At 49.2% G+C, this 144,179-nt stretch overlaps 2 protein-coding genes across 5 annotated transcripts in view; one reads left to right on the top strand and one right to left on the bottom strand.

Moving 5' to 3' along the window:
- Window positions 1-27,103, bottom strand: part of osbpl1a (oxysterol binding protein-like 1A) — a 298,479-nt gene extending 271,376 nt beyond the window's left edge. For all 3 annotated transcript variants that reach the window (XM_072468513.1, XM_072468514.1, XM_072468515.1), the window contains exon 1: window positions 27,000-27,103. The gene's annotated coding sequence lies outside the window, so the exon portion shown is untranslated. The remainder of the gene's footprint in view (window positions 1-26,999) is intronic.
- A 13,554-nt stretch (window positions 27,104-40,657) lies between these two features.
- On the top strand, window positions 40,658-143,754 carry impact (impact RWD domain protein). 2 transcript variants are annotated; one of them, XM_072468512.1, is made up of 11 exons: window positions 40,658-40,751; window positions 66,108-66,236; window positions 69,487-69,539; window positions 72,917-72,979; window positions 82,407-82,492; window positions 85,194-85,316; window positions 91,081-91,175; window positions 116,800-116,873; window positions 126,650-126,740; window positions 138,793-138,927; window positions 143,561-143,754. In XM_072468512.1, the coding sequence occupies exons 1-11, from the start codon at window positions 40,725-40,727 to the stop codon at window positions 143,618-143,620; spliced, it is 936 nt and encodes a 311-aa protein (XP_072324613.1). In that variant the 5' UTR covers window positions 40,658-40,724; the 3' UTR covers window positions 143,621-143,754. The 2 variants fall into 2 exon arrangements, with proteins under 2 accessions (XP_072324613.1, XP_072324612.1); XM_072468511.1 differs by lacking the exon at window positions 40,658-40,751 and adding an exon at window positions 53,799-53,963.
- The last annotated feature ends 425 nt before the right edge of the window (window positions 143,755-144,179 follow it).

The raw sequence follows: 144,179 nt of genomic DNA, 5'->3' as shown, positions 1-144,179 counted from the left end.
AATATAACACACTCACACACTCTCTTGCATCTCTGCATAAACTTACCAGCTTGGTCATCAAAATGAAGGCAGACTTACAGCACTGGGAGAGTTTGTTTCAGTACTTGTAAGGCAGAGTTCAATCTGTAAAGATTGACACACTACCCAAGTCCTTCAATGACCTCCGATCTTAACATCCCGATGCAGGCAGTTGTCCTCGAGCCTGCAAAGCGAGACATCAGAGAGGGAGACGGGATGGATGGCTTACATTAACTAACCGACTGGGGTTACCATTGACCACAAACTGAACTGGGCTAGCCATATTGATACTGTGGCTACCAGGGCAGGTCAAAGGCTAGGAAGCCTGCGGCGAATAACTCATCTCCTGGACCCGCACCCCCCACACCAAAGCCTGTCCACCATCTGCAAGACACAAGTCAGGAGTGTGATGGAATACTCTCCACTTGCCTGGATGAGCGCAGCTCCAGCAACACTCAAGAAGCTCAACACCACCCAGGACAAAGCAGCCCCGCTTAATTGCTCCCCTTCCACAAACATTCAAACCCTCCACCACCGACGAACAGTGGCAGCTGTGTGTACCATCTACAAGATGCACTGCAGTAACTCATCAAGGTTCCTTAGACAGCACCTTCCAAACCCACGATCATTGCCATCCAGAAGGACAAGAGCAGCAGATACCTGGGAACCCCACCACCTGGAGGTTCCCCTCCAAGTCACTCACCATCCTGCCTTTTTTTTTCCTAATAATCTTTATTGTCACAAGTAGGCTTACATTAACACTGCAATGAAGTTACTGTGAAAATCCCCTAGTCGCCACATTCCGGCGCCTGTGTGGGTACACAGAGGGAGAATTCAGAATGTCCAATTCACCTAACAGCACATCTTTCGGGACTTGTGGGAGGAAACCGGAGCACCCGGAGTAAACCCACGCAGACACGGGGAGAATGTACAGAGACTGTGACCCAAGCCGGGAATCGAACCTGGGACCCTGGAGCTGTGAAGCAACAGTGCTACCCACTGTGCTACCATGCTGACCCGGAAATATCTTGACCGTTTCTTCACTGTCGCTGGGGTAAAATCCTGGAACTCCCTCCCTAACAGCACAGTGGGTGTACCTACACCTCAAGGACTGTCGCGGTTCAAGAAGGCAGCTCACCACCACCTTCTGAAGGGCAATAAATGCTGGCCTGACCAGCGACGCCCACATCCCGTAAATGAATTTAAAAATATTATTGGCTGCCAATATTCATAAGATTTTAATACAGTGTCATGATCTCGGGGGAAAATCAGATGTTTTATGGAAGCACATTCCTCCTAAATTTGTGCCCCGCTGTCCCTATCTCCTTCAAAATACACAAGCCCCGGTGTAATTCCTATTTTAAATATATGGAAACAATTTTCAACATTTTAAAGTCACCGCTGCTTCGCTTGTGAGCCCTATTTGTTATAACAACTTATTCTTGTCTTCCCAATTGCCGTTTGCCTTTTGGAGGGAGAGGGGACTTGAGCATTTTACTGATACGTTTGCAGATGGGTCCTGCGCTGGCTTTAATAAGCTTGCAGCCAAATTTAACCCGCCACAATCTAGACTTTACGGCAATTTTCAGGCAAGTAGGTATGTTCATTCACTTTCCTTGTCATCCTTTCCTCAACCACCTCCAAATACATTCGTGGAAGGGGTTTTATCTCGGCCTGAAACTCGCGCAGGTTTTATTTCAAGATGGTATTAGAACATAGAACATACAGTGCAGAAGGAGGCCATTCGGCCCATCAAGTCTGCACTGACCCACTTAAGCCCTCACTTCCACCCTATCCCCGTAACCCAATAACCCCTCCGAACCTTTTTTGGACACCAACTAACCTGCACGACTTTGGACTGTGGGAGGAAACCGGAGGAAACCCACGCCGACACGGGGAGAACGTGCAGACTCCGCACAGACAGTGACCCAGCGGGGAATCGAACCTGGGACCCTGGCGCTGTGAATCCACAGTGCTATCCACTTGTGCTACCATGCCGCCCAGTGCCGGAAGTATTATCTCCTACTTCCGTCTAATCTCTCCCCTCTTCGCAAGATGAGAAGGGACTGGGAAGCGAATCTTGGGCTTGACCTTGCCTGGGATTGGTGGGAGAGGACCCTTCTTTAGGGTCAACTCCACATCCTCCTGTGCGCTGTTAAGCTTAACTCAATGTAATGTTTTGCACAGAATTCACTTCACGAAAGCCAGAATTAGCCTTGCATTCCCTTGTGTTCACTTGCCCCCGCGGACATACCCACAGATCCTGGTCATTCCCAAAGCTGGCTGGATTTTTGGTCATCCTTCTTTGACACTCTTTCCAAAGTTTCAGGTATTGATACACAGCCGTGTCCTTTGACAGCCATATTTTGCAGTCAAAGGTCAAAGAACAATACAGCACAAGAACAGGCCCTTCGGCCCTCCAAGCCTGTACCGGTGATTATACTAACCTTGGCCAAATTCCTCAGCACTTCCTTGTGCATTATCCCTCGATACCCATCCTATCCATAGAATCATAGAATTTACAGTGCAGAAGCAGGCCATTCAGCCCATTGAGGCTGCACAGGCCCTTGGAAAGAGCACGCTATTTAATCCCACACCTCTGCCCCAAACCCGTAACCCAGCAAACCCACCCAACCCCTTTGGACACTTAGGGCAATTTATCAAGGCCAATCCACCTAACCTGCACATCCTTGGACTGTGGGAAAAAAACAGAGCACCCGGAGGAAACCCACGCACACACGGGGAGAACGTGCAGACTCTGCACAAAGAGTGACCCAAGCTCGAAATCGAACCTGCGACCTTGGAGCTGTGAAGCAGCAGTGCTAACCACTGTGCGACCGTGCATTTGTCGAGATGCCGTTTGAATGCCGTTAATGTATCTGCTTCCACAACCTCCCCTGGCCACGCGTTCCAGGCACTCACCACCCTCTGTGTAAAAAACCTGCCTCGCACATCTCCTCTAAACCTTTCCACGGACCTTTAACCTATGTCCCCTGGTGAGTGACCCCACGACCTTAGGTAAAAGTGCCTGCCCATCCACTCTATCCATGCCCCTCATTATTTTGTAGACCTCAATCAGTTCACCCCTCAACCTCAGTCCGAGTCTATTCTGCCTCTCCGCATAGCTAACAGCCCAGACCAGGCAACATCCTGGTAAACCTCCTCTGCACCCTTTCCAAAACCTCCACATCTTTCTGCTCGTGTGGCGACCTGAATTGTGCGCAATATTCCAAGTGCGATCTTACCAAGGTTCTATACAACTGTAGCAGGACTTGCCAGTTTTTATACTCGATGCCCCGTCCAATGAAGGCAGGCATTCCGTATGCTTTCTTGACTACCTTGTCCACTTGTGTTGCCACTTGCAAAGATCTGTGGACCTGCACGCCCAGATCTCTCTCACTTTCTATGTTCCAGAGGTTCAATATTCAGGTTGGTTTAGCACAGTGGGCTAAACAGCTGGCTTATAATGCAGAACAAGGCCAGCAGTGCGGGTTCAATTCCCGTACCGGCCTCCCCGAACAGGTGCCGGAATGTGGCGACTAGGGGCTTTTCACAGTAAATTCATTGAAGCCTACTTGTGACAAGAAGCAATTATTATCATTCCCAAGTGTTTTGCCATTTACTGTATATTCCCCCTCTATGATAGACCTACTAAAATGCATTACCTCACATTTGTCTGGATTAAACTCCATTTGCCATTTCTCTGCCCAAGTCTCCACCTATGCCTATGTCCTGCTGTATCCTCTGACAATCCTCAACACTATCTGCCACTTCACCAACCTTGGGTGTCATCTGCAAATTTACTAATTAGACCAGCTATATTTGCCTCCAAATCATTTATGTAACTACAAACAACAGAGGCCCCAGCACAGATCCCTGTGGAACACTAGTCACAACCTTCGATTCAGAAAAACACCCTTCTACTGCTAACCTTTGCCTTCTGTGACCGAGCCAGTTCTGTATCCATCTTACCACCTCATCTCTGATCTCGTGTGACTTCACCATTTGTACCAGTCTGCCTTGAGGCACTTTGTCAAAGGCTTTACTGAAGTCCATGTAAACAACATGTACCACCCTCCCCTCATCAATCATCTTTGTCACCTCCTTAAAAAACTCAATCAAGTTAGTGAGGCACGACCTCCACTTCACAAAACCATGCTGTCTATCGATAATGAGTCCATTTGTTTCCAAATGGGTATAAATCCTGTCCCTGAGAATCCTCTCCAATAATTTACCTACTACCGACATGAGGCTCACCGGCCTATAGTTTCCAGGATTATCCCTGTTAACTTTCTTAAACAGCGGTACCACATTCGCTATTCTCCAGTCCTCTGGGATCTCACCTGTAGCCAATGACGATACAAAGATGTCAGTCAAGGCCCCAGCAATTTCCCCCTTTGCTTCCTTCAGTATTCTGGAATAAATTCCATCTAGCCCAGGAGACTTATCTACCTTAATATCTTTTAAAAGACCCAATACCTCCTCCTTTTGTTATGGGCCAGGGTTTAGAGAACCCCAAAGTGTATCATGGAGTTCACCTGATCCACAACTTTTACTAGATTGTGGTATGGGGAGCACACGGCCCACTCTACAGGTGTGGTACAGCAGAAATGGAAAAGTATTTTTTTTAAAAGCAAAACAATGTTTATTCTATGAACCCAAGCTAACCTTTTTAACATACAGTGAACATCTTAGCAACCATCAATTCAAATACAACCCCCAGAGAATACAACACTAAGTAATCCTTAATAACTTCCCAAACAACATCCAGAAGGCAAAAGAAACACCTTTTAACAGAAGCACATCAGGTTTACATTCACTACTGAGAACATTTATAATTCTGAGTTCACCAAATGATCAAGACATAGTCTTTTCATGGCAGAGAGAACAACAGTACACCTACTTTGTCTGGCTTCAGTTCCAACACTGAAATCGCAACTAAAACACACCCTGCAGCAAACAGCCTAAAACGAAAGTAAAAGGCTGACAGACAGCCCAACTCCACCCACACTCTGACATCACTGATAAACACCCATTTCTTAAAGGTACATTTCTTAAACACCCATTTCTTAAAGGTACTCTCACATGACACCTCCCCCCACCAAGAAAATAAAATAAACCAGCAACTTCAAGATGGTTTCATTCTTCACCTTTTCACTATTCTTTAAGAAATGCACACAGTAAATATACTTTTTCCTTTCAAAAAAAAATACACGCAAACAGGTATAATAATATAGTCCATTTTTTTTTGTTCTTCTCCCAACTGAAATCCTTCTCGATTGACAGTCTCTTTGAACAAAAAGGTCTCTGCACGATCCGTCCATTTCTCGACACTTCAGCATGTCTCTTTAGATTCAGATACTTTAGTTCTATCTGATCACAGAGTCGCTTGTAAATCTCCAACACAGGAGCATTGGTTATCACAGCTTTCAGGTAGTCAAATGCAAGTTGAAACTCCACTTTCCACTGATATTTTCAACATTTCTTCAGCAAGTCCATCAGTGGAGCAATCACGCTACAAAACCTTTGCACAAATGTTCGATCAAATCCACTCATGCCAAGAAATCGCATTATTTCCCTTTGTCTCGAGGGTATTGAAAACTCCTCAAGGAAAGTGACTTGGGCTTTTGCAAATTCACTTTTGGCTAGGTTTATCACCAAACCCGCCTCCTGAAGTCGATCGAATAACTCCATCAGATGTTTTAAATGTTCTTTCCACGTCTGGCTGAAAATCACTAGATCGTCGATGTATACTGCACAATTGGGTAATCCTGAAACAACTTTGTTAGTTAACCGTTGAAATGTGGCTGGGGTGTTTTTCATGCCAAATGGCATAACTTGTGATAATAAGCGATTTTCATTTTCATTTCATTTCAACTTTGAATTGGTATATACCATCTGGAGTCACAAAAGCTGAAATCTTCTTCACCCTTTCGGATAAAGGTACCTGCCAGTAATCTTTAAGTAAATACAGTTTGGAAATAAAAGCTGATTGTCCCACTTTCTCAATGCAATCCTCCAAACGTGGGATAGGACAAGAGTCCGTTCTTGTAACTGCATTAACCTTTCTATAGTCTACACACAACCATTGGGTACCACACGGTTTTGGTACCATCACTATGGGTGAGCTCCATTTGCTGCAACCCACTTCAATTATGCCATTTGTAAGCATACTCTCAATCTCTTTGTTAACCTGTGCCAATTTTAAAGGGTTAAGTCGATATGGATGTTGCTTGATTGGAACAGCATTTCCCACATCTACATCATGTGTAGCCATTTTAGTACTTCCCAATTTATCTCCACAAACTTGCCCATGTGATATCAATAACTCTTTCAGGTCAGTTCGTTTTTCCTTTGGAAGGTAACTCAACAATTTATCCCAATTTTTAAGAGCATCCTCATTTTCCAATTTAATTTGAGGTATGTCAAATTCACGGTCATCTGGATTTGGTTCGTCACTTTGAGTTAGAATCATTAAAACTGCCTCCTTTTTCTCTCCTTCCCTTTCAAAGTATCTTTTAAGCATATTCACATGCCACACTCGGTGAGTCTTCCTTCTATCTGGTGTTTGTACCACATAATTCACCTCACTTAATTTCCTTGCAATCTGATAAGGTCCACAAAACCTAGCTTTTAAAGGCTCACCTACCACTGGTAACAATACTAAAACTTTATCTCCACTGGCAAAACTACGAACTTTGGATTTCTTGTCCGCTACCAGTTTCATCACATTTTGTGCAACTTTTGTATGTTGCCTAGCCAATTCACCAGCTCTATTTAATCGTTCCCTAAAATTTGACATGTAATCCAACAATGTAATTTCCGATTTCTCGCTCACCAATTTTTCCTTAATCAATTTAAGTGGTTCTCTTAATCTCATGCCCACAAATGAGTTCAAAAGGACTGAATTTGGTTGACTCATTAGATGCATCCCTAATTGCAAACAGTACGAATGGAATTCCCTTATCCCAATCCTCAATCGTGACAATAAGCCCTCAACGTTGTCTTTAATGTCTGATGCCATCTTTCTCATGCTCCCTGCGATTCTGGATGGTACGCAGATGATTTAAATTGTTTTATTCCTAAGCTATCCATAACTTCTGTGAATAACCTGGAGGTAAAATTCTTTCCTTGATCCGATTGTATTTCTGTGGGTAGTCCATATCGAGTAAAACATTTAAATCACCCTCCCCAATCTTTTTAGCTGCAATATTACGTGCTGGAATGGCATCTGGAAACCGAGTAGACACATCCATTATAGTCAAAAGATATTGATTCCCATTTTTCGGTTTAAGAAGCGGTCCTACGCAATCAATTAGGACCCTTGTAAAAGGTTCTTCAAATTCTGGAATGGGTATTAGGGGTGCTGGTTTTATCACTGCTTGAGGTTTCCCTATCACTTGACATGTGTGACATGATTGACAAAATTTAACTACACCTTTATGTAGTCCAGGTCAATAAAAATGTTTCTGGATTTTAGCTTGAGTTTTCCTTATTCCCAAATGACCTCCCACTGGTACCTCATGTGCAACTCGCAACACCTCCTTTCTATACCCTACCGGCAATACTACTTGATGAACTTCTGCCCACTTTTCATCCGCCTGCATATGTACAGGTCTCCATTTCCTCATCAAGACATCACTTTTCCGGTAATAACGCTCTGGTATACACTGAGATTCCTCTTCCGTATATGCTTTCTGATACATCGGATTTATTTCTATATCCTTTTGTTGCAACTCCGCCAATTTTCCTGAACTAAAAATATCCACCTCATCCTCCACCTGTTCTTGGTCTTTTTCAACCATCTGATCAAAAATCGTTTCTGATCAAAAATTGCACTTCAACTTCATCTTCACTCTTTGATTTCTCCTCTTGTCTGAACCTGTGATTTTGTGACCATGTTACTACACAATCCAGAAAAATCCCAGGATATTGGTCCTCCAACACTTTAGTTGTCTGATTTTCCACTGGCTTATCAACCACAGTAGGCATCATTCCCACCTGAGATCCAGCTATATCATTACCCAAGATAAACTGTATTCCTGGACAAGATAGTTTATCTATTACTCCTACTACCACTTCACCACTCTTCACTGGACTTTCCAACCTTACCTTATATAATGGAACGCTACTCCTCTCACCCTGAATTCCACATATCACCACCTTTTCTGGCAACATTCTTCCCAAACTACATAATTCCTCATCTCTTACCATTAAAGATTGACTAGCCCCTGTATCTCTTAAAATTTTGACTTCTTTACCTGCTCCTCCTGATACACATGAGTAAACTTTACCCACACAAGTAAATTCTTGAAAGACATCTGGCACCTTCTTAGCAATCACTTCTTGAACAGGCTGTACAATCGTTTGCACCTCCTTCACTTCCCTTGGGCTTTCCTTCACCACTCTAACAAACCCCACTGTCTTATCCTGTTTTACCACTTCAGCCTTCCCAGTGCTTTTCTTCAACCACCAACACTGTGACTTTACATGGCCTAGTTTATTTCAGTGAAAACATTTGAAACTTTTCATTTCTTTTCCACCCTCCTGGATTTCCTTTTTAATCTGAGGTACACTCTCCTTATTATCTCCCATCAGATCACCTTTACCTCTACCACTTGAGTATTTCTCATGTCCCCAGTTTCTATCCATCACAGGCTGAAACTGATGTCGGAAACCAAACTTTGATTTATGAACTAATTCATAATCATCTGCCATTTCTGCTGCTACCCTCGCAGTTTTAACCCTCTGCGCTTCCACGTGAGTTCTCACTACATCAGGAATTGAATTTTTATACTCCTCCAAAAGTATAATTTCTCCGAGAGCTTCATACGTTTGGTCTGTTTTCAAAGCCCTTATCCACCTATCAAAATTACTCCGTTTGAGCCTTTCAAACTCCATGTGACCAAATTCCTTCCTTAAATTTCTAAACCTTTGACTGTAGGCTTCAGGCACTAGTTCATATGCCCCTAAGATGGACTTTTTCATCTCCTCATACATCCCAGATACCTCCTGAGGTAGTGATGCAAACACTTCACTAGCCCTACCTGCCAGCTTTGTTTGAATCAGTAATACCCACATGTCCTGTGGCCATTTCATTTGTTTAGCTACCTTCTCAAATGAAATGAAAAAGGCTTCCACCTCCTTCTCATCAAATCTTGGCAATGCTTGGACATATTTAAATAAATCCCACCAAGCCTTTGACTATGACTCTCTTTCTCACTGTCCTCATCACTATCATCCAACTGGATGTTTCCCTTTACGTCTGCCAATTTTAACTGATTGTCATGTTTCATGGCCATTTTCTGAAGTTCAAACTCTCTCTCTTTACCCTTTTCCCTGATCTGTATCTCCCTTTCTCTGTCTTTTTGTTCTGCTGGAGATATTCTTTTCTCCTTTCTTCTCCCTCTCTTTCTTTTTCCGCTCTATCTCTTTCGTATTCAAGCTGCTTTAATTCTTTCTCATGTTCCATTGTTGTAACTGAATTTTTGCCATTTCCAATGAGTCAAACTGTATCTCAGGCAACTTGAAATGCTTAACCACCACCATAATGACCTCATCTTTTCGCATTTTGTCAGGTAATGTTAACTGCAATGTTCTTGCCAAATCTAACAGTCTCTGTCCGTAAGGTACTGGGTGTGACCGTCTCCACCCCCAAAAACCTCTGAGCCTCTGAAAGAGCCATTGTCCACAGCACACTCCCCACTTAAACTAGAATACCACACCTGAAATACAACGACAATATGCTCACCCCTCACTGTCTTTAAGTTCACTAAGCCAATCCAATAGATAGACATTTATCCCCCTCGAGCCCCCAATTTTTTATGGGCCAGGGTTTAGAGAACCCCAAAGTACATCATGGAGTTCACCTGACCCACAACTTTTAATAGATTGTGGTATGGGGAGCACACGGCCCACTCTACAGGTGTGGGACAGCAGAAATGGAAAAGTTTTTTTTTTTTTTAAAGCAAAACAATGTTTATTCTATGAACTCAAGTTAACCTTTTTAAAACATACAGTGAACATCTTAGCAACAATTAATTCAAATACAACCCCCAAAGAATACAACACTAAGTAATCCTTAATAACTTCCCAATCAACATCCAGAAGACAAAAGAAACACCTTTTAACAGAAGCACATCAGGTTTACATTCACTACTGAGAACATTTATAATTCTGACTTCACCAAATGATCAAGAGATAGTCTTTTGATGGCAGAGAGAACAGTACGCCTGCTTTGTCTGGTTTCAGCTCCAACACTAAAAGCGAAACTAAAACACGCCCTGCAACAAACAGCCTAAAATGAAAGTAAATAGCTGACAGACAGCCCAGCTCCACCCACACTCTGACATCACTGATAAACACCCTTTTTTTAAAGATACATTTCTTAAACACCCATTTTTTAAAGGTACTCTCACGACACTTGTCGATGTTAACATGATCCAGACTGTCCACACACCCTACCCAAGAATCATCTTCCATAAAGTCCCTTTCTTTGATGAGCACTGATGCAAAGTACTCATTTAGTACCTCACCCATTTCCTCTGGCTCAAATTATAAGATTCCCCCCACTGTCCTTAAGTGGTCCAATCGTTTCCCTGGCCACCCTCTTGCTTTTTACATACAAATAAAAAGCTTTGGGATTCACCTTAATCCTACTTGCCAAGGACTTTTCATGACCCCTCCTAGCCCTCCTAATTTCCGCTTCAGTACCTTCCTACTTTCTTTGTACTCCTCAAGGGTTTCGACTGTCCCCACCCTTCTAGACTGTGCAAAAGCCTCCTTTTTCTTTTTGACGAGGTTCATTAATATCACTCTTCCAACTTCTTTCATCAGGCAAGAGATTCAAATGTCTGAGAACACGCAAGTGGCATTACGGGGCACGGGCGGAGTTTGGGGCGGGGGGGGGGGGGAATAAAAGAGTAGGATATCTGGAGTTGCGAATCGGGTTGGGTCCGGCCAGATCAGGTTAGGCAAAGGGGGGGGAAGGGGGGAGTGGAATCCTGTGCAAGTGGGGCGAGGAACACCATGGACGGATGTGGTCCTGAGTTGGGGGTGGGGAGTGTGGGGGTGTTGGGGGTTTGTCCCATGTGTGGTGCGGTCTGGGTCATTAAGACGTTGCTCTGAAGTTAAGACGGTTTTTTATCCCTCTAACTCTTTCAGTGTAACTGGCAGTACCGACCATAGTTAGCGATTTAAAATCACTTCGTTGGATGGCTCCCAGCGCAATTGTCCCGAGGAAGTTGGCACTTCAGGGCAATTGCCGGGAACGTCCGAGAGCGATTCCCCAGCACATCATTGAGATATCCCAAAATCCGACACTGGGGAACCAGGAAGTTACGGCCCATTGGGTTCTGATAAAGTTACTTTGGACGCGAATGATTAGGTCCGTCACTGGGATTTCAAATCCAGGTGTTGTTCACTTTCCATAATGCAGATTGAGCCTAGCTCATTTTTATCCATATGCTATTGTTCATTACATCCTGGCAGTGCAGGTGACCAAAAAGAGTGATTTGTAAGCACCCCAAATACCTTCCAACTCCCCCCCCCCCCCCCCCTCCCTCCCCCCGTACCTTCTCAGACAGAAGGTCGTTGGTTCAAAACCCACTCGTGAGACTGAAGCACAGAATTATGGCCGATACTCCCGCTGCCGTTACGTCCATTGGTTCCCACAAGTTAGGACCAAACACAGCGAAGACTGCAAATGCAGGAGCTTCAGGGGGTGTTTCTTCTTGCTGCTCTTGTGTGGTTGGTGGACTGTTATTCAGCTCGTGCCTGGTGCCAGAGTGAATGTGGCACCCCAGGATATATATTCAGAATCACAGAATTCGGATGACAATTAGATCCTCGTTCTTCGCAAATAACGTAACAATAGAGTAGTCTTTCAACTGAAGATTAAACTGAGGCCCCTCTGCCATCTTGGGCAAAGCTGAAAGATCCTTGGGCCACTATTTCGAAGCAGTGTGACTTTCCCCGGGGTCCTGGCCAACATTTATCCCTCAACCAACATCAGGAAAATGGAAAATTATCCAGTCATTATCACATCAGTGTTGGTCGGAGTTTGTCGTTTACCAATTGGTTACACAGTGTCAGCCAGATTAAAATAATGGTTGTTCAACAATTTGGGTCATCAGAAAAAGGTAATAATTGCAATTTATTTATTTTCATAGAATTTACAGTGCAGAAGGAGGCCATTCGGCCCATCGAGTCTGCACCGGCTCTTGGAAAGAGCGCCCTTCCCAAGGTCAACACCTCCACCCTATCCCCATAACCCAGTAAACCCCACCCAACACTAAGGGCAATTTTGGACACTAAGGGCAATTTACCATGGCCAATCCACCTAACCTGCACATCTTTGGACTGTGGGAGGAAACCAGAGCACCCGGAGGAAACCCACGCACACACGGGGAGGATGTGCAGACTCCGCACAGACAGTGACCCAAGCCGGAATCGAACCTGGGACCCTGGCGCTGTGAAGCAATTGTGCTATCCTTGTACAAGTGTGGGTCAGGATTCCCACTAACCTGGTGACAGCCATTCATCCCTAAAAACATCCAGTAGTACTTCCAGTCTACAGAAGGGGCAAATCCAACACTGCCCCGGTTCACTCTCAGTCATCAGCAAAGTGATGGATGATGTCAACAACAGTTCGATGAAGCAGCCCTTACTCAGCAATAGCATACTGTCTGACATCCAGTTTGGGTTCCGCCCAGACCACTCAGCTCCTGAACTCATTACAGCCTTGGTCCAAACATAAATCAAACACCCTAAGCTGCCTGTATTCTTACACTCAGGAGGCACCCAAACGAACAAATGCAGACGTACACAAGGTAATATCCATTGCCCAAAAGGGAACATTGAGTAATATCCCCTGAAGCTCATAAATTAACACATGTCACCAACTACAAAGAGACACTTCCACTTCCCTTGCACTTTGCACACCCTCAATCCAATGCTCGTTACAGCCCATTAAGTAGCCAATGAGGTGTAGTAACTGTTGTAATATGGGAACGTGGAGGTCCAGCTAATGATGCAATTGAATTCCTGGTTAAAGGGAACCTCCAAAACCCTGGTGGGAGGGGGACTTGGTGATGGCGGAATCATTGACTGCCATGGAGATTGAGGAGGAGGCTTCCCAAAGCCTGTCCACAAGGCACAAGTCAGGACTGCGATGGAATTCGCCCCACTTGCTCAGATGACTGCAGCTCCGACAACACTCAACAACAATCGGGACATGGATCGTCCATTTGGGTTCCCGTGCCAACATTGGGACCCTTGGTTATTTTTCCATTCACTAATGGGATGTGGACGTCGCTCGCTGGACCAATATTTGTTGCCCTTCCCTAAATGCCCTTGAATTGAGTGGCTTGCTTGGTCATTTCAGAGGGTAGTTAAGAGTCATTGCTGTGGGTCTGGAGTCACATGTAGGCCAGACCGGGTAAGGAAGGCAGATTTCCTTCCCTAAAGAGCATTGCTGAACCAGCTCTTTACAACAATGGTTCCATGGTCACCATTAGCAAGACTAGCTTTTTGCTGTTGCAGATTTATTTGATTGACTGAATTTAACATTATTGAGGACTTCACGGGGTTAATTCTGTTGGTTGGGTCTTTGTCGATTGTGATCGAATGATTAAATTGCAGCCAAGTGATCGAGAGATATTATTCCCATTTCTGCTCGATGCAGCAGACTGACTTGGTAACCACCACCTGGCTTGGCTGAATTGTCAACCACGTTGATGTAGGACTGGAGTTACTTACAGACCAAAGCCCATTCATGAAGGCCCGCCTTCTCAACTTAGCTCCCTGCCCGAGGTGTGGTGATCCGAGCTCCCTGCCAGAGGTGTGGTGATCCGTACCTTACAGGCCAAAGCTCCAAAAGAAGAGCAGGTTTCCCTTTCTAAAAGCACATTAACAAAATGCCAATCTTAACGATGGATCTGAACTTGTATCCATCGGATCGGCCACTTGCATGTCGGTAGCCGTGGTCATGCGCTCATTCGACATTCCTGGCCTATTCACTGCTAAACCAAGACATGGACATATGCGTTGCAGCGCTGGGTAAAGGTAATGTCGCCATAACCCAGATGACCATAGGCTGCTTTCCCCTCTTGAGGGGGAGAGCTGACTGGCGGTGATTTAACCAGAGTGTCACAACGCCACAGGCGAGGGACAAGGTTGAGAAGGCGGGGCCTTCAAGAATAATCCAGATAGGTGCTGTCGCCATGGGATCTGGGCCCCTCTAGGCCCAGTTCTCGCAAACATCTTTCTTGGCTTCCATGGGAAACATGTGTTTGATGGAATGGCCTCTAACCTCCCATCCCTTACACATTTCTGATACGTAGACGATACCCTTGCGGTATTTGAAGCTGCAGTTGCTGTGAAGATCTCCTTAAACAGCTTAAAGGGCATGATCCTGTGCTAAAATTCACCGTTGAAATGGAGCAGCCAAATTAGCTTCCTTTCCTCAACGTAGCTGCTTGAGAAATCTGTTAGAGTGTTCCAGAATCAGACTTCACTGGACAATATATACATTGGGATTCACACAGCTCCACACGTTATAAAAATTGCTTTAGCCGCAATGTTATAAATAGGACCCAACCTGCTGAGATAGGACATGAAAGCTATCCTGCGGGATAATGGCTGCCCTGATCAGATCATTGCTCAGCTAAGGCCGTCACTTTCTGCTTCAGATTACCGTGAAGGGTAAGGAGTCTCCAAAGTTTGAGCAACAGGTGAAGTTAGCCGTTTTACGCTGCTAACGATGCAGCAGCAACACGAGTGGTATTCACCACCAACAGGATACAACCGTTAAGCCAAAAAGACATTCTGCCCACCACACAAATCAGTGATGTGGTCTATGAATTTCAATGCCGGTGTGATGCCAGGTGTGTCGGCCTGACATACCTAAGACTGGCTGCCGGATCGCATCGAATGACTTGTCCCAGCCACTTTTCACAATGGGCAAGGTCCAGACCGCACCCAAACAGCCCTTACTTGTAAAACTCAAAACACTGTCCAACTTTAGCCACGTTTCCACAATTGGGCAACATATTATGAAAAATCCTGATTGTGCTGAGAATTACACTGACAACCAATTTAAGATTATCAGTCAGGCTCGCAGTGTAGCTCACTTACGCACACAAAAGCTACATATATTAATGCACCGGGTCCCCTCCTTTATAGACAGAAGGAACATCTACACACATTGCACCTGAATAAAACAGTTGACTGTCATTTTCTGGTTCATTTTCCAGGGCAATATCTTGATCAGAGTCAACATGCCTGGTTTGTTTTTAAACATGGCTTGCAGTCAACTGTCAGTCATCAGTTAACTGGTGCATTCTCCATGGCAATGCTTCTACCAGAGTCCACTTGTCAAAGAAGAACTCTCTGCTCTTGAAGCATAAATTGTTGTTCCCTTTGCATTTGGTATTCTTATGAGTTCCTGGAGTGGAAGACGGAAAGCCGTGATGTCTTTGTTCAGTGACACTATGTACATGAGAACCAGCTACATTCTTTTTTTTTGATAAAAAATTTTAATGAGGTATTTTTTGGCATTGTAAACAGTAGAATTACAGAACGTGAAAACAAAAGGACTGTACAATAAACAAAGTACACAGTGCAATTGCCGTAACCTGTCTCACCCAGATCTGCCTAATTGACCCCCTATACTACATTCCCCTAACCCTCCCCCCCCCCCCCTCCCTCCCCCGCTGACGATTAATTCTCCGCAAAGGAGTCAATGAATGGTTGCCACCTCCGGGCGAACCCTAACAACGGCCCTCTCAAGGCGAACTTGATTTTCTCTAAGCCCAGGAAACTCGCCATGTCTGACAGCCAGGCTTCCGACTTCGGTGGGTTTGAGTCCCTCTAAGCTGGAAGTATCCGTCTCCAGGCGACCAGGGAAGCAAAGGCCAAGACATCGACCTCTTTCTCCCCCTGGACTTCCGGGGCCTCTGAAACCCCAAAAATCGCCACCTCCGGGCCCATTGCCACCCTTATGTTCAATACTCCAGACATGACGTCCTCGAACCCCTGCCAGTATCTCCTACATTTTGGACACGCCCAAAACATGTGGACATGGTCTGCCGGTCCTCTCAGACACTTTACACACCTGTCCTCCACGCCGAAGAATCTGCTCATCCGGGACACTGTCACGTGGGCCCGGTGGACGACCTGAAACTGAATCAGGCCAAGCCTGACACATGTTGCAGTCCCATTGACCCTGCTCAGCGCGTCCACCCACAGGCCTTCCCCAATCTCCCCTCCCAACTCCTCCTCCCATCTGTGCCTCAGCTCCTCGGTCTGCGTCTCCTCCGCCCCCATGAGCTCCTTGTAAATATCCGAGACACTTCCCTCCCCACCCATCCTCGAGACACGACCCTATCTTGGATCCCCCTTAGTGGCAAGAGTGGAAAAGATGGCACCTGCCTGCGCAAAAAGTCCCGCACCTGAATATACCGGAATTCATTCCCCCTCGTCAACCCAAACTTGGCCTCCAGCGCCCCCAAGCAGAGAACCAGCTACATTCTTGCAACAAGCCAGAAGCTTTGCCCACTTCATCCGTATTTCTTTTTTATTTTGCTCTTTTCGCAACCTTGTTGTCATACTGCGCCCAGAGATGAGCTTCTGACCACATATTCTCACCATCACTAAGTCTGCCTATTTCCACCTCTGTAATATCGCCCTGTCTCAGCACTCATTGGATAGACAGATAGACGATAAGGGAATAGTGCAGATGGGCTTTAGAGTGGTTTCACAGGTCGGCGCAACATCGAGGGCCGAAGAGCCTGTACTGCTCTGTAATGCTCTATATACCAAAGGCCTTTTTTCGGATATTGGACACAATCATCTGTTGCTGATATCGTCATGAATGCCTTTGTTACCTCGAGACTTGACTATTCCAAAGTACCCTTGGCTGGTCTTCCACATTCCACCTTCCATGAAAGAAAGTCTGCTGCCTGTGTCATAACTTGCAGGAAGTCCTGTTTCCCCCATCGCCCCTGAACTTTGGCTCCTGTCAAGCTTTAGAACATAGAATATAGAACAGTACAGCACAATACAGGCCCTTCAGCCCACGATGCTGTGCCGACCATTTATCCTAATCTAAGATTTATCAACTTCTGTCTTAAAGACACTCATAAGACCATAAGACATAGGAGCGGAAGTAAGGCCATTCGGCCCATCGAGTCCACTCCACCATTCAATCATGGCTTTCAACCTAACCTACACCCCTTCAATTTACTGCTGTCCATGTGCCTGCCCAAGAGTCGCTTAAATGTCCCTAATGACTCTGACTCCACCACCTCTGCTGCCAGTGCGTTCCACACACCCACCACTCTCTGTGTAAAGAACCTACCTCTGACATCTCCCCTATACCTTCCTCTAATCACCTTCAAATTATGTCCCCTCGTGACAGCCATTTCCACCCTGGGGAAAAGTCTCTGGCTATCCACTCTATCCATGCCTCTCATCACCTTGTACACCTCTATCAAGTCACCTCTCTGCCTTCTTTGCTCCAGTGAGAAAAGCCCTAGCTCCCTCAACCTTTCTTCATAAGATATGCCCTCCAGTCCAGGCAGCATCCTGGTAAATCTCCTCTGTACCCTCTCCAAAGCATCCACATCCTTCCTATAATGAGGCGACCAGAACTGGGCACAATATTGCAAGTGTGGTCTAACCAGAGTTTTATAAAGCTGCAGCAAAACCTCGTGGCTCTTCAACTCAATCCCCCTGTTAATGAAAGCCAACACAACATACGCCTTCTTAACAACCTGGGTGGCAACTTTGAGGGATCTATGTACATGGACCCCAAGATCCCTCTGTTCCTCCACACTTCCAAGAATCCTGCCTTTAACCCTGTATTCAGCATTCAAATTCGACTTTCCAAAATGGATCACTTCACATTTATCAAGGTTGAACTCCATCTGCCACTTCTCAGCCCAGCTCTGCATCCTGTCAATGTCCTGTTGTAACCTGCAACAACCCTCAACACTATCCACAACTCCCCCAACCTTCGTGTCTTCGGCAAACTTACTAACCCACCTTTCCACTTCCTCATCCAAGTCATTTATAAAAAACACAAAGAGCAGAGGTCCCAGAATAGATCCTTGCGGGACACCACTGGTCACTGACCTCCAGGCGGAATACTTTCCATCCACTACCACTCGCTGTCTTCTTTCGGCCAGCCAATTCTGTCTCCAGACAGCCAAATTTCCCTGTATCCCATGCCCCCTAACTTTCTGAATGAGCCTACCATGGGGTACCTTATCAAATGCCTTACTGAAATCCATATACACCACATCCACTGCCCGACCTTCATCAATGTGTCTCGTCACATTCTCAAAGAATTCAATGAGGCTTGTGAGGCATGACCTGCCCCTCACAAAGCCATGCTGACTATCTTTAATCAAACTATGTTTTTCTAAATAATCATAAATCCTATCTCTCAGAATCCTTTCCAATATTTTGCTCAGCACAGACGTAAGACTGACTGGTCTGTAATTCCCAGGGATTTCCCTATTCCCTTCCTTGAATAGGGGAACAACATTCACCTCCCTCCAATCATCCGGTACTACTCCAGTGGAGAGTGAGGACGCAAAGATCATCGCCAACGGCTCAGCAATCTCCTCCCTCGCTTCCCGTAGTAATCTTGGATATATCCGGTCAGGCCTAGGGGACTTATCTAGCCCGATGCTTTTCAAAATTACAGCACACCCTCCTTCTTAATATCAACCTGTTTGAGTCTATTAACCTGGTTCACACTGTTCTCTCTCTCTAGTGATTACTGTAGCAAAATATTCATTTGGGGCCTCCCCCATCTCCTCAGACTCTAGGCACAAGTTCCCTCCAATATCCCTGATCGGCTCGACTCTCACTCTGATCATCCTCTTATTTCTCACAAAAGTGTAGAATTCCTTGGGGTTTTCCCTAATCCTTCCTGCCAGGGCTTTTTCATGCCCCCTTCTAGCTCTCCTCAGTCCATTTTTGAGTTCCTTTCTGGCTACCTTGTAACCCTCTAGAGCCGAGTCAGATCCTTGCTTCCTCAACCTTACGTAAGCTTCCTCCTTCCTCTTGACTAGAAGCTCCACTTCTCTTGTTATCCAAGGGTCCTTCACCTTACCATTCCTTCCTCGTCTCAGTGGGACAAAACAATTCAGCACTCGCACCAAGTTCTCCTTAAACAGCCCCCACATTACTGTTAATCACTTCCCCAAGAACAATTGTTCCCACTTTATGCTCCTCAGCTCCTGTCTGATAGCAGTATAATTTCCCCTCCCCCAATTAAATACACTCCCATACTGTGTGTTCCTATCCCTCTCCATGACAATGGTAAAGGTCACGGAGTTGTGGTCACTGTCACCGAAATGCTCTCCCACCGCGGTAGACATCTGACACCTGGCCTGGTTCGTTTCAAAGCAGCAAGTCCAATATGGCCTCCCCCCTAGTCGGCCTATCTACATATCGAGTCATGAATCTTTCCTGTACACACTTGACAAAATCTGCTCCATCCAAACCATTTGCACTAAGGAGGTTCCAGTCAATATTAGGGAAGTTGAAGTCACCATGACAACAACTCTGTTACTTCTGCACTTTTCCAAGATCTGCCGCTCAATCTGTTCCTCTATCTCTCTGCTGCTATTGGGGGGTCTATAGAAAACTCCCAATAAAGTGACTGCTCCTTTCTTGTTTCTGACTTCCACCCATACTGACTCAGTAGACATACCCTCCTCAACTACCACCTTTTCTGCAGCGGTGGTGCACTCCCTAATTAACAGTGCCACTCCCCCTCCTCTTTTACCTACCTCCCTATTCTTCTGAAAACATCTAAACCCCGGAACATCTAACAACCATTCCTGCCCCTGTGAAATCCATGTCTCCGTAATGGCCACAACACCGTAGTTCCAAGTACTGTTACATGCTCTAAGTTCATCTCCCTTATTCTTGACACTCCTTGCATTGAAACAGACACACTTTAACCCATTCTATTGAGTGCAACTTTGCCCTATCAACTGTCTATCCTTCCTCACAGACTTGCTGCACAATATTTCTGCCTGTTCAACAGCTACCCTATCCTCTGATCCATAGCTTTGATTTTGAAATTCCCATCCTTGTTTTCAGTTGCCTCCCTGGCCTCACCCCTCCCTATCTCAGTAATTCCCTCCAACCCCACAATTCTCTCCTCATGCTGGCCTTAACCCAAGCACAATTTTAGTCGCTCCATCATTGGTGGCCGGGCGTTTAGTTGCTGGGCCCCCAAGAAATTTCCTGCCCAAATCTCTCCGCCTCTTGAAATTACTTTCCTCTTCAAAACTCCTTAAAACCTACCTCTTTAATAATAATAATAATAATAATAATCTTTATTAAGTAAGCTTACATTAACACTGCAATGAAGTTACTGTGAAAATTCCCTAATCGCCATACTCGGGTACACGGATGGAGAATTCAGAATGTCCAAATTACCTAACAGCACGTCTCTCGGGACTTGTGGGTGGAAACCGGAGCACCCGGAGGAAACCCGCGCAGACACGGGGAGAACGTGCAGACTCCGCACAGTGATCCAAGGCGGGAATCGAACCTGGGACCCTGGAGCTGTGAAGCAACAGCGCTAACCACTGATCACTTTGTCACCTGACCAAATAACTCATGAGGTTTGGTGTCATTTTCTTTCATCCGAGGCTCCTTAGGGTGTTTTACTGTATTAAAGGGGGACACTATAAATATATAGTCAGCTTCAAACAAAAAGCAAAGGCAAATTCACAAACTACCATGGTTGGATCTGAACTCCCAAACTCTGGGTTACCTGGGTATCCGAGCAGGGAGTTAGAGGGGATGGAAACTGGGTTCAAAACAAAAGGCAGAAAAAAAGTGGCAGCAAGATAGGAAGACGTGGGAATAAAAGGCAAAACACAAACAACGGCTCCACTGTCCCTGGAGATGGGCTTAGCGGAAAAACGGAAGAAAAACAAAATTCAGAGTTCTGTATCTTAATGCACATAGCATTAAAAAAGCAAGATAAATGCACTGACGGAACAAATAGATTAAATTGATATGATCTGATCACCATGACTTTTGTTTTGTAAATTTACAGTGCCCAATTAATTTTTGTCCAATTAAGGGGCAATTTAGCGCGGCCAATCCACCTACCCTGCACATCTTTGGGTTGTGGGGGTGAGACCCACGCAGACACGGGGAGAATGTGCAAACCCCACACGGACAGTGACCCAGAGCCGGGATCGAACCTGGGACCTCGGCGCCGTGAGGCAGCAGTGCTAACCACTGTGCCCACCGTGCTGCCCACCGGATCACCATGATTGAGACATGGATGCAACGGGATCAAAGTTGGGAAATCAATATTCAGGTTATTTGACTTTTAGGAAGGAAGGGCAGGAAGGAAAAGTCGGTGGGGTAGCTCCGCTAATCAGAGAGGAAGTAAATACAGTTCTGAGGGACGATCTAGCCTCAGGGGATGTGGGATTGATTTGTGTGGAAGTGACAAATACCAAAGGGTGGAAGAGAGTGGTAGGTGGTCCCTGAAAACTAGCTACACTGTAGGAAAGAGTTTAAAATCAAGAAATGACGAATGTATATAAAAAGAGCACTGCTTTAATCATGGGTGACTTTAATTTTCATATGGATTGGGCTCATGAAATTGGAAATGGCAGCCAGGAGAATGAATTCAAGGAGAGTGCTTGCGGGATGGTTTCCGGGAGCAACATGTTATGGAGCCACCTCGGGTTCTGGGTATTTTGGATCTGGTAATGTGAAATGAAGCAGGTTTAATAAATGATCTCAAAGGTAAGGATTCCCTAGGAAGTAGTGATCACAGAATTTAGAATTCAGCTGGAGTACGAGAACATTGGGACTGAAATATCAGTGTTAAACTTAAAAGGGGAATTATGAAGATATGAGGATGGAATTGGCCAAAGTGGACTGGTCATGTGGGTTAGTGGGCAAGACAATGGATGAGCAATAGCAGACATTTAGAGAGATAATTCATGACTCCCAACAAAAATACACCCCAACGACGAGGAAAGATTCTAGGGGGAGGAAAAATCTACCATGGATAACTAAGGAAGTTAAGGAGAGTATTAAGTTGGAAAGCGGAAACATACAAAGGACAATGGCAAGCCAGAACTGCTTCGAAAGGTTAATCATGGCACGAATCAACTCCAGCCTCCCGGATTGCCTTGATCCACTACAGTTCGCCTACCGCTGCAACAGGTCCACAGCAGACACCATCTCCATGGCCCTGCACTCTACCCTGGAACACCTAGATAACAAAGACACCGATGTCAGACTCCTATTTATCGACTACAGCTCAGCCTTCAACACCATCATTCCTACGAAACTCATCTCCAAACTCCGTGGCCTTGGCCTCGGCTCCTCCCTCTGCGACTGGATCCTGAACTTTCTAACCTACAGACCACAATCAGTAAAGATAGGCAACAACACCTCCTCCACGATCATCCTCAACACTGGTGCCCCACAGGCTGTGTCCTCATCCCCCTACTATACTCCTTATACACCTATGACTGTGTGGCCAAATTCCCCTCCAACTCGATTCACAAATTTGCTGATGACACCACCGTAGTGCGTCGGATTTCAAACAATGACGAGACAGAGTATAGGACTGAGATAGAGAATCTGGTGAACTGGTGCGACGACAATAATCTCTCCCTCAATGTCGTCAAAACGAAGGAGATTGTCATCGACTTCAGGAAGCGTAGTGGAGAACATGCCCCTGTCTACATCAACGGGAACGAAGTAGAAAGGGTCGAGAGCTTCAAGCTTTTAGGTGTACAAATCACCAACAGCCTGTCCTGGTCCCCCCATGCCGACACTATAGTTAAGAAAGCCCACCAACGACACTACTTTCTCAGAAGACTAAGGAAATTTGGCATGTCAGCTACGACCCTCACCAACATCTACAGATGCACCATAGAAAGCAATCTTTCTGGTTGTATCACAGCTTGGTATGGAGCCTGCTCTGCCCAAGACCGCAGGAAACTACAAAAGGACGTGAATGTAGCCCAGTCCATCACGCAAACCAGCCTCCCATCCATTGACTCCGTCTATAATTCCCGCTGCCTCGGAAAGGCAGCCAGCATAATTAAGGACTCCCGCACCCCGGACATACTCTCTTCCACCTTCTTCCATCAGGAAAAAGATTCCAAAGTTTGAGGTCACGTACCAACCGACTCAAGAACAGCTTCTTCCCTACTGCCATCAGACTTTTGAATGGAGCTACCTCGCATTAAATTGATCTTTTCTCTACACCTTGCTACAACTGTAACATTATATTCTGCAGTCTCTCCTTCCTTCCCTATGTACGGTATGCATTGTTTGTACAGCATGCAAGAAACAATACTTTTCACTGTATACTAATACATGTGACAATAATAAATCAAATCAAAAAAGAGTGGGATAGAGTTAGAATGCAGCAAAGATGGACTAAAAATAATTTTTTTTAAAGGAGAAACTTAAAAGCAGGCAATAAGAATTTTTAAAGTACATTTAAAGGAAGAGAGGAGTAAAAGAAAGCATTAGCCCCTCAGAGAATGAAAGTGGAGAACTAATTATGGGGCAACAAGGAAATGGTAGAGAATAATTTTTGCAGCGTCTTTACTGGAGAGAATATTACAAGCATCCCAGAAATAGGGATGGGGGAGGAATTAAATACAGTCACTATCACCAGAGAATTAAAAAATAAATAAGTTTAGAGTGCCCAATTCATTTTTTCCAATTAATCGGCAATTAAGCGCGGCCAATCCACCGAGCCTGCACATATTTGGGTTGTGGAGGCGAAACCCACGTAGACAATGGAGAATGTGCAAACTCCACACGGACAGTGACCCAGAGCCGGGCTCGAACCTGGGACCTCGGCGCCGTGAGGCTGCAGTGCTAACCACTGCGCCACCGTGCTGCCCCATCACCAGAGAATTAGTTTTAGACAAACGAATGGAGTTAAAGGATGAAAAGTCGTCCTGATGGTTTGTACCCCAGGATCTTAAAAGGAGATAATTACTGAGATCATGGATGCATTGGTAGTCATTTTCCAAAATTCCTTAGATTTTGGAACTGTGTCAAAGGATTGGAAAACTCCCAGTGTGGTACCTTTGATCAAAAATGGAAGGAGGGAAAATGCAGGAAACTACAGACCAGTTAGTTCAACTTCTGTTATTGGAAAAATATCAGAATCGGTTATTAAGGAGAGAATAGCAGCGCATTTGGAAAAGTCATAATCCGATCGAGCAGAGTCCGAGTGATTTCATGAAGGGGAAATCATATCTGACAAATTGCCGAGAGTTCTTTTGAGGAGATTTCAACCACAATAGATAGGGGAGGACCAGTCGCTGGCATCATGAAACAACAGTGCTAACCACTGTGCTACCGTGCCGCCAAGGTTTATCCCTTATCTTCAAACTGTGACCCCTAGTTCTGGATTCCCCACCATTGGGAACATTCTTTCTGAATCTACCCTGTCTAATCCTGTTAGAATTTTGTAAGTTTCTATGAGATCCCCTCTCACTCTTCTAAACTCCAATGAATATAAGACCATAAGACATAGGAGCGGAAGAAGGGCCATTCGGCCCATCGAGTCCACTCCACCATTCAATCATGGCTGATTTCAACTCCATTTACCCGCTCTCTCTCCATAGCCCTTAATTCCTCGAGAAATAAAGAATTTATCAACCTCTGTCTTAAAGACACTCAACGTCCCGGCCTCCACCGCCCTCTGTGGCAATGAATTCCACAGACCCACCACTCTCTGGCTGAAGCAATTTCTCCTCATCTCTGTTCTAAAGTGACTCCCTTTTATTCTGAGGCTGTGCCCCCGGGTCCTAGTCTCCCCTGCTAATGGAAACAACTTCCCTATGTCCACCCTATCTAAGCCATTCATTATCTTGTAAGTTTCTATTAGATCTCCCCTCAACCTCCTAAACTCCAATGAATATAATCCCAGGATCCTCAGACGTTCATCGTATGATAGGCCTACCATTCCTGGGATCATCCGTGTGAATCTCCGCTGGACCCGCTCCAGTGCCAGTATGTCCTTCCTGAGGTGTAGGGCCCAAAATTGCTCACAGTATTCTAAATGGGGCCTAACTAATGCTTTATAAAGCTTCAGAAGTATATCCCTGCTTTTATATTCCAAGCCTCTTGAGATAAATGATTCAAACCGATTTAGTCTCTCCCCATATGACAGTCCCGCCATCCCAGGAATCAGCCTGGTAAATCTTCGCTGCTCTCCCTCCACAGCAAGAACATCCTTCCTCAGATAAGGAGACCAAAACTGCCCACAATACTCCAGGTGTGGCCTCACCAATGCCCTATACAATTGCAGTAAAACATACCTATCCCTGTACTCCAATCCTCTCACTGTGAAATCCAACATACCATTTGCCTTCTTTACTGCCTGCTGTACCTACGTGCATACTTTCAGCGACTGACGCACGAGGACTCGCTGAGTATCCACCTCTATCAATTTACACCCATTCAAATAAAAATCTGCCTTCCTATTTTTACTACCAAAGCAGATAACCTCACATTTAGATACATTATACTGCACCTGTCTTGCATGTAATCACTCACTCAGCCAGTCCAAATCCCACTGAAACATCTCTGCATCCTCCTCACAGCTCACCCTCCCACCCAACTTTGTATCATCTGCTCAGTGGGCTAGACAGCTCATTCATGATCCAAAACAAGACCAGCAGCGCGAGTTCAATTCCCGTACCAACTGAGAATTCTGAATTCTCCCTCCGTGTACCCGAACAGGCGCCGGAATGTGGCGACTAGGGGGTTTTCACAGTAACTTCATTGCCTTGTTAATGTCAGCTGACTTGTGACAATAAAGATTATTTACTTATTTTTATTAAATTTGGAGATAATGCATTTAGTCCCCGATCCACATCGTTAATATATAATGTGAACAGTTGGGGTCCTAGCACAGATCCCTGCTGTACCCCATTATTCACTGCCTGCCAATCAGAAAAAGACCCAGGGCTGGATCCTCCGTCGACGGGATTCTCCGTTTCGTCGGCAGCGCACTCACGCCCGCGGATTTCCAGACGCGTGGGGGTTCCCACAATGGGAAACCCCAATGGCGGTTGCCGGGACGGAGGATCCCACTGCCAGCGGGGGGGCGCCGCATCAGAAAACAGGTACGGCAGGACGAACAATCCCACCCCTATTTATTCCAACTTTTTGCTTCCTGTTTGCTAACCAGTTTTCTATCCATCTCAAGACACTATCGGTGCAGCGTTGCAATTCTGTGGAAAAACATCCAAGGTTTTGTCAATTTGCTACAGGAAGGAAAACATTGTTCCGAGTTCGAAATACCATCCTTTGGTTAATACAGAAATTGCACATTCTGAAACCAATTACGAAAATAACATTTGGGAGTTTGTGTTTTTGTGAATGTGACCCAGCAACAGCACGGTGACAGATCTTCTGAAAATCTAGAATGGCTACAGCACAGGGGGTGATTTGGTCCCCCTCAAATTCCTGCCGGCTCTCTGCCACAGCAACTGGGCTAATCTCACCCCACGCCCCTTCCCCTTGAACCCTGCAAATCAGCCTCTCGGGCAATAATTCTCTTTCGACAGTCACAATCGACTCTCGTCTCCACCACACCCTCGGGCAGGGCATTGCAGCCCCAAGTGAAAGTGCCTGTTTTCTTCCTTAGGGTTTTTTTTTTTGCTGCCTTAGCCAATTAAATCTGTGCCTCCCCCCCTCAAGGACAGAACTTTCTCGGCTGCAAGTCGAGCGGAGAATAACTGGGAATTGAGTAAAGTTTGTACCCCAAACCCCTGCAACCAACCAACAAAGCACCCCCCCCCCCTCGTGCCCTGCTGTGGTCCAATACGAGCAGTCATGTTCTTCCATCAGATCGGCACAGACAACAGCAAAGTGATTCACTGCAATTGTGATCACTACCTTGCACCCCCACCCCATGTCCTGTTTGTTTCTTTTACCTGTTGCAATGACAGCACAAGTGAGCAGTGCAGGAGCCTCCAGCCGGGTTGCAGTGGGGCGCGTGACTACAATGTAACCATTCTGAGCATGTAGCTAACACAGGGATTCCCCAGGGGAGGGAGTTCCTGTTTACAACGCAGACCGAAAGCCGCACAGGACAAACCTCGAAACAGCAGGAGAACTCCCGGACTCACGTTGAAAACCCTGCTGCCGACAGCCTCGATCCCTATCCGATCTTAACTGCACAGTGAGGGGAGAGGGAGTCCCTTCTAGCAATACAGAGAGGGAGCGAATCCCCTCCAGCAAGATGCAAATTAAAAATCCTGCCCCTGTGCACCAGCTCCATTGTAATTGGGGATGTAGCGCCCGCTTTGAACTGTTAACTTCAGAAGATGGTGCAGTGTTAATCTAAGCCTATTTGTGACAATCAAGATTATTATCAAATAGAAAATCTGCCTCTCCTTCTGCTGAAAGAGGCTGCCAACCTTTCAGGTTGTCCCGGAGACAATAGGGATGAAATGTTAATTCAGGAATTGTATTGGAATAAGCAAGGCCCAGAGCAGGGATGTTCGACTGATCCCGATTAAACTGCCCCAGTTACTCAGGCTCAAAGACCTTGGTGTTTTTGACAAAGAGCTTTCCGGATTTGTTACGTTCTCGCTCGAGCGAAACGAGACCGGTGAATAGCGGGAGAGGCCCAAAATGAGAACCGCGCCCAAACAGTTTGTGATGCGACCGACCCGCTACCCTAGGCGAAATCGGGATCTCGCCATAGCGTGGTGAGAAACTAATTGTCACCGCTTAAGCCCTATTTCCATCCAATTAGCAAATGGATTTTATTGCAGGTAACTGAGAGCATCCACTTTGGACTTGAGAGTGATGGAGCACAAAGAACATAAGAAATAGGAGCAGGAGTAGGCCACTCGGCCCATCGAGCCAGTTACACTATTCAATACCATCATGGCCGATACTGGTCTTCAGCTCCGTTCTCCCGACAGCTCCCGATAATCCCTTCATTCCCTGAGAGACCAACACTCTGTCCGTCCCACAGCCTTCAACATATTCAACGATGGAGCATCCGCAATCCTCTGGGGTGGAGAAATTTCTCCTCACCTCAGCCCTAAACGATCGGCTCCTTATCCCGACGCTGCCCCGTGGTCCAGATTCCCCGAACAGCAGGAACAGGCAGTCAGCGTCTACCCTGTGAAGCCCCCAGCATGACACTTTCGAAACAGCAAAAATCCAGATGCAGTGGAGGTCAAAACGACTTGAGGGTCCAGAATAAGGAGCATTAAAATTCTGTGAAATAATATAAAAATTATCCAAAAGGCAAATTGAATGATGTAGAGGAATATAATGCACAAGGTAAAAGTTGTGCTTCAGCAGTGCAAAGCTCTGATTAGACCACAACTCACTGAATCACTTAGATATAGGGGATGTTCACAGTAACTTCATTGCAGTGTTAATTTAAGCCTCCTTGTGACACTAATAAAGATTATTTTTAAAAATAAATTTAGAGTACCCAATTCATTTTTTCCAATTAAGGGGCAATTTAGCGTGGCCAATCCACCTACCCTGCCCACCTTTAGGGTTGTGGGGGCGAAACCCACGCAAACACGGGGAGAATGTGCAAACACCACACGGACAGTGACCCAGAGCCGGGATCGAACCTGGGACCTTGGCACCATGAGGCAGCAGTGCTAACCACTGCACCACCGTGCTGCACTACTAATAAAGGTTATTATTATATCGCAATTTTGTGATCAGAACAGTGTTAGTATTTCTCCTTCAATTTTATTTAACCAAGCAGAGAAAATGATTGCTGCCCTCTACTGGATTAAATTGGTTCTGCTTTTAATCAAAAAAATATTTCGTTCCAAATGGATGGCAATTTTGATGTACACTGCTCGGCTGTCAAGAAGCGGTTAGAATTTGCAGTGCACATCTGATGTTCATGAAACACAGTTTGTTCATTTGTAGGGGCTGGTTTAACACAGGGCTAAATAGCTGGCTTTTAAAGCAGTCCAAGGCAGGTCAGCAGCACGCTTCAATTCCCGTACCAGCCTCCCCGAACAGGCGCCGGAACGTGGCGACTAGGGGCTTTTCACAGTAACTTCATTTGAAGCCTACTTGTGACAATAAGCAATTTTCATTTCATTTCATTTATTATACGATGGACCGGTTCTTGAACCGCTGCGGTCCATGTGGTGTAGGTGCACCCATTGTGCTGTTAGGGAGGGAGTTCCTGGATTTTGACCCAGCGACAGTGAAGGAACAGCCGATATATTTCCAAGTCAGGATAGTGAGTGTCTTGGAGGGGAACCTCCAGGTGGTGGGGTTCCCAGGTATCTGCTGCTCTTGTCCTTCTAGGTGGTAGTGGTCGTGGGTTTGGAAGGTGCTGTCTAAGGAACCTTGGTGATTTACTGCAGTGCATCTTGTAGATGGTACACACGGCTGCCACTGTTCTTCAGTGAGAGATTGGATGGCAACCTTTCTCAAAACATATTTGAATCATAAATTGATGTTTAAAATTAAGTTTATGGAATTTAATCTCAGATCTCAGTGTAGACATAATGAAGTAGTGAAATGATTTGATTTCCAAATTCAATAAAAATTTCCCTGTGGCATTTTTTGCGTCACCTTATCTTACTTTTTGGCCCATTTTTCCAAGGCAACAATGGATTGTATTGGATTGGATTTGTTTATTGTCACGTGTACTGAGGTACAGTGAAAAGTATTTTTCTGCGAGCAGCTCAACAGATCATTAAGTACATGGGAAGAAAAGGAAATAAAAGAAAATACATAATAGGGCAACACAAGGTATACAATGTAATTGCCTAAGCACCGGCATCGGATGAAGCATACAGGGTGTAGTGTTAATGAGGTCAGTCCGTGAGAGGGTCATTTAGGAGTCTGGTAACAGCGGGGAAGAAGCTGTTTTTGAGTCTGTTCGTGAGTGTTCTGACTTCTGTATCTCCTGCCCGATGGAAGAAGTTGGAAGAGTGAGTAAGCCGAAGGGAGGGGTCTTTGATTATGCTTCCCACTTTCCCCAGGCAGCGGGAGGTGTAGATGGAGTCAATGGATGGGAGGCAGGTTTGTGTGATGGACGTTGTTCACGACTCTCTGAAGTTTCTTGCAACCCTGGGCCGAGCAGTTGCCATACCAGGCTATGATGCAGCCAGATAGGATGCTTTCTATGGTGCATCTGTAAAAGTTGGTAAAGGTTAATGTGGACATTCCAAATTTCCTTAGTTTCCTGAGGAAGTATAGGTGCTGTTGCGCTTTCTTGCTGGTAGTGTCGACATCGGTGGACCAGGGCAGATTTTTGGAGATGTGCTCCCTAGGAATTTGAAACTGCTAACCATCTCCATCTCGGCCCCTTTGATGTTGACAGGGGTGTATACAGTACTTTGCTTCCTGAAGTCAATTACCAGCTCTTTAGTTTTGCTGGCATTGAGGGAGAGATTGTTATTGCTACACCACTCCACTAGGTTCTCTATCTCCCTCCTGTATTCTGACTCGTCGTTATTCGAGATCCGGCACACTATGGTCGTATCGTCAGCAAACTTGTAGATGGAGTTGGAACCAAATTTTGCCACGCAGTCATGTGTGTACAGGGAGTCGAGTAGGGGGCTAAGTACGCAGCCTTGCGAGGCCCCGGTATTGAGGACTATTGTGGAGGAGGTGTTGTTGTTCATTCTTACTGATTGTGGTCTGTTGGTCAGAAAATCGAGGATCCAGTTGCAGAGTGGGGAGCCAAGTCCTAGGTTTTGGAGCTTTGATATGAGCTTGGCTGGGATTATGGTGTTGAAGGCGGAGCTGTAGTCAATAAATAGGAGTCTGATGGAGGAGTCCTTGTTGTCGAGATGCTCTAGGGATGAGTGTAGGGCCAGGGAAATGGCGTCTGCTGTGGACCGGTTGCAGCGGTATGCGAATTGCAGTGGATCAAGGCATTCTGGGAGTATGGAGGTGATGCGCTTCAATGGATGTTGTAATCTTTACTAGTTGGTCTTGTGAGTGTGATTTGGGACATGGACGACAAGAGGAAGAATTGTCTTTTCTCTTCCTGCGATTTAACAAGAGGATTTCGCAGTTCAGCTAAAGACATTCAATCTTCATAACTGTACATGTGAAAGTTAAGGCGGAAACAGGCCTTTCGGCCCAAGCAGTTCATGCTAGTGCTTATACCCTAGCTGAGCAACACAGACACAGTGAACAGATCAGGTGGGGTACTTGAGAGGGAGAGCTGGGTGTCGTTGGTGTACACGTGGGAGCTGACCCAATAACTGCGAATGATGTCGGCAGGCAACAGCATCTACCTGAGGGGAAGGCCAAGCGCAGATTCTTGTGAGACTCAAGGGACAACAGTACAGGATTGGGGAGGGACACAATGACTAGAAATGCCCCCTCCATGGTTAGCTTGGTGTGGAGTAAGTAAGGGCCGAGCGGGAGAAGGGAGCGGAGCTCTCAGAGGAGGGCGGCGTGGTCGGTAGTTCAAAGAATTCAGCTATCAACTCAAAGGGACTCATTTTGCAAGAAGAATCTGAGAACGTTACAAGAATTCACAAGTATAGGGCATTGGCTGCCAATATTGTCACAGTATTGTCACAGTACAACAGGGCATTAGTAATCTCATTGAACCACATTGAAGGAGGCCATTTGGCTCATTGTGCTGGCCCTTTGAAAGGGCTAACCAATCAGCCTCTCACTCCCTGACCTTGCCCCCAAAGCTCGATAAAATGTTCCTTTTGAAGTGTATACCCAATCCATTTTAAATTAAAAAGTGATCAATCTTATTCTTTTTCAAAGGTAAAAAGCTGAGACCTGTGAAGGTCCAAAGAGATTTAGAGGTTCATGGTCCCAGATTACAAAATTACAACGGTCAAATACCATAAATGATCAAGCAAACTAACGGAATGTTAGCTTTTATTGCTAGTGTTCTAGAACATAAAAGGCAAGACATTTGCTGCAACTGTTCAAAGCATTGGTTAAATAGGAAAAAAAAACTTACATTGTCATGTGAGAGTACCTTTAAGAAATGGGTGTTTATAAAATAGCTGTAGTGGATGTACCTTTAAGAAATGGGTGTTTATCAGTGATGTCAGAGTGTGGGGTGGAGCTGGGCTGTCTGTCTGCTTTTACTATCACTTTGGGCTGTCTGCTACTGGGTGTGTTTAGTTTCGTTTTAGATTTGGAGACGCTGCAGTCACAGCAAGATGTGTATGAATCTCTGCAATGTTCGTTTGGTGATTTCAAAGTGGTAACTGCTCTCAATAGGGAAGTTAAACCTGATGTCTTTCTGTAAAATGGGTTCTTTTTTGGCTTATGGTGTTGCAAGGAAAAATTAAGAGTTACTTGTAGAGTACTGTATTCTTTGGGGGGATTTATTGGTGTTGATAGTTGTTAAGATGTTTACTGTGGGTTTATAAAGTGTTAACTGGTTTCATAAATAAACATTGTTTTAATTTAAAAGTACTTTAACTCTCTGTTGCATCACACCTGAAAGGTAGGTCCGTGTGCTCCCCATAACCGCAATCTATTAAAGGTTGTGGGTCAGGTGAACTCCATGATACACTTTGGGGTTCTCTAAACCCTGGCCCATAACAACATTTACACAGTGCTCTTGACAACCTCAAAACATGCTGAAGTGCTTTTCGGCCAGGGAACAGTACTCACTATTGTAGTGTAGCTTACACCACACCTAGAGCACTGTTTACAGTTCTGGATACTGCATCTGAGAGATGTACCTTGGAAGGAGTGCAGTGCAGATTCACCGGAATGTTACCAGGGCTCTAAGAGTTAGATTGTGAGGAGAGATTACAGAGACACATTGTATTTCCTGGAATATAGCAGAGAATAGAATCACAAAATGTTTACAAAGAACAATACAGCACAGGAACAGGCCCTTCGGCCCTCCTAGCCTGTACCGGTCATGATACTAACCTTGGCCAAAACTCTCAGCACTTCCTGAAAATGAAAAAATGAAAATCGCTTATTGTCACGAGTAGGCTTCAATGAAGTTACTGTGAAAAGCCCCTAGTCGCCACATTCCGGCGCCTTTTCGGGGAGGCTGGTCCTTGTGCCGTATCTCTCTATACCCAGCCTATCCATGTATTTGTCAAGATGCCTTTTAAATGCCGTTAATGTATCTGCTTCCACAACCTTCCCTGGCAAAGCGTTCCAGGCACTCACCACCCTCTGCATAAAAAACCTGCCTCGCACATCTCCTCTCAACTTTGCCCCACGGACCTTAAACCTATGCCCCCTGGTGACTGACCCATCCACCCTGGGAAAGAGTGCCTGCCCATCCACTCTATCCATGCCCCTTATAATCTTGTAAACCTCTATCAGGTCACCCCTCAACCTTTGTCTTGCTAATGAAAACAGTCCGGGTCTATTCAGCCTCTCCACATGGCTAACACCCTCCACACCAGGCAGCATCCTGGTAAACCTCCTCTGCACCCTCTCCAAAGCCTCCACATCCTACTGACAATGAGGCGACCGGAAATGTGCACAGTATTCCAAGTGCGGCCTTACCAAGGTTCTATACAACTGCAGCATGACTTGCCAGTTTTTATACTTGACGCCCCGTCCAATGAAGACAAGCATTCCGTATGCTTTCTTGGCTATCTTGTCCACTTGTGTTGCCACTTTCAAAGATCTGCGGATCTGCACGCCCAGATCTCTCTGACAGTGCAGAAGACAGACATTCAGCCCATCGTGTCCATGCTAGCTCTCTGAAAGAGCAACTCACCAAGTTCCACTACCCTACCTTCTCCCATAAGCCCTACAATTTTATTCTCTTGGTATAATTATCCAATTCCCTTTTGAAAGCCACCATCAAATTTGCCTCCACCACACTATCTGGCAGGGCATTCCAGACCCGAACCTCTCGCTGTGCGAAAAGATGTCTCCTCGTGTCTCCACTGCTTCTTTGCGAATCACCTTACCCTCTTCTTCTCCATATGTCCACCATTGGGAACAATGCCTCCCTATCTACTCTGTCCAGACCCCGCATCCTTTTGATCACCGTTATCAAATCTCCGCTTCCTTCTCAAAAGAGAACAGCTCCATGGTGTTCAATTCATAATTTTAAAACTGAGATGGATGGTTTTTTTTACCAGACAAGGGCAAAGATGGATATGAAGCCAAGGCGATTGGATGGAGTTTGACAACAGACGGACCATGGAAACCACAACTTTATATTGGATGAGAAGAGGGTGCTGATTGGGTGGCAAGTGGACTGAGATCGGAAGAACCGTTGCCATGGAGAGCGCACCAGTTGTTGGTGACTGACAGTTAACTGCCCAGCATTGTTTGAAATTTAAACTGGACAACCTGACTCTGATTGGTCAAGGCATTGTCCTGTGCAATAATTCTCAGTGTGCGACAAATTATGCTGACAAGAAATTTAATATTGTCTGTCAGACTCGCAGTGTGGTGGGTGTGCTGGCAGTTACATATATTAATACACAGGGCCCCGTTCTTTGCAGACAGAAGAAACACATACACACACCCAATCTGTTTCAGTTAAATAGAATAAGAAATAGCCATTCGCTGGTTCATTCCACAGGCAATGCCATGACAAATCAGAGTCAAGCTGTCTGATTTAAATTTCAAACAATGCTTGGCAGTTAACCATCAGTCACCAACAACTGGTGCGCTCTCCATGACAATGCCCCTACCAATCTGAATCCCCTTGTCAACCAGTCAGCACCTTCTTCACATACAGTATAAATTGGTTGTTTGCCGTGACATTGGGATTCTAGCGATTGTCCTGATGAGTGCAACTTGAAAAGCTTCGACAAAAAGTATTTTTTCAGCATTAAATGACAGAACGGTTACAGCACATAAGGAGGCTATTTGGCTCACGGTGTCTGTGCTGACTGTCCATGAGCCAACTCATGTGACCCCACTTCCCTACATTTTTCATATCCCTGCAATTATTTTCCCCTTGAGGTAATGAGACAACACACAACATTTTCCTGCCGATTCAAGCAAGATTTTTGACTACAATCTTTAACTTCAACTATTTTCTTTTCCTAACAGCTGAGTAATTTATGGTAAATGGATTGATTTATATCGATGAGGATACTATTATATGAATCAGTGAAAAAAGCAAAATACTGCAGATGCCGGAAATCTGAAATAAAACCAGGAAATGCTGCAAAAATCTAGCTGATCTGCCAGAATCCGTGGGAGAGAGAACCAGGAGTTACCGCTTAGCTCCAACATGACTCTTCAGAGTTTTTTCAGAGTCCGAAAGAACGGACAACTGTTTCCCTCCACATGCCTGCTGAGCATTTCCAGCAGCCTTGTTTTTATTTAGCAGGAAGCTTTGATCTAATTCAAAGAGCAGGTAAAAATAAATCAGTCCATTCGCAAGCGGAGAGATTGTCCGTGGTCGACATGGCGGCACAGTGGTTAGCACTGCTGCATCACAGCACCAGGGAGCCGGGTTCAATTCCGGCCTTGGGTGACTGCGTGGAGCTTGCACGTTCTCCCCGTGTATGTGTGTGGGTTTCCTCCGGGTGCTCCGGTTTCCTCCCACAGTCCAACGATGTGCAGGTTAGGTGGATTGGCCATGATAAAATGTCCCTTAAGGTTAGGTGAGGTTACTGGGCTACGCATGGGTGCGGTTGCTATATGTGGCACCAAGGGCGAGTGTGAGGATGAATAATTTGAGCTCGTGTAGCTTTGATTTACACAGGGGTAAGTGTTATGGGCCAGGGTTTAGAGAACCCCAAAGTGTATCATGGAGTTCACCTGACCCACAACTTTTAATAGATTGTGGTATGGGGAGCACACGGCCCACTCTACAGGTGTGGGACAGCAGAAATGGAAAAGTATTTTTTAAAGCAAAACAATGTTTATTCTATGAACTCCAGTTAACCTTTTTAAAACAGACAGTGAACATCTTAGCAACCATCAATTCAAATACACCCCCCAAAGAATACAACACTAAGCAATCCTTAAGCTGTCCTTTTAACATCCATAAGACTTAAAAAAGAAATTTTAACAGAAGCACATCAGGTTAAAGTCACTATTGAGAGCAGTTATTAGTTTTAAATCACCAAAGGATCGATTTACAGTTTTTAGATTACAGAGAGAGAGACTAATACCCCTTCTGGCTGTGACTGCAGCTATCCAGCTCTGAAAACGAAACTAAAACAAACATTGCAGCAAATAGCCTAAAACGAAAGTAAAAAGCTGACAGACAGCCCCGCTCCACCCAATCTCTGACATCACTGCAGTAATAAACACCCTTTTTTAAAAGGTACTCTCACTACAGATATTTATATACACCCCCATTTCTTAAAGGTGCTCTCACATGACATACGAGACAGGGGTGCCCGCAGTCGCCGTTGTTGTATGCGCTGGCACATAGAGCCATTGACGATGGCTCTTAGAGGGTCGGCGGAGTGGCAGGGGACTATGAGGGGACAGAGGGAGCACTGGGTTTTGATCTATGCCGATGACCTCTTGCTGTATGTTTCGGATCCACTGGAGAGTATGGGAAGGATTATGGGCCTGCTGGGGAGGTTTGGAGGGTTCTCGGGGTATAAATTGAATGTAGGAAAAAGCAAGGTTTTCCCAATGAATGAACTGGGACAGCGGGCTAATTTAGGGGGGGGGGTATTTAAGGTGCCGAGGGATAGGTTCAGGTATTTACGGATTCAGGTAGCGAGGGAATGGATGGGGCTCCATAAGTGGAATGTTATAACCTGCCTGCTTACCACTGGCTGGGGACTAATGGTAATCCCACAATCCTTTGGGAGTACGAGCTTCCCCAATGAGGAGGGCGGAGAAATCATTAGCAGATTCCCTGCATAAATAAAGCTGGCCAGTTTGGAACCAGCTAGAAAGGGGTGAGCAGCAAGGGAGTTGCTGCTGCTGTTGTATATATATGTTATTGTAAATAAATATTATTTCTTTCTATCCTTCAACTCGTGCTGGATTCTTTGTGGCCCTCACAAAACTGGCGACGAGGGTTAAAGTGGATAGTTGTCTACGCTGCTGAAGCCACCTCCCTGGATTTTTGTTGAATACAGGTTGGAAGTTGTTTTCTGTTACACCATGCCTCTGTAAGGACGTTTGGATGTCTTTGATGCTGCGCTGGAAAGTTGGAACCAGTACCCACAACGGATGCGTTATTATTTCTGGGCAAACAACATCACTAGTTTCGGGAGCCGTTCAGAGGAGGAGGAGCAGTCTCTGTCAGGGAGAGAAGCTGATAACATCTAAGACACTCAGAAGGTAAGAAGGTAAGTAAGTGATTTTTACTCATTTTTACTTTTATACCTTTTTCAAATTGTGTGTGTCGGGGGGGAAACTGAAGTGACATCACAGAAAAGCTGTGGCCTGAGTGGCTGGTTGGGAATCTACACTAAATTAAAAAAATTAAGCATTGGTAACTAATTAAACATAATTACTTAATTATAATTTAGAGGGGTATCTAAGCCAGAGATCGGAGAGTACTATATTTAGCTTTCGCATTTATATTCGAAATCTAGTGCTAGGAAACAGATAGTTAACAGTAACTTTAAAAAAAAATGTTTTTAATATATAAATTTTTTTTTAAAAACTTTTAATTTTAATTAATTGACGCAATGTCAGTTAGAGGGGTGCAGTGCTCTGACTGTGAGATGTGGCAGGTCCGGGAGGCTTACAGTGTCCCGGATGGCTTCATCTGCAGAAAGTGCACCCAACTGGAGCTCCTCACAGACCGCATGGTTCGGTTGGAGCAGCAATTGGATGCACTTAGGAGCATGCAGGTGGTGGAAAGCGTCATAGATCGCAATTATATAAATGTGGTCACACCCAAGGTGCAGGCAGAGAAATGGGTGACCACCAGAAAGGGCAGGCAGTCAGTGCAGGAATCCCCTGTGGTTGTCCCCCTCTCGAACAGGTATACCCCTATGGATACTGTCGGGGGAATAGCCTATCAGAGGAAAACAGCAGCTGCCAGATAAGTGGCACCACGGCTGGCTCTGATGTTCAGAAGGGAGGGTCAAAGCGCAGAAGAGCAATAGTAATAGGGGACTCTATAGTCAGGGGCACACATAGGCGCTTCTGTGGACGTGAAAGAGACTCCAGGATGGTATGTTGCCTCCCTGGTGCCAGGGTCCAGGATGTCTCCGAACGGGTAGAGGGCATCCTGAAGGGGGAGGACAAACAGACAGAGGTTGTTGTACATATTGGTACTAACGACATAGGCAGGAAGGGGCATGAGGTACTGCAGCAGGAGTTCAGGGAGCTAGGCAGAAAGTTAAAAGACAGGACCTCTAGGGTTGTAATCTCGGGATTACTCCCTGTGCCACGTGCCAGTGAGGCTAGAAATAGGAAGATAGAGCAGCTAAACACGTGGCTAAACAGCTGGTGTAGGAGGGAGGGTTTCTGTTATCTGGACCACTGGGAGCTCTTCCGGGGAAGGTGTGACCTATATAAGAAGGACGGGTTGCATCTAAACTGGAGAGGCATAAATATCCTGGCTGCGAGGTTTGCTAGTGTCACACGGGAGGGTTTAAACTAGTATGGCAGGGGGGTGGGCACGGGGGCAATAGGTCAGAAGGTGAGAGCATTGAGGGAGAACTAGGGAATAGGGACAGTGGGGCTCTGAGGCAGAGCAGACAGGGAGAAGTTGCTGAACACAGCGGGTCTGGTGGCCTGAAGTGCATATGTTTTAATGCAAGAAGTATTACGGGTAAGGCAGATGAACTTAGAGCTTGGATTAGTACTTGGAACTATGATGTTGTTGCCATTACAGAGACCTGGTTGAGGGAAGGACAGGATTGGCAGCTAAACATTCTAGGATTTAGATGTTTCAGGCGGGATAGAGGGGGATGTAAAAGGGGTGGCGGAGTTGCGCTACTGGTTAGGGAGAATGTCACAGCTGTACTGCGGGAGGACACCTCAGAGGGCAGTGAGGCTATATGGGTAGAGATCAGGAATAAGAAGGGTGCAGTCACAATGTTGGGGGTTTACTACAGGCCTCCCAACAGCCAGCGGGAGATAGAGGAGCAAATAGGTAGACACATTTTGGAAAAGAGTAAAAACAACAGGGTTGTGGTGATGGGAGACTTCAACTTCCCCAATATTGACTGGGACTCACTTAGTGCCAGGGGCTGAGACGGGGCGGAGTTTGTAAGGAGAATCCAGGAGGGCTTCTTAAAACAATATGTGGACAGTCCAACTAGGGAAGGGGCGGTACTGGACCTGGTATTGGGGAATGAGCCCGGCCAGGTGGTAGATGTTTCAGTAGGGGAGCATTTCGGGAACAGTGACCACAATTCAGTAAGTTTTAAAGTGCTGGTGGACAAGGATAAGAGTGGTCCTAGGATGAATGTGATAAATTGGGGGAAGGCTAATTATAACAATATTAGGCAGGAACTGAAGAACATAGATTGGGGGCGGATGTTTGAGGGCAAATCAACATCTGACATGTGGGAGGCTTTCAAGTGTCAGTTGAAAGGAATTCAGGACCGGCATGTTCCTGTGAGGAAGAAGGATAAATACGGCAATTTTTGGGAACCTTGGATAACGAGAGATATTGTAGGCCTCGTCAAAAAGAAAAAGGAGGCATTTGTCAAGGCTAAAAGGCTGGGAACAGACGAAGCCTGCGTGGAATATAAGGAAAGTAGGAAGGAACTTAAGCAAGGAGTCAGGAGGGCTAGAAGGGGTCACGAAAAGCCATTGGCAAATAGGGTGAAGGAAAATCCCAAGGCTTTTTACACGTACATAAAAAGCAAGTGGGTAGCCAGGGAAAGGGTTGGCCCACTGAAGGATAGGCAAGGGAATCTATGTGTGGAGCCAGAGGAAATGGGCGAGGTACTAAATGAATACTTTGCATCAGTATTCACCAAAGAGAAGAAATTGGTAGATGTTGAGTCTGGAGAAGGGTGTGTAGATAGCCTGGGTCACATTGAGATCCAAAAAGACGAGGTGTTGGGTGTCTTAAAAATATTAAGGTAGATAAGTCCCCAGGGCCTGATGGGATCTACCCCAGAATACTGAAGGAGGCTGGAGAGGAAATTGCTGCGGCCTTTACAGAAATCTTTGGATCCTCACTGTCTTCAGGTGATGTCCCGGAGGACTGGAGAATAGCCAATGTTGTTCCTCTGTTTAAGAAGGGTGGCAAGGATAATCCAGGGAATTAAAGGCCGGTGAGCCTTACTTCAGTGGTAGGAAAATTACTGGAGAGAATTCTTCGAGACAGGATTTACTCCCATTTGGAAGCAAATGGACGTATTAGTGAGAGGCAGCATGGTTTTGTGAAGGGGAGGTCGTGTCTCACTAACTTGATAGAGTTTTTCGAGGAGGTCACAAAGATGATTGATGCAGGTAGGGCAGTGGATGTTGTCTATATGGACTTCAGTAAGGCCTTTGACAAGGTCCCTCATGGTAGACTAGTACAAAAGGTGAAGTGACACGGGATCAGGGGTGAGCTGGCAAGGTGGATACAGAACTGGCTAGGTCATAGAAGGCAGAGAGTAGCAATGGAAGGATGCTTTTCTAATTGGAGGGCTGTGACCAGTGGTGTTCCACAGGGATCAGTGCTGGGACCTTTGCTCTTTGTAGTAAATGATTTGGAGGAAAATGTAACTGGTCGGATTAGTAAGTTTGCAGACGACACAAAGGTTGGTGGAATTGCGGATAGCGATGAGGACTGTCAGAGAATACAGCAGGATTTAGATTGTTTGGAGACTTGGGCAGAGAGATGGCAGATGGAGTTTAATCCGGACAAATGTGAGGTAATGCATTTTGGAAGGTCTAATGCAGGTAGGGAATATACATTGAATGGTAGAACCCTCAAGAGTATTGAAAGTCAAAGAGATCTAGGAATACAGGTCCACAGGTCACTGAAAGGGGCAACACAGGTGGAGAAGGTAGTCAAGAAGGCATATGGCATGCTTGCCTTCATTGGCCGGGGCATTGAGTATAAGAATTGGCAAGTCATATTGCAGCTGTATAGAACCTTAGTTAGGCCACACTTGGAGTATAGTGTTCAATTCTGGTCGCCACACTACTAAAAGGATGTGGAGGCTTTATAGAGGGTGCAGAAGAGATTTACCAGAATGTTGCCTGGTATGGAGGGCATTAGCTATGAGGAGCAGTTGAATAAACTCGGTTTGTTCTCACTGGAACGAAGGAGGTTGAGGGGCGACCTCATAGAGGTCTACAAAATTATGAGGGGCATAGACAGAGTGGATAGTCAGAGGCTTTTCCCCGGGATAGAGGGGTCAATTACTAGGGGGCATAGGTTTGAGGTGAGAGCGGCAAGGTTCAGAGTAGATGTACGAGGCAAGTTTTTTACACAGAGGGTAGTGGGTGCCTGGAACTCGCTACCGGAGGAGGTGGTGGAAGCAGGGATGATAGTGACATTTAAGGGGCATCTTGACAAATACATGAATAGGATGGGAATAGAGGGATACGGACCCAGGAAGTGTAGAAGATTGTAGTTTAGTCAGGCAGCATGGTCGGCACGGGCTTGGAGGGCCGAAGGGCCTGTTCCTGTGCTGTACATTTCTTTGTTCTTTGTTCTATCACCGCAAACGAGCGCCAGGTGGTCATTTTGCTCACTGCCTGCGGCCCGCATATGTTTAGGGTGATTAGGAGCCTTACGAACCCAGCTGCGCCGGCACCAAGGCATTTGATGAACTTGAGAACTTAGTGGGGCAACATTTTAACCCAACCCCGTCCACGATATTCCAGCATTACCGGTTTAATACCGCTGAGAGGACCCCAGGAGAATCCCTTGCAGAGTTTCTATCCAGGCTACGCAGGATTGCGGAGTACTGTGACTATGGTGAGACCTTGTCAGAAATGTTACACGACCGTTTGGTTTGCGGTATTAACAATGCGGCCACCCAGAGAAAGTTGTTAGCTGAGCCAACATTGACTTTTCAACAGGCCATTCAAATGGTATTGTCCCAAGAGAGCGCAGAGCGAGGAGTACAGGAGGTACAGGGAATGGAGGTGCACGCCTTGGGGTGCAACCCCTTCCGTCCAAAAGCATCTCCCACACCCCTGCGGTACCTTGGCGAGGCGACGTCCGGATCGACGCCAGGGGCCGTCGGACGTTCCTCCCCGAAGGGTGCCTTCTCCAGAACCAATGGATGAGGAGCCATGTCCATGTCGGACTTGTGGGCGCCCATCCTGTCACGGACGCCGGTCCTGGGGGCTCCAGATGAGCCGTCGTTCCGACCGAAACTGGGACCAGCCCAGGGGCCGTACCTTCCATGTGGATGAACCTGTGGTGACTACTCCTGAGGACGTGGAGACGGAGGACGACTGCCTGCAGCTGCATTGTGTGGCAGCTCCCCGTGTGGCCCCCATTAAGATGACAGTACGGGTCAATGGTCACCCGCTTGAGATGGAGTTGGATACTGGTGCAGCGGTCTCCGTGATCGCCCAGAGGACATTCGACCTCATCAAGCAGGGTATACAGACCCTTACATTAACCGACACACAGGCCAGGTTGGCCACCTACACGGGGGAACCACTGGACATTGCAGGAACTACAATGACCCCTGTTGTTTATGGACACCAGGAGGGGCGTTTCCCACTTATCGTGGTGCGCGGCCACGGGCCCAGCCTGTTGGGTCGGGACTGGTTGCGCCATTTGCGGTTGCAATGGCAGCACATCCTCTAAACAGGTTCTGGAGGGTTGACTGAGGTGCTAGGACGGTACCCAAATGTATTCCAGCCCGGTTTGTGGAAAATAAAAGGGACCGTAGCCCGTATCCAAATTGAACCAGGAGCCACGTTGCGCTATTTCCGGGCACGCCCGGTGCCTCACCCCTTGCTCGAGAAGGTAGAAGAGGAGCTCACTCATTTGGAGACCTTGGGTATTATCAGGCTCATCCGTTTCGCTGACTGAGCAGCACCAATTGTACCTGTAATGAAGCCAGAGGCCACAGTTCGCTTGTGCAGCGACCATAAGCTTACAGTGAATACAGCTTCCCGGCTTGACCGATATCCAATGCCTCGCATAGAGGATCTCTACGCGAAGCTTGCAGGCAGACCTCGTTCACAAAATTAGATATGAGTCACGCCTACCTACAGTTGGAGCTGGACCCTGCCGCCCGGCCATATGTAACTATTAATACACACCGGGGCCTGTATGAATATACACGGTTGCCTTTTGGGGTATCCTGAGAGGGCATCTTGAGAGGTTTACCGCGTGTTGCTGTCTATTTGGACAACGTTTTGATGACAGGGACATTGGAGCAGGAACATTTGGAAAATTTGGAGGCTGTCCTTAGACGCTTTTCAGAGGCTGGAGTCTGTTTACGTCGCACAAAGTGCGTCTTTCAGGCGAAGGAAGTAGTTTACCTGGGTTATTGGGTGGACCGCGAAGGTTTGCACCCCTTCGCAGAGAAGGTGCGCGCAATTCAACAGGCCCCCGCCCCGACTGACACTTCTCATCTTCGATCTTTTCTCAGCCTCGTAAACTATTACGGGAAGTTCCTCCCCAATCTGGCAACTACGCTGGCCCCTTTGCACCTTCTGCTAAAGAAAAATCACACCTGGGCTTTGGGTCAGCCGCAAGAAACCGCTTTCCGGCGGGTAAAACAACAATTGTTGTCGTCTGGGTTACTAACCCACTATGATCCTGGAAAGCCTTTGCTCATCACGTGTGATGCATCCCCGTATGGTATTGGGGCCGTGCTGTCCCACAAGATGGAGAACGGGGCCGAGTGGCCGATAGCTTTCGCCTCCCGCACATTAACTGCAGCGGAGAAAAAGTACGCGCAGATCGAGAAGGAGGGCCTGGCAGTGATCTTTGCGGTGAAACGCTTCCACCAGTACGTATATGGCCGCCACTTCACTACTGTGACTGATCATAAGCCTCTGCTGGGACTTTTCCAAGAGGATAAGCCAATACCGCCCATTGCTTCCACACAGATCCAGTGCTGGGCTTTGTTGCTCGCTGCATACAAGTATTCTCTGGAGCACAAACAAGGAACCCAGATAGCAAATGCCGACGCACTGAGCCGATTGCCTTTATCGACAGGCCCCATGTCGACCCCCACGACCGGGGAGGTGGTTGCAACCCTAAATTTTATGGGCTCCTTGCCTGTCACAGCATCACATATCCGTGAGTGGACCCAGACGGAGTCAGTCCTGTCAAAGGTTCGGCACATAGTCCTGTATGGTGGGCAACATAGACAGCTCCCAGGTGAGTTGTGGGCTTTTTCCTCCAAGCTGTCAGAATTTAGCGTGGAAGATGGTATCCTCTTGTGGGGGACGCGTGTGATTGCCCCGGAAAAAGGACAGGAGCTGATACTAAGGGACTTGCACAATGGGTGTGACCAAAATGAAAATGTTGGCCCGGAGTTCTGTCTGGTGGCCAGGCCTCGACGCCGACATTGAGAAGGTGGCCCAAAACTGCTCCAATTGCCAGGAGCATCAGAGGTTTCCGCCGGCTGCGCCCCTACGTCACTGGGAATGTCCAGCGCGGCCTTGGGCACGCTTGCATGCAGATTTCGCCGGCCCTTTTCAAGCACCCACGTTCCTTCCATTAATCGATGCCCAGTCTAAATGGTTAGAGGTGCATAAGATGTGAGAGTACCTTTAAGAAATGGATGTTTAAGCAATGTACCTTTAAGAAAATAGTGATGTCAGAGTGTGGTGGAGCTGGGCTTTAGCTCGGCCATTTTGAAGTTTTAGTTTCAGTTTTGAGAGAGACCAGCTAAAAAATGTCTGGCTGTTTTGCTGTGAGCTGCTTGAAAGGAGAAAGCCAGTTTGAAGAAAGCTTGGGTGTGGCTGTGAGCTGCATTGCTGGTGATCTCTGCCATGAAGGACTATCTCTTAATCCTTTGGTGAAATCGGAATTGTAAAAAGGACTCAGTATTGAATATAAATCTAATTTGCGTCTGTTTGAAGGATTTGGTAATTCTTTTGGATTTGTAAAGGAACAGTTTGCAGGATTGGATAGTGTTGTATTATTTTCGGGGTTATCTTTGAAGTAAGGGGTGTTAAGAGATCCAATGTTTATTCAAAAGATTAATTTGAGTTCATGGAATAAACATTGTTTTGTTTTATAAACCACGTGTCCATAATTGTAATACTACACCTGGGGAACAAGCCGTGTGCGTCAAAAGCAACAATCCATTAAAGGTGGGTGTTGGGTGAACTCCATGATACATTTTGGGGTTCTGAAAACACCTCTCCCATAACAATTGGGGGCTCGAGGGGGATAAAAGTCTATCTATTGGATTGGCTTTTGTGAACTTAAAGACAGTGAAGGATTGTTGCTTTTCCGGTGTGGTATTTTAGTTTAAGTGTGTTATGGACAATGGCTCTTTCAGAGGCTCAGAGGTTTTTGGGGGTGGAGACGGCCACACGCAGTACCTTACGGACAGAGACTAAAAGCAGACTGTTAGATTTGGCTAAAGCATTGCAGTTAACATTACCTGACAAAATGCGAAACGATGAGGTAATTATGGCAGCGGTTAAGCATTTAAATTTGCCTGAGATACCGTTTGACTCATTGGAAATGGCAAAAATTCAGTTGCAAATTCAAGAAATGGAACATGAGAAAGAGTTAAAGCGGCTTGAATATGAAAGAGAGAGAGAGGAAAAAGAAAAGGAGAGAGAAGAAAGGAGAAAAGAAAGAATAGCCCTAGCAGAACAAAAAGAAAAAGAAAGGGAGACACAGATCAGGGAAAAAGATAAAGAGAGGGAGTTTGAACTTCAGAAAATGGCCATGAAACATGACAATCAGTTAAAATTGGCAGACGTAAACGGACACGTACAGTTGGATGATAGCGATGAGGATAGTGAGAAAGAGCGTCATAGTCGAAGGCTTGGTGGGAATTTATTTAAATATATCCAAGCATTGCCAAGGTTTGACGAGAAGGAAGTGGAAGCCTTTTTCATTTCATTTGAGAAGGTAGCTAAACAAATGAAATGGCCACAGGACATGTGGGTGTTACTGATTCAAACAAAGCTGGGAGGTGTTTGCATCACTACCGAAGGAGGTATCTGGGACGTATGAGGAGGTGAAGAAATCCATCTCAAGTGCATATGAGCTAGTGCCTGAAGCTTGCAGACAAAGGTTTAGAAATTTAAGGAAAGAATTTGGTCAAACATACATGGAGTTTGAAAGGCTCAAACAGAGTACTTTTGATAGGCGGATAAGGGCTTTGAAAATAGACCAAACGTATGAAGCTCTCCGAGAAATTATACTTTTGGAGGAGTTTAAAAATTCAATTCCTTAGAAGATGGTCAGCAGCAGCAGCAACCCGGGGGGGGGGGCTCGGGGGTGGGGAGTTCGGGGGGGGGGGTTCGTTTTTCTTGAGTGGGCGTGTATATTTGCTTTTGTGTTGATGAAGGCTGTTAATTTATCATTTATGTATATGGGGGGTGGGGGGGGGGGGGGTTCTTTCCTTTCTGTATTTTGTTGTTGATATTTTGTGAAAATTTGAATAAATTTTTTTTTTAAAAATTAAATTCCTGATGTAGTGAGAACTCATGTGGAAGCGCAGAGGGTTAAAACTGCGAGATTAGCAGCAGAAATGGCAGATGATTATGAATTAGTTCATAAATCAAAGATTAGTTTCCGACATCAGTTTCAGCCTGTGAGGGATAGAAACTGGGGACATGAGAAATACTCAAGTGGTAAAGGTAAAGGTGATCTGATGGGAGACAATAAAGAGAGTATACCTCAGATTAAAAAAGAAATCCAGGAGGGTGGAAAAGAAATTAAAAGTTTCAAATGTTTTCACTGTAATAAACTAGGCCATGTAAAGTCACAGTGCTGGTGGTTGAAGAAAAGCACTGGGAAGGCTGATGTGGTAAATCAGGATAAGACAGTGGGGTTTGTTAGAGTGGCAAAGGAAAGCCCAAGGGAAGCGAAGGAGGTGCAAACGATTGTACAGCCTGTTCAAGAAGTGATTGTTAAGAAGGTGCCAGATGTCTTAAAAGAATTTACTTGTGTGGGTAAAGTTTACTCATGTGTATCAGGAGGAGCAGGTAAAGAAGTCACAATTTCCAAAAATCTGTCCTGGTCCACCCACGTTGATGCTACCACCAGGAAAGCACAACAACGCCTATACTTCCTCAGGAAACTAAGGAAATTCGGCATGTCCACATTAACCCTTACCAACTTTTACAGATGCACCATAGAAAGCATCCTATCAGGCTGCATCACAGCCTGGTATGGCAACTGCTTGGCCCAGGACCGCAAGAAACTTCAGAGAGTCGTGAACACCTCCCAGTCCATCACACGAACCTGCCTCCCATTCATTTACTCCAACTACACCTCCCGCTACCTGGGGAAAGCAGGCAGCATAATCAAAGATCCCTCCCACCCGGCTTACTCACTCTTCCAACTTCTTCCATCGGGCAGGAGATACAAAAGTCTGAGAACACGCACGAACAGACTCAAAAACAGCTTCTACCCCACTGTCACCAGACTCCTAAATGACCCTCTTATGGACTGACCTCATTAACACTACACCCTGTATGCTTCATCCGATGCCAGTGCGTATGTATATGTTGTGTTGCCCTATTATGTATTTCTTTTTATTCCCTTTTCTTCTCATGTACTTCATGATCTGTTGAGCTGCTCGCAGAAAAATACTTTTCACTGTACCTCGGTATACGTGACAATAAACAAATCCAATCCAATTTTAAGAGATACATGGCTAGTCAATCTTTAATGGGAAGAGATGAGGAATTATGTAGTTTGGGAAGAATGTTGCCAGAAAAGGTGGTGATATGTGGAATTCAGGGTGTGAGGAGTAGCGTTCCAATATATAAGGTAAGGTTGGAAAGTCCAGTGAAGAGTGGTGAAGTGGTAATAGGAGTAATAGATAAACTATCTTGTCCAGGAATACAGTTTATCTTGGGTAATGATGCAGCTGGATCGCAGGTGGGAGTGATTCCTACTGTGGTTGATAAGCCAGTGGAAAATCAGACAACTGAAGTGTTGAACGGCGAGTATCTTGGGATTTTTCCGGACTGTGCAGTAACAAAGTCGCAAAGTCACAGGTTAAGACAAGAGGAGAAATCAAAGAGTGAAGATGAAGTTGAAGTGCAATTATCAGAAACGATTTTTGATCAGATGGTTGAAAAAGACCAAGAACAGGTGGAGGATGAGGCGGATATTTTTAGTTCAGGAAAATTGGCGGAGTTACAATAGAAAGATGTAGAAATAAAACGGATGTATCAGAAAGCATACACGGAAGAGGAATCTGAGAGTATACCAGAGTGTTATCACCGTAAAAGTGATGTCTTGATGAGAAAATGGAGACCTGTACATATGCAGGCGGATGAAAAGTGGGCAGAAGTTCATCAAGTAGTATTGCCGGTAGGGTATAGAAAGGAGGTGTTGCGAGTTGCACATGAGGTACCAGTGGGAGGTCATTTGGGAATAAGGAAAACTCAAGCTAAAATCCAGAAACATTTTTATTGGCCAGGACTACATAAAGATGTAGTTAAATTTTGTCAATCATGTCACACATGTCAAGTGATAGGGAAACCTCAAGCAGTGATAAAACCAGCACCCTTAATACCCATTCCAGTATTTGAGGAACCTTTTACGAGGGTCCTAATTGATTGTGTAGGACCGCTTCGTAAAACCAAAAGTGGGAATCAATGGGCGGAATTCTCCCCCCCCCACCCCATGCCGGGTGGAAGAATCGCCCGGGTACCGCGCAAGTCCCGCCAGGCCATCCCGACGCCCGCACACGATTCTCCCAACCCACCCCCCCCAAACCGGTGCGGCGCGAATCACGGTTGGCCGCTGGGAGAATCAGCGCTTGCCGTTGGTAATGGGCGAGTGGCGATTCTTCGGCCCGGATGGGCCAAGCGGCCTGCCCAAAACGACAGGTTCCCGCCGGCGCCATCCACACCTGGTCGCTGCCAGCGGGAACAGCGCGCGAACGCTGGGGGGGGGGGGGCGGCCTGTGGGGGGGCGAGGGGGCTTCCTGCACCGGGGGAGGGCTCAAAAGCGGTCTGGCCCGCGATCGATGCCCACCGATCGGCGGGCCGGCCTCTCTGAAGGAGGACCTCCTTTCCTCCGCTGACCCGCAAGATCGATCTGCCATCTGAATCAACTGCGTACCATGCAGAATCGCAGGGAGCGTTAAAAAGGTGGCATCAGATATTAAAGACAATATTGAGGGCGTACTGTCAAGATTATCCAGAGGATTGGGATAAAGGAATTCCATTCTTATTGTTTGCAATTAGCGATGCACCTAATAAGTCAATCAAATTAAGTCCTTTTGAACTAATTTTTGGTCATGAGGTAAGAGGACCACTTAAATTGATTAAGGAAGAATTGGTGGGTGAGAAATCGGAAATTACACTATTGGATTACGTGTCAAATTTTAGGGAACGATTAAATAGAGCAGGTGAATTGGCTAGACAACATTTGAAAGTTGCACAAAATGTGATGTAATGGGTAGCAGACAAGAAATCCAAAGTTTTGCCAGTGGGGATAAAATTTTAGTGTTGTTACGAGTGGTAGGTAAGCCATTAAAAGTTAGGTTTTGTGGACCGTATCAGATTGAAAGGAAATTAAGTGAGGTGAATTATGTGGTAAAAACACCAGATAGAAGGAAGACTCACCGAGTGTGTCATGTGAATATGCTTAAAAGGTACTTTGAAAGGGAAGGAGAGAAAAAGGAGGTTTTAATGATTCTAACTCAAAGTGACGAACTAAATCCAGATGACTGTGAATTTGACATACCTCAAATTAAATTGGAAAAATAGGGTGTTCTTAAAAATTGGGATGAATTGTTAAGTTACCTTCTCGAGGAAAAATGAACTGACCTGAAAGAGTTATTGATATCACATGGGCAAGTTTGTAGAGGTAAATTGGGAAGTACTAAAATGACTAAACATGATGTAGATGTGGGAAATGATGTTCCTATCAAACAACATCCATATAGACTTAATCCTTTAAAATTGGCACAGGTTAACAGAGAGATTGAGAGTATGCTGAAAAATGGCATCATTGAAGTGGGTTGCAGCCAATGGAGCTCACCCATAGTGATGGTACCTAAACCAGAGGGTACCCAACGGTTGTGTGTGGACTATAGAAAGGTGAATGCAGTTACAAGAACGGACTCTTACCCTATCCCACGTTTGAAGGATTGCATTGAGAAAGTGGGACAATCTGCTTTTATTTCCAACTTCCAGACATGGAAAGAACATTTAAAACATCGTATGGAGTTCTTCCAAGCCTTGTGCATCAAAAGCAACAATCCATTAAAGGTTGGAGTTGGGTGAACTCCATGATACATTTTTGGGTTCTGAAAACACCTCTCCCATAACAGTAGGCACAACGTCCTGCGCAACAATCGAGAAGATGTGTTTGTCTTTCAGTACGAATGGCCTCCCCGAGGTGCTGGTCACGGACAACGGCAGTCCGTTCACAAGTGAGGAGTTTGCGAGGTTCATGAAGATGAACGGCATACGCCATATCCGCACCGCTCCATACCACCCGGCTTCCAATGGGTTGGCGGAGCACACAGTGCAGACATTCAAACGGGGCCTAAAGAAGCAGTCTTCCAGGTCTATGGACACGAGACTGGTTCGTTTTTTGTTTTCATACAGGACCACTCCACATGCGGTGACTGGGGTAGCTCCCGCTAAACTCCTAATGGGCCGGAGACTTCGCACCCGCCTTAGCATGGTTTTCTTGGACATTGGCGCAAAAGTACCCCACACTCAAGAACGGCAGGGTCATTGTTTTTCTCGGCATCGGTCGATTCGGCAGTTTGCGCCCGGTGACCCAGTGTTCATTTGAAATTTTGCTGGTGGTGCCCAGTGGGTCCCTGGCATTATCTTTCGCCGAACGGGCCCTATCTCTTACCAGGTGCAAGCCCAGGGTCATCTCCAGCGCAAGCATGTAGACCACGTTCGGTCCGGAAGACCTTATCTTCCAAAGATTCCGCGCCCCCGGAGCTAATTTCTACAGCCACAGAGACCAGACACAGAGTATTCCTCATAATCTTCCTCTGGTGCCGCACTGAAAGCCTGCGCAGGTCATTACAGAACTGCGTGGAGATCGAGACGCCGAGATGACGGAGGCAGCGGACTCCGACTCCGAGATGGAGACACAGGATGCCTCAGAGGGGGAGTCCTCAGGCCCATGGGCCGTGGATGGACAACTGTTATGCTGTCGTCACGGAAGTGCCGTTCTCCGTCTCGTTACACGCCGCCCGATCCAGCGCCGCGTGCAAATGGTGTCCGGCCTGCGGCAAAACAAGTCCAACGCCCTCCTTCGCCAGGGTCTTCGGTGGATTCCTTGGACTTTGTGGGGGGGGAGGTGGGGGGGAGGGATTTTATAACCTACCTGCTTACCACTGGATGGGGGCTAATGGCAATCCCACAATCCTTTGGGAGTATGAGCTTCCCCAATGAGGGGGTCGGTGAAATCATTAGCAGATTCCCTGCATAAATAAAGCTGGCCAGTGTGGAACCAGCTAGAGAGGAGTGAGCAGCAAGGGAGTTACTGCTGCTGTTGTATATATATGTTATTGTAAATAATCGCTTTGTATCCTTCAACTTGTGCTGGATTCTTCGTGGCCCTCACAAAACGGAACTAAACAAAGCTGGTGGAGGACGCCAGGGAGGATCTTAAGAGGTGGAATACACTGCACTTAACGCTGGCGGGGAGGGTCCAAGTGGTGAAAATGAATATTCTGCCGAGGTTCTTGTTTATTTTTCAAGCTCTCCCGATCTTTATACCAAAGACCTTTTTTCGGAAATTGGACATGATTATTTCGGACTTTGTGTGGGCGGGGAAGGTGCCGAGGGTGGGGAAGACCCTGCTACAGAGGCAGAGTTAGCAGGGGGGGATTGGTGATGCTGAACCTGCTTCATTATTACTGGGTGGCGAATATGGAAAAAGTGCGGCGATGGTGGGAATGAAAAGGGATGAGATGGAGGAGGAATCTTTAGGGGGTCCAGCTTAAGTGCAATGGTGACGGCAGTGTTGCCAATGGCGCCGAATGGGTATTCAGGGAGTTCGGTGGTGCAATCCAAGGTGAAGATTTGGAATCAGTTGAGGAAGCATTTTAGGGTGTAGGGGGTGCCGATGTTAACACCGTTGTGCATGAATCATGGGTTTGGGCCGGGGGAGATGGATAGTGTAGACAAGAGGTGGAGGGAATTGGGGTTGGTCAACATGAGGGATCTGTATTTGGAGGAAGGGTTCGCCAGTTTGAAGGTGCTGAGGGAGCTGAGGGACAGGGTAGAGCTGTCGAGGGGGAGTGAGTTTGGGTATCTGCAGGTGAGGGACTTTTGGGCGAAGGTCTGGAGGGGGGTCCCTAGGTTGCCGGGATACATCCTGCTGGAGCGACTGCTGCTTCTGGATGTGTAAGGGGTGGGAAGAATTGGGGATATATACAAGTGGCTGGGGGAGTAGGGAGGCGAGCGGGTGGTGAATCATAGAATTTACAGTGCAGAAGGAGGCCATTCGGCCCATCGTGTCTGCACCAGCTCTTGGAAAGAGCACCCTACTTAAGCCCACACCTCCACCCTATCCCCGTAACCCAGTAACCCCATCTAACCTTTTTTTTGGATACTAAGGGCAATTTATCATGGCCAATCCATCTAAGCAGCATATCTTTGGACTTTGAGAAGAAATCGAGCACCCGGAGGAAACCCACGCAGACACTGAGAGAACGTGCAGACTCCGCACAGACAGTGACCCAAGCCGGGAATTGAACCTGGGACCCTGGAGCTGTGAAGCAACTGTGCTAACCACTGTGCTGCCGTGCTGCCTGTGAAGTTCAAGGAGAAATGGGAAGGGGAGTTGGGAGGGGAGATCAATTGGGGAATATGGAGTGAAGCACTGCGATGGGTAAACGTGACCTCCTCCTGTGCAAGGATGAACCTGATACAGTTTAAGGTATCACTTAGGTGAGAATGTGTGGATTCTGCCAGGGGCTGGCAGATGCATGTGAGAGGTGTGGGCGGGGCCAGCGAATCACGCGCGCATGTTCTGGGGTTGTGAAAAATTGGGAAGATTCTGGGTGGGACTGTTCGCGGTCTTAGCCAGGATAGTGGGGGAACAGGTGGACCCGGATCCTTTGGTGGTGATAGTTTGGGTTTCAGAGAAGCCGGAGTTCATGGAGAGGAGGAAGGCCGATGTTATGGCTTTCGCCTCTCTGATTGCACGGCAGCAAATCCTACTGGAGAAGCGGTCGACATCGCCACTGGGGGTGGCGGCATGGTTGGGTGACTTGTACGACTTGCTGCGGTTGGAAAAGATAATGTATGAGTTAAGGGGCTCAACACAGGAGTTTGAGAAAAGGTGAGGGATGTTTGTGACTGTGTTTGATGAGCTGTTCTCCAAGGCAGGGGGGGGGGGGGGGCGGTGAAAAAGTGGAAAAAGTTGTACAAACTTTATAGTTTATTGTTTGGAAGCATGTTTCCTGGGGTGTGTATTTGCTGTAACCTATCTTACAACATAGAACATAGAAAGATACAGCACAGAACAGGCCCTTCGGCCCACGATGTTGTGCCGAACCTTTGTCCTAGATTAACAGACCCTCTTGATGCATGTTTGCAATAAAATATATTCTAAAAAGAGGTTACTGGGCCACGGGGATGGGGTGGGGGATCTGTCGGAGGGACAGTAGAGACTCGATGGGCAGAATGGCCTCCTTCTGCAGTGCAGTGAGGCTATGCAGTGATTCATTCTCAGTGACAGCAAGAAGAATGGAGTGAGGTTTGCTGGGGTCAGCCTGGCGGATTGGCTGCATTCAGGAGCTGGGGTCGTGACCTATGACGCGCCGTGAATAGGCTGTACCCGCTGAGCGGGAGGGGCGGGGCCTGGCCCGCACATGCGCAGTGCCATCCGGAACAGGCCCAGCTGCTGGGACAATTGTAACAAAAGTTGAAGCAAAATCCCTCCCCCTAACCCCGTCACAGGCAGCAGCCGCACTCACATCAATGAATGAATGGCAGAGAGCGAGGAGGAAAACCTGCAGAAACAAGTGAGTGAACTGCGGGGAAAGGATCTGACAGGCAACACCTGCATTTCTGTAGCGCCGCTCACAACCTCTGGCTCCTCGCAACCACTGAAAGCCGCTAGGATGGCGTTCTCTGTGGCGGCTCATTTGTACCAATGCTGGATGGACATCTTTCAGATTCACTTGACGGGGAACAAGGCCTCACCTGAAAGCTAGCACCCCCTCAGTACTGACCCTCTGACAGTGCGGCACTCCCTCAGTACTGACCCTCTGACAGTGCAGCACCCCCTCAGTACTGACCCTCTGACAGTGCAGCACTGCCTCAGTACTGACCCTCTGACAGCGCGGCACTCCCTCAGGACTGACCCTCTGACAGTGCAGCACTCCCTCAGTACTGACCCTCCGACTGTGCAGCACTCCCTCAGTACTGACCCTCTGACAGTGCAGCACTCCCTCAGTACTGACCCTCTGACAGTGCGGCACTCCCTCAGCACTGACCCTCTGACAGTGCAGCACTCCCTCAGTACTGACCCTCCGACTGTGCAGCGCTCCCTCAGCACTGACCCTCTGACAGTGCGGCACTCCCTCAGTACTGACCCTCTGACAGTGCGGCACTCCCTCAGTACTGACCCTCTGACAGTGCGGCACTCCCTCAGTACTGACCCTCTGACAGTGCGGCACTCCCTCAGTACTGACCCTCTGACAGTGCGGCACTCCCTCAGTACTGACTCTCTGACAGTGCGGCACTCCCTCAGTACTGACCCTCTGACAGTGCAGCACTCCCTCAGTACTGACCCTCTGACAGTGCAGCAATCCCTCAGTACTGACCCTCTGACAGTGCAGCACTCCCTCAGTACTGACCCTCTGACAGTGCAGCACTCCCTCAGTACTGACCCTCTGACAGTGCGGCACTCCCTCAGTACTGACCCTCTGACAGTGCAGCACTCCCTCAGTACTGACCCTCTGACAGTGCGGCACTCCCTCAGTACTGACCCTCTGACAGTGCGAGACTCCCTCAGTACTGACCCTCTGACAGTGCAGCACTCCCTCAGTACTGACCCTCTGACAGTGCGGCACTCCCTCAGTACTGACCCTCTGACAGTGCGGCACTCCCTCAGTACTGACCCTCTGACAGTGCAGCACTCCCTCAGTACTGACCCTCTGACAGTGCGGCACTCCCTCAGTACTGACCCTCTGACAGTGCGAGACTCCCTCAGTACTGACCCTCTGACAGTGCAGCACTCCCTCAGTACTGACCCTCTGACAGTGCTGCGCTCCCTCAGTACTGACCCTCTGACAGTGTTGCGCTCCCTCAGTACTGACCCTCTGACAGTGCGGCACTCCCTCAGTACTGACCCTCTGACAGTGCAGCACTCCCTCAGTACTGACCCTCTGACAGTGCGGCACTCCCTCAGTACTGACCCTCTGACAGTGCGGCACCCCCTCAGTACTGACCCTCTGACAGTGCGGCGCTCCCTCAGTACTGACCCTCCGACAGTGCGGCACTTCCTCAGCACTGACCCTCTGACAGTGCAGCACTCCCTCAGTACTGACCATCTGACAGTGCTGCACTCCCTCAGTACTGACCCTCTGACAGTGCAGCACTCCCTCAGTACTGCCCCTCTGACAGTGCAGCACTCCCTCACTACTGACCCTCTGACAGTGCAGCACTCCCTCAGTACTGACCCTCTGACAGTGCAGCACTCCCTCAGTACTGACCCTCTGACAGTGCAGCACTCCCTCAGTACTGACCCTCTGACAGTGCAGCACTCCCTCAGTACTGACCCTCTGACAGTGCGGCATTCCCTCAGTACTGACCCTCTGACAGTGCGGCACTCAAAGGACAAAAAACAAAGAAGAAAGAAATGTACAGCACAGGAACAGGCCCTCCAAGCCCGTGCCGACCATGCTGCCCGACTAAACTACAATCTTCTACACTTCCTGGGTCCGTATCCTTCTATTCCCATCCTATTCATATATTTGTCAAGATGCCCCTTAAATGTCCCTATCGTCCCTGCTTCCACTACCTCCTCCGGTAGCGAGTTCCAGGCACCCACTACCCTCTGCGTAAAAAACTTGCCTCGTACATCTACTCTAAACCTTGCCCCTCTCACCTTAAACCTATGCCCCCTAGTAATTGACCCCTCTACCCTGGGGAAAAGCCTCTGACTATCCACTCTGTCTATGCCCCTCATAATTTTGTATACCTCTATCAGGTCTCCCCTCAACCTCCTTCGTTCCAATGAGAACAAACCAAGTTTATTCAACCGCTCCTCATAGCTAATGCCCTCCATACCAGGCAACATTCTGGTAAATCTCTTCTGCACCCTCTCTAAAGCCTCCACATCCTTCTGGTAGTGTGGCGACCAGAATTGAACACTATACTCCAAGTGTGGCCTAACTAAGGTTCTATACAGCTGCAACGTGACTTGCCAATTCTTATACTCAATGCCCCGGCCAATGAAGGCAAGCATGCCGTATGCCTTCTTGACTACCTTCTCCACCTGTGTTGCCCCTTTCAATGACCTGTGGACCTGTACTCCTAGATCTCTTTGACTTTCAATACTCTTGAGGGTTCTACCATTCACTGTATATTCCCTACCTGCATTAGACCTTCCAAAATGCATTACCTCACATTTGTCCGGATTAAACTCCATCTGCCATCTCTCCGCCCAAGTCTCCAGACAATCTAAATCCTGCTGTATCCTCCGACAGTCCTCATCGCTATCCGCAATTCCACCAACCTTTGTGTCGTCTGCAAACTTACTAATCAGACCAGTTACATTTTCCTCCAAATCATTTATATATACTACAAAGAGCAAAGGTCCCAGTGATCCCTGTGGAACACCACTGGTCACAGCCCTCCAATTAGAAAAGCATCCCTCCATTGCTACTCTCTGCCTTCTATGGCCTAGCCAGTTCTGTATCCACCTTGCCAGCTCACCCCTGATCCCGTGTGACTTCACCTTTTGTACTAGTCTACCATGAGGGACCTTGTCAAAGGCCTTACTGAAGTCCATAAAGACAACATCTACTGCCCTACCTGCATCAATCATCTTAGTGACCTCCTCGAAAAACTCTATCAAGTTAGTGAGACACGACCTCCCCTTCACAAAACCGTGCTGCCTCTCACTAATACGTCCATTTGCTTCCAAATGGGAGTAGATCCTGTCTCGAAGAATTCTCTCCAGTAATTTCCCTACCACTCAAGTAAGGCTCACCGGCCTGTAGTTCCCGGGATTATCCTTGCTACCCTTCTTAAACAGAGGAACAACATTGGCTATTCTCCAGTCCTCCGGGACATCCCCTGAAGACAGCGAGGATCCAAAGATTTCTGTCAAGGCCTCAGCAATTTCCTCTCCAGCCACCTTCAGTATTCTGGGGTAGATCCCATCAGGCCCTGGGGACTTATCTACCTTAATATTTTTTAAGACACCCAACACCTCGTCTTTTTGGATCACAATGTGACCCAGGCTATCTACACCCCCTTCTCCAGACTCAACATCTACCAATTCCTTCTCTTTGGTGAATACTGATGCAAAGTATTCATTTAGTACCTCGCCCATTTCCTCTGGCTCCACACATAGATTCCCTTGCCTATCCTTCAGTGGGCCAACCCTTTCCCTGGCTACCCTCTTGCTTTTTATGTACGTGTAAAAAGCCTTGGGATTTTCCTTCACCCTATTTGCCAATGGCTTTTCGTGACCCCTTCTAGCCCTCCTGACTCCTTGCTTAAGTTCCTTCCTACTTTCCTTAGATTCCACGCAGGCTTCGTCTGTTCCCAGCCTTTTAGCCCTGACAAATGCCTCCTTTTTCTTTTTGACGAGGCCTACAATATCACTCGTCATCCAAGGTTCCCGAAAATTGCCGTATTTATTTTTCTTCCTCACAGGAACATGCCGGTCCTGTATTCCTTTCAACTGCCACTTGAAAGCCTCCCACATGTCAGATGTTGATTTGCCCTCAAACATCCGCCCCCAATCTATGTTCTTCAGTTCCCACCTAATATTGTTATAATTAGCCTTCCCCCAATTTAGCACATTCATCCTCGGACCACTCTTATCCTTGTCCACCAGTACTTTAAAACTTACTGAATTGTGGTCACTGTTACCGAAATGCTCCCCTACTGAAACATCTACCACCTGGCCGGGCTCATTCCCCAATACCAGGTCCAGTACCGCCCCTTCCCTAGTTGGACTGTCTACATATTGTTTTAAGAAGCCCTCCTGGATGCTCCTTACAAACTCCGCCCCGTCTAAGCCCCTGGCACTAAGTGAGTCCCAGTCAATATTGGGGAAGTAGAAGTCTCCCATCACCACAACCCTGTTGTATTTACTCTTTTCCAAAATCTGTCTACCTATCTGCTCCTCTATCTCCCGCTGGCTGTTGGGAGGCCTGTAGTATACCCCCAACATTGTGACTGCACCCTTCTTATTCCTGATCTCTACCCATATAGCCTCGCTGCCCTCTGAGGTGTCCTCTGTACTGACCCTCTGACAGTGCAGCACTCCCTCAGTACTGACCCTCTGACAGTGCAGCACTCCCTCAGTACTGACCCTCTGACAGTGCAGCACTCCCACAGTACTGACCCTCTGTGAGTGCGGCACTCCCTCAGTACTGACCCTCTGACAGTGCAGCACTCCCTCAGTACTGACCCTCTGACAGTGCAGCACTCCCTCAGTACTGACCCTCTGACAGTGCAGCACTCCCTCAGCACTGACCCTCTGTGAGTGCGGCACTCCCTCAGTACTGACTCTGACAGTGCGGCACTCCCTCAGCACTGACCCTCTGTGAGTGCGGCACTCCCTCAGTACTGACCCTCTGACAGTGCGGCACTCCCTCAGTACTGACCCTCTGACAGTGCAGCACTCCCTCAGTACTGACCCTCTGACAGTGCAGCACTCCCTCAGTACTGACCCTCTGACAGTGCAGCACTCCCTCAGTACTGACCCTCTGACAGTGCAGCACTCCCTCAGTACTGACCCTCTGACAGTGCGGCACACCCTCAGTACTGACCCTCCGACAGTGCGGCACTCCCTCAGTACTGACCCTCTGACAGTGCAGCACTCCCTCGGTACTGACTCTCTGACAGTGCAGCACTCCCTCAGTACTGACCATCTGACAGTGCAGCACTCCCTCAGTACTGACCCTCTGACAGTGCAGTACTCCCTCAGTACTGACCCTCTGACAGTGCAGCACTCCCTCGGTACTGACTCTCTGACAGTGCGGCACTCCCTCAGTACTGACCCTCTGACAGTGCGGCACTCCCTCAGTACTGACCATCTGACAGTGCAGCACTCCCTCAGTACTGACCATCTGACAGTGCAGCACTCCCTCAGTACTGACCATCTGACAGTGCAGCACTCCCTCAGTACTGACCCTCTGACAGTGCAGTACTCCCTCAGTACTGACCCTCTGACAGTGCAGCACTCCCTCGGTACTGACTCTCTGACAGTGCGGCACTCCCTCAGTACTGACCATCTGACAGTGCGGCACTCCCTCAGTACTGACCCTCTGACAGTGCGGCACACCCTCAGTCCTGACGCTCTGACAGTGCGGCACTCCCTCAGTACTGACCCTCTGACAGTGCAGCACTCCCTCAGTACTGACCCTCTGACAGTGCGGCACTCCCTCAGTACTGACCCTCTGACAGTGTGGCTCTCCCTCAGTACTGACCCTCTGTCAGTGCAGCACTCCCTCTACTGACCCTCTGTCAGTGCAGCACTCCCTCAGTACTGACCCTCTGACAGTGCAGCACTCCCTCAGTACTGACCCTCTGACAGTGCAGCACTCCCTCAGCACTGACCCTCTGTGAGTGCGGCACTCCCTCAGTACTGACTCTGACAGTGCGGCACTCCCTCAGCACTGAACCTCTGTGAGTGCGGCACTCCCTCAGTACTGACCCTCTGACAGTGCGGCACTCCCTCAGTACTGACCCTCTGACAGTGCAGCACTCCCTCAGTACTGACCCTCTGACAGTGCAGCACTCCCTCAGTACTGACCCTCTGACAGTGCAGCACTCCCTCAGTACTGACCCTCTGACAGTGCAGCACTCCCTCAGTACTGACCCTCTGACAGTGCGGCACACCCTCAGTACTGACCCTCCGACAGTGCGGCACTCCCTCAGTACTGACCCTCTGACAGTGCAGCACTCCCTCGGTACTGACTCTCTGACAGTGCAGCACTCCCTCAGTACTGACCATCTGACAGTGCAGCACTCCCTCAGTACTGACCCTCTGACAGTGCAGTACTCCCTCAGTACTGACCCTCTGACAGTGCAGCACTCCCTCGGTACTGACTCTCTGACAGTGCGGCACTCCCTCAGTACTGACCCTCTGACAGTGCGGCACTCCCTCAGTACTGACCATCTGACAGTGCAGCACTCCCTCAGTACTGACCATCTGACAGTGCAGCACTCCCTCAGTACTGACCATCTGACAGTGCAGCACTCCCTCAGTACTGACCCTCTGACAGTGCAGTACTCCCTCAGTACTGACCCTCTGACAGTGCAGCACTCCCTCGGTACTGACTCTCTGACAGTGCGGCACTCCCTCAGTACTGACCATCTGACAGTGCGGCACTCCCTCAGTACTGACCCTCTGACAGTGCGGCACACCCTCAGTCCTGACGCTCTGACAGTGCGGCACTCCCTCAGTACTGACCCTCTGACAGTGCAGCACTCCCTCAGTACTGACCCTCTGACAGTGCGGCACTCCCTCAGTACTGACCCTCTGACAGTGTGGCTCTCCCTCAGTACTGACCCTCTGTCAGTGCAGCACTCCCTCTACTGACCCTCTGTCAGTGCAGCACTCCCTCTACTGACCCTGCATCACAGCCTGGGCTAGTTTAGCACACTAGTCTAAATCGCCGGCTTTTAAAGCAGACCAAGGCAGGCCACCAGCATGGTTCGATTCCCGTACCTGCCTCCCCGAACAGGCGCCGGAATGTGGTGACTAGGGGCTTTTCACAGTAACTTCATTGAAGCCTACTCGTGACAATAAGCAATTTTCATTTTCAGTGTGGAAGCCTGGATAAATGACATGGCAGGGTTCATTAAGCTGTAGAGGATAAAGTTTGCCTTACGAGGGACTGTGCAGGGGTTCTTCAGGCGGTGGCAACCGTTCCTAGACTATCTCGTGGAGCGTTAGGAGGAGGTCAGCAGCAGCAGCATCCCAAGGATGGGGGGGGGGGGAAGGGGGTGGTCTCTTTCGGGGGGGGAATTTGGGTGGGTGGGGGGGGCTTCCTTACGGGTACCTTTGAATGTCATATTGGGGGGTTACTGTATATGGGGAAACCCAATGTATACGTTCTGTATAATTTTTGACTGTTGTGTTTCTTTCTTTTTGTTATGGGGCGGGGGGGGTTGTTAAATTTTGTTGGAAAATTTGAATAAACATCTATATTTTTAAAAAAGTACTGACTCTCTGACAGTGCGGCACTCCCTCAGCACTGACCCTCTGTGAGTGCGGCACTCCCTCAGTACTGACCCTCTGACAGTGCAGCACTCCCTCAGTACTGACCCTCTGTGAGTGCAGCACTCCCTCAGTACTGACCCTCTGTGAGTGCGGCACTCCCTCAGTACTGACCCTCTGACAGTGCGGCACTCCCTCAGTACTGACCCTCTGACAGTGCGGCTCTCCCTCAGCACTGACCCTCGGACAGTGCAGCACTCCCTCAGTACTGACCCTCTGACAGTGCGGCACTCCCTCAGTACTGACCCTCTGACAGTGCAGCACTCACTCAGTACTGACCCTCTGACAGTGCGGCACTCCCTCAGTACTGACCTTCTGACAGGGCGGCACTCCCTCAGTACTGACCCCCTGCCTCAGTACTGACCCTCTGTCAGTGCAGCACTCCCTCAGTACTGACCCCGCATCACAGCCTGGTATGGCAACTGCTCAGCCCAAGACCGCAAGAAACCTCAGAGTCGTGAGCACCGCCCAGTCCATCACACGAACCTGCCTCCCATCCATTGACTCCATCCACACCTCCCGCTGCCTGGGGAAAGAGGGCAGCATAATCAAAGATCCCTCCCTTCGGCTTACTCACTCTTCCAACTTCTTCCATCGGGCAGGAGATACAGAAGTCTGAGAACACGCATGAACAGACTCAAAAACAGCTTCTTCCCCGCTGTTACCAGACTCCTAAACGACCCTCTTATGGACTGACCTGATTAACACTACACCCTGTATGCTTCACCCGATGCCGTTGTCCATGTATTTGCATTGTGGACCTTGTGTTGCCCTATTATGTATTTTCTTTTTCTTTTATTTCATTTAATTTACTTAATGATCTGTTGAGCTGCTCGCAGAAAAATACTTTTCACTACCTCGGTACACGTGACAATAAACAAATCCAATCGAATATACTGTCTAGAGTTTAGAAGAATGAGGGGAGATCTAATTGAAGTATTCAAGATGCTAAAAGGTATGGATAAAGTAGAGGTGGAGCGGATGCTTCTCTTCCAGGGCATTCGTGCAGTATTTTCATTTTTTCGAATTAAGGGGCAATTTAGCGTGGCCAATCCACCTACCCTGCACATCTTTGTGTTGTGGGGGCGAAACCCACGCAGACACGGGGAGAATGTGCAAACTCCCCACGGACAGTGACCCAGAGCCGGGATCGAACCTGGGACCTCGGCGCCGTGAGGCAGCAGCGCTAACCACTGCACCACCGTGCTGCCCTTGTGGGGCATTCTAGAATGAGAGGTGATAGTTTCAGGATAAGAGGCAACAGATTTGAGGAGAAGCTACTTCTCCCAATTGGCTGTCAACCTGTGGAATTCACAGCCCCAGAGTGCGGTGGATGCTGGGACATTGAGTAAATTTAAGGAGGTGTTAGACAGACTTTTAATTGGTAATGGGTTGAATGAAGGGTTATGGAGAACGGGCAGGACGGTGGGGTTAAGAGCAGGATGAGATCAACCAGGATTGAATGGTGGAGCAGATGCGATGAGCCAGTTGGCCGAATTCTACTCCTATATTGTATGAACTTATGAAGTTATAAGGGGCTGTTTAGCACAGGGCTAAATCGCTGGCTTTGAAAGCAGACCAAGGCAGGCCAGCAACATGGTTCAATTCCCGTAACAGCCTCCCCGAACAGGCGCCGGAATGTGGCGACTAGGGGCTTTTCACAGTAATTCATTTGAAGCCTACTTGTGACAATAAGCGATTTTCATTTCATTTCATCTCAAATGTCACTCTTATTTATCCTTGACAGAAATCTTTGGATCCTCGCTGTCTTCAGGGGATGTCCCGGAGGACTGGAGAATAGCCAATGTTGTTCCTCTGTTAAAGAAGGGTAGCAAGGATAATCCCGGGAACTACAGGCCGGTGAGCCTTACTTCAGTAGTAGGGAAATTACTGGAGAGAATTCTTCGAGACAGGATCTACTCCCATTTGGAAGCAAATGGACGTATTAGTGAGAGGCAGCACGGTTTTGTGAAGGGGAGGTCGTGTCTCACTAACTTGGTAGAGTTTTTCGAGGAGGTCACTAAGATGATTGATGCAGGTAGGGCAGTAGATGTTGTCTATATGGACTTCAGTAAGGCCTTTGACAAGGTCCCTCATGGTAGACTAGTACAAAAGGTGAAGTCACACGGGATCAGGGGTGAGCTGGCAAGGTGGATACAGAACTGGCTAGGCCATAGAAGGCAGAGAGTAGCAATGGAGGGATGCTTTTCTAATTGGAGGGCTGTGACCAGTGGTGTTCCACAGGGATCAGTGCTGGGACCTTTGCTCTTTGTAGTATATATAAATGATTTGGAGGAAAATGTAACTGGTCTGATTAGTAAGTTTGCAGACGACACAAAGGTTGGTGGAATTGCGGATAGCGATGAGGACTGTCGGAGGATACAGCAGGATTTAGATTGTCTGGAGACTTGGGCGGAGAGATGGCAGATGGAGTTTAATCCGGACAAATGTGAGGTAATGCATTTTGGAAGGTCTAATGCAGGTAGGGAATATACAGTGAATGGTAGAACCCTCAAGAGTATTGAAAGTCAAAGAGATCTAGGAGTACAGGTCCACAGGTCATTGAAAGGGGCAACACAGGTGGAGAAGGTAGTCAAGAAGGCATACGGCATGCTTGCCTTCATTGGCCGGGGCATTGAGTATAAGAATTGGCAAGTCATGTTGCAGCTGTATAGAACCTTAGTTAGGCCACACTTGGAGTATAGTGTTCAATTCTGGTCGCCACACTACCAGAAGGATGTGGAGGCTTTAGAGAGGGTGCAGAAGAGATTTACCAGAATGTTGCCTGGTATGGAGGGCATTAGCTATGAGGAGCAGTTGAATAAACTCGGTTTGTTCTCACTGGAACGAAGGAGGTTGAGGGGAGACCTGATAGAGGTATACAAAATTATGAGGGGCATAGACAGAGTGGATAGTAAGAGGCTTTTCCCCAGGGTAGAGGGGTCAATTACTAGGGGGCATAGGTTTAAGGTGAGAGGGGCAAGGTTTAGAGTAGATGTACGAGGCAAGTTTTTTACACAGAGGGTAGTGGGTGCCTGGAACTCGCTACCGGAGGAGGTAGTGGAAGCAGGGACGATAGGGACATTTAAGGGGCATCTTGACAAATATATGAATAGGATGGGAATAGAAGGATACGGACCCAGGAAGTGTAAAAGATTGTAGTTTAATCGGGCAGCATGGTCGGCACGGGCTTGGAGGGCCGAAGGGCCTGTTCCTGTGCTGTACATTTCTTTGTTCTTTGTTGTTTGTTGTCCAGAATTTTCTGAAATAATAGCACTCAGTGATCGATGCTGTCTTTTATTAATACACCAATTATCTAGCAATTTGTGATGAAGAGATATCCCATGTGTAATGTTCTTGTCGGATGGTCTGATTTATATTACAAGAACACTTGTAGCTGAAGCTATAAACAATTTATTAACTTTAACTGTGGGTCAACTATATACAAAACAGGGTAGCAGGTCGTGCCATGGTTAGCACTACTGTCTTATGGCGCTGAGGTCTCAGGTTCAATCCTGGCTCTGGGTCACTGTCCGTGTGGAGTTTGCACATTCTTCCTGTGTTTGCGTGGGTTTCACCCCCCCAACCCAAAGATGTGCAGGGTAGGTAGATTGGCCACGCTAAATTGCCCCTTAAAGCAAAACTATGTACAAAACAACAGATGAAGAACAGTATGATCATGCACAAGCAACCTCTCTCTTTCAGTTCCCGAGACAGTCTAAGGTTACCTGACTCTAACATTCACTTGTATACGAATGAGACTCCCAGTGGTCAGTTGGTGAATTACAACACAACCCTAAGAGCACTACACCATGAATTAATCAAGTTAAATCACTGGAAAGTTAATTTTCCATTAAACTGGTCCTGGACAGCTATGTCTAGTATTGAACACAGTAAGAAGTCTTACAACACCAGGTTGAAGTCCAACAGGTTTGTTTCGATGTCACTAGCTTTCGGAGCGCTGCTCCTTCCTCAGGTGAATTCAGCTGAGGAAGGAGCAGCGCTCCAAAAGCTAGTGACATCGAAACAAACCTGTTGGACTTTAACCTGGTGTTGTAAGACTTCGTACTGTGCTCACCCCAGTCCAACGCCGGCATCTCCACATCATAGTATTGAACAGTATACTTATCTACTTAATGGCGTGATAATTGTGAATTGCCATCAGAAAAACCTCTCTGGCCCAGAAAACAAATGTGGAGACTCATTCCTTCAGTTAGTGAATTGTGAGAGATTTATAAAATGCTAAATTATAACATAAATTTTTTTCCTCAATCAAATCTTTCCATCCTCCTTAATTCTGTTTCTGGTTTGACTAATGTTCATCCAATTTCCTCGTTCCTCTGTTTTTTTTTCTCAATCCTTAAAACTCATTGATTAAGATGTGGATTGTTGGTCTCGTTGTTCTCTGATGTCCCAAAAGGCCTGTTGCCCCCACCACTGCGCTGTTACCAGTTCTTACCCCCGGCCACATTGTGCACAAAATAATTTTGGAATCTAAATGTGCCCGAATCTAACAGTTGACAAATCTGGAGCAGTGTCTCCTGGTCTGAATATACCAGGTTTGTGTTGGTTGAAAGTTTGGTTCGAGAGTTTAGCCGACCCACTTCAAAGTTCAGGCTCTAAGTTGCTGTCGAAAAAAATAAATGATGTTTTAATAAGTTTGCATTTGTTAATGGTGCAATTTTTTTCCCAACAGATTGATGAGGTCGAAGCACTGTCATCAATCTATGAAGATGAATGGTGTGTCATCGACGAGGCTTCAAGGATATTTTGCATCAGGATTGTGGATGAATTAGATCACCCGAAATGGACCATTTGTTTACAGGTACAGCACTCGCTCAATTTGCTGCCTTTGCTATTCCATCCTTGCTAAGCCAAAGCAAAACTCCCCACGTGCACATGGCTCTGGTTACACACCTAGTCGGTTGTGGGTGCTACATCATTGAATACACTTCAGGCTGGGAGAGACAGATTCTTGGTATGTCAGGGAATTGAGAGATATGGGGAACGGATGGGAAAATGGAGGTGGAACCCCAGGATCAGGAAAAGTCTACTCCTGCTCCAATTTATTATGTTCTGTTTTTAAATTCACTTCTAGGATGTGGGCATTGCTGGCCCACATTTATTGTCCATTCCTAATTGCCCATGAGAAGATTGTGGTGAGCTGCCTTCTTGAGCAGCTGCAGTCCACGTGGTGTAGGTACACCCACAGTGCTGTTAGGGAGGGAGTTCAAGGATGTTGACCCAGCGACAGTGAAGGAACGGCAGATATATTTCCAAGTCAGGGTGGTGAGTGACTTGGAGGGGAACCTCCAGGTGGTGGGGTTCCCAGGTATCTGCTGTCCTTGTCCTTCTAGATGGTAGTGGTCGTGGGTTTGGAAGGTGTTGCCTAAGGAACCTTGGTGAGTTACTGCAGTGCATCATGTAGATGGTACACACGGCTGCCACTGTTCGTCGGTGGTGGAGGGTTTGAATGTTTGTGGAAGGGGGAGCAATCAAGCGGGGCTGCTTTGTCCTGGATGGTGTTGAGCTTCTTGAGTGTTGTTGGAGCTGCACTCATCCAGGCAAGTGGAGAGTATTCCATCAGACTCCTGATGGTGGACAGGCTTTGGGGGGTCAGGAGGTGAGTTATTGATCATAGGATTCCTAGTCTTTGACCTGCCCTGGTAGCCACAGTATTAATGTGGCTGGGTCCAGTTCCGTTTCTGATCAATGGTAACCCCCAGAATGTTGATTGTGGAGGTTTCAGTGATGGTAATGCCATTGAATGTCAAGGGGTGGTGGTTAGATCCTCTCTTGTAGCAGATAATCATTGTCTGGCACTTGTCTGGCACAAATGTGATTTGCCACTTGTCAGCCCAAGCCTGGATATTGTCCGGGTCTTGCTTCTTTTGGACATGGACTGCTTCATTATCTGAGGAGTCACGAATGGTACAGAACCTTGTGTAATCATCAGTGAATATCCCCACTTCTGACCTTGTGTTGGAAGGAAGGCCATTGGTGAAGCAGCTGAAGATGGTTGGGCCTAGGACACTCCCCTGAGGAACTCTTACAGCGAGGTCCTGGAGCTGAGATGATTGACCTCAACAACCACAACCGCCTTCATTTGTGTCAGGTTTGACTCCATCCAGCGGAGAGTTTCCCCCCAGATTCCCACTGACTCCAGTTTAGCTCGGGCTCCTTGATGCCACACTCGGTCAAATGCTGCCTTGATGTCAAGGGCAGTCACTCTCGCCTCACCTCTGGCATTCAGCTCTCTTGTCCATGTTTGAACCTGTTGCCTTTACCCTGTTACTACCAACAGCAATAACTTGCATTGATATAGCACCTTTTGACATAATTAAAACAAATCCCAGGATGCTTCACAGGAGCAATGATGAAACAGAATTTGACACTGTCCACGTGAGGAAATGTTAAGACACGTGGCCGAAAGTGTGGTCGAAGAGAAGTTTGAGAAGTTGGTCAGTAATGATGCAAAGCTCTAGTTACAAATACTTGTGAAGTTGAAATAAGGATTTATTCAGGAAGATGGCTTTTAAAAAAACTTTAAAAACTGGATAAATCTGCAAGATGCTGTTGTTGAAAGAAGTAGAATATTTTTTCTTAATTTGTTTTCTTTAGAAATCTGGATGAGGAGACATTTGTCCTAAACTTTGGATCTTGGCGCTTGCAATAGAATATTTAATACTGACTGCTTAAAATGCTTAGAACTCACTACTACATGAAGAGTGTCAGCAATCTGGGAAATTAACAAGATTAATAGTGAACTGGCGATGAAAATTAAATAACAGAAAAGTAACAAGACTAGCAGGCACCTAGAGGAACAATGAGATGCAATTTGCCCAGTTAAAAGATTAGTAGGCATGTAGAGATATTGAGGTGTGAATGGCCATATCAAAAACATTGTTTACCAGAGCTCAGTGGGGCTATACAAATGGTGACTTCTAAATGCAAGGGTTTTGGATGAGGTAGACAGCAGAATCTACCGACGGGAATATCAATGCGATTGAACAGTATAACCGCGAGCACCCTCATTGAGTGGTTCTCCATCTAACAGCCCGGAAGGCCAGTTCCACCTGTCACCTGACCCACTGAGGCCTGTTCCATCTAGCATTTAAAGCCACAGCAGATTGCAGACATTCTCCTCCAAAAGACGCAGTTTTGTGCCTTCGCTGAGCCAGGAAAAGATATTTCCCAGACATGGTGAGCTGAGTGATATTGTGTGGTAACTATTAACTGGATTTGACCTACAGAGTTACTAAAATTGGATGTTGTTTGGGGAGAAAGGGTGTCGCAGGTGAGTTCAGGGAACATGCGTATATTTTGAGAACAAGAGGCAATTTTAGATAAAACGGTGGCCCAGTGGTTAGCACTGCTGCCTCACAGCGCCAGGGACCCGGGATTCGATTCCCGGCTTGTGTCACTGTCTGTGTGGAGTCTGCACGTTCTCCCCGTGTCTGCGTGGGTTTCCTCCGGGTGCCATGGTTTCCTCCCACAGTCCAAAGATGTGCAGGTTAGGTGGGATTACGGGGATAGGACGGGGGGGGTGGACCTAGGCAGGGTGCTCTTTCAGAAGGTTGGTGCAGACTTGATGGGCTGAATGGCCTCCATCTGCCCTGTCTGGATTCTATGGGATTCTACACCACTAAAACCAGTGTTCCAAGATATCCTTTGGGGTTTTCGAATCAGAGAATTTCTACAGTTTTCTGACACTCTCCTAGGTAACATCAGCGGGATACTTAATAAGTGCTTGAGGTGAGTAGAAAGAAATGGCTCCAGCACAAAAGGAGACCATTTGCCCCATCATGTCCGTACCAAGAGCAATGAGCCCGGTGTCATTCCCCCGTCTCTTCACCATAGCCCTGCAAAGAATTGAATCTGCCTCCACCACACTCTCAGACAGTACATTCCAGATCCTAACCACTCGCTTTGTAAATCTTCCTCCACCACACTCTCAGACAGTACAAATGAGGCTCAGATTGACTAACATCAATCAGTTGGACCAAATGTCCAGTTTCTGTGCTGTAGATATAAAACTACTCGTATAATCAATGTTTGCATGTTTTGCTGTCTAGGTGATCCTTCCTCCGGAATACCCAGCAGCTGCTCCACCTGTCTATCAGTTAAAGTAAGCAATAGAGCTCCCGTTGTGTATTTATAATCTTCAAAATTGTTGAAAAGAGAGACTTGTTGTTGAAGCTTTTCATCTGGCACTCCTCAGGACAAACACAAGAATACCAAATTTCAAATGGTCAGGACAATTTATGCCACAGGACAAAAGGGCGCTGATTGGATGGCTGGTCAACTCTGATGGCTCACGTTTGCCATGGAAAAAGCCATGGGGAACTTTCAGCTCACCAAGGTCCCGGGTAATTCAAAAGAGGCGCAAAGCTTGAACACATTCCTTTTTGTTTTCAGAGAACGGGGCCCTGTATATGAATGAATGCCACTTCTAACAAGTGTAAATGAGCGAGGTTATGAGCTCGACTGATTATCTCAAATAGGCACACTCAGGATTGTTTAGCAAGTGTTGCCCAATTGCGGAATCAACTCTAACAGGAGCCAGTTTCAGAAACGTGTCTCTCTCAGCATTCATAATCCCATTTTTACCCAACTCGTTAAATCTCAGCAAACTTTTATATCCTCTGAGGACACTGACTGGTGCTGTTAATGGGAATTACGACTGAAAATGGTTCCAAATTCAAGCACAGTTCCAGAAAATGCTGGATGCCAGTGAATGTGGAAAGAGGTTGAGTTTGGTGATGTTACAATAGCAGAGGGTGTGCATCACACCACCTGCATCAAAGATGACGCTGATCATGACGCAGAAAGCCAGGAGTGAAGGTGTGCCTCCTCTGGATTAGAAGGCAAGTTGTTGAGTCCTGGGGCAGTGCAGTGACAATGTTCATCTTTCGTTTGGACTTGAGCAAACAGTGCAGCACCCCCTCAGTACTGACCCACTGACAGTGCAGCACTCCCTCAGTACTGACCCACTGACAGTGCAGCTCTCCCTCAGTACTGACTCTCTGACAGTGCGGCACTCCCTCAGTACTGACCCTCTGACAGTGTGGCACTCCCTCAGTACTGACCCTCGGACAGTGCAGCACTCCCTCAGTACTGACCCACTGACAGTGCAGCACTCCCTCAGTACTGACCCTCTGATAGTGCAACACTCCCTCAGTACTGATCCTCTGACAGTGCAGCACTCCCTCAGTACTGACCCTCTGACAGTGCAGCACTCCCTCAGTACTGACCCACTGACAGTGCAACACTCCCTCAGTACTGACCCACTGACAGTGCAGCACTCCCTCAATACTGACCCTCTGACAGTGCAACACTCCCTCAGTACTGACCCTCTGACAGTGCAGCACTCCCTCAGTACTGACCCTCTGACAGTGCAGCGCTCCCTCAGTACTGACCGTCTGACAGTGCAGCACTCCCACAATACTGACCCTCGGACAGTGTAGCACTCTCTTAGTACTGACCGTCTGACATTGCAGCATTCCCTCAGTACTGACACTGACAGTGCAGCACTCCCTCGGTACTGACCCTCTGACAGTGCAGCACTCCCACAATACTGACCCTCTGACAGTGCACCACTCCCTCAGTACTGACCCTCTGACAGTGCAGCACTCCCTCAGTACTGACCCTCTGACAGTGCAGCACTCCCTCAGTACTGACCCTCTGACAGTGCAGCACTCCCTCAGTACTGACCCTCTGACAGTGCAGCACTCCCTCAGTACTGACCCTCTGACAGTGCAGCACTCCCTCAGTACTGACCCTCTGACAGTGCAGCACTCCCTCAGTACTGACCCTCTGACAGTGCGGCACTCCCTCAATACTGACCCTCTGACAGTGCAGCACTCCCTCAGTACTGACCCTCTGACAGTGCAGCACTCCCTCAGTACTGACCCTCTGACAGTGCAGCACTCCCTCAGTACTGACCCTCTGACGGTGCGGCACTCCCTCAGTACTGACCCTCTGACGGTGCGGCACTCCCTCAGTACTGACCCTCTGACAGTGCAGCACTCCCTCAGTACTGACCCTCTGACAGTTTGGCACTCCCTCAGTACTGACCCTCTGACTGGGCAGCACCCCCTCAGTACTGACCCTCTGACAGTGCGGCACTCCCTCAGTACTGACCCTCTGACAGTGCGGCACTCCCTCAGTACTGACCCTCTGACCGCCCTTTGCTCTCTCGGTACCTGCCTCGTCCACATATTATGTGTTTGAAAAATGAATGAGCTTAACGTTGGTTGTTGGACTTGGCCGGGCATTGAACAATAATTCCTGCCGCCAAAATCCAGTTCAAGATTTGCCAAAAAAAATAATTAGACCCGAAATGGAAGTGGATGAAGTGTGGATGAAGTGTGAGAGGAAGAGCCTGGATGAAAATGCCAGAGTTAGTGCAGGGCACACGTCACAAACTTCCTCTGTTAATGTTCCGAACTCCAGATGTACGTATTCCCGGAAGGGTCAGTCCTGGACTTCACACCTCCAAACACCCCACCCCCACACTCCCACACCTGGCCACCTGTCAGGTCCATTGCCATGGCAACCCATCATCCCATTGCCAATCCCAAAGTGAATGGACTCTTCATTAATCCAAATGGATGATCCTGGACTGTCTTGCCGTTTCTCATCTCCAATATTTTTATCAATAATGACCAAAAATATTCAGTGCAAAAGACTTGTTAATTCCGCACTGATCCCCCCCCCCCCCCGACACACATACACACACACACACACATTCTCTGTTTATGCCCATAGGGTGAGTACAAATAATCCTTTAATCCGAGAGATTTCGGGAGAATGTCAGAAGGTTACCCCATCAGCTTGTCACTCATGGTCCTGATTTGGAAATGTATTGGCTGTTCCTTCACTGTCACTGGACCAAAGTCCTGGACTCCCTCCCTAACAGCACTGTGGGTGTACCTACACCACATGGACTGCAGCGGGTTCAAGAACACAGCTCACCCCCACCTTCTCGAGGGCAATTGGGGAGAGCTGGCAATATCCATATCTTGTGAAAAAAAAATTTTAATGTTACATTTGAAAGGCAATGACACAGCAAACTTTATTTTAATTGATTCAGATAGAAATTATGGCACAGAAACTTGCGATTTGCCTTTCTAATTACTTGCTGTACTTGCAAAGAGAGGGGGGCACGGTGGCACAGCGGTCAGCACTGTTGCCTCAGAGCTCCAGGGTCCCAGGTTCAGTTCCGGCCTCGGGCCACTGTCTGTGCGGAGTCTGCACTTTCTCCCCGTGTCTGCATGGGTTTCCTCCGGGTGCTCCGGTTTCCTCCCACAGTCCAAAGATGTGCAGGTTAGGTGGATTGGCCATGCTAAATTGCCCTTAGTGTCCAAAAGGCTAGGTCGGGTTACTGCTTATGGGGATAGGGTGGAGATGTGGGCTTAAGTAGGGTGCTCTTTCCAAGGGCCGGTGCTACCCAATAGGCTGAATGGTAATTTTCACTGTAAATTGATTTCTGTTTGATTTCAGTGCTCCGTGGTTAAGGGGACAGGAGCGTCTATCTCTTTCAAATGGCTTGGAGGAAATCTATCTGTAAGTTGATCTGATGATCTCAAAGCAAATATAAATTCAAATAATGCTCTTGTGTCCACAAGTGTTCATGTTTTTTTTAAATATAACAATTCCATTTATCAGGAACTTTTCACAAAGTCCGGACTTCATAACGGCTTTACAGACTGAAGTGTTTTTAAAAGTGTTGTCGGTGTCATAATGTAGGAGCCAATTTTGGCACAGCTAGATCCCGCCGACAACAAGATGGTGATGGCCAGAGTGATGTTGGTTCAAGGATAAATATTGACCAGGACACTTGGGAAAGCCTCCACGCTCTTTTTCACAATGCAGTGCCATATGTCCACCTGGGAGGGCAGGTGGGACCTCGGTTTAGAGCGTGAAACTTAAGTTGCGGAATAGACTCGGGACTGCAGCCGAGATTCTGTGAACTGGCGTCTGACACAGGGTTGTACCCGGAGGAAAGTGTGTACTACCCACTGAACCACAGCTAACTCTTTAAAAAAAAATTTAGAGTCCCCAATTATTTTTTTCCAATTAAGGGGCAATTTAGCGTGGTCAATCCACCTAACCTGCATGTCTTTTTGGGTTGTGGGGGTGAGACCCAGGCAGTCACGGAGAATGAGCAAACTCCACACGGACGGTGACCCGGGGCCGGGATTGAACCCGGGTCCTCGGCACCGTGAGGCTGCGGTGCTAGCCACTGCGCCGCCGAGCCACCCTGACAGCCCTTATAGCACTTGTACCGTCTCCTTTTATAAACCAAAACCCGCCAGCTATTGATATTGCTGTCTAGTTTTATATCTTGATTTACCTGCTCTGGCCTGTGCGTGACTCCAGAACCGCCTGGTTTTACTTTTCAATTCCCACTTGTCTATGGCCAAGCAGCCATTCAGTTGTGTTCAAGAAAGCACCACAGCGTCACCTTCTCCAGGGCAGTGAGGGATGGGCAATGAATGCTGGCCTTGTTGGTGATAGCCCATCAATTAATTAAAATAAACTATGATATATATTGTGTTGTGATGCCTACCTGGATAGACAATGGACTGTGCCCGTGGTTTATGCCCCTTCTCCATTGAGCATCGTCTGTTGTGACTGCGGAGGCCGATTTATGATTGGTCGTCTCTTCCGCAGCTGTCACAGACGAATCATGTTGGCCTGAGGTTGATTGATGGATGTCCCTTCTGGCCAGCTCCCTTTTTCCACCATTTCTTATGCTTCTGGCTAATTGCTCGCCATTCCTGACTGTTTGCCTCCAGGCTCTCTGGACAGCAGTGAGGGACTCCCACGCATTGATTCCCACTCACTCACCCCGAGCTTTCTCCTGCGGACATCTTTGTATTGAAGACATGGCCGATCTGTTGGTCTCTTGCCAATTGCAAGCTCGCCAAAGAGCATGGGCGGGATGCTCCGTCCCGCCCCGCCACATTTCTGCCTCGACCCGCCGGCGGGATGCTCCGTTACTCAGGCCGGTCAGTGGGGTTTCCCATTGTGGGGCAGCCCCACGCCGTCGGGAAACCCCCGGGCACCGGCAAAACGGAGCATCCCGCCGGCGGAGAATCCAGCCCCATGTCTTTGGGGATGTGGCCAACATCCCTTCAGCTCCCATTGGCCAACCAAAAGAATGTCGCTGACTCAGAGAGCAAACATGCTGGGGATCGCTGGGGATTCGATATTTGGCACCGTCTTGCCAGAAATGCCCAATTGTTCATTTGCGACAGCGGAGGTTGATGTGTTGGGCAGGTTGGTTCGATGTGGACTGCACTCGATGCAGGGAAGTTAGAAACAGACGTCTAACACAGGAGAAGATCCAACACTGTTTTATTCAACTCGATGAACTGCTGTACGTATTCAGCTGTGGGTCGACACTATACTGATCTGACTAGTGACCTTGTAGTAGCCTGACCAGACTTACTAGCTACCGCATGGTGTTTGTGCTTGCTATCTCAAGGACTCTGACTGTCTCAGTGGCTGGGTCCCGAGAGAGCGGGAAACCTAGTGCCCTCTGGCTTTATAGTGGTAGTGTCCTGTCTGGTGATTGGCTGTGCTGTGTTGTATGCCTACTGGTCATCCTCTGTGTCAATCACTGCCTGTCTGCATCTCATTATATACATGAGTGGTTATTATGACATCTTCCCTTTTTTTCTAATGTTAAATAAATACTGAGGTATATATATATATATACCTGACTATATACAAACGGTGATTGAACAAACGTATATACATGGGAAGGTATCGATAGTGCAGATACATGGCAAACTAAGCAATATTTACAAGAGGTAAGTCGAAGGATTCAGTCTTTGTGGCGGGCGACAAATTCTTGTCAATCGCCGCAGAGGTGGATCAGGAGCCGCCTGCACATGGAGAGGTGGGATCACTGCCATTGCGGTGGTCACGTGGGCCGGCAGGATCGCTGGCAGATCGGTGGCCTCGTGGCAGGGTACGTCCGGAGGAAGCATGACAGCCGGCGGAGCACTGCGGTCAGGTGGTGGGCGTGGAACTCTTCGCAATGCCCGTCTGTTGCGCCGTAGCAGGGAGCCATCAGCCATGCGAACAATGAAAGACCTCGGGCCAACTTGTTTGACAACAACAGCTGTGGCTGATCAACCGCCCTCAGGCAACTGGACGCGAACATGATCGGCTGGAGCCAGCTCAGGTAAATCCATGGCACGAGCATCATATGTGGCCTTTGTTGGGCCCGGGATCGCTGCACTTTTTGTAGTACCGTGAGGTGGTCAAGGTCTGGAACATGGATGGCTGGAACTGTGGTCCTCAGAGTGTGATTCATGAGCACCTGCGCTGGAGACAACCCAGTGGACAGTGGGGTTGCCCTGTACGTCAGCATCGCCAGGTTGAAGTCGGAGCCTGAATCTGCAGCTTTGCACAGCAACCGCTTGGCAATATGGACCCCTTTCTCCGCCATCCCGTTTGATTGCGGGTAGTGGGGACTGGAGGTAACGTGACGGAAGTTGTAGGACTGTGCAAAATCAGACCATTCTTGGCTATAAAAGCATGGACCGTTGTCGCTCATTACTCAATTTTGGGCCCCACACCTCAGGAAGGACATACTGGCACTGGAGCGGGTCCAGCGGAGATTCACACGGATGATCCCAGGAATGGTAGGCCTAACATACGATGAACGTCTGAGGATCCTGGGATTATATTCATTGGAGTTTAGGAGGTTGAGGGGAGATCTAATAGAAACTTACAAGATAATGAATGGCTTAGATAGGGTGGATGTAGGGAAGTTGTTTCCATTAGCAGGGGAGACTAGGACCCGGGGGCACAGCCTTAGAATAAAAGGGAGTCACTTTAGAACAGAGATGAGGAGAAATTTCTTCAGCCAGAGAGTGGTAGGTCTGTGGAATTCATTGTCACAGAGGGCGGTGGAGGCCGGGACGTTGAGTGTCTTTAAGACAGAAGTTGATAAATTCTTGATTTCTCGAGGAATTAAGGGCTATGGAGAGAGGGTAAATGGAGTTGAAATCAGCCATGATTGAATGGTGGAGTGGACTCGATGGGCCGAATGGCCTTACTTCCACTCCTATGTCTTATGGTCTTATTACCGTGAGCGGTATCCCGTGCCTGGCGAACGTTTCTTTGCAGACTTTGATGACCGTCTTCGACGTGAGGTCGGACAGTTTCACCACTTCTGGGTAACTGGAGAAGTAGTCGATCAGGAGTACGTAGTCACGCCCCTTGGCGTGAAAAAGGTCTGCACCTCCTTTGGACCACGGAGAGGTCACGATCTCGCGCTGTTGCAGTGTTTCCTTGGGTTGAGCGGTTGAAACTTCTGACAGGTGGGGCAGTTGAGGACCGTGTTGGCAATATCCTGGCTAATGCGCGGCCAATAGACCGCCTCCCGAGCTCTGCGTCGGCATTTCTCGACTCCAAGGTGACCCTCATGGAGTTGACCCAGCACCATAGCCTGCATGCTTTGCGGAATAACGATCCTGTCGAGTTTCAGAAGGATTCCCTCCACAACCGTTAGCTCACCTTTAACATTAAAGAATTGGGGACATTGTCCCTTTGCCAGCCATTGCTGAGGTTCTGCATCACACGCTGCAGTAAAGGATCCTTGGCCGTTTCCTCACAAATTTGGACCACCTGTTCGTCAGAGGCTGGGAGGTTGGTGGCACACAATTGCAGTTGCGCTTCTATGTGGCAGATGAAGTCACCTTGTTCACACGGTGTGGTGATGGGCCGGGATAGGGCATCTGCAATGATCAGCTCTTTGCCTGGCGTGTTGACAAGTTCGAAGTCATAGTGGTGGAGTCGAAGAAGAATTTGCTGTAACCGAGGTGTCATGTCATTTAAATCCTTCTGGATTATGTGGACTAGAGGCCTGTGGTCCGTTTCCACCGTGAATTTCGGCAGGCTGTAAACGTAGTCATGAAATTTGACTATTCCTGTCAGGAGACCCAGACACTCCTTTTCGATCTGGGCATACCGTTGCTCAGTGGACGTCATGGCCTTGGAGGCATATGCCACTGGAGCCCAGGACGAGGAGTCATCCCGCTGGAGGAGCACCGCTCCAAACCCGTCCTGGCTTGCATCAGTTGATATCTTGGTTTCCTTGGTTGGGTCGAAGAACGCTGGAAATGGGGCTGTGGTGAGTTTTGCCTTCAGCTCACGCCATTCCGCTTCATGTGTGGGCAGCCACTGGAATTCTGTTGACTTCTTGACGAGATGGCGGAGGGCCGTGGTGTGGGATGCCATATTGGGAATGAATTTCCCGAGAAAGTTGACCATCCCGAGGAAGCGGAGGACCGCCTTCTTGTCCTCCGGGGTCTTCATGGCATTGATCGCCAAAACCTTGTCAGCGTCTGGCCGCACGCCCTGCCGCGAGATGTGGTCACCTAGAAACTTTATATCAGATTGACCAAATGAGCACTTGGCCCTGTTGAGCTGGAGACCATGTTCATGAATTCGCTGGAAGACCTGCTTGAGGCGAGCGATGTGTTCCTGGGGGGTTGTGGACCAGATGATCACGTCGTCCACGTATACTTGTACCCCCTCGATGCCCTCCATCATCTGCTCCATGATGCGATGAAACACTTCGGAGGCAGATATGATGCCGAAAGGCATGCGGTTGTAACAGTAGCGGCCGAACGGGGTGTTGAACGTGCACAGCTTGCGACTGGACGCATCCAGCTGTATTTGCCCAAAACCCCGGGAGGCATCCAGCTCAGTGAAGAATTTGGCATGAGCCATCTCACCGGTTAACTCTTCACGCTTCGGGATCGGGTAGTGCTCCCGCATGATGTTGCGGTTTAGATCCTTGGGATCAATGCAAATGCAGAGCTTCCCTGATGGCTTCTTTACGAATACCAAGGAGCTGACCCAGTCTGTTGGCTCCATGACCTTCGAGATAATGCCCTGGTCTTCGAGGTCCTGTAGTTGCTTTTTCAGACGATCCTTGAGGGGCGCCAGCACCCGGCGTGGTGCATGGATTACAGGGGTGGCGTTCGGCTTGAACAGTATTTTGTATCGGTACGGGAGCGTGCCCATTCCATCGAATATACTGTGGTACTGCGTGATAATGTTGTCTATGTCGGCCTGCAAATTTCCATCGGACGAGGCAGTCGCCGGTGACGATGACATGGTGTGGACTCACTGAACCAGGTTCAGGAGCTTGCAGGCGCGAGCACCAAGCAGGGACGCCCTGTCAGGCCTGACGATTTCAAATCATAACGTTGCCTTGATCGCCTTGTTGGATACCCCTAGTTGACAAGAGCCACCGGCAGCTATGGCATTGCCATTGTAGTCACCGAGCTGGCAGGCCGGTGGAAGAATGCTTGGTCGGGCCCGGATGGTGTCGAGGTCAGATTGTGAGAGGAGGTTCGCAGACGCGCCGATGCCCAGTTTAAATCGGATGCGAGCCTTGTTAACTGTGAGGACAGCACACCACTCGTCGTCGGGATCCACACTGAGGATCGAGAGGCGTTGGGCAGGTGTGGTGGAGGCCAGCTTATGTGTGGCTATGATGCCCACCCGATATGGAGACTGGAGGCAGTCAGCATCAGGGTCCGTTGGGCTGTCGGGATCAGAATCTGGCATGCCTTGTTGTATTGAGCGGATACTTCTGCGCTGCAGCTGGGATCGCTGGCTGCTGAGCGGTGGAGCGGATCTGCAGAGGACTGCGTACTGGCCAGGCTTGCCACACTGGAGACATCGGCGCCCTCTTGCCGGACATTGACGCTTTAAGTAGGCGGAGTCACAATTCAGACACGTCATGACGCTGACGTCAGCGCGATCTGTGTGTCATCGCGCATGCGTAGTGCGGTCGGCCGACGTACGCACCTGCGCAGTCGGGTTTTCGATCTCGTCCACTCGGTCGTGGAGCGCATGCGCAGGGATCCGAGAAAAGCGCTCGAAACGGCCACTCTCCTCGATGCTCAGGCCCTGCATCTGTGCAATGGCCTGCACCCTTCCTGCCTCGTGGGAGGCCAGCTTCACAGTTTTTGCCGCCCTGATGTGGGGGTAACGATTCTTGTCATGCTCATGGACAACGCACGTCTCGATAGCCACAGAGAGGGTCAACTGTTTGGTTTTAAGGAGCTGCTGTCGCAGGGAGTCGGAGCGGACCCCGAAAACAATCTGATCCTGGATCATGGAATCAGCCGTCGAGTCAGAGTTACATGACTGCGCTAGGATGCGGAGATGGGTCAAGAAGGACTGAAAAGGTTCATCCTTACCCTGAAGCCTCTGCTGGAAGATGTACCGTTCAAAGCTCTCATTCACCTCAATGTCGCAGTGGCTGTCAAACTTCAGCGGGACTGTTTTGAATTTTGTTTTGTCTTCGCCGTCGGCGAACGTAAGCGAATTGTAGATATGGGTGGCGTGGTCCCCCGCAGTGGAGAGAAATAACGCGATCTTCCTGGCATCCGATGCTGCCTTGAGATCGGAGGCCTCGATGTAAAAGCAGAATTTTTGCTTGAAGATTTTCCAGTTGGCGCCGAGGTTGCCGGAGATGCGGAGCTGCGGAGGAGGCTGGATGTTTTCCATTTCGCTGGATGGCTGCTTGCTGGTCAATGCTGATTCACTCGAGGTAGGTCCGGCAAGGTCAAAACCACTCTGGTACCATGATGTGTTGGGCAGGTTGGTTCGATGTGGACTGCACTCGATGCAGGGAAGTTAGAAACAGACGTCTAACACAGGAGAAGATCGAACACTGTTGTATTCAGCTAGATGAACTGCTGTACATATTCAGCTGTGGGTCGACACTATACTGATCTGACTAGTGACCTTGTAGTAGCCTGACCAGACTTACTAGCGACCGCATGGTGTTTGTGCTTGCTATCTCATGGACTCTGACTGTCTCAGTGGCTGGGTCCCGAGAGAGCGGGAAACCTAGTGCCCTCTGGCTTTATAGTGGTAGTGTCCAGTCTGGTGATTGGCTGTGCTGTGTTGTATGCCTACTGGTCATCCTCTGTGTCAATCACTGCCTGTCTGCCTCTCATTATATACATGAGTGGTTATTATGACATCTTCCCTTTTTTTCTAATGTTAAATAAATACTGAGGTGTATATATATATATATATATATATATATATGCCTGACTATATACAAACGGTGATTGAACAAACGTATATACATGGGAAGGTATCGATAGTGCAGATACATGGCAAACTAAGCAATATTTACAAGAGTTAAGTCGAAGGATTCAGTCTTTGTGGCGGGCGACAAATTCTTGTCGATCGCCGCAGAGGTGGATCAGGAGCCGCCTGCACGTGGAGTGATGGGATCGCTGCCATTGCGGTGGTCACGTGGGCCGGCAGGATCCCTGGCAGATCGGTGGCCTGACCAGACTTACTAGCTACCGCATGGTGTTTGCACTTGCTAGCTCGTGGACTCTGACTGTCTCAGTGGCTGGGTCCCGAGAGAGATGGAAACCTAGTGCCCTCTGGCTTTATAGTGGTAGTGTCCTGTCTGGTGATTGGCTATGCTGTGTTGTATGCCTACTGGTCATCCTATGTGTCAATCACTGCCTGTCTGCATCTCATTATATACATGAGTGGTTATTATGACAGAGGTGGAAGCTGTTCCGCCTCTTCGCTAGTATAAGCTGTGTATGCTTCGCTGCTCGAAGGGGGGCGCTTGGAACAAAAGCTACACCAGGAGCTTTGTATTTTCAGTTAGTTTGCGATTGGTCCATACTTAACTTCCCAACTTTGGCAATACAGCTGTGGTCTTGGCAATCCTGGTGCTGAATTTGGTATCGGGGGGGCATTATTGCCACAAGTCGGCTTACATTAACACTGCAATGAAGTTACTGTGAAAATCCCCTAGTCGCCACATTCCGGCGCCTGTTCGGGTACACGGAGGGAGAATTCAGAATGTCCAATTCGCCTCACAGCACGTCTTTCGGGACTTGTGGGAGGAAACCGGAGCGCCCGGAGGAAACCCACGCAAACACTGGGAGAACGTGCAGACAGCGACCCAAGCCGGGAATCGAACCCGGGACCCTGGCGCTGTGAAGCAACAGTGCTAACCCGGTCCAAGGTAAAGTGAAGCTGTCAATGACCCCCAGAGTGGAGTCTCTACGTCCTGACCCCTAACGTTAGTCTTTCGGGTTCTGGTTGTCAGTGGAAACACCTTGCAGGCCCTGGCAAGCCAGTGTCCAAGCTGTTACAAGTATAAATCAGAATGGGATATCAGTACGGCATCATCAGCAAACAGCAACAGGACTTGGACATCACTCACTTTTTGGTATGCAGTCTTGCCATTGGCTCCGGCAAGCAGGTCGATACCCTGTTTGAGCAGCAAGAGGCGAATAATAGCAGCAAGGAGAAAAATATGCCGAAGGGCTTTGGTGCCAGGCCACAGTCTGGCTCTATTCTGCTGATGTTGCTCTATTTTTACGGACGAAACCGCATCTTCTTGTGGAACAAAGAAAGAACGCCCAAGAGTCCGCAGCAATTCCAAGAGTCGGTCTCCACTGACAAGACCCGTCCCCCCCTTCTTACGTGCTGCTTACTGTCTCTCAATGAGATTAACTCTCGTTCTTCTGAACTCCAGAGAATATAGGCCCAACGTACTCAGCCTATCGTCATGGGACAACGCCCTCATCCCAGGGGACCAATCCAGTGAATCATCGTTGTATTCCCTCCCAGGCAAGTACATCTTTCATTAGATATGAGACCAAACCAGGTGTGACCTCACCAAAACCCTGTACGATTCCAGTAAACCCCCTTATTCTTGTACTCCAATCCCCTTGCAGTAAAGGCCAATACGCCCTTTGCCTGAATTGCATGCTGTACCTGCAGCGTGAGTGAGACCGATGGGATGGCCCTATGAAAGGGCCAGTGCAGACTTGATGGGCTGAATGGCCTCCTCCTGTTCTGCCGTATCCTGTGATTCCACAATAGACTTTCAGTTTGATATTTCCATGCAGTTGAAGTCATGCCCGAGTTGACCAGATGTTTTGATTTGATCAATCTGTTTCAGGGAGAATTCGGGAGATTGTATCCTCTTCCTCTGGGTTGGAAAGATTCGAGACTTTCTCCAGCTGAAATCACAGTCAACTGACAAAGGTAATCCTGTTATCCTGTTCCGTGTCGTTACTGACATCCTGGGACTATACTTGCACCTGTGCTTTAGGACCCCTCGAAGAAAACCATCCTTCGTTCCCAGCCATCCGCGTTCCTCAACTTACGTCAGTGTTTTTCAAACTTTAGTGCCCGGGACCTTTCTGCAGGCTCAGCCGTTGAGCATATTCAAGATAGATGCAAGAAGACTGAATTGAATTTTTAAAAAAATCTCCTGTGTCAGCGTGCTGACGTCGGGAGGAGGCGGTGTTTCTTGCCGGGCTCCGGGCATGCGCACTGATCAGCGGGCACGTATGCGCAGCGCGCCCCCATCTTCGAAGCCGCTCGCACGCGGCATTTTGAAAAGCCGGCTGATGCGGCCGTTGTGCCTGAATTCACGCGATTGGGGACGCCGCGGTGGATGGCTCCGCGACCCTCCCGACACCCGCCCGTGACCCCCACTTTGAAAATGCCTGACCTACATGGGTTATCACTGTACAACGAGAGAGGCTGTGACAAAGAAGTTGGGTTACATGATATTATGGGCAGGGTTTAGAGAACACAAAAGTATATCATGGAGTTCACCTGACCCACAACCTTTAATAGGTTTTGGTTATGGGGAGCATAAGGGCCCACTTTACAGGTGTGATGCAACAGAGAACTAAAGTATGTTTAAAACAAAACAATGTTTATTCTATGAATCCAGTTAACATTTTATAGACACACAGTAAACATCTTATCAACTACAAACACTGATACTTTCCCAAATACAATACTCTATCGGTAACCCTTAATAACTTCCCAAACAACATCCATAAGCTAAATCCTTTTTAAAATAAAGACAGCAGTTTAAATGCTCTACAGAGACAGGTATTACTTTGAAATCATCTGGAGACATTCCTTCGCTTGTAGAGAGAGAGATCAAAGCTACTTGCTTTGAAAGCAGCTCTCCACCTCTGAAAACGAAACCAAAAACACACTGCATCTGCCAGCTCAAAAACGAAAGTGAAAGACAGCCCAGCTCCACCCACACACTGACATCACTGCAGCTATTTGATAAACACCCATTTCTTAAAGGTACATCCACCTGACAATGAGAAGAGAGTGTAAACATTTTGGAACTCATAGCAGTCAACCTAGCCCCGTCACTGCAAAATTAGTCCAGACATGTCATATATGTTCCAGGTGTCTGCATATTTCCTAAAGATATATTTTTTCATGGAATGCGGGTGTCGCTGGCAAAGCCAGCATCTACATAGAACATACAGTGCAGAATGAGGCCATTCGGCCCATCGAGTCTGCACCAACCCACTTAAGCCCTCACTTCCACCCTATCCATGTAACCCAATAACCCCTCCTGACCTTTTTGGTCACTGAGGGCAATTTATCATGGCCAATCCACCTAACCTGCACGTCTTTTGACTGTGGGAGGAAACCGGAGCACCCGGAGGAAACCCACGCAGACACGGGGAGGATGTGCAGACTCCGCACAGACAGCGACCCAGCGGGGAATCAAACCAGGGACCCTGGCGCTGTGAAGCCACAGTGCTATCCACTTGTGCTGCCCATCTGTTGCTCTTCCTTGATTACCTGTGACCTGAGTGACTTGCTAGGGCCATTTAAGGATAAGAGTCAACCACATTGCTGTGGTCTGGAGTCACGTGTAGGCCACACCGGGTAAGGACATTAGTGAACCAGGTGGGTTTTTTTTTTTTTTACAACAGTCGATGACAATTTCATGGTCACCGTTATTGAGACGAGCTTTATATTCCGCACATTTTTTATTAATTAAATTTAAACTGCACCAGCTGTCATGGTGGGGTTTGAACCCAGAATGTCAGCCTGGGTCTCTGGACTATTCGTCCTGTGACATACAAGCGTCTGTCCTGAATATTATATTAGAGGGTAAAGGATATGTTTATATCTTGACATAAATGATGTTGATATCTATACGTTGACATGTGTGTGTATATAAGATATAGGAGAAATAACGAAATGGGGTTTGCCCTGACAGAGGGGGGTTCCCTGTCAATTCCCTGGTTCTCGGAGGGGCACAGATTGAGGATAACTGGGGCTGGATTCTCCGGCATCCCAGCCGCATGTTTCCCGACGCCGCCCCGTCGCTGACGACGGGATTCTTCTCTCTTCCCTCCGCTTGTCAATGGGATTTCCCATTGAAGCCCCCCCCCCACGCTGCCAGGAAGCCCGTGGGCGGAGGGGTGTCGTGGGGTGGGGGGGGGGAGTTTATTTGAATGCTCTGCCTGAAATGGGGCCGTAAGCGGACTTGACAGTTGCCAAAAGGAGTTGGAAAAATATTCGGGTGGGGAAACAAACGACAGGGCTGTGGGGAAAATTTGGCACGGCTCTCCCAATTAACCATTGACGGGCTGAATGGCCTCTTTCTGTGCTAGGCGTTTCAGCCAATGGATTTGCAGTGCCTGTCATCAGATCATTAAAACACCCGAAAGACATTTGGGTAAAACCGCAAACTGGTGTAGAATGATAAAGGCCCAAATGGGAAGATTGCCTGTTGCTGAAGGAGTACGTGGGGTGTTTGCACAAAAATGTTTGCAATTGAATGGGGGGAAAGAAATCATGGCCAGGATTGTGTGTTGAAAATTAACCGCGAGGTTCATTGATACCAAAGAGTAAATTGGGCAGTCACGTTTTAAAGCCTGTTTCATTGTTTCTGACATCTTTTTGACAGCTCCAGAAGTACAGCAAACAACAGAAGAGGCTGGAATCAATTATCAAGACGATTATTTAATTGCCCCTCAGCCACCCGGTCAGCAGGTTACAGTGAATGTAGCTTTTCCTGAAAGCTCAGAAGGTAAGTCACAAAGGGGATTTTGCTCTATCCAACTGAGTCGGGACAGGACGCACCCTACAGCAACAACCTCCATTCATATGGCATCTTTACCACAGCAAAATATTCCGGGGTGCTTCAACAGGAGCGATCACCAAATAAAAACTTTACACCGAGTCTACCACGAGATATTGGAAAAGTTTGGTCAAAGAGGGAGGAGTGTCTTAATCGAGGCGAGGAGCCCGAGAACTTGTGTCTGTTCATCTGCTGTAGAAATTCTCCTCCATGTCTTCGTCACCTCTGGCCTTGACTATTCCCAATGCACTCCTGGCCCCACTCCCAGCTTCCACCCAACATAAAGTTGTTTTTTTTTCTTTATTCTCCTCCTTTTTCACATTTTCTCCCAAATTTACACCCACCAGCAATAAACAATAATCAGTAACAAATATGTCAATCTCCATATCAATAACAACGATCCCATCCTCCTACCAAACCCCAAACATTAGCCCGCATGTTCACATAAACAAATGACAAAAAGGAATTAGGGATCACCCATAGTCACCATTAACACACGCAGCCCCCCCTCCGGCCAACCCTCCCACCCAACCCCCCCAACTAACGTTCGATGTTATCCAGTTCTTGAAAGTTCATAACGAATAATGCCCATGAATTGTCGAACCCCTCCGTCCTTCCCCTCAGTTCAAACTTAACCTTCTCAAGAGACAAGAATTCCAGCAGGTCCCCCCCGCCACGCCAGGACACAGGGTGGAGAGGCTGCTCTCCAACCCATCAGGATCCACCTTCGGTCGATCAACGAGGCGAAGGCTACAACATCTGCCTCCGCACCCGTTTCCAACCCCGGCTGGTCCGACACCCCGAATATGGCCTCCCGGGGGCCCGGGTCCAGTTTCACGTGCACCACTTTAGAGATTACCCTAAAAACTTCCTTCCAGTAATCCTCCAGCTTTGGACAGGACCAAGACAAATGAATGTGATTAGCGGGACCTCCCCCGCAACGTTCACACACATCCTCTACTCCTTCAAAGAATGGCTCATCCTCGCCCTCGTGAGGTGTGCTCTGTATACCACCTTCAGCTGTATCAGCCCCAACCTCGCGCACGAGGTGGAGGTGTTCACTGTCGAGCACCTCACACCAGAAGCACCCAACATAAAGTTGAGCTCATCCAAATCTCTTCTGTCTCTCTTTTAAAAAATATATTTTTTTTATTCAAGGCATTTTCAGATATACAAACAGATTCAGAAGAACAACTAAACAATTCAATAAACAAAACCCACTCCTCCCCCCCCACCCCACCCCCACCGCGACACCTCATCACATCCCGCCTTCCCATTTAATAATAACCTATTATTGTCACAAGTAGGCTTACATTAACACTGCAATGAATTACTGTGAAAATCCCCTAGTCGCCACACTCCAGCGCCTGTTCGGGTACACAGAGGGAGAATTCAAATTACCGAACAACACGTCTCTCGGGATTTGTGGGAGGAAACCGAAGCACCCGGAGGAAACCCACGCAGACACGGGGAGAACGTGCAGACTCCGCATTGACAATGACCCAAGCCGGGAATAAAACCTGGGACCCCGGAGCTGTTAAGCAACAGTGCTAACCACTGTGATACTGTGCCACCCCCTTACCTCGTTTTAACCCCCTTGCCCAATCCCCCCCCCCAACCTTGCTGACCCCTCACCCCTCCTTAAAGAAATCAACAAACGGTTTCCACCTCCGGGTGAACCCATCGATCGACCCCCTCGAGACGGACTTGACCTTTCTCCAGCCGCAGGAATTCCGCCAGGTCAGTCACCCCCCCCCCCCCCCCCCCCCCCCCCTGCTTTCAGCGGCTCAGAGTCCCTCCACCCCAGCAAAATCCGCTATCGGGGAGGCAAAGGCCAAGACATCGGCCTCTCACCCCCTGCACTCCCGGGTCTTCTGATGCCCCAAATGTCACCACCTCTGGACTCGGGACCACCTCTACACCCAGCACCTCGAACATCATGTCCGCAAACCCCTGCCAGGACTCCCTTAGTCCCGGACACGCCCAGAACATGTGGGCATGATTCGTGCCCGCGCGCACCGCCCACACCTAACCTCCTACCCCCTCAAAAACCACTCATCCTCGCCACCGTCCTATGAACCGTATGCTCTACCTTGAACTGGATGAGGCTTAACCTCCACATGACGGGGACGCATTCTCCCTCTGCAAGGCCTCCGCCCACTTCTCCACCTCCACCTACCCTCCCAGCTCCATTTACCCCCACCAGGGCTCCCTCCCACTCCATCAATTCCTTATAGATATCCGACACCTTCCCCTCACCTATTTCATCCTTTGATAGTACCTTATCCTGCAACCCCAGGGACGGCAGCCCAGGAAGGGGCAGCACCTCTCTCCTTACAAAGTTGCGAACCTGCAGGAACCTAAAACCGTTCCCCCAGGGCAACTTGTACTCGTCCTCCAACTTTGCAAATCTGCCCCTATAAAGAGATCACCAAAATGCTCAATGCCCACCTGCCGCCACCCTGAAACCTCGCGTCCAGCCCCGCCGGTGCAAGCCTATGGTATTACAGATTGGCGCCCACACCGAGGCACCCTCCAGCCCCAGGTGCTGCCGCCCAACTGCCCCCAACCATCCCATTCAACCCCCTCATGTTCCACATGGCCAGCCTGGTCGGGGGGGCTCCCGGTCCCCCTCCCCTGCCGATCAGATCAGCAAACCCCTATTTGAGCCGGCCGGCGTTACAGCGACGCTCCAGCCCCGCCATCAGGTGTCCACCGTCATCGATCTCTTCCCAACTACGCCACACCAACCACACCTACGTCAGCAACCCTACCCCCCCCCACCCACCCCTCAAACAAAGAACAAACCCCATTTCACCCCCCCCCCTCCCCCACGTCTGCCTCCTGGCAACCCCCCACCTCACTCCTGTTGACTAGCCCGCCCAACCAGCGTGGTGGCCGCTGCCCAAGATCTCCAACCTTCAGTTCCCCTCCCCGACCCACCCAACCGTCTATCCTTCAAGAGTAACAAAAGACACACTCAACATTGCTGCTCCCCCGTGAAAAACTGCCCCCGAAATCCCAACACCAAAAAATTAAAAGAGCACACAAACTCCTCCAAAGTTCAACGTCCTCGCGCTCATCTGAGCCCATTGTCCCTCATAAAGTCCGTCGCCTCCTCTGATCTGCCGAAATACAGCTCACGCTCCTGGACAGTCACCCACAGGCGGGCCGGGTACGTTACCCTAAACTTCAGCCCCTTTGTAAAGAGGGCGGCCTTAACCCGGCCCCCCTCTTCGCCAGCTCCGCACCCAGGTCCGCTTACACCCTCAGTTGGTTCCCTTCCCAGGTACATTTCCTGCTCTGCCTCGCCCATCGAAGAATCTTCTCCTTATCCAGAAAGCTGCGCAGTCGCATCACCATCGCCCTCGGCGACTCACCCACTTGCAGCCTCCTCCTCAGCGCCCTGTGTCCCCCCGGTCCACCGCCAGGGGCAAAAATCAAGGCTGACCCTCCAATGTGGCTCTGAGGGAGAGCTACACTGTCAGATTTGGATAAGACATTAAACCAAGGCCCCATATCTGATCGGGTGGATGTGAGAAACCCCGTGGCATTATTTCAAAGGGACTTATCCTCGGTGAGCGGGGCAGAATTTATCCCTGAATCACCTTCACAGACCTGGTCGTTACCACATTTCCATTTGTTGTTGAACAAAATTAACGGCTGCATTTCCTGCATTACCACAGTGACTACATCTCTTAAAAATACTTTAATGTCTGCAAGATGTTTTGAGTGGTCCGCTGGTTGTGAAAAGTGCAAGTCTTTTTTTTAATCAGCCTATTGGGTCTGGCGGAAATAGAGCTGCCCGATCTAATCCAACTTTCCATCTGTAGGCCGGTAGCTCTGTAGGTTTATGGCACTCTGAAGGCATCTCCAAGCTTGTGATAAGGGTTTCGGCCACGACCACCCATTCAGACCCTGAGCCCCAGATCCCCGACAACACTCTGGGTGGAAACGTCCCTTCAGCTCCCCTCTAACCTTTCTTTAAATCTCTGCTCCCAGGTAGCTGGCCTCTCTGAGAATGGCAATAGGTCCTTTCTATCCACAACTTCTGGGCCACTCGTTATTTTATAAGCCTCAATTAAATCTCCCCTCTGTCCAAACGAAACAACTCCAGCCTGTTCAATCTTTCCTCGTTGCTCGAATGCTCCAATCCCGACAGCAGCCTCGTAAAATCTCCAATCATAGCAGCTCCAAAAGAGGCCAGTCGGACCATCGACTCTGTGCTGGTTAGAACTAGCCAATTGGTCCCACTTCCCCTGCTCTTTCCTCCTATTTCTCCCCTTCAAGTATTGACCCAATTCCCATTTGGAAGTTACAATTGAATCTTGTATCCAGGCAGTCCGTCCCAGATCCTAGCCATTTGCCTAAAAATATTTTCCCGCATCTCCCCTCTGGTTCTTTTTTCAATCCTTTGGTTGGCAACTTTCAAAGGAAATACATCGGAACGGGAATAGGCAGTCCGTTGAGCCTGCTCCGCCATTCAAAGTTTTGGTCTCCTTCTCTGAGGAAGGATGTTCTTGCTCTCGAGGGAGTGCAGCGAAGGTTTACCAGACTGATTCCAGGGATGGCGAGACTGTCATATGAGGAGAGATTGACGAGGTTAGGATTGTTCTCGCTGGAGTTCAGAAGAATGAGGGGGGATCTCATAGAGACTTATAAAATTCTAACAGGACTAGACAGGGGAGATGCAGGGAAGATGTTACCAATGATGGGTGTGTCCAGAACCAGGGGTCACAGCCTGAGGATTCAGGGTAAACCATTTCGGACAGAGATAAGGAGACATTCCTTCACCCAAAGAGTGGGGAGCCTGTGGAATTCATTACCACAGGAAGGAGTTGATGTTAAAACATTGAATGTATTAGAGAGGCAGCTGGATGTAGCACTTGGGGAGAATGGGATCAAAGGCTATGGGGAGAAAGCAGGATTAGGCTATTGAGTTGGATGATCAGCCGTGATGGTGATGAATGCGGAGCAGGCTCGAAGGGCCAAAAGGCCTCCTCCTGCTCCTATCTTCTATGTATCTATGATCATGCTGATCATCCACTTCAATGCCTTTCCCCCGCGTTTTCACCATATCCTGCCTGTGGTAACAGCTTCGCTATCTTATCTAAACCCCCGCATCGTTTTAAAGCGAGCTTTAACTCAAACTGCATTTTAAAATAGAAGATCTCAAACTTTCCGTGGTTGGTAGCCGAGAAAGTTTGAAACGTGACGAGGATTATCTCTCCGTGTTTAAAATAAGCAACTTCAGAACAATGAGGGCAAAATGATCACCAAATATCTCGGAGCCCAAGGATCCATCGATCCCGATCTTGAATATACTCATCGATTGAGCACCCACAGCTCTCTGGGCGAGAGAATTCGAAAGATTTACAGCCCTGTGAGTGAAGAAATTTGTCCTCATTTCACAGAGTTTTACAGAAAGAGGCCATTCTGCCCATCGTGCGTGCGCCGGCCCTCCAGCACCACTTGCCAGCACTTTGTCCGCGAGCCTTGTATGCTGTGGGGCTCCGAGTGCTCATCTTAAATGATCGACCGACTTATCCTGAATCTGTGACGATTGGTTGCGGTGGTCACTGCGCCTTGGGGAAACAGCCTCTCGATATCTACCCTGTCATACACTCTAGGAGGGACAGCAACTGCACAACACCGGGAGAAGATACACCACTTGACATGCGACTGACCGAGTGATTCTTCCATTAACTTCCAGGTGAACAGCTTCCGCCAATAACCCATGGGCAGCCAATCACAGATCGGAGGAGTACGTTTCAGGCGCACCTTGCCCCTGTGGTGACACCTCATCAGGTATGCACTGGTGAAAATTGCCAAGATGTGTATTCAAAAAAGGAAATGTCATAATATGCACTCACGCACATCATGAAGTAAAAACAGGCAGTGGTAGACACCCAGGTTAGCCAATCAATACATAGAACAGAACACAACCAGCCATGAGGCAGAACACTAGAGGGGGTTTCCTACTATAAAACACACGAGGCATCAGCACTCCGCCTCTTTCCACTGGTGACAACTGTAGTGACAGTCAGGGTGTACATATCATTAGCACCTTCTACATGTGGCTCTAGTTAGTTAGAGTTAATATACTTAGAGTAGTAGAGTGTCAACCCACAGCCAGCTGTGTGCCTTGTTACAGAAGTTCAATAAGTCGTATTGAACCAACGTCTAAGTTTGGTGTCTGCTTTACAGTCTAACTGCATCCAGTTGCAGTCCGTGTTAACCCCAGGGTCAGTAACACGACAGGGAGAAAGAAGTGATCGGATCTCAGGACTTCTGTTTCACTGAACTCTGATCGGCGATTTGCAAAAAAAGTTGCAAACAAAGTTGGACATGTGCTTGCATCTGTAGCCGGGGGACACCGATTTGAGGTACTTGAGACCAGAACCTGGGCCCGATAGGCAGAGGATTCTGTCTCGCAGCGAGTTGTTGTGATTCAGAGTGCGCTGGCTGAACGGGAGGGCGGTGGAAGCAGATTAATTGCTAACTTTCAAAAGGCAATTTGTATCGTTCACTGCAACAGGAAAAGTTGGAGCGAATTGGGGGGAGTGGGACCAACTGGGCAGCTCATTCAAAGATCCAGCAGAGGCACGATGGGCAGAATGGCCTCTTAGAATCAGAGAATACCTACAGTGCAGAAGGAGGCCATTCGGCCCATCGAGTCTGCACCGACCCTCTGAAAGAGCACCCTGCCTAGGCCCATTCCCCCGCCCTATCCCCAGAACCCCACCTGACCTGTTCATCTCTGGACACTAAGGGCAATTTACCACGGTCAACCCGCCTAACTTGCACATCTTTGGACTGTGGGAGGAAACCGGAGCATCCGGAGGAAACCCACGCAGACACAGGGAGAAAGTGCAGCCTCCGCACAGACAGTGACCCAAGCCGGGAATCGCACCCAGGTCCCTGGCGCTGGAGGCAGCAGTGCTAACCACTGTGCCACAGGGCCATCCCTGTGCTTTTCCTGTACTATAAGATTGTGGTGTTATTTACGGATTGTTCAGAGAGTTTCCTTTACAAGCTGGTTGGAATTGTGGTGGTGCTTGCGACTGGGACAATAATGTTTGCGTCTTTGTGAGAATTGAAGAGGTTGTGGTGTAATGAGGGGCGGGATTCTCCGACCCCCCCGCTGGGTCGGAGAATCGCCGGGGGGCAGTGTGAATCCCGTCCCCGCCGGCCGCCGAATTCCCCGGCGCCGGAGATTCGGCGGGGGCGGGAATCGCGGCGCGCCAGTCGGCGAGCCCCCCTCGGCGATTCTCCGGCCCGCGGTGGGACGAAGTCCCGCTGCTTCTATGCCTGTCCCGCCGGGGTAAATTGAACCAGGTCCCTGGCCGGTGGGACCTGGCGGCACGGGCGGGCTCCGGGGTGCTGGGGGTGGCGTGGGGCGATCTGGCCCCGGGGGGGGTGCCCCCACGGTGGCCTGGCCCGCGATCGGGGCCCACCGATTCGCGGGCGGGCCTGTCCCGTGGCGGCATCGTTTCCTACGTGGCAACCATCAGCCTCCGCCATGGCCGACGCGTAGGTGAACCCCCCCCCCCCCGCGCATGCGCGGGGATGACGTCAGCAGCCGCTGACGCATGTGCGGACTCGCGCCGGCCAGCGGAATCCCTTCGGCCCCGGCTGGCGTGGCGCCGAAGGCCTTCCATGCCAGCCGGCGGGGCACCAGCTACTCCGGGGCGGGCCCAGCCCCTAAAGGTGCAGAGGATTCCGCACCTTTGGGGCAGTCCGACGCCGGAGTGGTTCACGCCACTCCATCCCGCTGGGACCCCCGCCCCGCCGGGTAGGGGAGAATCCCGCCCGAGGTGTCCGAAAGGAAGGAACGATCACGGCTATTGTGTTAATTTTCAGCTGGTTAACGCAGTTGGCTAGACAATTGTGTGTGGTTCTGAATGATGACTTTAAGCTTTAAAGGAAGAAAAGGAGTAAGGCGGAGGGAGGAGGGCTGGAGGGGGGGGGGTTAATGGAGCCAGCGGGAGATTCTAGAACTAAGGGTCACTGCTTAAAAATAAGGCGTCGCCCGTTTAAGACAGAGATACGAGGAATTCTTTTCTCAGAGGGTCAGTGAGTCTCTGGAACTCTCGTCCTCGGAAGGTAGCGGAAGCAGAGTCTTTGAATGTTTGTTTTTAAGGAAGCAGTGGATAGTTTATTGGGGGTGAAAGGTTATCGGGGGGTGAGGGGGGGCTGGAGGTCACTCCAGATCAGCCGTGAAAGGACGGCAGATTTCATTCCCTGAAGGACATTTGTGAATGACGCCATTGATTGCCTAACGCCCTTTAACAAAGGAAATCTACTGTCCTTACCCGGCCTGGCCTACATGTGACTCCAGACCCACAGCAATGTGGTTGGCTCTTAACTGCCCTGTTTGATGGTCGAGCGAGATGCTCCGTTCCAGGGCAATTAGGGATGGACAACAAATGCTGGCCTTGCGACACGCACATCCCGTGAAAGAATTTAAATGCCACCAGTTTTCATGGTGGGTAGTGAACCTATAATTGGTCAAGTTTGATTGCAGTGTAATTAAATGTTGGACAGTAATCCAGATTGCCATCTGGGACGTGAGGGAAACAGTTCTAACTTTTTCTGGTAACCTCAGTAATTGACCTGGAGCCTGGGCGGCCGTGGTGGCACAGTGGTTAGCACTGCTGCCTCACAGCTGGATTCTCCATTCTGGAGACTAAGTCCCAAAGCCGGCGTGAAAATGGTGGTCTCTTACGCCAGGAAAACTGGTGTCAAAAGACCCCCAATTCCCCGTTTTGCTGAGGGCTAGCAGGGAGGTAGCTTAGAGCCTTCCGGGGCCACGCATGTGCTCGGTGGTGACCCATAGCGGCTGCGCTGCGCTCCATGACGGACTCAGCCCACGGACCTGGAACGCCAAAGTAAGAGCCCCCATTAGCCGCTCACGCGCCCGGACATCCCGCCCGCAATGCCCCCAGCCCCAAATGAAGCCCCCCTGCCCGCCGATCGTCCCTCCCCCGACTGTGGTGGCCCCGGACTGAGTCCCCAGCCTCCAGGCGAGCTTCCCGGACGGTGTGAGCACACGTAACCCACGCCGTCGGGAACTCAGCCGGTCGGGGACGGAGCGTCGCGGGGCCGGGACTCAGGCAATGGCCTGAGGCCGTGGATAATCGGCGCGCCGTACTCCTCGAGTACGCGGCTTTTCAGGGGCGGAGAATTCAAATCTGGCGCCCCTCCCGGTTTTGGCGCCAAAATGGATTCTCCGCCCCATCGCCGAATGTGATTTTGGCGTTGGGGAGTGGACAATCCAGCCCCTGATTTTTGGGAGTGATTGTTTCCAAATGACTTTGTTTTGTTCTACACACCGTCTGTGTCTTTGACCTCCTTTAACCACACACTGAATGAATTTGTTGGTATGGACACAGGTGGGGGGGGGGGGGAAGGTCGATTTCATTTTCCAAAAGACCCCCGGTGTCTCGGTTGGTCACATACCCAGGCCAGAAAGAAAACCCTGGGTTCAAATTGTCCTCCGGGGTCTGGAAAACAAAAACCCAGGCTGGCGGGTCAGTGCAGGGCTGAGGGAAATGAAATGAAAATCGCTTATCGTCACGAGTAGGCTTCAAATGAAGTTACTGTGAAAAGCCCCTAGTTGCCACATTCCGGCGCCTGTTCGGGGAGGCTGGTATGGGAATGCTGCATTGCCAGAGCTGCTACCTTTCAGAGGAGATGCCTGTCCTTTAGGTTGGGTGTAAAAGATCCCAGGGCTCTATTTTGAAGAAGGGGGGAGGTCTCCCTGGTTGCCTGGTGAACATTGAACAGTCAACATCCCAGAAACAGACTATCGGGCTCATAATAGATCAAAAGGCGTAGGAGCGGAAGAAGGCCCGCCCCATCTCCAAAACCCTTGATTCCCTCAATGATTAAAAGTCTTGTCTATCTCAGCCTTGAACGTACTTGGGGGTCTTGATCACATTGCCGTCTGTGGGTCCTTCCATTGCAATCATGACTACACAGTGGGAGCGCAGTGGGACTGATAATGCATCTCTTTACAGAGCATGATGGGCCAAATAGCCTCCTTCCTCACTGCATCGCACTATGACCCGCGAATCCGCTCCTGCGGTAACTTTGAGTATTAGTCATTTCAGCAAACTCCTCTCGAGCATTTCAACAGCAGAATAAATATTTTGCTGATGAGTTTAATAACGAGTTAAGAGTTGATGGGGAAAATAAACGTTTATAATGATGAGGAAGATCTTTGTTTATAAAACACATCTCCAAAGAGAATTTAATTGAAATTTTATGAGCTCTTTAAGAACTTTTTGATTTGAAAAGAGATTTTAATTTCTCCTCGCTTAGTGTGACCCATACTACATTAACTTGCCATTTACATCCTTTCCTCTGCATTAATTCATAATGGTGGTAAGAGATCAAATTAGGCTTTTGAAATCAAAGGCGATAAGACTTGATTAAAGATGATTTGATGCTTCATGAATACTTTGATGTCCATTTAGAATTGGAACCTTTGTATAATTGATGAAGCCGTAGCAAAATACGCCACAAAATGCGAGCGACTACCAGGCAATTATGAGCCTGATGAAAAGTCTGCTTATCTTTGCGAATTAAGATTTGACCAGACAAAATACATCATTAAACATTCAGGTTAATTTATTTGCATTAATTGTAGATTTACAGAAATGCGAAAACAATATTCTTTTGTGAATTTGCTTCTCTTTACATGGGCTTAGTGAGTTGTTAGTAGCTTTTAAACAGAATCAGCAAGGACTTACAGGAAGACTTAAGAGGCTGTACTGAGAGCAGAAGGCCATTCAGCCCTCGATGGTCTCTCTTTCGAAGCGTAATCCAGTCCGTTCCATTCCCGCAGTCCTTCCTCGCGTCTCTGAACAACAAAACAAAGAACAAAGAAATGTACAGCACAGGAACAGGCCCTTCGGCCCTCCAAGCCCGTGCCGACCATGCTGCCCGACTAAACTACAATCTTCTACACTTCCTGGGTCCGTATCCTTCTATTCCCATCCTATTCATATATTTGTCAAGATGCCCCTTAAATGTCACTATCGTCCCTGCTTCCACCACCTCCTCCGGTAGCGAGTTCCAGGCACCCACTACCCTCTGCGTAAAAAAACTTGCCTCGTACATCTACTCTAAACCTTGCCCCTCTCACCTTAAACCTATGCCCCCTAGTAATTGACCCCTCTACCCTGGGGAAAAGCCTCTGACTATCCACTCTGTCTATGCCCCTCATAATTTTGTATACCTCTATCAGGTCGCCCCTCAACCTCCTTCGTTCCAGTGAGAACAAACCGAGTTTATTCAATCGCTCCTCATAGCTAATGCCCTCCATACCAGGCAACATCCTGGTAAATCTCTTCTGCACCCTCTCTAAAGCCTCCACATCCTTCTGGTAGTGTGGCGACCAGAATTGAACACTATACTCCAAGTGTGGCCTAACTAAGGTTCTATACAGCTGCAACATGACTTGCCAATTCTTTTCTTTCTGCAATTTCTTTTTCTCCGTCAAATATTTATCCAGTTCCCTGTTGTGAAAGTGGCCAAGTGAGACGGTGCATTCCAAAAACAACGGGAAGAAATTGGATCTGTGGCCCTGAAAGTTGAACTGGAGGTCGGGGAAGGTTCCATTAGATTAGAGATCCAAGAGTTTAGGGAGGATTGGAATTGAAGGCAAAGTGTATCCGTAAGAAGATTGTATTGGAGAAATGAATGGGACTGGAGTTTGATAAGTTTCCATGATCTGATATTCTATATCCCAGAGTGTTGTAAGAGGTAACTGTAGAGATTGTGGATGCATTGGTGATCATCCTCCAAAATTCTTTAGATTCTGGAAAGGTTCCTGTACATTGGAAGAATGAAAATGTCATCTCACTATTTAAGAAGGGAGGGAGAGAGAGGAAATGGGGAACCACAGACCTGTTAGCCTTCCATCAGTAGTAGGGAAAATGCTACAACCCATTATAAAGTTCACGGGTGATACAAAACTAGGCAGGAATGTGCATTGTGTGGAAGATGAGCAGCTGGTTTAGCACAGTGGGCTCATCAGCTGGCTTGCAATGCAGAACAAGGCCAGCAGCGCGGGTTCAATTCCCGTACCAGCCTCCCCGAACAGGCGGCGGAATGTGGAACAGGCGGCGGAATGTGGCGACTAGGGGCTTTTCACAGTACCCTTCATTGAAGCCTACTTGTGACAATAAGCGATTATTATTATTATTATTATTATTATTATTATTATTATTATTATTATGTCACTGAAGGCTCACATGCAGAAAGGTTAATGGAAGAAGAACAGAGACACAGGTAACATTCAGCAGGTCTGACAGCATCTATTAGGAGAGTAACTGAGAAACTGAGCACCAGGGTCCCAGGTTCGATTTCCCGCTGGTTCACTGTCTGTGCGGAGTCTGCCGTTCTCCCCGTGTCTGTGCGGAGTCTGCACGTTCTCCCCGTGTCTGTGCGGAGTCTGCACGCTCTCCCCGTGTCTGTGCGGAGTCTGCACGATTCTCCCCGTGTCTGTGCGGAGTCTGCACGTTCTCCCCGTGTCTGTGCCGAGTCTGCACGTTCTCCCCGTGTCTGTGCGGAGTCTGCACGTTCTCCCCGTGTCCTGTGCGGAGTCTGCACGTTCTCCCCGTGTCTCTGCGGAGTCTGCACGTTCTCCCCGTGTCTGTGCCGGAGTCTGCACGTTCTCCCCGTGTCTGTGCGGAGTCTGCACGTTCTCCCCGTGTCTGTGCGGAGTCTGCACGTTCTCCCCGTGTCTGTGCGGAGTCTGCACGCTCTCCCCGTGTCTGTGCCGAGTCTGCATGTTCTCCCCGTGTCTGTGCCGAGTCTGCACGCTCTCCCCGTGTCTGTGCGGAGTCTGCACGTTCTCCCCGTGTCTGTGCGGAGTCTGCACGTTCTCCCCGTGTCTGTGCGGAGTCTGCACGCTCTCCCCGTGTCTGTGCGGAGTCTGCACGTTCTCCCCGTGTCTGTGCCGAGTCTGCACGTTCTCCCCGTGTCTGTGCGGAGTCTGCACGCTCTCCCCGTGTCTGTGCCGAGTCTGCACGCTCTCCCCGTGTCTGTGCGGAGTCTGCACGTTCTCCCCGTGTCTGTGCGGAGTCTGCACGTTCTCCCCGTGTCTGTGCCGAGTCTGCACGTTCTCCCCGTGTCTGTGCCGAGTCTGCACGCTCTCCCCGTGTCTGTGCGGAGTCTGCACGCTCTCCCCCGTGTCTGTGCGGAGTCTGCACGTTCTCCCCGTGTCTGTGCGGAGTCTGCACGTTCTCCCCGTGTCTGTGCGGAGTCTGCACGCTCTCCCCGTGTCTGTGCGGAGACTGCACGTTCTCCCCGTGGCTGTGCGGAGTCTGCACGTTCTCCCCGTGTCTATGTGGAGTCTGCACGTTCTCCCCGTGTCTGTGCCGAGTCTGCACGCTCTCCCCGTGTCTGTGCGGAGTCTGCACGTTCTCCCCGTGTCTGTGCGGAGTCTGCACGTTCTCCCCGTGTCTGTGCCGAGTCTGCACGTTCTCCCCGTGTCTGTGCCGAGTCTGCACGCTCTCCCCGTGTCTGTGCGGAGTCTGCACGCTCTCCCCGTGTCTGTGCGGAGTCTGCACGTTCTCCCCGTGTCTGTGCGGAGTCTGCACGTTCTCCCCGTGTCTGTGCGGAGTCTGCACGCTCTCCCCGTGTCTGTGCGGAGACTGCACGTTCTCCCCGTGGCTGTGCGGAGTCTGCACGTTCTCCCCGTGTCTATGTGGAGTCTGCACGTTCTCCCCGTGTCTGTGCGGAGTCTGCACGTTCTCCCCATGTCTGTGCGGAGTCTGCACGTCGAAAGTATCCCTTCCCGGCGCCAACTGTGTGCCGCGGCAACCCGCGCCTGCGCAGTGGCATCGCACCAACCCGCGCCTGCGCGGGGGACTTCCTCAACGCGCCGGCCGGGACGCAACATGGCGTGGGGATTCAGGGGCCGGCCGCGTAACAAAATAGTGCCGGGGCTTGAGAGTCCGGCCCGCTGATTGGTGAGCCCTGATCGCGGGCCAGACCCATCGGAGGCCCCCCCCCTCCCCCCCAGGTGAAGGAGCTCGGAGAATCCACACCCCCCCCTACCCCCCCCCGCGCGTCTGCGTGGGTTTCCTCCGGGTGCTCCGGTTTCCTCCCACAGTCAAAAGACGTGCAGGTAGGGTGGATTGGCCATGATAAATTGCCGTAAGTGTCCAAAAAGGATAGGAGGGGATATTGGGTTAAGGGGATAGGGTGGAAGTGAGGGCTTAAGTGGGTCGGTGCAGATTCGATGGTCCGAATGGCCTCCTTCTGCACTGTATGTTCTATGTCTGAACATTTCAGGTCTGTAATGATATGTATATTGACTGGATGTAAAGAGTTAACAAGTTAATGATAATGCTTCCTACCACTAGAGGGAACCACAGAGCAGTCACATATATATCATGTGACTTTTGGGATTCTGGGAGTCACGAGTTAGGAGAGGAAGCTGGATAGGATAGTGAGGCACGAGACAGTGAGCAGTGGCACTTGAGAAAGTCTGACAGTTCGAGATAGCATAGTTTGATCGAGAAACCTTCTACTTTAGGAATGTGTTAGAGCCTTAGTTAGTGTAATAAATATATAGTTTTGTTTGTTAACAAAGTATAGTGTTGTGAGTGGGGGAGGGGGCGCGAGTGGGGGAGGGGGCGCGAGTGGGGGAGGGGGCGCGAGTGGGGGAGGGGGCGCGAGTGGGGGAGGGGGCGCGAGTGGGGGAGGGGCGCGAGTGGGGGAGGGGGCGCGAGTGGGGGGGGGAGGGGGCGCGAGTGGGGGGGAGGGGGCGCGAGTGGGGGGGCGGCGCGAGTGGGGGAGGGGGCGCGAGTGGGGGAGGGGGCGCGAGTGGGGGAGGGGGCGCGAGTGGGGGAGGGGGCGCGAGTGGGGGAGGGGGCGGGGGCACGAGTGGGTGGGGGGCGTGGGCACGAGTGGGGGTGGGGGCGGGGGCGTGGGCACGAGTGGGGGTGGGGGGCGTGAGAGGGGTCGGGGCGGGAGAGGGGTTGGGTTGGGGCGGGGCGCGAGAGGGGTCGGGGAGGGGGCGGGAGAGGGGTCGGGGAGGGAACGGGAGAGGGGTCGGGGAGGGGGGCGCGAGAGGGGTCGGGGAGGGGGCGCGAGAGGTGTCGGGGAGGGGGCGGGAGAGGTGTCGGGGAGGGGGCGGGAGAGGGATCGGGGAGGGGGCGCGAGAGGGGTCAGGGAGGGGTCGGGGAGGGGGCGGGAGAGGGATCGGGGAGGGGGCGCGAGAGGGGTCGGGGAGGGGGGCGCGAGAGGGGTCGGGGAGGGGGGCGCGAGAGGGGCCGGGGAGGGGCCGGGGAGGGGGCGCGAGAGGGGCAGGGGAGGGGGCTCGAGAGGGGGCACGAGAGGGTCAGGGGAGGGGGCACGAGAGGGTCAGGGGAGGGGGCGCAAGAGGGTCAGGGGAGGGGGCACGAGAGGGTCAGGGGAGGGGGCGCAAGAGGGTCAGGGGAGGGGGCGCGAGAGGGGCAGGGTAGGGGGCGCGAGAGGGTCAGGGGAGAGGGCGCGAGAGGGGCAGGTGAGGGGGCGCGAGGGGGTTAGGGGAGGGGTGCGAGAGGGGTAGGGGTAGGGGAGGGGTTCGAGAGGGGTAGGTGAGGGGGCGCGAGAGGGGGCGCAGGATGGGGTGCGAGGGGGTAGGGGAGGGGGTGGGAGAGGAGTAGGGTAGGGGGTGCGAGGGGGTAGGGGAGGGGGTGGGAGAGGAGTAGGGGAGGGGGTGCGAGGGGGGTAGGGGAGGGGGTGCGTGGGGGTAGGGGAGGGGGTGGGAGAGGGGTAGGGTAGGGGGTGCGAGGGGGGTAGGGGAGGGGTGCGAGAGGGGTAGGGTAGGGGGTGCGAGGGGGGTAGGGAGGGGTGCGAGGGGGGTAGGGGAGGGGGTGTGAGAGGGGGAAGGTAATACGTGGATTGAGAAAGGTCGCCGTCTAACGCTGCTAAACTCAACATTAAGCCCCGAGCTGCAATGTGCCCAACTGGAAGATTGTTTGTTGCTCCTCCAGCTCGCATGGGCTTCCCTGGAGCATTGCAGCAGGCCAAGGACGGACATAAGAACATAAGAACTAGGAGCAGGAGTCGGCCATCTGGCCCCTCGAGCCTGCTCCACCATTCAATGAGATCAGGGCTGATCTTTTGTGGACTCAGCTCCACTTTCCGGCCCGGACACCATAACCCTTAATCCCTTTGTTCTTCAAAAACCATCTATCTTTATCTTAAAAACATTTAACGAAGGAGCCTCTACTGCTTCACTGGGCAAGGAATTCCGTAGATTCACAACCCTTTGGGTGAAGAAGTTCCTCCTAAACTCAGTCCTAAATCTACTCCCCTTATTTTGAGGCTATGCCCCCTAGTTCTGCTTTCACCCGCCAGTGGAAACTACCTGCCCACATCTATCCTATATATTCCCTTCATAATCTTATATGTTTCTATAAGATCCCCCCCCTCATCCTTCTAAATTCCGACGAGTACAGTCCCAGTCTACTCAACCTCTCCTCGTAATCCAACTCCTTCAGCTCTGGGATTAACCGAGTGAATCTCCTGTGCACACCCTCCAGTGCCAGTACGTCCTTCCTCAAGTAAGGAGACCAAAACTGAACACAATACTCCAGGTGTGGCCTCACTTATACCTTATACAATTGCAGCATAACCTCCCTAGTCTTAAACTCCATCCCTCTAGCAATGAAGGACAAAATTCCATTTGCCCTCTTAATCACCTGTTGCACCTGTAAACCAACTTTTTGCGACTCATGCACTAGCATACCCAGGTCTCTCTGCACAGTGGCATGTTTTAATATTTTATCATTTAAATAATAATCTCTTTTGCTGTTATTCCTACCAAAATGGATAATCTCACATTTGTCAACATTGTATTCCATCTGCCAGACCCTAGCCCACTTAGCCTATCCAAATCCCTCTGCAGACTTCCAGTATCCTCTGCACTTTTTGCTTTACCACTTATCTTAGTGTCGTCTGCAAACTTAGACACATTGCCCTTGGTCCCCAACTCCAAATCATCTATGTAAATTGTGAACAGTTGTGGGCCCAACACTGATCCCTGAGGGGCACCACTAGCTACTGATTGCCAACCAGCGAAACACCCATTAATCCCCACTCTTTGCTTTCTATTAATTAACCAATCCTCTATCCATGCTACTATTTTCCTTAATGCCATGCATCTTTATCTTATGCAGTAACCTTTTGTGTGGCACCTTGTCAAAGGCTTTCTGGAAATCCAGATATACCACATCCATTGGCTCACCGTTATCTACCGCACTGGTAATGTCCTCAAAAAATTCCACTAAATTAGTTAGGGACGACCTGCCCTTTATGAACCCATGCTGCGTCTGCCCAATGGGACAATTTCCACCCAGATGCCTCGCTATTTCTTCCTTGATGATAGATCCCAGCATCTTCCCTACTACCGAAGTTAAGCTCACTGGCCTATAATTACCCGCTTTCTGCCTACCTCCTTTTTTAAACAGTGGTGTCACGTTTGATAATTTCCAATCCGCCGGGACCACCCCAGAGTCTAGTGAATTTTGGTAAATTATCACTAGTGCATTTGCAATTTCCCTAGCCATCACTTTTAGCACTCTGGGATGCATTCCATCAAGGCCAGGAGACTTATCTACCTTTAGCCTCATTAGCTTGCCCATCACTACCTCCTTGGCGATAACAATCCTCTCAAGGTCCTCACCTGTCATTGCCTCATTTCCATCAGTCACTGGCATGTTATTTGTGTCTTCCACTGTGAAGACCGACCCAAAAAACCTGTTCAGTTCCTCAGCCATTTCCTCATCTCCCATTATTAAATCTCCCTTCTCATCCTCTAAAGGACCCATATTTACCTTAGCCACTCTTTTTGGTTTTATATATTTGTAGAAACTTTTACAATCTGTTTTTATATTCTGAGCAAGTTTACTCTCATAATCTATCTTACTCTTCCTTATAGCTTTTTTAGTAGCTTTCTGTTGCCCCCTAAAGATTTCCCAGTCCTCTAGTCTCCCACTAATCTTTGCCACTTTGTATGCTTTTTCCTTCAATTTGATACTCTCCCTTATTTCCTTAGATATCCACGGTCGATTTTCCCTCTTTCTACCGTCCTTCCTTTTTTGTTGGTATGAACATGCGGGCATGCGAGCAAGGAGCTGGGTTATAAATGGCTGAAACAGGAAGGCTGGGGACATGCTTGTGGACTGAGCGAAGGTGTTCCACAAAGTGTCAGCCACTCTGTGTTTAGTCTCCCTAATGTCGAGGAGACCACATAGGGGGCAGCAAATGCAGTTCCTTCAGTGTGGTTTAGTGCAAGTGAAATGCTGCCTAGCCTGAAAGGCGTGTTTAGGCCTTGAATAGGGAAGAGGTAAAGAGCCAGGTGTTGCACCTTTTGCGGTTGCAAGGGAAGGTGCCGTGGGAAGGTCGATGAGGAGGTGGGTGTGATGGAGGGAGTGGACCAGGATCTCACAGAAGGCACGGTCCCTGCGGAATGCTGACAGGGGATGAGGGGAAGATGTGTTTAGTGATGACATCGTGCTGGAGTTGGCGGAAATGACGGAGGATGGTCCTTTGAATGCGGAGGCTAGTGGGATGAAAGGTGAGGACAAGGGGGTCCCTCACATGGTTCTGGGAGGAAGGGATAGGATGGGGGCAGATGTGCTGGAGATGGGTCGAACCAGGTTGTCAACCACAGGGTTGGGGGAACCTTGGCTAAGGAAAAAAACACATGTCAGAAGCTCCATTTTCTAAGGTGACATCATCCCAACTGATGCGACAGAGGCGGAGAAACTGGGAGAATGGGATGGAGCCCTTCCAGGGAGCTGGGTGTGAGGACCCGTAATGGAGCAAGGCTAACGGGATGGTCACCTTTATCGCAGGAAGAATTGAATATAGGAGGAGCAAACTCTTGCTTCAATGATATAAGACCTTGGTTCGACTGCACCTGGAGCACTGTCTGCAGTTTAGGTCCCCTTACCTCAGAAAGGAGATTATTGCCAGAAGAGGGAGATTGATAAACATTCACCAGACTTGTCCTGGGGATGGAGGGACTGTTTTTTAAAGAGAGATTGGGGAAATTGGGTCTGTATTCCCTAGAGTTTCGAAGAATGGGAAATGATTTCATTGAAATCTACTTAACGGGAAAGACAGGGTGGGTGCGGGTAACATGTTTCCCCTGGTTTGGGAGTCTAGAACCAGGGGGACACAATTTCAAAATAAGGGGGAAGCCACTAAGGACCGAGATGAGAAATTTCTTTCCACAGAGGGCACCTAGAGGAGTGGTGTAACAACACCAATCTCTCCCTCAGCAAAACTAAAGAGCTGGTCATTGACTTCAGGAAGCAAAGTATCGACACCCCCTTGTCTGCATCAACAGGGCCGAGGTGGAGATGGCTGACCGCTTCAAATTCCTAGATGTGCAGATTACCAGCAGCCTGACCTGGTCCACCCATGTCGACACTATCACCAAGAAAGCACAACGCAGCGCCTATACTTCTGGACGGTACACCGAACAATACTTTTCACTGTACCTCGGTACACGCGACAATAGATCCAAATCCAGTTGTGAATCTTCAGAATTCTCTATCCCCAGAGAGCTCTGGAAGCTCAGTCATTGAGGATGATGAAAGCAGAGATCGATAGATTCCAAATACCAATGATGGAAAGGCATATGGAGATTTACTTTTTATTAATTCACAGGATGTCGGTGTTGCTGGCTGGGCCAGCATTTATTGCTCATCCCTAAAGGCAATTAAGAGTCAACCACATTGCTGTTGTTCTGGAGTCACATGTAGGCCAGACCGGGTAAGGACGGCAGATTTCCTTCCCTAAAGGACATTCGTGAACCAGGAGGGTTTTTACGCCAATCGAAAATGGTTTCATGGTCATCATCAGACCTTTAATTCCAGATTATGGAAGGCATTTGATAAAGTGCACATCAAAACTATTGCAAGAAATAAACGCACTTGGTGTAGGGGGTAACATTGGCATGGATAGAAGATTGGCTGGATAACAGCAAGTAAAGAGAAGGTATAAATGGGCCTCTTTCATGTTGGCGAAATATAACCAGTGATGCTGGGACCTCAACTTTCCACAATTTATGTAAATGACATGGGTGAAGGGACTGAAGGTATGGTTGCTAAATTTGCTGATGACGCAAAGATAGGTAGGAAAGTAAATTGTGAATAGGACGTAAGGAAAAGATATAGCACGTGAGCAAATATCTGAAAAATAGAGTAAAATGTGGAAAAGTAGGAAGAAAAAAAATGAACACATTATCTATCGAACATAGAACATAGAACAGTACAGCACAGTCCAGGCCCTTCGGCCCACGATGATGTGCCGACCATTTATCCTAATCTAAGATCAAACTAACCTACAGCCCTTCGATTTACTCCTGTCCATGTGCCTGTCCAAGAGTCGCTTAAATGTCCCTAATGACTCTGACTCCACCACCTCTGCTGGCAGTGCGTTCCACACACCCACCACTCTCTGTGTAAAGAACCTTGGCGAAATTCTCCGGAAACGGCGCGATGTCCGCTGGCGCCCAAAACGGCGCAAATCGGTCGGGCATCGCGCCGCCCCAAAGGTGCGGAATGCTCCGCATCTTTGGGGGCCGAGCCCCAACCTTAAGGGGCTAGGCCGGCGCCGGACGAATTTCCGCCCCGCCAGCAGGCGGGAAAGGCCTTTGGTGCTCCGCCAGCTGGCGCGGAAATGACATCTCCGGGCGGCGCATGCGTGGGAGCGTTAGCGGCCGCTGACAGTTTCCCACGCATGCGCAGTGGAGGGAGTCTCTTCCGCCTCCGCCATGGTGGAGACCGTGGCGAAGGCGGAAGGGAAAGAGTGCCCCCACGGCACAGGCACGCCCGCGGATCGGTGGGCCCCGATCGCGGGCCAGGCCACCGTGAGGGCACCCCCCGGGACCAGATCGCCCCGCGCCCCCCCCCCCCCCAGGACCCCGGAGCCCGCCCGCCGGTAAGGTAGGTGGTTTAATCAACGCCGGCGGGACAGGCATTTTAGCGGCGGGACTTCGGCCCATCCGGGCCGGAGAATCGAGCGGGGGGGCCCGCCAACCGGCGCGGCGCGATTCCCACCCCTGCCGACTATCCGGTGCCGGAGAATCCGGCAACCGGCGGGGGCGGGATTCACGCCAGCCCCCGGCGATTCTCTGACCCGGCGGGGGGGTCGGAGAATCTCGCCCCTGATCTCTGACATCTCCCCTATACCTTCCTCCAATCACCTTAAATTATGTCCCCTCGTGACAGCCATTTCCAGCACATCCTCCTTCTTAATATCAACCTGTTCAAGTCTTATTAGCCTGGTTCACGCTGTTCTCACGAGCAACAAGGTCCCTCTCTCTTGTGAACACTTAAGCAGCCTATGCGGTGAAAGATTGCAGAGCTCTGAGATGGAGCTCCAGATGGGAGTCCAGGCGGGGTACCCTGTTCCGCCGAGGAAGGTCGGAGGGTCAGCCACAGGACAGGGGGTGCTTCCTGGGAGGCAGTGGCAGCGGCAGCCACCCCCCTCCCTCCTCCCCTCCCACTTAAGTGACGGTGCCAAGTGTTTGGCTTGGATTGCAGGGAACCTTTAGACATCTCACTCTATTCAGATGCAAGTCGTTTTGCCAATTGCGTTAATCGGTGATGAGCGCCTCATCCGCATGGCTTAGTAAATCACACTAACCAGGTGCTTCAAGCATTATATATGGTGGTTGTGCTGCTGCTTGCGATCGTCTCCACGTTGTTTCTTTGGCAATTCTGCAGCGAAAATAAAAATGAGTTCCTGGGAGTGATTGCATTTCAGGATTCACAAGGAAGTGTTAAAGTGCTGAAGCTTTTCTTTTGCAGAGCTTATTATTGCTTTGTAATCATTCCAAAGTACCTACTACTCTCCGCTAATTTGACATAGGAGAAAATAATTCCAGTTTTTAAAAAAAACTCAAAATAACCAAAAGATCTCATTAGAATTGTCAGCCCCGATGATGAGCATATATTCTCGGAACGTGGCCTTTGAGCTCAAATTAGTTCACGCTGAACATTAAAGTAGCCAGCAATCGATACCTGGGATTCATTGCAAAATTAGTATCGATTGTCATTCCGGATATGAATAGTCTCTGCTTATCATACGGACTCACCACCCTGACTTGGAAATATATCAGCCGTTCCTTCACTATCGCTGGGTGAAGAGCCTGGAACCCCCTCCCTAACAGCACTGTGGGTGTACCTACACCACACGGGCTGCAGCGGATCAAGAAGACAGCTCCCCACCACCTTCTGGAGTTTAATCCGGACAAATGTGAGGTAATGCATTTTGGAAGGTCTAATGCAGGTAGGGAATATACAGTGAATGGTAGAACCCTCGAGTATTGAAAGTCAGAGAGATCTAGGTGTACAGATCCACAGGTCACTGAAAGGGGCAACACAGGTGGAGAAGGTAGTCAAGAAGGCATACGGCATGCTTGCCTTCATTGGCCGGGGCATTGAGTATAAAAATTGGCAAGTCATGTTGCAGCTGTATAGAACCTTAGGCCACACTTGGAGTATAGTGTTCAATTCTGGTCGCCACAGTACCAGAAGAATGGTGGAGGCTTTAGAGAGGGTGCAGAAGAGAGTTACCAGGATGTTGCCTGGTATGGAGGACATTAGCTATGAGGAGTGGTTGAATAAACTCGGTTTGTCCTCACTGGAACGACGGAGGTTGAGAGGCGACCTGATAGAGGTCTACAAAATTATGAGGGGCATAGACAGAGTGGATAGTCAGAGGCTTTTCCCCAGGGTAGAGGGGTCAATTACTAGAGTGCATAGGTTTAAGGTGAGAGGGGCAAGGTTTAGAGTAGATGTACGAGGCAAGTTTTTTATACAGAGGGTAGTGGGTGCCTGGAACTCGCTACCGGAGGAGGTGGTGGAAGCAGGGACGATAGTGACATTTAAGGGGCATCTTGACAAATACATGAATAGGATGGGAATAGAGGGATACGGACCCAGGAAGTGTAGAAGATTGTAGTTTAGTCGGGCAGCATGGTCGGCACAGGCTTGGAGGGCCGAAGGGCCTGTTCCTGTGCTGTACTTTTCTTTGTTGTTCTCTGGGGCAATTGAAGATGGACAATAAATGTTGAGCAGTGATGCTCAATTAAGCCCCTGCATCTACAGCTTTTTGAGGGAAAGAGATCCATTCTTCCACCGTTCCTTTGCTTGAAGAGAGCTTCCTAACCTCTGTCCTGGGCTCCCACCACTGACGACAGACGTTTCTTTCCACCTCGCCTATCCATTCTTTTCAAAATCCTGCAAAAGTCAATTAAGTCACCTCTTTAACGTTCTATGATCCAGGGAATGTCAACCAGTTTATGTGACCACGGCTCATTATCTAATTCTCAGAAGCCTGGTTAACGTCCTGATGAATCTGCTTGCCGGGCTAACCGATCCTTGCGAAGATTGTCCATAAGTTAATTTTCAATCATTTTATGTTCGTGACTTATTCCAATTACCTGTGAAGTACAGAAAGGTTCAACCATTGGTTTGGTTGTAAAAATTGGTGTTATGTAAGGATAACCCTCTTTATCAATACCAATTATAACTTAAAATGAATAACTTGCATTTCTATTTTTTTTAGAAAATATTTTATTGAGGCATTTATAATTTTAATACTTTTCAACAATAACATCCAATGAAATAACCATCATTTTCCCCAAATACAAACCCCAATCAACATGGCTTATCAAAAACACACTGCCAGTCCATCTCGGCCCCCCGCCATTGGTTTTCCTGTCCTTATTCGTCACTTCTGTTCCCCCCCATCCCCTCCCCACCTACTCCCCTGCTGATAGCCTAATTTTTCTCGAAGACGTCAATGAACAGCTGCCACCTCCGAGCGAACACCTGTAACCAACCCCACAGGGCGAATTTAATTTTCTCCTGCCTGAGAAACCCTGCCATGTCGCTGACCCAAACCCCCGACTTTGGCGGCTCCGAGCCCCAGTAAGATCCGTCTCCAGGCCACCAGGGAGGCAAAGGCCAGGACGTCGGCCTCTCTCACCCTCTGGTCTCCCGGGTCTTCTGACACTCAAAAGATCGGCACCTCTGGACTCGGAGTCACCCTTCCTTGCAGGACCTCTGACATGACGTCCGCAAATCCCTGCAAAGGCCCCTCAGCCTCGGACGTGCCCAGAACGTGTGTACGTGGTTCGCAGCACTTCCCTCACGTCTGTCCTCCACGTCCTCAAAAAACCTGCTCATCCGGGCCACAGTCATATGAGCCCTGTGGAGCACCTTGAATTGGATCAGGCTGAGCCTGGCATACAACGAGGACGCGTTAACTCTCCGCAGGGCCTCCTCCCATAAACCAGCCCCCCCCCCCCCCCCCCCCCAACTCTTCTCCCACTTTCTCTTCACCTCCCCTATTGGGGCTCCCTCCCACTCCATCAGCTCCTTATAGATCTCCGAGACCTTCCCCTCCCCAATCCCAGTTCTCGACATCACTTTATCCTGTAACCCCCTTTGTGGGAGGGGTTGGGGAGCTCGAGACCTGCCTCCGTACAAAATCCCTCACTTGCAGATACAGGAACCCGGTCCCATCCGGCAACTCAAACTCCTCCTCCAGCTCCTCAAAACTCGGAAAACTCTCATCAAGAGAGAGATCCCAAATCTCTCGAACCCTGCCCGCTGCCACCTCTGAAACCCCCCCCCCCCCCCGGGAGCGAACCGATGGTTACCGCATATCGGTGCCCCCTTCAAACCCCTGTGCTACCGCCACTGTCCCCACACCCTCAGGGCTGCCACTACTACCGGGCTTGTGGAGTCCCGAGCTGGCGAGAACAGCAGAGGTGCCGTTACCAGTGTCCTCCAACCCGTGCCCTTACAAGATGCCGCCTCCACCAGCACGAGTCCGGTGGTGGCGGCGACTTTGAAAATCTGGGGGCAGTGGAGACGCCACAGGGGTGAGGTGAAGGCTTCGGTTTGGTCCCCGATCCGAGAGAACCATCGGTTCGTCCCAGGGAGAATGGATGGAGGGTTCCTGAGCTGGCACAGGGCAGGAATTAGAAAGGTGGGGGACCTGTTTATAGATGGGACGTTTGCAAGTCTTGGGGCGCTGGAGGAAATATTTGGGCTTCCCCCCCGGAAATGCCTTCAGGTGCATGCAGGTAAGGGCGTTTGTAAGACGGCAGGTGAGGGAGTTCCCGCTGATTCCAGGACGTAGGATCCAGGATTGGGTGCACTCGGGGTGTGGGTTGCAGAAGGCAAGGTCTCGGCGATCTAAAGGGTAAATGGGAGGAGGAGCTTGGGGAGGAGATGGACGAGGGTACGGGGGCGGACACCCTGGGTAGGGTTAATTCTTCCTCCTCTTGCGCCAAGCTTAGCCCGATACAATTTAAGGTTCTTCGCAGAGCGCATATGACAGGGGCAAGGCTGAGCAGGTATTTTGGGGTGGAAGACAGGTGTGTGAGGTGCTCGGGGAGCTCAGCAAATCATGTTCTGGGCGTGCCCGGTGCTGGATTGGCTCTGGAGGGGTATTGCGAGGACGGTGTCTAAGGTGGTGAACACCCAGGTCAAGCCGAGCTGGGGGTTAGCACTATTTGGGGTATTGGACGAGCCGGGAGTGCAGGAGGCGAAAGAGGCCGGTATTCTGGCCTTTGCGTCCCTGGTAGCTCGGCGGAGGATTCTGCTACAGTGGAAGGATGCGAGGCCCCCGAGCGTGGAAGCCTGGATCAGCGACATGGCAGGGTTCATTAAATTGGAGAGGGTAAAATTTGCCTTGAGTGGGTCTGTGCAAGGGTTCTTCAGGCGGTTGCAACCGTTCCTAGACTTTCTAGCTGAGCGTTCGGAGGTGGTCAGCAGCAACAGCAACCCGGGGGGGGGGGGGGGGGGGGGGGGGTTGTACTTTGTGTTTACTATCGTGTTTAGTATTGCTTAATGGGCCCCCCCCCCCCCCACGCCCCTGCTCCAGCAGCACCTTCCTCACCCGCGAGGTTTTACCGGCCCAAATAAATCCCGAAATTCCCGCATTCATCCTCCTAAAAAAAACGCCTTGGGGATAAAAATTGGGAGATATTGAAAAACAAACAGCAATCTCGGGAGGGCTGTCATTTTCACCCTCTCTGCCAGAGACAGCGGGAGCGCGTCCCACCTCCGAAAGTCCCCGTTCATCTGCTCTACTAACCTACCCAGATTCAATTTGTGGAGCTGTCCCTATAATAATTTGCATTTCTATAGCACGTTTCACAACCTCCGGATGTCTCAAACACGTATTGCCAATGAAGTACTTTGTTCATAAAACAGAAAATGCCGAGTTAACGTCGATGATCTTTTACCAGAACAGAAACTGAGAGATTTGCCGTGTTATACTGAGCCAAGGAAAAGGAGGAATGAAGGTCTGTCAGGGCAGAGGACAGGAGCGACTCTGCGGGTAATGGCCCTGTCTTCGGCTTAGAAGATTGATGGTGTACGTCCCAGTCTTGGCTGCCACACCCGGTGCAGAGCTGAGCATGTGCTGCACAGTCGGAGGCGCCACTTTTGGATGAGACATAGAACTGAGGCCCCGTTTGCTCTCATACGTTCATAAGGTATAGGAGCAGAAATAGGCCATTCGGCCCATTGAGTCTGCTCCGTCATTCTATCATGGCTGGTGTGTTCCTCATCTGCTACCCCACAATGCTACAGACCAAGAGCTGGATTGTGAAATCAGCTCCTCCCTAGAAACACACGACCTAGCAGTGGGAGTCGGCAATTTAGCCTCCCGAGCCTTACACCCCCAATGCGATCATGCCTGATCCCACCCTGGCCTCAACTCCACCGTCCTGCCCATTCTCCCTAACCCTTCAACCCGTTACCAATTTAAAAATCTGTCGAACTCCTCCTTAAGTTTACCCACTGTCCCAGCATCCACCGCACTCTGGGGTAGCAAAGTCCATAGATTCACCACCCTTTGGGAGCAGGGTGGACCCGGATGGACTCGTGGCCCTAGATGATCCCACTGCGCCAATTTGACGAAGAGCAGGGGAATTCTCCTCGATGTCTTGATCGATATTCATCCTTCAATCAACATCACTTAAAAACAGTTCATCTGATCATTTTAAAATCTTTATTCTTTAATGGGATGTGGGCTTCGTTGGCAAGGCCAATACTTGCGGCCCAGCCCAAACTGCTCTTGAACTGAGTGGTTTGCTAGGCCTGTTTGAGAAGTTAGTGTATGGAACCTCTTTTAAATCGTTGCTGGCTACTGTTTGCTGGCTGTTTGTTACTGCCTGCTGTTAAACTATAGAGTTTTGAACCCTCCCCCGCTGCAAGCTGCTATTTGAACTGGCCCAAGGGGATTCCCCTCCGCACAGTGTGCTGTGGGGCAGAGTTCCACGATTGATGGACTTGGCTAGCAGTCAATCGACTCTTCTGGGATTCCGGGACATACTCTCAGTATTAGTGGAGCGCCCCAGGGTTTTGTGGGATAATGAAGCGCCGTCACCGTTTTACTTCTGTTCTGCTTAGATCTCAAGAGCAGCAGAAGCAGGTTTGACGCATTCTCTCTAACAGCTATGGCTGGCAAGTTTAAAACATTCTCTCGACCCGGCCAGGCCTGTTAAGTTTACCTCTGATTAAAAGGCTGCAAGCAGTCACCAGCTCGGCCTGTGAAAGCTGAAGCCCTGTTTGAAAGGCTGGGGAAGGCACAGAGCTAATAGCTCTCCCCTGAGATATCCAGAGATCTGGAGGAAAGGGTCTTTTACTTTCTCTTCATTACAGTTGAACTTGATCTTCAGAAAGAGCAGACAAGCGTTCCAGGGGCAGAGTGGATGGAAACCCCCCTTTTAAACTCTCGGGGAGAAAATTCTAATGATATCTCAGAGAGAGTCAATTTGGTGGAGGCCTGTACAAACGAAGGTGACTCTGGTGGAATTTCCTAAGCCCACGGGGTCTAATTGAAGGCAGATTCTAAAAGATCCAAATCGACCAATGATTTCAAGATCACAGACTACAAAGACTACCACCTCAGCAGCAAAGATTCATCTCAGCCCTTTCAAAGCCTGTTATTTTTTAAACCTTTCCTACCCGCCTACCATGTATCTGTTGTGTGTGTCTGGGTGCAGGGTGGGATTGGGTTTGGGCAACAGTTAGATTAGTAGACCATTGTTCCATTATTTCCATTACGTGTTTATCTTTTCTCTCATTGTAATTAAGTTTTTTTTTTTAATGTTTTACTTACAAATCTGGTGCCTGTAAGTCATTGGAGCAGTCAAGGGTCAAATATCACAGGAAAACATACAAATTATTGGCTAATTCACTTATGTTGGGACTCTGGAGCTTGTGGGGCTCAAATTGACCGCACACTAGCCCAGGGTGTTGTAACAACAGTTAAAAGTCCACCACATTGCCGTGGGTATGGAGTCACATGTAGGCCAGACTAGTTAAGGACGGCAAATTCCCTTTCCTAAAGGAAATTGGTGAACCAGATGGGTTGATCTGTGTGGCAAAATCTGGCTCCAACTCCATCTACAAGTTTGCTGGTGACACGACTGCAGTGGGTCGGATCTCGAATAACGACGAGTCAGAATACAGGAGGGAGATAGAGAACCTATTGGAGTGGTGTAGCGACAACAATCGATCCCTCCGTGCCAGCAAAACTAAAGAGCTGGTCATTGACTTCAGGAAGCAAAGCACTGTACACACCCCTGTCAGCATCAACGGGGCCGAGGTGGAGATGGTTGACAGCTTCCAATTCCTAGATGTGCACATCACCAAAACCTGTCCTGGTCCACCCACGTCGACACTATCACCAAGAAAGCACAACAGTGCCTATACTGCCTCAGGAAACTAAGGAAATTCGGCATGTCCACATTGACTCTTATCAACTTTTACAGATGCATAGAGAGCATTCTATCTGGCTGCATCACAGCCTGGTATGGCAACTGCTCCATCCAAGACCTTAAGACACAACGGAGAGTTGTGAACACCGCCCAGTCCATCAGGAGATACAAAAGTCTGAGAACACGCACGAACAGATTCAAAAACAGCTTCTTCCCCACTGTTACCAGACTCCTAAATGACCCTCTTATGGACTGAACTGATCTCTTCACACATTGTTTCACACATCCCTTCACAATCTGAGGTCCCTATCTGCTTTAAGAAGACGTCCATCATCCCTGTGCCAAAGAAAAGCCAAGCAGCATGCCTTAATGACTATCGTCCAGTGACTCTGACATCCATCATTATGAAGTGCTTCGAAAGGTTAGTCATGGCACGAATCAACTCCAGCCTCCCGGATTGCCTTGATCCACTACAGTTCGCCGACCGTTGCAACAGATTCACAGCGGACACCATCTCCCCGGCCCTGCACTCAACCCTGGAACACCTAGATAACAAAGACACCTATGTCAGGCTCCTATTTATCGACTACAGCTCAGCCTTCAACACCATCATTCCTACGAAACTCATCTCCAAGCTCCGTGGCCTGGGCCTCGGCTCCTCCCTCTGTGACTGCATTCTAAACTTTCTAACCCACAGGCCACAATCAGTAAGGATAGGCAACAACACTTCCTCCATGATCATCCGGTGCCCCACAAGGCTGTGTCCTCAGCCCCCTACTATGCTCCTTATACACCTATGACTGTGTGGCTAAATTATCCTCCAACTCGATTCACAAATTTGCTGATGACACCATCGTAGTGCGTCGGATTTCAAACAATGACGAGACAGAGTACAGGAATGAGATCGAGAATCTGGTGAACTGGTGCGACGACAATAATCTCTCCCTCAATGTCAACAAAACGAAGGAGATTGTCATCGACTTCAGGAAGCATAGTGGAGAACATGCCCCTGTCTACATCAATGGGGACGAAGTAGAAAGGGTCGAGAGCTTCAAGTTTTTAGGTGTCCAGATCACCAACAGCCTGTCCTGGTCCCCCCATGCCGACACTATAGTTCAGAAAGCCCACCAACGACTCTACTTTCTCAGAAGACTAAGGAAATTTGGCATGTCAGCTACGACTCTCACCAACTTCTACAGATGCACCATAGAAAGCATTCTTTCTGGTTGTATCACAGCTTGGTATGGATCCTGCTCTACCCAAGACCGCAGGAAACTACAAAAGGTCGTGAATGTAGCCCAGTCCATCACACAAACCAGCCTCCCATCCATTGACTCTATCTATAATTCCCGCTGCCTCGGAAAGGCAGCCAGCATAATTAAGGACCCCACGCACCCCGGACATACTCTCTTCCACCTTCTTCCATCAGGATAAAGATACAAAAGTTTGATGTCACGTACCAACCAACTCAAGAACAGCTTCTTCCCTACTGCCATCAGACTTTTGAATGGACTTACCTCAGATTAAGTTGATCTTTTCTCTACACCCTAGCAATAACTAACATTACTGTCGTGTTAAGCACACTGAGATAACACGGGCTGCAACTGGGTGCAGCTTTAACTGAAAGATACTCCAGACCTTGAAGTTAGTTCAAACTGATTTATTGAACCTGTCACACAGTTAGCACAGTTCTCTGTGAGTTCGACTCTCTGCGAACGTAAGTGTGTTTACTCTGTCTGACTGAACCAGGCCTGGCTCTTAGCCACGTGCTGGAGGTGTTGTGTGATATATACACCCTGACTCACTCTGTAGATGTCCCCAGTGGAAAGAGGCGGAGTGTGAGTGCCTCGTGCCTTTTATAGTGGGAAACCACCCCCAAGTGTTCTGCCTGCTGATTGGTTATGTCCTGTTCTCTGTGTTCATTAGCTGCCTGTCTGTATCTCATTATGTGCATGCCTGCATATCATGACAATTACATTCTGTAGTCTCTCCTTCCCTCTTTACGGTATGCGTTGTTTGTACAGCATGCAATAAACAATACTTTTCACTGTATACTAATACATGTGACAATAATAAATCAAATCAAATCTTCTCTACTGAGTAGTACTACACTCCTGTATGCTTCATCCGATATCTGTGTCTTTTCACTATTTATGTTTGTCCGATATTTCTTTTGATGTGCGGAATGATCTGTCGGGGTTGTACGCAGAAATCCAATCCAATCCAATCACCATCACTGAGACTGACTTTCACATTCCAGGTTTATTAACTGAATTTAAATTCCACACGCTGCCGTGGTGGGCTTCGAACTTGCATCCCCAGTGACATTATCACTACACCATCCTCTCCTCTATCACATTTTTGTTTGTGGAGCGCTGCTGTGCGACTTTTCCTAATTACAACAGCCTGTGCACTTGGGCCATCCTGTGGTTGTGAAGGTGCTATGTAAATGCAGGATCTTTCTTTTTACACATCTCGCCCAAATCCACCGATGTCCGCCTGTGTAACAACACTTGGAAATGCAAACCACCCTGTGAAAACAGCTGATGATGGAAATGTATCCACTATTTTGCATTGGTTGCATTTTTAGTTCTGCAGATGATTTGCGGCACGCTTTAACATTTAGTGATGTTTGTGTCTGCTTTGTTTCCTCGTCAGGTGAAGCTGCTCCTACAGGACCTTTATCAGAATAAAAAGATTGCAAATGCCACGCACAACATCTACGCTTACAGGTACAGGAAAGACCAATTGCTGAACAATTTTAGAATCGTATCCATTCACCGGATGTGGGTGTCCCTGGCAGCCTTTCGTGGCCATGCCTAGTTGCCCTTGAGAAGGTGGGAGTGAGCTAAAATTTGAACTGCTGCAGTCCGTAAGGTGTATGTGCTGTTCGGGAGGGGGTTCCAGGAATTTGCCCTAGCGACAGTGAAGGAACAGCCGATATATTTCCAAGTCAGGACGGTTATCATAGAATTTACAGTGCAGAAGAAGGCCATTCGGCCCATCCAGTCTGCACTGGCTCTTGGAAAGAGCACCCTACCTAAGGTCAACACCTCCACCCTATCCCCATAACCCAGTAACCCCACCCAACACTAAGGGCAATTTTGGACACTAAGGGCAATTTATCATGGCCAATCCACCTAACCTGCACATATTTGGACTGTGGGAGGAAACCGGAGCACCCGGAGGAAACCCACGCAGACACGGGGAGGACGTGCAGACTCCGCACAGACAGTGACCCAAGCCGGAATCGAACCTATGACCCTGGAGCTGTGAAGCAATTGTGCTATTCACAATGCTACTGTGCTGCCCCGACTTGGAGGGGAACCCCCAGGTGGTGGGGTTCCCAGGTATCTGCTACCCTTGTCCTTCTAGATGGACAAAGTTATAGGTTTGGAAGGTGCTGTTGAAGGAGCCTTGGTGAGTTCCTGCAGTGCATCTTGTGGATGGTACACACGGCTGCTGCTGTGTGTCGGTGCCCATCATTGGGAAACTAGACACATTTGACAAAGGGGTTGGGGATTGGAGTCGGAACATTGAACGGCTCTGTATCTTCTTTGCTGTGAACGGGATCACGGGCGAGGACACGCAGAAGGTGATACTTTAGACAGGTTGAGGCCCTCAATCGTATAATTTGTGCAGGAACCCCACGTCCCTGGAATAATCTGAATCGAAGACCTTGGACAAGATAGTAAAATTGGTGAAAGACCTTTTCAATCCAAGGCCTCGATTATCCTCCAACATTCTAAGTTTAACGCTGCAGTGAAGACCCCTGAAGAGTCTGTCTCAACCTTCATAGCCAGGCTTTGCCAGCTTGCTGCGCATTGCGAGCCCAGGACTGTGCTCAGTGACAAGTTGCACAATCGGCTGGTCTGTGGGGTCCATAAACCTAATACCCAGAAGACGCTTCTTCTGGGGGAGACCACAATTATGTTGGAAAACGTCAATCGAGATAGCTCGGGCAACAGAACGCGCCAAGAAAGCCGCCACTGAGCTACAACGTGTGGCTGAAGGGGACGTTAACTAAGTATGGGGCGGTATGGCCGTGAGGTCCACGGCAGGATCAACAGGCTCAGTGGAGAAGCAGACACGGACTTCGGGAACAGATTGGAACCCGTGGAGTAGGAAGACATTGAGACGTCAACTCTGGTCCGAGGTGGACTGCTATCATTGCAAGGAAGACATCCCCAGGAGTCATGCCACGTTCGTGAGTTTCTGTGCTTCTGACGCACATTCAAGCATGTGTCGCAAGAGGGGCAACATTGCAAAAACAAAAACTGGCAGCAGCAACAGTCCACAGAGCCACTGAACAGAGTGGAGAGAGCTCTGAAGAAGACAAGGCAATGTATCGGTTAAATGCAGTCCAATTGAATAAGACGGCTCTGGTTGAAATTGTTGTACTGGCAAACCCCTTAAACTGGGAGTCCTCACCGGGTGACCGTAGCGGGCGAGAAGACTTTCCAATATCTTCTTGCAGGAACACAGCCTTCAAGCTTGAAGAGTACCACAGCCAACATACATCCGGGAAATTTTGAAGATCCTCGGAACAGCCGACACCCCAGTGGTGTACAACGGGCAAGAGGCCAATCACCTTTAGGTTGTCGTGGAAGCACATTGGTTACAGAAGATTGGGCTCAACTGTCTGGAAATAGTCAAAATATCCAACAATGTCCTCCAAGATGCCTTGAGGAGGTACGGAGACGTCTTTCACAAGGAACTGGGCTGGAGTGAAGGTTTGTCAATCTGGATCCGATGACCAAGTTCTCCAGCGCCTGGTGTAAGGGTCTATCCTGCTGATTCCCTTATTTACCCTTTCTTTATTTTGGCTGTTATCATTCTGATGCATGGATGCTTAATGGGCATGTGAGTCGAGCAGCAGAGAGAGTGAGGAATTCTGGAAGGTGCAGAGTAGTACATGGTACTGCTAGCTTTGGACAGCAGAACCGAGTTTTCGGCACCCAGGAGATGGGGTGGGACTCAGTTCCCGATTGATTGGCTGGTGGCCAATGAAATGGCTAAAAGGCCGTATTCTGCCCGGTTACAGGTGGTGATTGGGTTGTGCCTGAGTGGAATGATTTTCAGAAACCCATGGAGCTCAGTTTCTTTCCTGGAAGCACTGGGACAAGGACCTGCTTTCTCTCCCTCTCTCTCTCTATCTCTCTCTCTCCCTCTCTCTCTCTGGTTTAGCACACGGCTAAATCACTGGCTTTGTAAGCAGACCAAGGCAGGACAGCAGCACGGTTCAATTCCCGTACCAGCCTCCCCAAACAGGCTCCGGAATGTGGCGACTAGGGGCTTTTCACAGTAACTTCATTTGAAGCCTACTTGTGACAATAAGCGATTTTCATTTCATTTCTCCCTCTCTCTCTCTCTCTCTCTCACACTCTCTCTGTCTCTCTCTCTCTCTGTCTCACTTTCTCACTCTCTGTCTCTCTCTCTGTCTCTCTCTCTGCCTCTCTCTCACACTCTCACTTTCTGTCTCTCTCTCGCTGTCTCTCTCTGTCTCTGTCTCTCTCTCTCTCTCTCTCACACTCTCACTTTCTGTCTCTGTCTGTCTGTGTCTCTGTCTCTCTCTCTCTCTGCCTCTCTCTCTGTCTCTCTGTTTGTCTCTCTCTGTCTCTCTTTCTGTCTCTCTCTCTCTCTCTCTCTCTGTCTCTATCTCTCATTCACTTTCTGTCTCTCTCTCTCTCTGCCTCTCTCTCTGCCTCTCTGTCTGTCTCTGTCTCTCTCTCTCTCGCTGTCTCTCTCTCTCTCTCTCCTTGTCTCTCTCTCTCTGTCTCTCTCTCTCTCCAGAAAGCCTGTGAGTTGATGTATTTGTGAACCTACAGAGACGCTGAATGGACAAATCTACCGGGAACCCGTTACCGGCTGCAAAACAGAGACCTGGATCTGAAAGCTACTTCGAAGAATGCTCTGCTTAAAGGCAACCATCTCAAACAAAGAGGGTGGTGGCAAGTTAAAGTGGGGGATTAAGAATTAGATAACACAGACCAGTGCCGTACGCAATGCCTCAGAATGTTGATGTGGAGCTAAAGAGATTGGAGGAGCTGGGGACAATCAAACCGGTTCAGTTTTTAGCATGGGTGACGCCGATTGTACCTGTCCTGAAACCTGATCATTTAGTAAGGATTGTGGGGTCTATAAGCTGACTATAAATCAGGCGGCCCAGGTTGATTGGTAAACCCCGAATCGAGGACCTCTGCGCCAAGCTGGCGGGGGACCTCACCTATGGAAAGTTGGACCTCAGTAACACCTACCTGAAGCTGGAGCTGGATGAGGAGTCTCGAGGTTTGCCTCAATCAGTACCCACAAAGGCCTCTTCCAGTGTTCCAGACTGGACTGCCGTTCGGCATCGCTTCAGCCTGCTCTAACTTGCAGCGCACAATGGAAAATCTTCTGCAGGGAATTCCCACAGTGATGGTTTATCTTGATGATGTGGTAGTCACCGGCACTACACCAGACAAACACATGGCCAGCCTAGAGGAAGTATTAAAGAGGTTTTGGGACGCAGGAGATTGCCTCGGACGTGAAAAATGGTCTTTTCAGGTGACGCACCTGGGATTTTGCACTTATGCATTAGTGTTGCATGTCCTGGAAGAAAAGGTCAAGGCCATATGAGACGTCCCTGCACCCAAAAATGTCAGTGAGCTCCAACCCTTCCTCAGTACGGTCAATTACTGTGGAAGGTTTATTTTGAATATGCCGCAACTGGCACAATTGCACCAGCGACTAACGAGGAATCAGCAGTGACAATGGAGAGAGCACCAAGAGGGGCCTCCTGAGTTGTGAAGCAAACATTACTGCCCCCAAACCTCCTGCTGCATTTTGACCCAGGAAAACCAATCGTACTTCCACATAGAATCCTGCCATGAGACTGTCGCTTTACGAAATGGTCAGCCGCTCATGTTACTGCAGTGATGTCAGAGTGTGGGTGGAGCTGGGCTCTGGTTCTGCTTTTTAGTTTCAGTTTGAGAAAAGCTTGGGTGTGTCTGTCTTTTTGGTTTTGTTTTTCAGGTTGTTGCAGCTGAAGTCAGCCAAAGCAGCTGTACTGCTGAGCTCTCTGCCATGAAGGACTATCTTAATCATTTGGTGAATTCAGAAATTTAAATGTTTTCAGTGTTGAATGTAAACCCTGATGTGCTTCTGTTTAAAGGTTTGTTTAGTCTTTTGGATGTAGAAGGACAGCATACAGGTTACTTAGTGTTGTATTCTTTGGGGGTTATCTTTAAATTAATGGTTGCTAAGATATTCACTTTGTTTTAAAAAGGTTAACTTGAGTTCATAGAATAAACATTATTTTGTTTTTAAAAATATTTTTCCATTTCTGCTGTCCCACACCTGGAGAGTGGGCCGTGTGCTCCCCATACCACAATCTAGTAAACGTTGTGGGTCAGGTGAACTCCATGATACACTTTGGGGTTCTCTAAACCCTGGCCCATAACAATCCCGACAGTGCATAAGGAGGCCACTCGGCCCATCGAGTCTGCACTGACCCTCCGAAAGAGCACTCTTCTCCGCCCACACCCCACCCTATGCCCATAACCCCAGCTAACCTTTGGACACTAAGGGGCAATTTAGCATGGCCAGTCCGCATAACCTGCACACGTTTGGACTGTGGGAGGAAACCGGAGCACCCGGAGGAAACCCACGCAAACACGGGGAGACCGTGCAGACTCCACACGGACAGTGACCCGAGGCCGGAATTGAACCCGTGCCCCTGGCGCTGTGAGGCAGCAGTGCGGACCACTGTGGCATCATACCGCCATTGATGCGTCCCCTTACGGCATGGGGGGCCGTTTTATCCTACAAAATGGTAGACTTTACGGAACGCCCTATCGCCCTTGCCTCAAGGACACTTTCTGAAACAACACAAAACTAGGCCTAGATTGAGAAGGAGGGCTTGGCGGTTATATTCGGTGGAAAGAAATCCCACCAGTATGCGTGTGGTCGACGGTTTGACATAGTGATTGACCACAAGCCATTATTTAGCTAGTTAGGGGACATAAGCCCACACTGCCCACAGCCTGGGCGAGGGTGCATCATTGGTCATTGCTGTTGGCAGCTTTCAGTTATACAATCGAGCACCGGCCCAGGATGCAAGTTGCTAACACGGATGCATTATGTCAGCAGCTACTGTCGTAGAGCATCCAGCCACCACCCCTGAACCCCAGGAGATCATTCTGACTTTAAACCTCCTGCATAATGTGCCAGTGTCCGCGAGCCACGTCCCGCAACTGGACCCGAAGAGAGACTATTCTTTCAACGGTCAATGATACCGTCTGGCTCGCGGTACTGGCATTATGAGAAGTCTGAACAGCTGAGGCCCTGAGGGCATCAGGGCGAGTTGACATGTGAAGACGGCGTGATTCTGTGGGGATCACGGGTGGTCGCCCCGCCTCAGGCCGGGGGCCCCTCCTTCAAGGGGCCACCCAGAGCAGACAGAGATGAAGATATTGGCGTGCAGTTACGTCTGGTGGCCAGGCATAGACAAAGCAATTGAAGAACTGGTGCAACAGTGCCACCCTTGCCAAATGCAGCAATCTTTGCCACCCTTCATCCCTGGGAATGACCAGGGTCCACGGTGCCCCTGCTGGCCCGTTCATGGGCATGGTGTTCTTGGTGCTGGTGGACAGCATACGACACACCAGCTCAAACAACACTCAAAAGCTCGACACCATCCACGACAAAGCAGCCGCTGGATTGACATCCCATCCACCACCTTAAACATTCACTCCCTCCTGCACTAATGCAGAGTACCAGCCGTGTGTACCATCTACAAGATGCACTGCAGTAACTCACCAAGGTTCCTTTGACAGCTATGAGGAGAGGTTAGATAAACTCGGTCTGTTCTCACTGGAACGACGGAGGTTGAGAGGCGACCTGATAGAGGTCTACAAGATTATGAGTGCCATGGACTGAGTGGATAGTCAGATGCTCTTTCCTAGGGTAGGAGAGTCAAGTACTAGGGGACATAGGTTTAAAGTGCATGGGGAAAAGTTTAGAACAGATGTGCGAGGCAAGTTTTTTACACAGAGTGTGGTAAATATATGGAACGCGCTGCCTGGGGAGGGGGTGGGAGCAGGTTCGATAGCGGCATTTAAGGGGCATCTGGAGAAATATATGAGTAGGGTGGGAATGGAAAGATACGGACTCCGTAAGTGCGTACGGTTTTAGTTTAGGCAGGTACCATGGTCGGCGCAGGCTTGGAGGGCCGAAGGGCCTGTTCCTGTGCTGTATTGTTCTTTGTTGACAGCACCTTCCAAACACCGACCTCTACCACCTAGAAGGACAAGGGCAGCAGATACCTGAGAACCCCACCACCTGGAGGTTCCCCTCCCAGTCACTCACCATCCTGACTTCAAAATATATCGCTGTTCCTTCACTGTCGCTGGGTCAAAATCCTGGAACTCTGTCCCTGACAGCACAGTGGGTGTACCTACACCCCATGGACTGCAGCGGGTTCAAGAAGTTAGCTCCCCGCAACCTTCTCAAGGGCAAGTAGGGATGTGCAATAAAAATGTTGGCCTGGCCAGCAAAGCCCACATCCCTGGAACAAATTTAAATAATGAGGTAAGCATCTTGCATCTCGTAGCTACGATCTCATAGGTCAGTGCAGCTGGATCGGGGGGGGCTAAATGGCCTATTTCTGTTCCTAAATTGGGATGGTGTGTGGCCTGGAGGGATCTTGGTGGTGATCATGTTCCCTGAGTTTATGCTCTTATTTCTTGAGAGTGGCAGTGATAAAGTTCAGATAACCACTGTAAACAGCAGTTTCAATGGGGTCTAGATTCATAATCTCAATACATTGTATTCCTGACTGACCTAGTGAATAGCATCCAACTGCGAAGAAAAATTCCAAGAGCATCAGTGATGCAAGTTGGGGCATTTGTGTGTGTTAAAGTTGCAGAGTAAAGAAACCTATCATTAGCACTTTTATTGCATTGGAGGCCATACAGCGAAGGTTCACCAGGTTGTTCTGTGGGATGAGGGAGTTGTCCTACGATGAGAGGCTGAGTGAATTGGGTCTCTGTTCTCTGAAGTTTAGAAGAATAGGAGGCAAATCTTTTTAAAATCTTTTTATTCTCCTCATTTTCACCATTTTCAGGGGCTGGTTTAGCACACTGGGCTAAATCGCTGGCTTTTAAAACAGACCATGCCCCCCCCCCCCCCCCCACTCAATATACAGACCAAAACATCCACCAGTACATAGAACATAGAACAATACAGCGCAGTACAGGCCCTTCGGCCCACGATGTTGCACCGAAACAAAAGCCATCCAACCTACACTATGCCATTATCATCCATATGTTTATCCAATAAACTTTTAAATGCCCTCAATGTTGGCGAGTTCACCACTGTAGCAGGTAGGGCATTCCACGGCCTCACTACTCTTTGCGTAAAGAACCTACCTCTGACCTCTGTCCTATATCTATTACCCCTCAGTTTAAAGTTATGTCCCCTCGTGCCAGCCATATCCATCCGCGGGAGAAGGCTCTCACTGTCCACCCTATCCAACCCCCTGATCATTTTGTATGCCTCTATTAAGTCTCCTCTTAACCTTCTTCTCTCCAACGAAAACAACCTCAAGTCCATCAGCCTTTCCTCATAAGATTTTCCCTCCATACCAGGCAACATCCTGGTAAATCTCCTCTGCACCCGCTCCAAAGCCTCCACGTCCTTCCTATAATGCGGTGACCAGAACTGTACGCAATACTCCAAATGCGGCCGTACCAGAGTTCTGTACAGCTGCAACATGACCTCCCGACTCCGGAACTCAATCCCTCTACCAATAAAGGCCAACACTCCATAGGCCTTCTTCACAACCCTATCAACCTGGGTGGCAACTTTCAGGGATCTATGTACATGGACACCTAGATCCCTCTGCTCATCCACACTTTCAAGAACTTTACCATTAGCCAAATATTCCGCATTCCTGTTATTCCTTCCAAAGTGAATCACCTCACACTTCTCTACATTAAACTCCATTCTACATTCCAGGTAAAAAACACAAATTAGCAATCAATCCGTAAACAGTGCAACCAAAGTCAACAATAACCCCCCCACCCGCCAAGCCGTGTCACAGGGTGGAGAAGCTGGCCTCCACCTCAACAGGACCCGTCTGCGGGCAATCAGCGAGGCAAAGGCTAAAAACATCTGCCCCCGCCTGCCGCCCAAGCCAGTCCGACACCCCGAAAATGGCTTCTAGAGGTCCTGGTTCACAAGCACTACCCCCGAGATGACACTGAAACGCTCCCTCCGACAAACCCCCTCACATTCCGCGTAACTATCCAAACCGGGCTTCTCTCAGGCCCCACCCCCCACCCCGCCTTTCCTATCCGCCATCATCATGACTCCAGGCCCTGCCCATTGGGCTTGATCCCCGTCCCCGTCCCATTGTTACCATCAAAACCTCCCCCCCCCCCCCCCCCCCCCGCCCACCCCCCACCCCCCATCCACTTCCTCCCGTAAACACCTCACCCAGTATCGGTCCCCACCCCCCACTTTACACACCACCTAGACCCATGGAAACCTGTTCTACCAGGTTCCAATGGTCGCAGCCCCTCCAAAACTGTACCCAATATCCCAGGGGTGGCTTCACTAAGGCCCTGAATAATTGCAGCAAGACCTCCGTTCTGTACTCAAATCCTCTAGCAATTTATGGCCATTCAGATAATATTCTGCCTTCTCGTTTTTGCTACCAAATTGGATGACCTCCCATTTATCCAAATTATAGTCCATCTGCCATTCATTTTCCCTCTCACTCAACCTGTCCAAATCACGCTGAAAGATCTCTGCATCCTCCTCACAGCTCACCCTCCCACACAACTTGTCATCTGAAAATTTGAAGATTAGGTCCCTCATCTAAATCATTAATCTATATTGAGAATAGCTGGGGTCCCAGCATGGATCCCTGCGGTACCCCACTGGTCACTGCCTACCATCCGGAAAAATACCCTTTTTTCCTACTACTTAGAACATAGAACATTACAGCGCAGTACAGGCCCTTCGGCCCTCGATGTTGCGCCCACCTGTGAAACTTGTTTCCTGTCTGCCAACAATCTCAACACACTCCCCCTACTAATGAGATCAGGGGAAATTTCTTCCCTCAGAGGGTTGTGAATCTTTAGAATTCTCCGCCGGGGAGGGTTTGGGAAGCTCCATCATTGAATATACTTAAGGCTGTGGGACAGGCAGAGTTTTAGCCTCGCGGGAAATTAAGGGCTATGCGGAGTGGGTGGGTAAATGGGGTTGAAGCCAAGGATTAACAGGATGGTACTGAGCGGGGAACAGGCTCGATTGGCCGAGTGGTCTATTCCTACTCCGATCTTTGCTGTTCTTGAATTTGCCGGTGTTAAAGATCGATTTTGTAAAATTAATTTGTTCACTTTGCTGTTGCTGATTCTGTGCTCCAAGTGACAGCAGAGCAGAAGCTAAAATGTCCATTCCTAGTTATGTCCTGAGTGATCTATTCGAAAGGATGACTAAAGTGTGAGCATTAATTGTTCAGGATATACTGCGAGGACAAACAGACCTTCCTGCAAGACTGTGAAGATGATGGAGAAACTGCAGCCGGCGGACGTCTGCTGCATCTGCTGCAGGTAACGATGCGTCGGAACATTGCACAGGAATGTTGCAAGTCTGTTCTTATTGTGGCGTTTTACTGTCAAACAATCAAATTCTGTTCCATCGCTGTATCAGTTTCCACTCTCGGTGAGGATGGATTAGGAGAACCTTAATCCACACAGACTGCACTGTGAGTGTTCCTGATCCACACGGACTGCACTGTGAGTGTTCCTGATCCACACGGACTGCACTGTGGGTGTTCCTGATCCACACAGACTGCACTGTGAGTGTTCCTGATCCACACGGACTGCACTGTGAGTGTTCCTGATCCACACGGACTGCACTGTGGGTGTTCCTGATCCACACAGACTGCACTGTGAGTGTTCCTGATCCACACACACTGCACTGTGAGTGTTCCTGATCCACACAGACTGCACTGTGGGTGTTCCTGATCCACACAGACTGCACTGTGGGTGTTCCTGATCCACACACACTGCACTGTGGGTGTTCCTGATCCACACACACTGCACTGTGGGTGTTCCTGATCCACACAGACTGCACTGTGAGTGTTCCTGATCCACACGGACTGCACTGTGGGTGTTCCTGATCCACACACACTGCACTGTGGGTGTTCCTGATCCACACAGACTGCACTGTGGGTGTTCCTGATCCCCACACACTGCACTGTGGGTGTTCCTGATCCACACTGACTGCACTGTGGGTGTTCCTGATCCACACTGACTGCACTGTGGGTGTTCCTGATCCCCACACACTGCACTGTGGGTGTTCCTGATCCACACGGACTGCACTGTGGGTGTTCCTGATCCACACAGATTGCACTGTGGGTGTTCCTGATCCACACACACTGCACTGTGGGTGTTCCTGATCCACACGGACTGCACTGTGAGTGTTCCTGATCCACACACACTGCACTGTGAGTGTTCCTGATCCACACACACTGCACTATGAGTGTTCCTGATCCCCACAGACTGCACTGTGGGTGTTCCTGATCCACACACACTGCACTGTGAGTGTTCCTGATCCCCACAGACTGCACTGTGGGTGTTCCTGATCCACACTGACTGCACTGTGGGTGTTCCTGATCCACACACACTGCACTGTGAGTGTTCCTGATCCCCACAGACTGCACTGTGGGTGTTCCTGATCCACACTGACTGCACTGTGGGTGTTCCTGATCCACACACACTGCACTGTGAGTGTTCCTGATCCACACAGACTGCACTGTGGGTGTTCCTGATCCACACACACTGCACTGTGAGTGTTCCTGATCCCCACAGACTGCACTGTGGGTGTTCCTGATCCACACGGACTGCACTGTGGGTGTTCCTGATCCACACACACTGCACTGTGGGTGTTCCTGATCCACACACACTGCACTGTGGGTGTTCCTGATCCACACGGACTGCACTGTGGGTGTTCCTGATCCACACACACTGCACTGTGGGTGTTCCTGATCCACAAAGACTGCACTGTGAGTGTTCCTGATCCACACAGACTGCACTGTGGGTGTTCCTTATCCACACACACTGCACTGTGGGTGTTCCTGATCCACACACACTGCACTGTGGGTGTTCCTTATCCACACACACTGCACTGTGGGTGTTCCTGATCCACACACACTGCACTGTGGGTGTTCCTGATCCACACACACTGCACTGTGGGTGTTCCTGATCCACACACACTGCACTGTGGGTGTTCCTGATCTACACACACTGCACTGTGGGTGTTCCTGATCCCCACACACTGCACTGTGGGTGTTCCTGATCCACACGGACTGCACTGTGGGTGTTCCTGATCCACACTGACTGCACTGTGGGTGTTCCTGATCCACACACACTGCACTGTGGGTGTTCCTGATCCACACACACTGCACTGTGGGTGTTCCTGATCCACACACACTGCACTGTGGGTGTTCCTGATCCCCACAGACTGCACTGTGGGTGTTCCTGATCCGCACAGACTGCACTGTGGGTGTTCCTGATCCACACAGACTGCACTGTGGGTGTTCCTGATCCACACAGACTGCACTGTGAGTGTTCCTGATCCACACTGACTGCACTGTGAGTGTTCCTGATCCACACTGACTGCACTGTGGGTGTTCCTGATCCACACAGACTGCACTGTGGGTGTTCCTGATCCACACTGACTGCACTGTGGGTGTTCCTGATCCACACACACTGCACTGTGGGTGTTCCTGATCCACACACACTGCACTGTGGGTGTTCCTGATCCACACAGACTGCACTGTGGGTGTTCCTGATCCACACACACTGCACTGTGGGTGTTCCTGATCCACACAGACTGCACTGTGGGTGTTCCTGATCCACACAGACTGCACTGTGGGTGTTCCTGATCCACACACACTGCACTGTGGGTGTTCCTGATCCACACACACTGCACTGTGAGTGTTCCTGATCCACACACACTGCACTGTGGGTGTTCCTGATCTACACACACTGCACTGTGGGTGTTCCTGATCCACACAGACTGCACTGTGGGTGTTCCTGATCCACACAGACTGCACTGTGAGTGTTCCTGATCCACACGGACTGCACTGTGGGTGTTCCTGATCCACACACACTGCACTGTGGGTGTTCCTGATCCACACACACTGCACTGTGGGTGTTCCTGATCCACACACACTGTACTGTGGATGTTCCTGATCCACACACACTGCACTGTGGGTGTTGCTGATCCACACACACTGCACTGTGGGTGTTCCTGATCCACACGGACTGCACTGTGGGTGTTCCTGATCCACACCGACTGCACTGTGAGTGTTCCTGATCCACACACACTGCACTGGGGGTGTTCCTGATCCACACTGACTGCACTGTGGGTGTTCCTGATCCACACAGACTGCACTGTGAGTGTTCCTGATCCACACGGACTGCACTGTGGGTGTTCCTGATCCACACTGACTGCACTGTGGGTGTTCCTGATCCACACTGACTGCACTGTGGGTGTTCCTGATCCACACACACTGCACTGTGGGTGTTCCTGATCCACACTGACTGCACTGTGGGTGTTCCTGATCCACACACACTGCACTGTGGGTGTTCCTGATCCACACACACTGCACTGTGAGTGTTCCTGATCCACACACACTGCACTGTGGGTGTTCCTGATCCACACACACTGCACTGTGGGTGTTCCTGATCCACACACACTGCACTGTGAGTGTTCCTGATCCCCACACACTGCACTGTGGGTGTTCCTGATCCACACAGACTGCACTGTGGGTGTTCCTGATCCCCACACACTGCACTGTGGGTGTTCCTGATCCACACTGACTGCACTGTGGGTGTTCCTGATCCACACTGACTGCACTGTGGGTGTTCCTGATCCCCACACACTGCACTGTGGGTGTTCCTGATCCACACGGACTGCACTGTGGGTGTTCCTGATCCACACAGATTGCACTGTGGGTGTTCCTGATCCACACACACTGCACTGTGGGTGTTCCTGATCCACACGGACTGCACTGTGAGTGTTCCTGATCCACACACACTGCACTGTGAGTGTTCCTGATCCACACACACTGCACTATGAGTGTTCCTGATCCCCACAGACTGCACTGTGGGTGTTCCTGATCCACACACACTGCACTGTGAGTGTTCCTGATCCCCACAGACTGCACTGTGGGTGTTCCTGATCCACACTGACTGCACTGTGGGTGTTCCTGATCCACACGGACTGCACTGTGGGTGTTCCTGATCCACACACACTGCACTGTGGGTGTTCCTGATCCACACACACTGCACTGTGGGTGTTCCTGATCCACACGGACTGCACTGTGGGTGTTCCTGATCCACACACACTGCACTGTGGGTGTTCCTGATCCACAAAGACTGCACTGTGAGTGTTCCTGATCCACACAGACTGCACTGTGGGTGTTCCTGATCCACACACACTGCACTGTGGGTGTTCCTTATCCACACACACTGCACTGTGGGTGTTCCTGATCCACACACACTGCACTGTGGGTGTTCCTGATCCACACACACTGCACTGTGGGTGTTCCTGATCCACACACACTGCACTGTGGGTGTTCCTGATCCACACACACTGCACTGTGGGTGTTCCTGATCCACACACACTGCACTGTGGGTGTTCCTGATCCACACACACTGCACTGTGGGTGTTCCTGATCCACACACACTGCACTGTGGGTGTTCCTGATCTACACACACTGCACTGTGGGTGTTCCTGATCCCCACACACTGCACTGTGGGTGTTCCTGATCCACACGGACTGCACTGTGGGTGTTCCTGATCCACACTGACTGCACTGTGGGTGTTCCTGATCCACACACACTGCACTGTGGGTGTTCCTGATCCACACACACTGCACTGTGGGTGTTCCTGATCCACACACACTGCACTGTGGGTGTTCCTGATCCCCACAGACTGCACTGTGGGTGTTCCTGATCCGCACAGACTGCACTGTGGGTGTTCCTGATCCACACAGACTGCACTGTGGGTGTTCCTGATCCACACAGACTGCACTGTGAGTGTTCCTGATCCACACTGACTGCACTGTGAGTGTTCCTGATCCACACTGACTGCACTGTGGGTGTTCCTGATCCACACAGACTGCACTGTGGGTGTTCCTGATCCACACTGACTGCACTGTGGGTGTTCCTGATCCACACACACTGCACTGTGGGTGTTCCTGATCCACACACACTGCACTGTGGGTGTTCCTGATCCACACAGACTGCACTGTGGGTGTTCCTGATCCACACACACTGCACTGTGGGTGTTCCTGATCCACACAGACTGCACTGTGGGTGTTCCTGATCCACACAGACTGCACTGTGGGTGTTCCTGATCCACACACACTGCACTGTGGGTGTTCCTGATCCACACACACTGCACTGTGAGTGTTCCTGATCCACACACACTGCACTGTGGGTGTTACTGATCTACACACACTGCACTGTGGGTGTTCCTGATCCACACAGACTGCACTGTGGGTGTTCCTGATCCACACAGACTGCACTGTGAGTGTTCCTGATCCACACGGACTGCACTGTGGGTGTTCCTGATCCACACACACTGCACTGGGGGTGTTCCTGATCCACACTGACTGCACTGTGGGTGTTCCTGATCCACACAGACTGCACTGTGAGTGTTCCTGATCCACACGGACTGCACTGTGGGTGTTCCTGATCCACACTGACTGCACTGTGGGTGTTCCTGATCCACACTGACTGCACTGTGGGTGTTCCTGATCCACACACACTGCACTGTGGGTGTTCCTGATCCACACTGACTGCACTGTGGGTGTTCCTGATCCACACACACTGCACTGTGGGTGTTCCTGATCCACACACACTGCACTGTGAGTGTTCCTGATCCACACACACTGCACTGTGGGTGTTCCTGATCCACACACACTGCACTGTGGGTGTTCCTGATCCACACACACTGCACTGTGAGTGTTCCTGATCCCCACACACTGCACTGTGGGTGTTCCTGATCCACACAGACTGCACTGTGGGTGTTCCTGATCCCCACACACTGCACTGTGGGTGTTCCTGATCCACACTGACTGCACTGTGGGTGTTCCTGATCCACACTGACTGCACTGTGGGTGTTCCTGATCCCCACACACTGCACTGTGGGTGTTCCTGATCCACACGGACTGCACTGTGGGTGTTCCTGATCCACACAGATTGCACTGTGGGTGTTCCTGATCCACACACACTGCACTGTGGGTGTTCCTGATCCACACGGACTGCACTGTGAGTGTTCCTGATCCACACACACTGCACTGTGAGTGTTCCTGATCCACACACACTGCACTATGAGTGTTCCTGATCCCCACAGACTGCACTGTGGGTGTTCCTGATCCACACACACTGCACTGTGAGTGTTCCTGATCCCCACAGACTGCACTGTGGGTGTTCCTGATCCACACTGACTGCACTGTGGGTGTTCCTGATCCACACGGACTGCACTGTGGGTGTTCCTGATCCACACACACTGCACTGTGGGTGTTCCTGATCCACACACACTGCACTGTGGGTGTTCCTGATCCACACGGACTGCACTGTGGGTGTTCCTGATCCACACACACTGCACTGTGGGTGTTCCTGATCCACAAAGACTGCACTGTGAATGTTCCTGATCCACACAGACTGCACTGTGGGTGTTCCTGATCCACACACACTGCACTGTGGGTGTTCCTTATCCACACACACTGCACTGTGGGTGTTCCTGATCCACACACACTGCACTGTGGGTGTTCCTGATCCACACACACTGCACTGTGGGTGTTCCTGATCCACACACACTGCACTGTGGGTGTTCCTGATCCACACACACTGCACTGTGGGTGTTCCTGATCCACACACACTGCACTGTGGGTGTTCCTGATCCACACACACTGCACTGTGGGTGTTCCTGATCCACACACACTGCACTGTGGGTGTTCCTGATCTACACACACTGCACTGTGGGTGTTCCTGATCCCCACACACTGCACTGTGGGTGTTCCTGATCCACACGGACTGCACTGTGGGTGTTCCTGATCCACACTGACTGCACTGTGGGTGTTCCTGATCCACACACACTGCACTGTGGGTGTTCCTGATCCACACACACTGCACTGTGGGTGTTCCTGATCCACACACACTGCACTGTGGGTGTTCCTGATCCCCACAGACTGCACTGTGGGTGTTCCTGATCCGCACAGACTGCACTGTGGGTGTTCCTGATCCACACAGACTGCACTGTGGATGTTCCTGATCCACACAGACTGCACTGTGAGTGTTCCTGATCCACACTGACTGCACTGTGAGTGTTCCTGATCCACACTGACTGCACTGTGGGTGTTCCTGATCCACACAGACTGCACTGTGGGTGTTCCTGATCCACACTGACTGCACTGTGGGTGTTCCTGATCCACACACACTGCACTGTGGGTGTTCCTGATCCACACACACTGCACTGTGGGTGTTCCTGATCCACACAGACTGCACTGTGGGTGTTCCTGATCCACACACACTGCACTGTGGGTGTTCCTGATCCACACAGACTGCACTGTGGGTGTTCCTGATCCACACAGACTGCACTGTGGGTGTTCCTGATCCACACACACTGCACTGTGGGTGTTCCTGATCCACACACACTGCACTGTGAGTGTTCCTGATCCACACACACTGCACTGTGGGTGTTCCTGATCTACACACACTGCACTGTGGGTGTTCCTGATCCACACAGACTGCACTGTGGGTGTTCCTGATCCACACAGACTGCACTGTGAGTGTTCCTGATCCACACGGACTGCACTGTGGGTGTTCCTGATCCACACACACTGCACTGTGGGTGTTCCTGATCCACACACACTGCACTGTGGGTGTTCCTGATCCACACACACTGTACTGTGGATGTTCCTGATCCACACACACTGCACTGTGGGTGTTGCTGATCCACACACACTGCACTGTGGGTGTTCCTGATCCACACGGACTGCACTGTGGGTGTTCCTGATCCACACCGACTGCACTGTGAGTGTTCCTGATCCACACACACTGCACTGGGGGTGTTCCTGATCCACACTGACTGCACTGTGGGTGTTCCTGATCCACACAGACTGCACTGTGAGTGTTCCTGATCCACACGGACTGCACTGTGGGTGTTCCTGATCCACACTGACTGCACTGTGGGTGTTCCTGATCCACACTGACTGCACTGTGGGTGTTCCTGATCCACACACACTGCACTGTGGGTGTTCCTGATCCACACTGACTGCACTGTGGGTGTTCCTGATCCACACACACTGCACTGTGGGTGTTCCTGATCCACACACACTGCACTGTGAGTGTTCCTGATCCACACACACTGCACTGTGGGTGTTCCTGATCCACACACACTGCACTGGGGGTGTTCCTGATCCACACTGACTGCACTGTGGGTGTTCCTGATCCACACAGACTGCACTGTGAGTGTTCCTGATCCACACGGACTGCACTGTGGGTGTTCCTGATCCACACTGACTGCACTGTGGGTGTTCCTGATCCACACTGACTGCACTGTGGGTGTTCCTGATCCACACACACTGCACTGTGGGTGTTCCTGATCCCCACAGACTGCACTGTGGGTGTTCCTGATCCGCACAGACTGCACTGTGGGTGTTCCTGATCCACACACACTGCACTGTGGGTGTTCCTGATCCACACGGACTGCACTGTGGGTGTTCCTGATCCACACACACTGCACTGTGGGTGTTCCTGATCCACACACACTGCACTGTGGGTGTTCCTGATCCACACACACTGCACTGTGGGTGTTCCTGATCCCCACAGACTGCACTGTGGGTGTTCCTGATCCGCACAGACTGCGCTGTGGGTGTTCCTGATCCACACAGACTGCACTGTGGGTGTTCCTGATCCACACAGACTGCACTGTGAGTGTTCCTGATCCACACTGACTGCACTGTGAGTGTTCCTGATCCACACTGACTGCACTGTGGGTGTTCCTGATCCACACAGACTGCACTGTGGGTGTTCCTGATCCACACTGACTGCACTGTGGGTGTTCCTGATCCACACTGACTGCACTGTGGGTGTTCCTGATCCACACTGACTGCACTGTGGGTGTTCCTGATCCACACACACTGCACTGTGGGTGTTCCTGATCCACACACACTGCACTGTGGGTGTTCCTGATCCACACAGACTGCACTGTGGGTGTTCCTGATCCATACAGACTGCACTGTGGATGTTCCTGATCCACACGGACTGCACTGTGAGTGTTCCTGATCCACACACACTGCACTGTGGGTGTTCCTGATCTACACACACTGCACTGTGGGTGTTCCTGATCCACACAGACTGCACTGTGGGTGTTCCTGATCCACACAGACTGCACTGTGAGTGTTCCTGATCCACACAGACTGCACTGTGGGTGTTCCTGATCCACACACACTGCACTGTGGGTGTTCCTGATCCACACACACTGCACTGTGGGTGTTCCTGATCCACACACACTGTACTGTGGATGTTCCTGATCCACACACACTGCACTGTGGGTGTTCCTGATCCACACACACTGCACTGTGGGTGTTCCTGATCCACACGGACTGCACTGTGGGTGTTCCTGATCCAGACCGACTGCACTGTGAGTGTTCCTGATCCACACACACTGCACTGGGGGTGTTCCTGATCCACACTGACTGCACTGTGGGTGTTCCTGATCCACACAGACTGCACTGTGAGTGTTCCTGATCCACACGGACTGCACTGTGGGTGTTCCTGATCCACACTGACTGCACTGTGGGTGTTCCTGATCCACACTGACTGCACTGTGGGTGTTCCTGATCCACACACACTGCACTGTGGGTGTTCCTGATCCACACTGACTGCACTGTGGGTGTTCCTGATCCACACACACTGCACTGTGGGTGTTCCTGATCCACACACACTGCACTGTGGCTGTTCCTGATCCACTCTGACTGCACTGTGGATGTTCCTGATCCACACACACTGCACTGTGGGTGTTCCTGATCCACACACACTGCACTGTGGGTGTTCCTGATCCACACTGACTGCACTGTGGGTGTTCCTGATCCACACACACTGCACTGTGGCTGTTCCTGATCCACTCTGACTGCACTGTGGATGTTCCTGATCCACACACACTGCACTGTGGGTGTTCCTGATCCACACAGACTGCACTGTGGGTGTTCCTGATCCACACACACTGCACTGTGGGTGTTCCTGATCCACACAGACTGCACTGTGGGTGTTCCTGATCCACACAGACTGCACTGTGGATGTTCCTGATCCACACAGACTGCACTGTTGATGTTCCTACACCACCTGGACTGCAGTAGTTCAAGACGTTGGTGGGCAAGCAATTATGAATGGGCAACAAGCTCTGTAGCCAGCGACGCCCACATTCTGGACAGAATAAAGGAAATGGCCAATCAACTCATGACACCGTGGTTGTCCATTTGAAAGAGCAGACCATTCTGTCCTACTGCCCCTGCTCTTTCCCCCAGAGCGCTGCAAGTTTTAGCCTTTTCAAATATTTATCTTGTTAATATTTCCCTTTGCAATGTTCTCACTGAACCCGTTTCCATAGCTGATACACCATCAATAACACACGACGAGTGATGAACGTAACTGAGGCTTTAATACACTAAACAGCAAGCCTCCTGCCTCTGAACCCAAACTGGGTCCGGAGGCGGAGACTTGCCACCTTTATACAGAAGCCACAGGCGGAGCCAACCTGGACAAGCCCAGGCATGCACAATACAATTCAATGCAATACCGTGGTTTACCACAATAGCAATTTCAGAAAGCACCTTAAAGATCTCAATAGCTGCAGAAGAACTGTCCGTCTCCCCCCCCCCCCCCCCCCCCCCCACCCCCCCCGCCCCCCCACCCACTCCAGATTTCTTCCTCAATTATCTGAAATCTGCATCCCTCTGGCTATCGACTCTCCAGTCACTGGAAACAGTTTCTCCTTATTTGCTCCAGGCCCCGCCTGCAGTGTGGTTCCCAGAATTGGACCCACTCATCCAGCAGGGGCCCAGTCAATGATTTATTGAAGTGAGATTTTTACAAATTGATCTGAGCTGTTATTGATATGTCTACCAGCAACAGGGCTGTGTATGTAGCTGCACAAACATTTCTTTAGCAATTTGTATAGCATGAGGAGGATTTCTGAAATCAGGAAATTATGTCCCTGACTAATTGTGATGATTTTATATTATTGCAAATGTTTATTTTAACAATATATTAAAACACAAGAATGGCTTCACAGTACTTTGAAACAGTTCTAAAAGATCTTAACTTAAACTACGCTCACGCTGACCTGTCCTTGCCTTATTGGGAGCAATCTATAGAACTCGAGTATCTTTACCAGGCAATCCGTTGTGTTTTTGGGTTATTCTCTGAGGCTGACAACAACTGGTTCCATTTCATAATAATAATCGCTTATTGTCACAAGTAGGCTTCAATGAAGTTACTGTGAAAAGCCCCTAGTCGCCACATTCCGGCGCCTGTTCGGGGAGGCTGGTACGGGAATTGAACTCGCGCTGCTGCCTTGTTCTGCATTACAAGCCAGCTGTTTAGCCCACTGTGCTAAACTAGCCCCTTAACTTTTAGCTGTCTTTTACCTTTTATTCCTTTCTTGTCTTTCTTTATAAATATGTTTCCCCCCACTCATTCCCCTTATCTTATCCCCCCCATTCCTTATCCTTTCTCCCCTTTGCTTCACCTCCCCCCTTTTTCCTCACTCCCACCCTTGTGTCCCCCCCTCCCCCCACATCTACATCTGTCACAGTTTACTCTCTGATGTTAATTTCTCTGCAGTTTGGCCTTTCACACCTTTTGTCCTCTCTGGGGACTGCCATTAACACTCTGTTCCCTTGGTTTCTGTGGCTATGACTCCTCTTTCATTCTCATTCCACAGTCTAAATATCTCCCACTTTCTATGCTTTTTAGCTTTGACAAAAGGTCATCTGGACTCAAAATATTAGCTCTTTTCTCTCCTTACAGATGCTCAGTAAGAAGTCTTACAACACCAGGTTAAAGTCCAACAGGTTTGTTTCAAACACTAGCTTTCGGAGCACTGCTCCTTCCTCAGGTGAATGAGCAGTGCTCCGAAAGCTCCATCCTATACTGTTTGAACCAGTCTCTCTGAAATGCCCTTTTCTGAGAACTGATCAAATTCTTTCCATTCCTTTAACTTCTTTATTTTAAAAAGTAAAGTTACCCTACCCTTGCCTCACTTACTTACAGTTTTTACAACTAAATGTCCCCCTTTGAACTAAAACAGGCCACTTCAAATCTACTTTTATTGCCGTATATAAATTCTTATTGCTGTTCCTCTTGGTTCATTAATGTATCAAAACCACATCTTACTGTTATTTTAGAACCTTCGTCACTTCTCTCTTATCCAATTGCAATAACCACACCCCCACTAGCCTGTTTCACAGTGCATGAAAAAAACGACAGTGATATTAACAAAGGAAAACCATTATATTTCCTGATGATTTGCAACAAAGAGTGAGCAAGTCCTTTTCTTAAAAATTGTTTTGTTTCAACAGATATTAAATGCTCGCAATGTGCTGGTGGTAGTTTCCCGGTGGTACGGGGGTATCTTACTTGGCCCCGATCGCTTCAAACACATCAGTAACTGCGCACGGAATGTGCTGGCGGATGAAGGCTACACCGAGTTGGCAGTAAGATTAAACATATAATGCACAATAGTTCAGGCTGAGCTGGTGATGCCAGGGCTGAGGGAGGGGATAACTGTTAGGAACGAATGAACAGACTGGGTCTCTTTTCGCTGTGCGACAGAAGAGTGAGGGACGACATGATCGAGGTCTTTCAAATGGTGAAAGCACACCAGAAGGTGGCAGGGCAGGTGGGGAATGCTTTTACAAAGGCTGATGGGGTTCTGACCTTTATAAATAGAGGAATGGACTATAAAATAGAGGCATAGACTCGCAGCGACAGGGGCCCGGGTTTGATTCCAACTTTGAGTGACTGTGCGGAGTCTTTACGTTCTCCCCGCGTCTGCGTGGGTTTCCTCCGGGTGCTCCGGTTTCCTCCCACATTTCAAAGATGTGTGGGTTAGGTGTGTTGGCCATGGTACATTGCTCTTAGTGTCCAGAGGTTAGGTGGGGTTTCGGGGATAGGTAGGATTAGGTAGGATGCTCTTTCAGAGGGTCGGTGCAGACTCGATGGGCTGAACGGCCTTCTCTGCACTATAGGGATTCATTGTTTCTATGAAAAGCAAGGAAGATATGATGAACCTTAGTAAAACACTGGTTTGGCCTAAGCCAGTATTGTGTATTGGTATTGTGTCCAATTCTGGGCGCCGCGCTCGAAGGACGATTTCGGGAATGCTCAAAAGATTTAAGAGGATGGTTCCTGGAATGAGGAACTTCAGGGACGAGAATAGATTGGCAAAGATGGGGCTGTACTCCTTGGCGAGGAGAAGGTTGAGAGGAGATTTGCTAGAGGTGATCAAAAGCAGGAGGGATCTGGTCAGAGTAGATAGAGAGAACCGGCTCCTATTGGTGGAAGGGTCGAGAACCAGAGGACATTGATAGAAGGTGATTGGCAAAAGATAGTGACGGAAATAGACTTTCACACAGCGAGTGGTTAGGGTCTGGAATGTACTGTCTGAGAGTGTGGTGGAGACAGACTCACTGGGTGGTTAGGGTCTGGAATGTACTGTCTGAGAGTGTGGTGGAGACAAACTCACTGGGTGGTTAGGGTCTGGAATGTACTGTCTGAGAGTGTGGTGGAGACAGACGCACTGGGTGGTTAGGGTCTGGAATGTACTGTCTGAGAGTGCGGTGGAGACAGACTCACTGGGTGGTTAGGGTCTGGAATGTACTGTCTGAGAGTGTGGTGGAGACAAACTCACTGGGTGGTTAGGGTCTGGAATGTACTGTCTGAGAGTGTGGTGGAGACAGACGCACTGGGTGGTTAGGGTCTGGAATGTACTGTCTGAGAGTGTGGTGGAGACAGACTCACTGGGTGGTTAGGGTCTGGAATGTACTGTCTGAGAGTGTGGTGGAGACAGACCCACTGGGTGGTTAGGGTCTGGAATGTACTGTCTGAGAGTGTGGTGGAGACAGACGCACTGGGTGGTTAGGGTCTGGAATGTACTGTCTGAGAGTGTGGTGGAGACAGACGCACTGGGTGGTTAGGGTCTGGAATGTACTGTCTGAGAGTGTGGTGGAGGCAGACTCACTGGGTGGTTAGCGTCTGGAATGCACTATCTGAGAATGCGGTGGAAGATTTGCGCTACTGCTTAGGGAGAATATCACAGCTGTACTGCGGGAGGACACCTCAGAGGGCAGTGAGGCTATATGGGTAGTGATCAGGAAAGAGAAGGGTGCAGTCACAATGTTCGGGGTTTACTACAGGTCACTCAACAGCCAGCGGGAGATAGAGGAGCAGATAGGTAGACAGATTTTGGAAAGGACTAAAAGCAGCAGGTTTGTTGTGATGGGAGACTTTAACTTCCCCAATATTGACTGGGACTCACTTTGTGCTAGGGGCTTGGACGGGGCAGAGTTTGTAAGGCGGCCTTCTTAAAACAATACGTAGATAGTCCAACTAGGGAAGGGGCGGTACTGGACTTGGTATTGGGGAATGAGCCCGGCCAGGTAGTAGAAGTTTCAGTTGGGGAGCATTTCGGGAACAGTGACCACAATTCAGCAAGTTTTAAAGTACTGGTGGACAAGGATAAGAGTGGTCCTAGGGTGAATGTGCTAAATTGGGGGAAGGCTAATTATAACAATAATAGGTGGGAACTGAAGAACATAGATTGGGGGCGGGTGTTTGAGGGCAAATCAACATCTGACATGTGGGAGGCTTTCAAATGTCAGTTGAAAGGAATTCAGGACCGGCATGTTCCTGTGCGGAAGAAGGATAAATATTGCAAATTTCGGGAATCTTGGATAACGAGAGATATTGTAGGCCTCGTCAAAAAGAAGAAGGAGGCATTTGTCAGGGCTAAAAGGCTGGGAACAGACGAAGCCTGTGTGGAATATAAGGAAAGTAGGAAGGAACTTAAGCAAGGAGTCAGGAGGGCTAAAAGGAGTCACGAAAAGTCATTAGCAAATAGGGTTAAGGAAAATCCCAAGGCTTTTTACACGTACATAAAAAGCAAGAGGGTAGCCAGGGAAAGGGTTGGCCCACTGAAGGACAGGGGAGGGAATCTATGTGTGGAGCCAGAGGAAATGGGCGAGGTACTAAATGAATACTTTACATCAGTATTCACCAAAGAGAAGGAATTGGTGGATGTTAGGTCTGGAGAAGGGTGTGTAGATAGCCTGGGTCACATTGAGATCCAAAAAGACGAGGTGTTGGGCGTGTTGAAAAATATTACTGTAGATAGGCCCCAGGGCCTGATGGGATCTACCCCAGAATACTGAAGGAGGCTAGAGAGGAAATTGCTGAGGCCTTGACAGAAATCACTGTCTTCAGGTGATGTCCAGGAAGACTGGAGAATAGCCAATGTTGTTCCTCTGTTTAAGAAGGGTAGCAAGGATAATCCAGGGAACTACAGGCTGGTGAGCCTTAGTCAGTGGTAGGGAAATTACTGGAGAGAATTCTTCGAGACATGATCTATTCCCATTTGGAAGCAAGTGGACATATTAGCGAGAGGCAGCACAGTTTTGTGAAGGGGAGGTCGTGTCTCACTAACTTGATAGAGTTTTTCGAGGAGGTCACAAAGATGATTGATGCAGGTACGGCAGTGGATGGTGTCTATATGGACTTCAGTAAGGCCTTTGAAAAGGTCCCTCATGGCAGGCTGGTACAAAAGGTGAAGTCACACGGGATCAGGGGTGAGCTGGCAAGATGGATACAGAACTGGCTAGGCAGAGAGTAGTAATGGAAGGGTGCTTTTCTGATTGGAGGGCTGTGACTAGTGGTGTTCCGCAGGGATCAGTGCTGGGACCTTTGCTGTTCGTAGTATATATAAATGATTTGGAGGAAAATGTAACTGGTCTGATTAGTAAGTTTGCAGACGACACAAAGGTTGGTGGAATTGTGGATAGCGATGAGGACTGTCAGAGGATACAGCTGGATTAGATCGTTTGGAGACTTGAGCGGAGAGCTGGCAGACGGAGTTTAATCCGGACAAATGTGAGGTAATGCATTTTGGAAGATCTAATGCAGGTAGGGAATATACCGTGAATGGTAGAACCCTCAAGAGTATTGACAGTCAGAGATCTAGGTGTACAGGTCCACAGGTCACTGAAAGGGGCAACACAGGTGAAGAAGGTAGTCAAGAAGGCGTATGGCATGCTTGCCTTCATTGGCCGGGGCATTGAGTATAAAAATTGGCAAGTCATGTTGTTGCTGTATCGAACCTTACTTCGGCCACACTTGGAGTATAGTGTTCAATTCTGGCTGCCACACTACCAGAATGATGTGGAGGCTTTGGAGAGGGTGCAGAAGAGATTTACCAGGATGTTGCCTGGGATGGAGGGCATTAGCTGTGAGGAGAGGTTGAATAAACTCGGTCTGTTCTCACTGGAACAACGGAGGTTGAGGGGTGATCTGAAAGAGGCCTACAAAATTATGAGGGGCATAGACAGAGTGGATAGTCAGAGACCTTTTCCCAGGGTAGAGGGGTCAATTACTAAGGGGCATAGGTTTAAGGTGCGAGGGGCAAGGTTTAGAGTAGATGTACGAGGTAAGTTTTTTTACACAGAGGGTACTGGGTGCCTGGAACTCGCTGCCGGAGGAGGTGGTGGAAGCAGGGACGATAGTGACATTTAAGGGGCATCTTGACAAATACATGACTAGGATGGGAATAGAGGGATACGGACCCCGGAAGTACAGACGATTTTAGTTTAGACGGGCAGCATGGTCGGCACAGGCTTGGAGGGCCGAAGGGCCTGTTCCTGCGCTGTACTTTTCTTTGTTCTTTGGAGGCAGACTCAGCGGGTGGTTAGGGTAACCTTGTTTCACACTCAAACTTGACGGGGTGATACTTCTCCTTGTGGGGAGAGACCTGAAGGCTGACCTACCATTATTATTGTTTTGAGCTTTTCTAATGATTGCCCTGCAATCCCGAATCTCTCTGCTTCCCCCATAGCTGCTCCACCCTCGCCAGTAAGAAAATATTTCAATCGATTCTCCTGACCACACTTGGCGACATTGTACTACGTCTGCCACAGTTTAGCCCCATCACTCCATCCATCCATCAATATCCCTTTGGCACAACTTGCTGCTCCCGCACACGCCGTACACACTGCCACCTAGCGTTCGGTGTCTTGAACTGCACCTTTCGAGCATCTCGCTGCTGATCGAATCAATAGGTCTTGTTTTTTTTTATTTCAGGAAGAGGGGCAAAGGTCGACGGTAAAGAGGAAGAAAACAAAGAGCAAAAAACAAAACTAATCAGTGGGAAGGACGCAGATATTTTACAATGCATGAGCGTGTGTGAGAGCCACGAATACGCGGGTTTTAAAACATGTCAACCAGTCCCCATCTGGAAACAATCGAACAACAAGAATAAAAGAACGCTGAACTCCCCTGTCTTTTTTATCATATTTCATGAAAAGCTTCTTTGCCTTCGCAGCTTTACAATCTTGTGGTTACCTCTGGCTACACAGTCCCAGAGGATAATTCAAACCAAGACATTTATTTGCTTTAAGTTTCCCTGGAGTCCCGGGAGCGGGAACAAAAGTTGAAGCCGTGAGTAAAAAGCGCTTTGCCCGTCAGCATTAATATTTAAAGAAGGTGCTTTAACGTCATGCAAAATTCATGCCGTGTGTAATATTCAAATACATGTAGATTAATGTTCTGAAATGGCTGGCAAATATCGAGCTGTATGTGAGTTCTAAACAAAAGATGGAAGGCTTTGCTCACTCAAGACAGTTGCAAAAGGAATCAAGGGTACTGGTCAGTACGTGGCAGATCTCCGAGAGCAAATTACAGATTAGAACATAGAACATTA

Source organism: Scyliorhinus torazame, chromosome 11 (assembly GCF_047496885.1).
Source record: "Scyliorhinus torazame isolate Kashiwa2021f chromosome 11, sScyTor2.1, whole genome shotgun sequence".
In the NCBI taxonomy this organism is placed as follows: domain Eukaryota; kingdom Metazoa; phylum Chordata; class Chondrichthyes; order Carcharhiniformes; family Scyliorhinidae; genus Scyliorhinus; species Scyliorhinus torazame.
Note: the sequence above shows the minus strand (reverse complement) of the source record. Positions and strands in the feature narration are given on the sequence as shown.

Bases quoted from the DNA above. Each gene is read 5' to 3' on its own strand.
- impact (XM_072468511.1), top strand. From the start codon at position 53,928: ATGGCAGAGAGCGAGGAGGAAAACCTGCAGAAACAA. The intron at 72,980-82,406 runs GTAAGTTGATCT...AATCTGTTTCAG, and splicing joins GGCTTGGAGGAAATCTATCT to GGAGAATTCGGGAGATTGTA. The intron at 82,493-85,193 runs GTAATCCTGTTA...TCTTTTTGACAG, and splicing joins ATCACAGTCAACTGACAAAG to CTCCAGAAGTACAGCAAACA.